At 36.9% G+C, this 144179-nt stretch overlaps 9 protein-coding genes, 1 long non-coding RNA gene and 1 pseudogene across 22 annotated transcripts in view; 1 reads left to right on the forward strand and 10 right to left on the reverse strand.

Moving 5' to 3' along the window:
• Nucleotides 1-4114, reverse strand: part of LOC306851258 (uncharacterized protein) — a gene marked incomplete at both ends in the record, with an annotated part of 5914 nt that extends 1800 nt beyond the window's left edge. The window contains 4 exons of the mRNA XM_079387420.1: nt 75-311; nt 535-695; nt 781-1165; nt 4078-4114. Coding sequence (XP_079243546.1) covers nt 75-311; nt 535-695; nt 781-1165; nt 4078-4114 — 820 coding nt within the window. The remainder of the gene's footprint in view (nt 1-74; nt 312-534; nt 696-780; nt 1166-4077) is intronic.
• Nucleotides 4115-28218: 24104 nt separating this feature from the next.
• On the reverse strand, nt 28219-33642 carry LOC306851672 (sialic acid-binding Ig-like lectin 14). The gene is made up of 6 exons (XM_079388100.1): nt 33566-33642; nt 33134-33207; nt 32237-32617; nt 31766-32062; nt 31580-31679; nt 28219-28892 (listed from the first exon to the last, which is right to left on the reverse strand). The coding sequence occupies exons 2-6, from the start codon at nt 33171-33173 to the stop codon at nt 28811-28813; spliced, it is 900 nt and encodes a 299-aa protein (XP_079244226.1). The 5' UTR covers nt 33174-33207; nt 33566-33642; the 3' UTR covers nt 28219-28810.
• LOC306851673 lies at nt 29609-30536 on the reverse strand. Its single transcript, XR_013782533.1, has 4 exons — nt 30410-30536; nt 30204-30246; nt 30025-30098; nt 29609-29885 (listed from the first exon to the last, which is right to left on the reverse strand). It is a non-coding gene; the product is annotated as an uncharacterized lncRNA (long non-coding RNA).
• Nucleotides 33643-34130: 488 nt separating the features above from the next.
• LOC306851671 (peroxidasin-like) lies at nt 34131-39791 on the reverse strand. 5 transcript variants are annotated; one of them, XM_079388096.1, is made up of 11 exons: nt 39535-39791; nt 39239-39278; nt 38202-38585; nt 37834-38121; nt 37435-37725; nt 37062-37352; nt 36683-36973; nt 36396-36507; nt 35240-35299; nt 35133-35151; nt 34131-35023 (listed from the first exon to the last, which is right to left on the reverse strand). In XM_079388096.1, exons 2-11 carry the CDS (start codon nt 39267-39269, stop codon nt 34985-34987), a joined length of 1806 nt encoding a protein of 601 aa, XP_079244222.1. In that variant the 5' UTR covers nt 39270-39278; nt 39535-39791; the 3' UTR covers nt 34131-34984. The 5 variants fall into 5 exon arrangements, with proteins under 5 accessions (XP_079244222.1, XP_079244223.1, XP_079244225.1 ...); XM_079388097.1 differs by having other exon boundaries at nt 36396-36511; nt 39535-39661; XM_079388099.1 differs by having other exon boundaries at nt 38202-38326; nt 39535-39561.
• A 15723-nt stretch (nt 39792-55514) lies between these two features.
• On the reverse strand, nt 55515-62861 carry LOC306851196 (Schwann cell myelin protein-like). Of its 2 annotated transcripts, XM_079387344.1 has the most exons (11): nt 62746-62861; nt 62282-62316; nt 59287-59670; nt 58920-59207; nt 58523-58813; nt 58144-58434; nt 57762-58055; nt 57322-57433; nt 56457-56519; nt 56328-56346; nt 55515-56210 (listed from the first exon to the last, which is right to left on the reverse strand). In XM_079387344.1, the coding sequence occupies exons 2-11, from the start codon at nt 62310-62312 to the stop codon at nt 56148-56150; spliced, it is 1836 nt and encodes a 611-aa protein (XP_079243470.1). In that variant the 5' UTR covers nt 62313-62316; nt 62746-62861; the 3' UTR covers nt 55515-56147. The 2 variants fall into 2 exon arrangements, with proteins under 2 accessions (XP_079243470.1, XP_079243469.1); XM_079387343.1 differs by lacking the exon at nt 62746-62861 and having other exon boundaries at nt 62282-62409.
• A 4477-nt stretch (nt 62862-67338) lies between these two features.
• Nucleotides 67339-78079, reverse strand: LOC306851677 (sialoadhesin-like; annotated as a pseudogene). The gene is made up of 11 exons: nt 78055-78079; nt 77638-77689; nt 71642-72025; nt 70686-70972; nt 70309-70602; nt 69698-69730; nt 69235-69573; nt 68836-69108; nt 68707-68733; nt 67774-68611; nt 67339-67636 (listed from the first exon to the last, which is right to left on the reverse strand). The product of its transcript is annotated as a sialoadhesin-like (transcript).
• A 5283-nt stretch (nt 78080-83362) lies between these two features.
• On the reverse strand, nt 83363-87076 carry LOC306851678 (uncharacterized protein). The gene is made up of 10 exons (XM_079388107.1): nt 86944-87076; nt 86189-86569; nt 85816-86097; nt 85590-85713; nt 85412-85459; nt 85286-85312; nt 85145-85207; nt 84004-84069; nt 83802-83820; nt 83363-83694 (listed from the first exon to the last, which is right to left on the reverse strand). The coding sequence occupies exons 1-10, from the start codon at nt 86978-86980 to the stop codon at nt 83626-83628; spliced, it is 1116 nt and encodes a 371-aa protein (XP_079244233.1). The 5' UTR covers nt 86981-87076; the 3' UTR covers nt 83363-83625.
• A 7428-nt stretch (nt 87077-94504) lies between these two features.
• On the reverse strand, nt 94505-104870 carry LOC306851853 (uncharacterized protein). Its single transcript, XM_079388323.1, has 22 exons — nt 104623-104870; nt 104258-104309; nt 102981-103364; nt 102082-102369; nt 101691-101981; nt 100912-101292; nt 100261-100548; nt 99885-100178; nt 99514-99549; nt 99057-99398; nt 98668-98961; nt 98100-98211; nt 97694-97741; nt 97584-97610; nt 97443-97505; nt 97279-97323; nt 96812-96856; nt 96685-96711; nt 96549-96593; nt 96263-96331; nt 95932-95950; nt 94505-95805 (listed from the first exon to the last, which is right to left on the reverse strand). Exons 2-22 carry the CDS (start codon nt 104292-104294, stop codon nt 95764-95766), a joined length of 3177 nt encoding a protein of 1058 aa, XP_079244449.1. The 5' UTR covers nt 104295-104309; nt 104623-104870; the 3' UTR covers nt 94505-95763.
• A 14925-nt stretch (nt 104871-119795) lies between these two features.
• LOC306851854 (Schwann cell myelin protein) lies at nt 119796-128520 on the reverse strand. 4 transcript variants are annotated; one of them, XM_079388324.1, is made up of 19 exons: nt 128381-128520; nt 127399-127459; nt 127137-127188; nt 125252-125635; nt 124808-125095; nt 124392-124682; nt 124014-124049; nt 123591-123932; nt 122773-123069; nt 122504-122606; nt 122115-122162; nt 121982-122008; nt 121828-121890; nt 121691-121735; nt 121549-121575; nt 121420-121464; nt 121181-121249; nt 120719-120738; nt 120418-120603 (listed from the first exon to the last, which is right to left on the reverse strand). In XM_079388324.1, exons 3-19 carry the CDS (start codon nt 127168-127170, stop codon nt 120557-120559), a joined length of 2166 nt encoding a protein of 721 aa, XP_079244450.1. In that variant the 5' UTR covers nt 127171-127188; nt 127399-127459; nt 128381-128520; the 3' UTR covers nt 120418-120556. The 4 variants fall into 4 exon arrangements, with proteins under 4 accessions (XP_079244452.1, XP_079244450.1, XP_079244451.1 ...); XM_079388327.1 differs by having other exon boundaries at nt 120478-120604; nt 120722-120738; XM_079388325.1 differs by lacking the exon at nt 128381-128520 and having other exon boundaries at nt 127399-127525.
• Nucleotides 128412-136228, reverse strand: LOC306851855 (sialic acid-binding Ig-like lectin 14). Of its 2 annotated transcripts, XM_079388329.1 has the most exons (14): nt 136189-136228; nt 135070-135129; nt 133649-134029; nt 133251-133547; nt 133077-133176; nt 131840-131878; nt 131316-131348; nt 131181-131228; nt 130433-130459; nt 130085-130120; nt 129861-129929; nt 129569-129587; nt 129303-129399; nt 128412-128548 (listed from the first exon to the last, which is right to left on the reverse strand). In XM_079388329.1, the coding sequence occupies exons 2-13, from the start codon at nt 135107-135109 to the stop codon at nt 129331-129333; spliced, it is 1158 nt and encodes a 385-aa protein (XP_079244455.1). In that variant the 5' UTR covers nt 135110-135129; nt 136189-136228; the 3' UTR covers nt 128412-128548; nt 129303-129330. The 2 variants fall into 2 exon arrangements, with proteins under 2 accessions (XP_079244455.1, XP_079244454.1); XM_079388328.1 differs by lacking the exon at nt 128412-128548 and having other exon boundaries at nt 129198-129399.
• Nucleotides 136229-143583: 7355 nt separating this feature from the next.
• Nucleotides 143584-144179, forward strand: part of LOC306851879 (myelin-associated glycoprotein-like) — a 12617-nt gene continuing 12021 nt past the window's right edge. The window contains exons 1-2 of one of the 3 annotated variants that reach the window (XM_079388368.1): nt 143584-143682; nt 143899-143959. In XM_079388368.1, the coding sequence (XP_079244494.1) occupies nt 143920-143959 (40 nt within the window). In that variant the 5' untranslated portion in view covers nt 143584-143682; nt 143899-143919. The remainder of the gene's footprint in view (nt 143683-143898; nt 143960-144179) is intronic. The other 2 variants (XM_079388366.1, XM_079388367.1) reach the window with 2 other exon arrangements.

Here is a 144179-nt window from a genome sequence, read left to right on the forward strand (position 1 = left end):
GCTAATAAATTACTCACTTTGCACATTTAAGACAACAAATGCCGTAATGTCTCTTCCAGAAAATTTTGCAGTACATATCAGTTTCTTCCCATGGTCTTCTTTTGCACCCAGAAAGATTATGTTGGAATAGGTGATCTGATCTAAAGCAGAAAGTGTTTTGTTCCACTCTGTGACCTGCATGTTCTCATAGTTCCATGTGATGTTTGGATTCTCGTTCTGGCAGGAATTGTAGATGGTACAAGTGAAGTTCTTTGTGACGCCTTCTGTGACGTCTGCCAGTTCAGGCTCAATCGATATGTTATGATGAACACCTGAAATTGAACAGAAATATTGTAATAGGTCCAACTGCAACATTTGAACTTAACTTACAGCTAATATCACACGAAGCAGTTCATGTTTGTCTTTACTCACATTTGGCATTTTTAGCTTTTGCAGTTGTCACTGTTATGCCACCATAATGTGTTATTGAACACTCAATAGTTGAATGTTCTGTCTTTACGACACCTGTGCATGTCAGAGTGATTTTCCACAGACCATCTTTAATATCCTCATCGTCTATTTGATCAGATCCTTCTATACCGTTCAGTGTGATGTTTGGTTTGCTGTATGGACACGTGTGGAAAGTTGAACATTCTACTGTGATGGCATCACCTGTCCTTTCACCGCCAAAGATTTTGATGCTGGGCTGCTCTGGACTTGCTTCAAATAGCAGAAATGTTACAATTAGGCAGCACACTCTCATAACTGGATCATTAGTTAAAGAAAGAAAAAAGTATTTACAAACCTTTGACAAGGATTGTAGAGGTGACATCATAAAATTTGTAGGTGCGCCATCCAACATTTTCAGGGTCAATCCATGCGTATATTTTCTCTCCATGGTGGGACTGTTCCAGATTTTTAATCAACAGACTGCAATCTTTACTAGAGTCACCATATAAATCAGTTTTCCATCTGAACTTCTCAATGACATCATATGGATTCCATGGATCGTAAACTAAAGGATAACCTTTGGAGACCCACTGATACCACACAACTCTACGTTGATCTTTGGGTGGGTATGATGTGTAGCTGAAAGAACATGGTATGACCAAACAGGAACCTTTGAGGCCGTGAATGTCTTTTGGCATTCTCACTTCCCATCCAAAAGCATCATAGAACAGAACAACTGCGGAACAACAGCTGGAGTCATTACGTGTTTATTTAGACTGGAAATTTTAGCCTTTCATTTGTCCCATATTGTTTTCTGTTTGTATTGCACACTATAATACACTAAACTTTGTACATGTCATAAGTGTCAGTAGCAGATTCAGCTTATGTGACTACGGTAAACATTTAGTGTAAAGATGTTTGGTTGTTTTATATGATTGTTAAATCTTGTCATTACTGGTTTGGTGTATAGTATGATAAATGCATTAAATTAGTCATAAAATATAATAGGCATGTGTCAATTATCATTTTATACTGTGATTAGAAATAACATTCTTTCCATATTGTCCGAGAAAAAAAAGCAACATCTATTTAAATAGAGTGTAGATTTAAAAGACATTGAATGATGTGACAGAGTTTATTTTTAGTCACAGTACTTGTCAATTATACAGCATTTGTTTGTATGTCTAGTCTTCATTGGCAGGTGATCTGGATGTTGTAGTTTTTACAGAACCTCATCTGCCAACTTGAGTCAACATAAAATTCCTACCCTTTACCACACAGACACATAATTTACACTGTAAAGGCTAATGCTTCTGCACAATGACTTATGGGTTTCACTTTTTTTTTTTTTCTTCAAATTGTTGATTAAACAGAATATTAGTTTCTGTTTTATAGCTTCATATTATTTTATCTCGGAATAAAACATATGACGGATCTTGTGAGTGTAAGGCAGATGGTAGGCTTTTTTTTGACTGCTGTGAATAAAGTTGTCCCTGTGTGTGTGAAATTGTAGCCTATTATTTCGATATGATTTTGGTATTTCATAATTGAGTAGCCTAATGTACGATGGCCGAGAGAGCTCAACTCGCTGCAAATAGATAAAACACCTGCAAATAAAGAAAACAAGTTCCTCAATTTTACAATGCACACGCTGCAAATGCTCACAAGACAACCTAAAAAAGAAACCCACTGCAAATAGAAAAAACGCCTGCAAATTAAGAAAAGAACTTTGGTCAGTTTGACAACACACGCGCTGCAAATGCTCACAACACAACCAAACAAAGAAACGCACTGCAAATAAAATTTATTTGGTTGTGTTGTGAGCATTTTGCTTTGAGCTTTGAGCGATTGGTCCTGGCACACCTCAAGAACTGCCTCCCACCCACACTGGACCCACACCAATTTTCCTATAGAAGCAATAGAAGCACTGAGGATGCAGTATGCACAGTACTGCACTCGGTACTCACACACCTGGAAAATAACAACACATATGCACGGATGTTGTTTGTTGATTTCAGCTCAGCATTCAACACCGTCATTCCCTCCAAGCTGATCACTAAACATGGTGACTTGGGTGTTAACACCTCCCTCTGCAGCTGGATTATGGATTTTCTGACCAACAGACCTCAGCATGTTAGGACAGGCCACACCTGCTCCACCACCATCACACTCAACACAGGCGTACCACAGGGCTGTGTGCTGAGCCCATTTCTCTACTCCCTCTACACCCATGACTGCAGGCCTTTGCATGGATCCTACTCCATCATCAAGTTTGCTGACGACACCACAGTGATTGGCCTCATCAGAGACAGCGATGAGACTGCCTACAGGGAGGAGGTACAGCACCTGGCTGCATGGTGTGCTGACAATAGCCTGCTCCTCAACACCAGCAAGACAAAGGAGCTTATTGTGGACTTCAGGAAGAAGAAAAGTGGAACGCATGACCCCATCCACATTAACGGGATGGTTGTTGAACGTGTCTCCAGCTTCAAGTTCCTGGGAACCCACATCTCGGAGGACCTGACCTGGACCACCAACACATCCAGCCTAGTCAAGAAGGCTCACCAACGCCTCTTCTTCCTTAGGACACTGAAGAAGAACCACCTGTCTCCAGCCAACCTGGTTAACGTCTACCAGTGTGCGATTGAAAGCATCCTGACCAACTGTATCACAGTCTGGTATGGGAACTGCTTAGCGGCTGACCGCAAGGCACTGCAGAGGGTGGTGAAAACCGCCCAACACATCACAGGGACACCATTTCCTGCCATTGAGGACGTCCAGAGAAAACGCTGTTTACGTCGAGCTCGCGGCATTCTTAAGGACTCCTCTCACCCTGACCATAGACTGTTTAACTTACTGCCCTCTGGGAGGCACTTCAGGAGCCTCCGAGCAAGGACAAGCAGACTCAGGAACAGCTTTTTCCCTACAGCTGTTTCCCTACTAAACTCTGCCCAATGATACCCCCCTCACACACCCCTACAAACTCTTCACCCCTCCCCATCATTAAATCGATTTTAAAAAAACAATCTACACGCTGAGTACTATGTACTGGAAAATTTGTATTTCTATGCACTTTCAATGTTCATTGCACTAGTATTTATATATCTTAATGTATAGCTTATTTATATCCATTTGTAATTATATTCATAGTTTTTGCTCATAGTGTACATACATTTACTGCACAATCCATCTGTATAGTATGTTCATATCACCCATCTGTATATCATACTGATAGTATTTAAAAATTTGTAAATTATGTCCATAGTACTGCCTTATCTGTATATTCTGTACATATGTAACATATTGTAGGCACTGTATATCCTGTACCTCTGCTTATTGCACTTCTGGTTAGATGCTAACTGCATTCCGTTGCCCTGTACCTTACTTGTGCAATGACAATAAAGTTGAATCTAATCTAATCTAATCTAATTTGCACCACCTGTTGTCAAACTGATGAAGATATTTTCTTGATTTGCTGGTGCTTTTTCTATTTGCATGTGTTTTCTGAAGTTGCAGCACGTTGAGCTCTCTCGGCCACCATACTAATGTGAAAATTTCTATTAAACTACATTAATAAATGTATACAAACATTTATTGTGACAGAACATGCCCAAAAACATGCCTAAAAGAGGACAACAGACAATGTACCTTGGAAAAGTAAATGAAGCATAAGTGGCGCTTTCATGTTCCTGGGTCAATACATAAACAAAAAACAAAATTAAATGTCAATAATGTGCGCACTTCAAATTTAACAGATTATCACTTTTATTGTAGTTTTCACAATATTGTCTTTAATAATAACAATTTAATAATAATTTTTTTCTCCCTTCGGTCTTCTTCTAAAGCACTTTTATGTAACAATTTTCTATCATTCCTACCTTCTCAGTAGTCCTCTGTAGAGGAATGGATAAGAACCTTCTACGAAGAAGAGCAAAATATGAGAAGTGAGAGAAAGAGGAAGCATACTTTTCAGAAAAGTGTTCTCCACACCCATCAGGATGAAAAATATTTGCTTGATCTTGTCAGAGCTCATCACATCTTCTGTTGTGACACCGCAGTCAAAATAGTATTTCCTGACATGAATGCCACAATTTGCGACTCTAACAAGAGATGGTTAAGAAGTGGCACTTTTAAAAACAATGTACAAATCCCAAACTGAACTTAACGCGTAACACAGCTAGTTCTAAATCTGAACTTGTTAGGATTATGCATTTTCTTTTCACAATTATTGTTTTACAAAGATTAATACTTCTCACAACATTTGGTTTATTCACTTCTCTTAATTCAGTAGAAATATACTGCTTCATAATCATAATGACAAACAAATTAGCATTAATATATACAACAGCACAATTTACTGTTTGCTAGAACTGCATATTCTACAGATTTGCTGGTTTCTGGGGTAAAATGTACTTACAGTTTGAATTATTTACTGTAGTTGACCTTTGACCTCTGGTGATTCATAAATGCATTAACTGGATATTTAAGTGAATGAGAAGATGTGCAAATTAAGTTTTATATTGATTGCATTTTATGTTAACATCTATGATTCTGTACAGGTTTGTACATCATCATAGACAATTAAAAATGTATTGGAAATTTTGAGAAGTAAACTGCATTTTGATGATCCATTGGAAGTGTTATGTTATGTTTCTTCTCTGGCAAATTCATTCAAAATGCTAAAGCCTGTGCAAGCATGCAGTGCTGGTTGCTGTAGAGTCTCTCACTGCAACAGAAAGTTAGCAGCTATTAAAAGATACTGACACCTAACACATAGCCTTTAGTCTATTAATGCCTGGAACAAATGCTCAAAAAAATGATGAGTGATGTTAAACACGTGATGCTAATATAGATTATTATATAAATAATAAAATGGATGTCATTTTTATTTCTTTTAATGTGCTCTATGCTGCAAGCGTAGATAAATGGCAGAGTAGAGCAGAGATAACAACATTAATAAAATCAATAAAGTCAATACACGCTACAGACTGAAAAACAGTCACACTGAGATAATTCACGTGGCCATAATCAGCCTCATAATATATATGTAATATTTCAAGAGAAAATAGAGACACAGAGGTCAGCCAATAACATATTAGCATTTGAAACCGCATAATCTGAATAGGCCATTGTTTTCCAGTAATGGTGAAATAAAGTAATGGTAGAAATAAATAATAAACTCATTGATTAGGATATTGATTTGCTGAGGTGCATGGTGAAAAAAAAAAAACATGCACCCCCCCCGGTTCTACTCCTCTCACTTGTTCCGAGTGGAATTTGTACAGGCGTTTCTGGCATGAAAGTTGGGCGTGCTAACAAGGCTGCTACAGACTGAAGCCTCGAGCGTCAGTCACTAGTGCGCCTCTTGAGATCAGGGGGGTGAGGGTTAACCGCACAGCTGGCCTCTGTTACACTAGAATGTGTGATGCTGTTTTTTTGTGAAGATTTTTTTCCCCTGTTCAGCGTGCAAAGACAACTCTAAAATATCTGTTAGATAATTTCCCCCACACATTGCGTTTCTGTCAAAATCATGGCCTGACACAACCACAGTGGCTCAACCAATGAGTGTGGAGAGTAACATTAAAAGGTAAAAAATGAATTTAATGTAATTTAATTAGAAATTGTATGAAAACAATGAATGAAAACATAATAACATAAACAATATTCTTTTTTAAGAATAAAATACTTAAGAATAAAATGACTTGCATTCTGCTCTCAGATTTGCATTGGTGGGTGATTGGGGTCTATAACAAAAAAATAATAAAATGATCAAATTGGATGAATTTATTATTTAATTATAAAGCATAGGGAACAAACACAAAAAGGTAAATATTCATTACCTAGAAAACTGGCTCCAGATGTGACTTTAAAGGGTCATCGGATGCCCATTTTCCACAAGCTGATATGATTCGTCTTATGATCTCTTCCGTCGGGATATGAGCAGTTCTATGAAACTTTAGCAGCATTCGTTATGGAACTCGCTAACTAGCACATTATTAACCCTTTTAGTGGTGAGTTTAAAATATTCTAGCGGTCCCCCCAGAGTGAGTTTTTTTAAGGCGACCATTATTTTAGAAAGTTTCCCCTTACTGTTTCCATGGCGATGCATCATGCTTGTCACTTGACACACCGTGGCCACAAGAACACTGTATGACAGATGGATCACTTTTATATAGTTTTTCCTTTTTTATTTAATATTTTCACAGACTTGCTTACCATGTCATGGACAATCTGATATTCCGATTCACAAATATGTGTAAATGAGTGTGTTTTGTCATTTAAACACCTTTATAAATGATCTTGATCGTGATCTGTAACGTCAGATGGGTGCCGCCATGTTTGTTCGCACCGCAGTTCAGATAGTCCTGTCAGTCGGATTTACAGCACGTGAATTCATCAATTTCTCCCGAAATACATGTAAGTGGCCGGTGAACTGGGAGAAGAATAGAGTGAACTTTATAGTTACTTACACTATGCGTATCTGATATGAATAAAAGACATCGGTAAATTAAATTTGAATGCATTGTTATTGTTACATCCATAGACATCTGTGTGTATTTTACAAGCTCTAAATGTATTGTTTTACTAATACTTAAGTGTATTTAAATGTCTGAAACCTAAAATATGCACTACGTGGTAAAGAACACTGTATAGTTGTTTGAATTTGGCAGTTATGCGACGATCCCATATATGGGACCATACTCCCAGGGGCACGGAAATAAAAATCCCATATGTGGGAGCATACCACTCAAAAGGTCAAGGAGATTTGCGAAAATCCCTTCAAAATTCCCTTCAAAAACAAAAGTAATCCACTGTGTCTTCAGCGGCTTAGATGTCAGGAGTAAATGACGACTGCTATGTTCATTATTACATCCAACAATAAAACACCTCAATCGCTTAGGAGATATTCTTGTCTCCACCTGCTGCGGCATCGAAACAATGGCGAACTGTTCACAGCGCGGGTCCGTGATAAAACACCAGTGTCAATCAACAATCGTGGGAGTGGCCTGGGTCTGTGTGATGTCACACAGCCAAGAATCTGTGAACGGCTTGATCTGAGGGGGTAACGATTTATGGGGATTTAAAAAAAAAAAAAACACTGGATGCATTTTTATCATTATAGGGTGGTTGTGTACACACACTGCCAACACACATTTCAGTTCAAACAACATCTAAAAGTGAATTTTGCATCCAATGGCCCCTTTAAGATAAATGCTTCACATAAATCGTTTTTAGCTCCAAATTTTATCTTCATATTAATTCAAAATTTTGAATTTAAATTCTGAATATGAGTCCACATCATAAATCACATTTATTAAGCACTTCAGTTCATTCAACACAGATTGTTTTAAAGCTTTACAGTATTATCTTCTCTGCTTTACAGTGATTGTAAATCCACATTTTTCCATCTTACAAAAATCTAATCTAATAATGTCAAATTCAGAAAAGTGAATTCATGATTTCAAGTCTAGATTATTGTAATGCTTTACTGAGTAGTGACCCTTGATAAAAAAAACTACGGCTCATCCAAAATGCAGCAGCTAGTATTATCATTACATTAGCTTGGTTCTGTCAACATTGCATTTGTTGCCTATTAGGCATATTATACATGCACAGTAAAATCTTGCTGATTACTTAAAGCCCTGAATGGTTTAATGAAGATTAAATTAATTAATTAAATCTAGATAAAATACCTATCTCCTTAACCTTTATGTTCTCAAACAAACATGCTGGAAAGCATTGATAAAGTCAATACATGCTACAGACAAATATGCTGCTGAGCATATTTTGCTTTGTTCATTATCATCAGACATTTTCATATACATTGAGCTTGTCCATGTTGTTGTAAACAGCCTCATAATCATCACCCTTAATGTAAAAAAAAATAAATCAATAAATCAATAAAAAACAGACACAGAGGTCAGTCAACAACGTATTTCAGAACATGTTTTCCACATTTTAATAAAGTGATTGTAAAAATAAATAATATACTCACTGAGTCTGATTTTGGTTCACTGAGGTGCATGGTGAAAAAAGAAAAACAAAATCACAAAGTATATCTTCATTTATCATGTCAGCTGTTAAGTTAAATGGGTCATATGATACTATTTTTAAAGATCATTATTTTGTATATTGGGTGGAATAAAATATGTTAGCATGCTTTAATGTTCATAAAACACATTATTTTCCATATACTGTACATTATACTGTAGTTTCTCTATGGCCAGTCTTCCTAAAATGTGTAGTTCCCTTTCGAACGGTCTCTCCCATTGCATGGAACACATTTGGGAAAACTCCTGATTTCTTTAAGTTTGAGTAGCTGCACATTATTAAGAAGCTGCAAAAGCTCCTGCTCTGTTGGAGAGATGGTCATACCCGGAGCAACGCCTACATATCGACTGCCTAGAAATGTTGGCGGTTCTCCTAGCCCTGAAAACCTTCCTGCTTACCTTGAGGAGGCATCACGTCTAAGTCCGGTTGGACAGCATGACAGTGGTAGCTTACATCAGTTACCAAGGTGGTCTCAGGTCGCAGGTCGGCAAAGTTGGTTATATCTGTGCTTATCAGCTACTAGCTTGTGGCACAGAATTCTCATGCTCTTTTACGAGTCCTTTTCTAGTGCTCGGAGACTGGACTCGCAGGACAGACTGTTCTGTATCTGCTTATAGCGCGGTATGATTCGATGCGTTCCCCAAATGCGTTCCACGCAACGGGAGAGACCGTTTGAAAGGGAATGCTCTGGTTACTGACTTAACCTCGGTTCCCTGAGATAAAAGAATGAGCGTTGCGTGGATCACATTTGGGAAAACTCCTGTTTTACTCTGTATTGAAGAGTGATTTATTCACGTTTTGTAGCTGCACAAACCAATGGCGCTTCAGCCCACCAGAAAGGGTGGAGCCGACCACAATATAAGTCGGCTTGGAGCGCCATTCATCAGATCATTCGACTGAAGTGACAGTCATCGATAGCACGGCAAGTGATGCTACGCTCGTTCCCTTAACCGGAGCAATTTCTACAAAGCCCCTCCTTCCGAAAAATTTCATTTTACTCTGATTGGACAGTTGAACTAGTGCGTTGTGATTGGCCGAACATCTCAAGCGTGTGTTGGAAATGTAATGCCCCTTTAAAATAATCATGAGCTACAGCTTCCAAAGCAATTATAAAGACTGTTCATAATGTCGTCAGTTTTAGCATACCGGCCCAGAGCATTAAGTTCAGTGTGTCTGCACGTCTACTTTCTTTGCATATATGTTTGGGACGGCATTATGTAAATATTTCCAAATACAGTCCGTACAGTGGATATATATACAAACAGCTACATAACACACTAAAGCAAAGGAAAACATGAAATCACATCAGATGACCACTTTAATAGAATCTTGAAGTGACATCAGAACTTTTATTATGACACTCTACCTACTAAATATTTTTAATTGCTGTGTAACACACAGTTTAATGAATTTAGGCATTTGTGTTTCAAATGTTCTGTACCTCTTTGGTGACAGCATACAAGGTTTGGATAAAGGCTTGTTTCCTGACATTATACAAATGTTGTTTGGCCTGTAAAGAGAGAAGGTTCATCAGTGACTGGTGTATAGAAGCAAGAGTGAGTGAGGCTGTAAAATTGATTAAGATATTGTAATGTTAAAATACTTCAGTATGCAAAAACACTATGGTGACACAATATATCATAATGATGGCCTGATGTGTATTCTGCAATCAATAACTGAATCAATGCTCATCGGTACATTTTAATATTAATGTTAATTATCAGTCATAAGTGTTTATTGTTAGAAAAAGATATTTGGAAACAAAACGTTCTAATGTAATTCTAATGTTCTAAAGAATAAAATACTAACTTGTATTCTGTTCTCAGATTTGCATTGGTTCTAGGTAACTGGTATCTGCAAAAAAGGTAAATATTATTACGTCTTGTGTGAATGTCATCCATACCTTTGTTCAAATTATGTTTGTGGCCCCTGCATAGCATGATTTCACATACATATTGGACATACCATACATATAGACAGCTTCACTTTCTGTTTGGCATGCTTTCTGTTATGGTCTGAAATGTCAAAGTCGTTTTTGACCAGAACTGTCTCAAGATTGTCTTAACTAAATTTGGAGATGATCCGATAAACAGTCTATATAGGATGAGTTGTTGGAAAATTAGTTTTTATTTTGTTTTAAACTAAATGCAAGTTAAAAGCAGTAACCAGTACAATTTTGACCTCCTGATGGCACTATACAGTTTGAGATAGAGAGTAGAAGAGCATAAGAGAAGACATAAAAGATAAGTAGAAGACAACCCCCCCCCCCATAAACCTGTGTTGCCTTTTATACATGTAGACTCCAGCAAGCACACAAATGAGGATAAACACAAGTAAAGACACAATGACAAAAATTAGATAGTTTCTCGAACTGTTGGGACACTCCAGATGATTGGGGAGGGTGAGAGGAGCATGTGTGGTTGATTGAGCATTTGACAGCGACGCGTGCCCCGAGCTCGATATTTTCAGGGAGGGATGATATCACAGGTTTGTCAGGAGATGCTTTTTATCATGAGTTTGGACATTATCCATATCCACAGTGCAATTCTGCTCATCTGGGTTTCAGAGGTGCTTTGTGCGGCCTTTGAAGTTGTCCAAGACATTGTCTGGGTCGGTGTGGAACATGTAGACTTCACGATTCAGTTAGGCTCATCAATGATTACCCCATCAACTTCGGTCAGAAATCTTGGTGTAATCTTTGATGACCAGCTGACCTTCAAAGAGCACATTGCAAAGACTGCTCGATCCTGCAGGTTTGCACTACACAACATCAGAAAGATCAGGCCCTTTCTGACAGGGCATGCTGCGCAACTTCTTGTCCAGGCCCTTGTTGTTTCTAGACTGGACTACTGCAATGCTCTTCTGGCTGGTCTGCCATCAAACACAATCAAACCTCTACAAATGATTCAGAATGCAGCGGCACGACTGATCTTCAACAAGCCCAAAAAGAGCGCATGCTACACCTCTCTTCATCTCCTTGCACTGGCTACCAGTGGCAGCTCGCATCCAGTTCAAGACACTGATGCTTGCGTACAGAACTACCACAGGCTCAGCACCCTCCTACTTCCAATCAATATTACGAACCTACATCCCCTCCAGAAGTTTGAGATCTGCTAGTGAGTGGTACCATCACAGAGAGGCTCAAAATCACTCTCCAGAACATTCTCGTTCACCATTCCTGGCTGGTGGAATAATCTTCCCACCCCTATCCGGAACGCCGGATCCCTGGCAATATTCAAGCAACAACTGAAAACGCATCTCTTTCGGCAGTACTTGACTTCATCCTGAACTCAAAAAACAAACAAAAAAAAACCTTTCCCTCTATCTTTCGCTTACTAGCTTGTACTTATTTGAACAATGACTGAGACTTGGTGTTAAGAGCACTTCCTCTGTCCGATTGCCTCTTCAAGATTAATCGCTTTTTGTATTCCCCAATTGTAAGTCGCTTTGGATAAAAGCGTCTGCCAAATGACTAAATGTAAATGTAAATGTAGTCACCCAAAGAACCCGAAGTCGAGTGCCATATTTCTCATCTGTCTTGAAACTGCACGGTATTACCACACATGAATGAGGCAATGCAATGATCTTGGGTATCACATCTGCCATGTATTGAAAATGAGCTAAAATAATATAACATAAAATGGATTAATCAATTTCAGAACTCAAGGTATTATTGCTTATTATCAAAAGGCCTATGAACGCAGAACAGTAATATAAATATAGTGTCAGAGGGAAAAAAACCCCACATACTTTCATTCAGGACTTGTTTCTGGTACTAATCAGTAGAAAACAATAAGTAACAGTAAGCTTTTTGAGGCTGTTTTTGTTTTGTGTAAGTGAACTGTCTCATTTGAGCCTTATACTGTACACGGTTATGTGAATGCAGTAACAAACCTCAATACACAAGGGAGCAATTTTGGGCAGTCAGAACCAACTACTATGTATTAAATACATAAATAAAATAAATGAGGAAATCAAGAAATCTTAAAAACTGCCTGCCAAACTCACATTTAAACAATTTATACTATCTCTGTATCTAAAAAATGTATTTAGTTAACACTTGTAGTACACTTGAGTGTATGAAAGATGGGTTCAAGTGTACTACAAGTGGTAACTAAATACATTTTTAGATACAGAGATAGTATGTTAAAAGTGCATTTTAGTTCATATTCATGGTGTCCCAAAATAGCACAGTAGAGTACACTTAGATGATCTTAAGACCCCCATAGGGGTACTTGATAGAAGGGGTAATGAGACAAATAGAGGAGGTGGAGGGATGCTGGAAGAATTGTTGCTTGAGACAGTGCTACAGAAGGGGTGTCCGCTTGTGTTTGAAAAAAAAATAAAAATAATCCCCATCTAATCCCTGTTCTACAATTTTTATTTCTTTGCTCTCAAGGTCTGGTCATCACACTGTCCAAGATGCTAGCTGAGGGGTTAAGATAAGAACACTGTTTTTGTGGTAACACTTTACAATACGGTGACACTAATATGCATTAATTCATGCTTAACAAATGCATGAATTAATGTATAGTATAACTCATGAAGAACTAAACCATTTATTAACAATCACTGCATCAGCAACAAATGAACATTTTACAGTACATGATTCATAGAATCAATAAATTATTATTGATTAAATGTGTCATAATGTTTTAATTAGCTAATAACTTATTTTATTAACTAATGAAGTAAATTGATATGCTAATTACCACATTGGGTCGAAGCCATGCCTTTAAACTTCAGTTGTCTGCTTTAATTAATCATTAGCTAATGATTTGCATGGGTATCATTATGGTGTGACTTTACTTGTTGAGGCACATGACTAATTCAAAATCTATAACCATTAGTTGCTGATGCAGTAATCATTAATAAATTGTTTAGTTCATCATGAGTTATACATTAACTCATGATTATCTGTGCATTAGTTAAGCATTATTTAATGCATATTGTGCACCCGTATTGTAAAGTGTTACAATTTTTGTTAATGATTGTTGAAATAGTTCTGATTAAAAAGATAGAAAGAGCTGTCTCCGAATTGCAAAGTTGCCTCGGTGTTACGGGGCTGACGAGACGTGAGACGTGCAGATCCATTTGCAAAGCTTTATTAAGAAACATGGTCAGAAACAGGCAGGGTCAGACATCGGCAAACAGGTATGGCAAGGGCAAGACACAGCAATCCGTGGAGCAAGCGTGGGTCAACGATCGGCGAACAGTATCCAAAGGGGCAAGGCAGAGAGATAATCCAGAGACGAGAGCAATAATCCAAACGGGGAGCAAACAGAGTCCAAACGGCAAGGCGAAGGGTTAATCCAGGAAACACGGGCAGGGTCAGACACAGCAGGAAAACAAGGCAAGACTAGGACTAGAATTATGGCTCTCTAAAGTGCTATCGCTAGGTGAGTGATAAATGCAACAATACAGGAACACAACAGAAACACGGAATGGCACGGTAAAGCAGCTAGCGCTAAGTGAGCACTAAACGCAGATCAGTACACGGCCCTGAGCAAGAGGAAGTCCCAGGCTTAAATACAGTGATACTGATTGAGAAATGGTGATCAGGTGTGGGCGAAATAGTGAACAGCTGTGAATGTCGTCAGTGCAAAGGATTATGGGAAACTGAGTCCAATGTGTTGTGAGTGAGTGACATCTGGTGGCGAGTAAACGGAAGAGCATGGTCCAGATTCGTGACACTCGGCACATATCATACATGAGGCTGAAAAATTACTCACGTTTTACATGTAATACAGCAGAGGTTGTAATGTTTCCTCCAGTAAAATATGCAGTGCAATTCAATTTCTTCCCATGGTCCTTTTTTGCACCCAGGAATGTTATGTTGGAATAGGTAATCTGATCTAAATAAGAAAGTGTTTTGCTACCCTTTATGACCTGCATGTTCTCATAGTACCATGTGATGATTGGCTCTTTCTGGCAGGAATGGTAGATGGTACAAGTGAAGTTCTGCAAGTTCAGGCTCAATCGTTATGTTATAATGAACACCTGAGATTGAACTGAAATCTTGTAATAGGTCCAAATGTTGCATTTAAAGTTAACTTATAACTAAAATAACATAAAGCAGTTTATTTTGTGTTTACTCCCATTTGGCTATTTTGCTTTTCTTGGCTGTTACTGTTATGCCACCATGATGTGTTACTGAACACTTATTAGTCAAGCTTTCTTCCTTTATGATACCTCTGCGTGTCAGAGTGATTTTCCAAAGTCTATCTTTACTATCCTCATTGTCTATTTGATCAGATCCTTCTATACCGTTCAGAGTGATGTATGGTTTGCTGTATGGACACGTGTGAAAAGTTGAACATTCTACTGTGATGGCGTCACCCATCCTTTCACCTCCAGAAATACGGATGCTGGGCTGCTGTAGCTTTCCTATAATTCACAGAAACATTCAAATTAGTTAATCGTATCACTTTGTTAACTATACAGTGGCTCCTAAATGTAATTAAAAAATGTCTGAGTTGCATTAGATACAAAAGTGGCATCTGCAAACAAATAATAGAGGTTTTCTTAGGGCTAACTTCCCTTTTCAGAGCCACTTTTTAAATTTGTTTTAACCAACTGTGTACTGAGATTTTACAGCGTTTGCAGCATTGTGACATGTTTAACTGCCAATTCTACATGATGTATTTCAATCAAGTATGCAAGCTCTGACGATCTGATAAAGGACCGATCTTAATTTAGGGGTGCTCTGTCATTATTGCACTTCATTGTATCTTTACGTTTTTATCTGTTGTCAAGAATGAACAAGAAACAGTCAGCCTAGGTTTGTTAGGACAGAATTAGGACGACACACAGTGACAGGTGAGAAGAGTGGCTTTTAACACCTGGCTGTTTTTACATTGTATAAAATCTATTAATACACAAGTGTTTGTAGGATTATATATGGACCAATCATAGAAAACACATAATTAGTCAAATATAGCATTAGTATGATGAACAACTTCTCAGCTATCATTTTTAACTACAGTAGGTAATTATTAGCTTGCATTTTGGTTGTTTATTAGCACTTAAGCACATATTAATTCTGTATTCTGCATCCCATAATCCTAAATTTAACAACTACAACGACTACCTTACAAGCTATTAATAAGCAGTAAATGAAGAGTTTATTGAGGCAAAAGTCATAGTTAATAGTGAATGTGTTCCCCATTCTAAAGTGTTAAAAAATAATTTAGTATACAAATTATTGGTTATTGTCCAGCAGTGTACTTAATGTGTTATTTTCTTCTGTATGTCACTATTCCCTGTATGTACATGTTTCAAACACTACTTTATTTGCTGTAGACAGAGGGAGTGAATGAGGCAGAAAGTTTCAGTGAGGCTTCAGAGGTAAAGATTATTTACAGCATTGTCTATGATAAGATATTTATTTTAACAGACTAATCAGACGAATGTATAATAGAACAGAACAGAATAAAGAAGTATGTGAATGTGCAAGTATCCATTACTGTGTGCCATGTACTCTACATACAACACACATAAAATACAATCTGAAATATGTAAACAATAGTACCCTTATAAGGACATCTTTGTAACTTATACTCAAAAAGGTGCACATTAGTACCTTATAATACCAATATGTACCGTAATGTACAGCTATGAAACTTTTTGGGGTAAATAAGGTACAAAGATGTCCTTTTAAGGGTACTGTCCCAGTGACAAGCTGTTGTATTTCTTTCTTTTTCTTTTTTCGATCTTTCTTTCCTTCTATTTTATAATCATATATAATAATATAATCATAAAGCATATTAAGCAAAAATGTATGATTAAAAATAAAACCTGTCAATTAGACAAGCGTTAAATGAAAAAAACAACAACAAAAAAACAGGTATAACACTAGACATTCCGTCCCCCCCACTTTTGAAATGATGGCTACGCCCCTGACAAGGTGTACAGTAAACAAGCTAAATACCCAGAACTACGTTTTTATAAGCTGTCGACCCACAAAAAACGAGCATTTAAGGACACAAAAGTAGAGCGCAAAGTGTCATATTACTCTGAGAACTGCGTCCACTGGAGGGAAACGTAATCGGCCATAGGAAACATTCATTATTTTTAACCATGTCAAAGGATTATTTCACCACCCTATGTGAACCTGAGGAGGAGATATATTGCCAAAAGTATTGGGTCACCCCCTTCTAATGAACATGTTTGAGTACTTTAGTCATTTCTATGAGAACAAATCTTAATGTTAAAGTATATAATGGTATTCTACGGAATTGTGCTTCTAATTTTATAGCAACAGTTTGGACAGGACCCTTTTCTATTTCTATAAAAACATAGTTCTGGAGGTTTTAGCCTGTTTGCTGTACACCTTGTCACATGACAGCTTTTAGGCATTGTTCTGTTTCTTTGTTATAAGTCAGAAATGACAAGGAGGCAGCTTTGAATACAAAGTCAAAGAGAACATTGGATTGTTTCCCCTCCCCGGTGTGGGCGTGGTCTATCTAAATCATATTTTTTTTCATTCGAATTTTAGTGTCATTAGTGTCATTAGCTTTAGTATGTTTTTCTTTAAAGATACATCCTTGATTTTTTACATTTTCACTGGAAAGTCATGAAAAGTATAGGCTACTTCATTATGTATGGTTTGATTATACTGTGTTGTAAATAAAATACAAATAATAATAATAAAACAATTTTTTTCAATCTCCTCACATTCTGTCTGACCTGCCCCAAAGTCACAGTCACACTGATGGGCCATTAGCAGCTTTAGGGGAGGGCCCTTTCTCTCTCAGGTGAAAATCACTTAATATTCAAGGCTATTACCACTCCCTCGCATATTGGCTTGCAATCACAAAACATGTCTTTAAAAATTTAAATCAATATATTGTTTTCTGTGAATAAGTAAGCAGAATGATTTTCACATAATTGTTTAGTAAATATTATAGCCTACAAGACCTATAGCCTTTTTCGCCGCAAAACTTACTAACCACGCATAATATTTTTTTTCTAAAAAATGCAAACATGTACATCCATCTTGGTCACAAATTATTGTAGCACAGTTTGTGCGGAATACAAAAAGAAAAAAAAAAAAACATGTTGGTCAATAGTATGTTATAAGTAGTTGAAATAAGCACAAATATCAGGGCATGTCAAAACATCTCAAGGGCCCCAAAATCACCTCAGACCCAGAGGGTTACATAAAGTGTAAAAGTTCAGGTTGTGCTCTTTATTTGAGAATGAACAGTTGAAGACCACCCTATTCTTCCCATTATGATGCACTATGCGGGATAAACCAGGTCTCTCTGGTTCTGTCCGTGGAGTTGATTTTGTGTGATAATCTCCATTTCAATTTCAAGCTTTGAAGCTCAAGCCATATTCTGTTGGCGCATCTCTTTGAATGCATAAATAATCTCAGGGAGCTGGCTGGATTGTCAAGGCTGCTGTACTTTAAAGGTGATTTATTGTGCAAAGTGGTGTGGGGTTGATAAATTGCACGCACACACATATCCATACAATCCTTAAATGGGGCACTTTTGACTAATCTAATGCATTAACTATAAACAAGCACATACACGCATCCAACCTCAAAACTTTGTGTTTCCACTTGAACAGTCCGAATCACAAACAGAGCAGGAGGGTTTGAAGAATCCATTTCCAGGGGGTGGATTATTCTTTCATAGTAATAATGCACGCCTGGAATGGAATGTTAAGTTTTTTGTTTGTTTGTTTGTTTTTTTAAGAGTGAAGCATTTGGATGGAATAATTGAGCGTGGTTTTGTACTTTGTAGACGGGCCCTAGGCTGCATCATCACACAAGCATATATTGTTTATCGGGAGATCCCAGACTTTCTGAGTGGGCAGGATAGGTCAAAGTGAATCTGTGTCTACTGTCCAGGATATGTGAAACTGAAAGCCATGAATGAATGGGTCGTTGTCATCTGGACCTTTCGATTTCACTCTATCACTGACCGAAAGCAAGATGACAATCCTACGTTTTGTTTAGAGCAAGCATGTGAGGGCTGACTTAAAGGTATCAGCACCTGTGAATAAACCAACATCTAGATCTTCTTCAGAATCTGTAACAACACATACCCATTATATTTGAAATGTATTTTACATACAGCACATTTATTAACACATTTGAATCTTATAGTAAATACTGAAAGCAGTTCCTTTAGGAAAGGGTTTTCAAACTCAATTCCTGGAGGGCCAGAGCCCTGCAGAGTTTAGATGCAACCCTAATTAAACACACCTGAACCAACTAATCAAGTCCTTCAGGCTTAATTGAAAACTGCATAGTATGTGTGTTGGATTAGGGTTGGATTAAAACTCTGCAGGGCTGTGGCCCTCCAGGAACTGAGTTTGCTTCAGGACCTAGAAATTAGGTGTGTTCGACTTGAAGCGGCGCTGCGCAGAATGATCAGTGTATGACATCAAAGTACAGCGAGAGTGATAAGAGAGCAGATGGATCCTTATGCTTTCGAATCACTCTCACGGTACTTTGATGTTATACACTGATCATTCTGCGCAGCGCCGCTTCAAGTCGAGCACACCTATTGTCACGCCCATGGACTGTCAGTGTGTTTGTTTTCCTCCCCATATGCTCCCGTTGACCGAGTTTCTCCCCTGTCTAATGAGTTATTCCGTTATTTCAAATAAATTTATTTTATTTACAAATTTATTGTTATTATTGTGTAAAATGTCTTATATAAAAAATATTTATTTTTATATAAAATTCCAAGCATATTTTATAATATATAATCCTATTTGATTATTTAAATCTCCAGTTTAAAAATAGGAAAATAGACACGCTATTGTTGTATATAATTATATGCAATATATCTGTTTATAATTCACATTTTAAAATTGTATTGCATAGCTGCTGCTGCCATTATAAAGACCCATTTTGAATTTCTGCTCCCAGTCGCTGAGTGGGGCAGTTATGAATTATTGTTCTTTTGAATACTTTCCAGCATTTCAGAAAAAAATATGTATGCAAATTACACCGACATACAATAGTTCATACACTGTTTATACCCCCTGTAAATGGCGAAAATCACTTACATCCCCCTGAGAAACAATTACCATCCGAATAGGGCTTAAGTTGCTGTGCTACGTGTGTCTCCTGCCTGCCCTGTGTACCCTGTGTTGGATTATTAAAGACTGTTGCTTGTGATATCTCCTACGTCTCCTCGCTCCTCACAGTAGCTGTCGTGATAGAAATAGGACACACCTTTTGGATTTGTACATTTATAAAAATATTATGGGTTTTACCCAAAATACAATTATTATTCTTAATAACATAACTAATATTGGCACTTATATAACTTATCTATTATATTATATAACTATAACTTATTTACTTATTTTTATCAATTGTACACCATCTAACATTTAAAGTGATTTTAGCACATAAAAGTAGTATGGTTTGTGTGTGTTTCGTAGCTCAGTGTGCACTATTTGCTAGCTTTTTTCAAGAGTGAAGCACCAGAATAATTGACCGTTTATGCATTTGTACTTTGTAGACGGCCCCTATCCTGTGTCATACTGTTTATTGGGAGACTTTCCTGGTGGGCAGGAAAGGTCAAAGTAAATCTGTGTCCACTGTCCAGTAAATGTGAAACTGAAAGCCATGAATAAATGGAGCGTGGGTCATTGTCATCTGGCCAATCATTGACCTAAAGTAAGATGACAATCCTTCACTTTTTGTTTAGAGCAAGCATGTAGGGGCTGACTTAAATGTTTCAGCACCAGTGAATAAACCAACATCTAGTTCTTCTAGGAATCGGCAACAACACATATGCATTATATTTGAAATTTTACATTATTAGCACATTTGAATTTCATCACATCTCAGCATTTTTACATCACTTATGACAGTAAATACTGAAAGCATTTCCTTTAGGGCCTAGTAATGGGGCATACCTTTCAGATTTGGTATTGAATTGCACATATAAAGAACATGCTAGAACATGCTCTCATGCTTGGTGGTTCGAAAATCGTATTATTTTTCACATCATTTACATTACCTCTCTCCCGAGCCTAACACAAACGGCTCGATTAGTTCCGGGTTTAATGAAGGCCCGCCTTCCGAAAAATGAAATGTGTTGTGATTGGCAAACAGCTTAGACAGTTCTTCAGTACTGCCCCGCCCCTTGCCAAAACATTAAGTGCAATTCAGACCCTGAGAATATTGAGGATAGCGCAGAACCTTTGCACGCACTGAAATTGCAAGACATATTAAAGTGGTAATGTTATTGTTATTGTTTTCTTTGGCTAAATCACTTTAGATAGGATGTCAACAACAGCTTAAAAATATCAACATTGACTATGTACAGACAAGTGCAACGGTAATATGTGTTATGTTTATTGTTGTTTAATTCTAACATTATAACATGAATTGCACTGAAACTGTTATACAGTTGAATTTTATACCGTAGTCCCATATGTGAGTACACGATCCGTTCCACCTGCACGATCTGTTCTGCGCATGCGCTTAATTACGTAGTAGAAAACGTCACGGTTTCCCAACACTATTGGTATCACGCATGCAATGAAACACTTGACGGCAAGGCGACACAACATATTTTTGTAGGCTACATTGTTATTTTCATTTACGGCGGGTCTGTTTTGATGTTTTTAAGGAATAAAGTCTGAGTCTTTCTGTCACTGCAAACCTTCAGTTTCCTCCATACTCTCCTTTGCGATTCATTGCTGTATGGCATTAGGCCTACTTAACTTGCCGTGTTTCGATCTGAGGTAAGTAGTATAGTCAAAGACGGTTCGTGTCATTTTTTTATTAAAAGCTGCTAATATTAGTTAACTTTAAATTGAGTAATTTTGTATTAGTATGGGTCTATATAGGCTAATATATCTATCTATATAATCTAAATGAGGAAAATAATCCCTTCAATGGTGTTTACAGAAAACCATAAGGAACATAATATGCATTTCTGCCTAGACTATCTGCACTTACATGAAGAAAGAACTACAAACACGTCTGGGGAAACGTTATAGAGTGTTTCAAACTGACAATGGAAATGACTTGAAAGAACGCATAGTGTGCAAACAGAAGTGACATGAGATGTATTGGTGAACTAGTGAACCAATTCTTTAATAAGGAATGAGAAAAAAAGAAAAAATTAGAAAAAAAAATGTCACTCACTCTCACACACACTTACAAACAGTGTGTGGGGCGCACAGTCACCCAGATACACTCACACACACTAATAAACTGTATATGGGTGACTGTGCACCCCACGTCCAGCATTTACTCTCAGGTTGAGGGTGCCTCTGCAAATAATCATTAATGTTTCCATGTCCTGGATATTTTCAAAAATGAATGTGAAAGGCTGCTTGGCATCCCAGTCCGTAGACTCCATCAGCACCCTCCACGCATTCATTTGGTCAACATGATCCATCAACATGTATGACGGTTCTTGCACCTGGCCAGTGAAAAGCCCAGGACTGTTCCTCACGATGTATTCCGCCTGGTACATATGTTTCAATGTGAGGGGCAGCTCCTCCACTTCTACCTGTTCCTCCTTTGATAAAGTAAAATACCATACATTAAGACTACCCTATAACATAAGATGCTTTGGGTCTTTCAAAAGGGGCCTAAAGACATCTTTTCAGCATAAATTAAATAGTTATTATGAGTTATGGTTTGTATATAATGGTATTTTCATTAGGCTATTAATTGCTAACTTTTGTATCGTTTTTATTTGTAAGCCACTTTGGACAAAAGCATCTGCTAACTCATATAACCATATAACCATAACATGCACAAAGAAAATACAGGTAGGTCTCAAAAAATTTGAATATTGTGGAAAAGTTTGTAAAAAAAAATTTTGTGTACTGACCATAGACTGTAAAAAAAGATGGACGACAATCGTTGCAAAACAGAATTGTCATTTGCGCATGCGCGTTTTCTACTACATCATCATGCGCATGGGCGGACGGATCGTGCAGGCATCCCGGATCGTGTACTGACACCTTACACTATGGCATATACTGTATATGCAAATTAATTCTCTGCCAGTGGGAGGCGCAATTGGAGCTGGAGAGAGAGCGAGGTTTCCCCGGTAACACTGTACACAAAGCAGAGCTCCGCTCACAAAAGAGATGGGTCTGGCTGCAGACCGCGGGCAAGTGGAGCTCCACTCTCGAACAGGAAGTAGGCCTACGTCACAAGTCCGTTGCCAAGTCCGCAGTTTTCCCTCGGAATTGAGCTACTTTAAAATCAGTTGCCGCAACTTATTTTTCATGTCCACGGGTTGAAGCGAACCCATTAACGTGATATTTAGCCCCTGCAATGTGAATTTTACCAGGGAAAAAGATCACGCCAAAAAACGTAAAGTTCACAAGCCAAATAAATAAAGTTCACAAGCTTTCAAAGTTCTTACAGCTTTCTTATTCAAAGAGTCTCTGATACTGTCAATAGTGAATAGTGAAGTGACATACTGCCAAGTATGGTGACCCATACTCGGAATTCGTGCTCTGCATTTAACCCATCCAACGTGCACACACACAGCAGTGAACACACACACACCGTGAACATACACCCGGAGCAGTGGGCAGCCATTTATGCTGCGGCGCCCGGGGAGCCCGGCACCTCAGTCGTGGTATTGAGGGTGGAGAGAGCACTGGACATCCACTCCCCCCACCTACAATCCCTGCCAGCCTGAGACTCAAACCCGTAACCTTTGGATTACGAGTCCAACTCTCTAACCATTAGGCCACGACTTCCCCATATATGTATATGTATATATAGTTCAGCCAACAAATCCATAAAATGGGTTTCTTATTAGATTTAGATTAGATTCTTATTATAGATTAAATTTGGTTCACAGTATATGTAAATAAATTTAAAAAATAAAAAAAGTAAAAAATACTGCTCCTCTTGGAAAGTAAGAGTACATTTGTCACGTATTCTGTGGGTGTGCCCTGGTTGGCCACCAGATGTCACTGTCTTGTCTGAGCACATGGGTTTGTGTTGTGATTGTTCCATGTGTTCCCCGGTTGATTGTCTAACTCCGCCCTCTTGTTATCTCGTTATTGGTTTAGTGAATTCACCTGTTCCTGCTCGTTTGTGTCCCTATTTATGTTCCTGGTGTTTGCAGTTCTGTTCGGCCACGTTGTTACATGTTGTGTACGGTCAGTCGTGTGTGTTTCCTGATTCTTGTTTCTGCCATGCTCTGTTTTCCCCCTCGGGGTAGTTTGTTTCTGTTTTGTTTCTTTTATAATTAAACCACCATTTCCCTGCACTTGAGTTCTCGCTTCATTTCTCTGCACGTATCATGACAGAACGTGGCCGACATCAGAGAACTCAGCGGGGAATGGATTCTTCCCATCCTCCAGCCCCTAACGTGAGGAACCCCACTTTTTTACGGATCCTCCAGGTCAGGACGCTGCACTCTCTCCGTCAGAGGGGCACTGACGTCAGGATGTTTGCCTGGATGTTTTGTGAGGCAGCAGAGGGTTTGGGATACAACGAGGTGGCTCTCAAGGACTTCTTCAACCTTGCCCTTGATGAGCCCCTCGATGAGGAGTGGATGAGGGAGTTACACCACTTGACTTTTGGGGAATTGGTGGAGTTTTTGACGCTTCTCCAAGCGGCGGTGCCCGCTCACAGCGCTCCCGAGGCGGCGGGGCCCGCTCACAGCGCTCCCGAGGCGGCGGTGCCCGCTCACAGCGCTCCCGAGGCGGCGGTGCCCGCTCACAGCGCTCCCGAGGCGGCGGTGCCCGCTCACAGCGCTCCCGAGGCGGCGGTGCCCGCTCACAGCGCTCCCGAGGCGGCGGTGCCCGCTCACAGCGCTCCCGAGGCGGCGGTGCCCGCTCACAGCGCTCCCGAGGCGGCGGTGCCCGCTCTCAATCCCCTAGTGGTGGCCGAGGATGCCGCAGCGGCGCCCCGCTCCCGGAGACGGAGGAAGAGGCGGAGGAAGGCCTTCTCCGTCCCACAAGGCCAGGAGGCTACCCAGGAGCTCACTGCTGGCCAGGAGGTCGTGCCAGAGCCACCAGTGCTCCTCGCCCTGCCGGCGCCACCCGTGCTCCTCGCCCTGCCGGCGCCACCCGTGCTCCTCGCCCTGCCGGCGCCACCCGTGCTCCTCGCCCTGCCGGCGCCACCCGTGCTCCTCGCCCTGCCGGCGCCACCCGAGCGCCTCGCCCTGCCGGCGCCACCCAGACTCCTTGCCCTGCCGGCGCCACCCGAGCGCCTTGCCCTGCCGGCGCCACCCGAGCTCCTCGCCTTGCCGGCTCTACCCGAACTTCTCGCCCTGCAGGCTCCACTCGAGCTCCTTACCCTGCCAGAGACCGTCCCTGAGCTCACTGCCTGCCCTGTCACGGCCACAGAGGCCGTTTCTGAACTGACTGTCTGCCCTGTCACGGCCACAGAGGCCGTTCCTGAGTTCACTGCCTGCCCTGTCACGGCCACAGAGGCCGTTTCTGAACTGACTGTCTGCCCTGTCACGGCCACAGAGGCCGTTCCTGAGTTCACTGCCTGCCCTGTCACGGCCACAGAGGCCGTTTCTGAACTGACTGTCTGCCCTGTCACGGCCACAGAGGCCGTTCTTAAAGTCACTGCCTGGCTTGTCCCTCCGGCCCCACCCTGGCCGTGCGCTGGGGTTCCTGTTGGGCCGGAAACCCCCTGGTCCGTCCCTCCGGATCCGTCCTGGTCTCCTGCTCGGCCTTGGTCTGCGGGCCCCCTGCCTCTGCACGGGCCTGGCCCACCATCCCTCCCCCTGATCTGTCTCTTGCCCACCTCCCTTCTTGACATTTTGTATTTTCATTTTTCATGTTTTTGTGTTCTTAGTGTTGCAGGTGGAGCATCTGGGAGCTGCTCCTTTGTTGGGGGGTAGTGTCACGTATTCTGTGGGTGTGCCCTGGTTGGCCACCAGATGTCACTGTCTTGTCTGAGCACATGGGTTTGTGTTGTGATTGTTCCATGTGTTCCCCGGTTGATTGTCTAACTCCGCCCTCTTGTTATCTCGTTATTGGTTTAGTGAATTCACCTGTTCCTGCTCGTTTGTGTCCCTATTTATGTTCCTGGTGTTTGCAGTTCTGTTCGGCCACGTTGTTACATGTTGTGTACGGTCAGTCGTGTGTGTTTCCTGATTCTTGTTTCTGCCATGCTCTGTTTTCCCCCTCGGGGTAGTTTGTTTCTGTTTTGTTTCTTTTATAATTAAACCACCATTTCCCTGCACTTGAGTTCTCGCTTCATTTCTCTGCACGTATCATGACAACATTTTCCCATAGGAGTGAAAAAGGTCTTAAACACTGAATATTTTCATTGATCAAATTTTGAATTTTACACCATAGTGTAAGTGAATATGTACAGTGCCAAAATAAGTGCAGTTTCCTCATATTCATTGCAGAAAATACAATTTACATTTAATTTTTTGTAAATAATGATTTGCTAAAATCTGTGAATGAGCTTATAAGAAACTTCTTTAATCTTATTTCTACAATGATATTTCTGCGGTAACAACCACATTTTTCTCCAGCAAATCAATTTTTCATTTAATAAAGAGTTCCAATGAGACAAAACATAAGGTACAGTAACACTTTCTCTTTGAAAAGTAGTACGAATAGCTTTATTATTACTTCATGAAAACACATTTAACCAACTTAAAAACAAAAACATTAGTAACATCAAGAGATGCTGAATTGGGAGAATGGTCTTTATCGATGTCTAACATGTGAGTACCTGAAGGGATTGAACCAATAACAATTGAGAACTCTCTTTGAGGAATTGGTATTTTACAAAGAGAAAGGAATTCATAAGAGTCTTCCTTCTTTGTTTTATAACTGACTAAACAATTTAATATTGTTGTCAAACCAGTTCTTAAAAAAAGAGAGAGATTTGTGTTTGTATAGAATGTTTCTACTTTTTTCATATGAAATAGCAATGCATAGAAACATTATGCTTAAATAGGCTATTAATGACCAAGAACATTTGTTTTATTTTTGTTAACTGCTTGAAAATGTGCATTTTCAGTACAGGTGTGTGTAATTTGCATTGTAGAGTAAAAGTATTGACAAGTTATGTTTATCCCAGACCTTATTTTATACATTTTGTGTAAAACCCTATTATAATTTCATGTTCATATTTCATGTTTATTGTTGAACACTTAACAATAAACATGAAACACACAACACTATCATACATTTATTTAACACACATACTTATTACTTTTGAAATGTGCACCTAACATACCTGTACATACTAAATTGTCTATTTTGTATACTGTGTTTGTGCTATTTTGCACATTGTCTATTTCGTATATTTGTATATTATTATTATTTTTATTATCTTTGTCTTGTCTTGTCGCTGTCATTCTGTTGCACGGTGGAGCTTCTGCCACTAAAACAAATTCCTTGTATGTGTAAACATACCTAATTACACATAACTAATTCTGATTCTGATTATAAAAACCGATTGGAAAACCTTGAGGGAACCAACGGAGAACTAGTCTTTACAGTATTAGTCAGGTTTTGACATCACAACTAAAACACTATATTCTCAGGGAATGCAACAAAAACCTGTTCTAAACCTATTATAAATGTATTATTATATCACTTATATGTTTTGTACTGTTGTACTCACCATTTTATTAACACTCTAGTACAATTTGTACTACATATACTAACACCACATATCACTTTTACTCAATTTCTACTCCACTACACTGCACTGTGTCAGTGCATAATGTTTTACCACACTGGATCCATGAAGGATTATCTGTTACATTTCTTATTGTTTGGCGTGGAGTTTATATTTGTCTCCTACTATGAAAATATTGAAAACAGACTACCACTGAGTCAAATTTTGATTTGTATTTACTGATTTTATTCCATTTTATCAGTGATGGTCAATTATTAGTAGGCTACTTAAAGATGTATTATTTCGATTTGTTTCCAGTATTTCAATGGAAAGAGCTGTGTTCTGACCTGGCACAAGAAAAGCTAACATGTTGGGGTTGAAGACAGAGAAAGCAAATTCCACAAAGAAAAAACTTCATTTCATTGAATGTACATTAGATTATATTACATGTATATATCACAGTTATACTAAATTAATATTAGAATTGTTACCAGAAAAACAAATAGTCAAATCAACAAGTGTGACAAGGGTAAGCTTTCACAATTTCTAACGAAAATGAATTATTTTCCAAGCCCAACTAAATAAATGGAGACAGAATTATTTTTTATTCCATGTAGATCACAAACCACTGAAATCGGCTGATAAATGTAAACATTATCGTGTTTTTATCCAGAAAAAACGCAGCTCCTCCATTTGTTTTTAAGGCAGTCTTACCCGGACCAACATGGCGGACGCCTCGCGAGTGGAGGTGACGTATTTCCACTCGCCCAGCATGTCTACAGCCAGACCCTATTGCTCACAAACGCTGCTTTATCAGACATTACATGCAAGATGAAATTAATTTGACATCCAAAATTTTCTGAAAACAGTTGGTTTCCATCAGAAATACAGTGATATAAAAACACCCGCACTGGGTTTCAATTTTGAAACGTGCAGTGCTCAACAAAGCATTCTCACCACCCGCCAACCATTCAAATTTCCGTAGGCGGGATTTACAATTTGTGATGTCACAAATACAGGAAAACAACTTTGTAGTCCAAATGAGCCGTTCGTTGTAGTTCTTGAAAAATGATTTTTATATCTAAAACAAAATATCTCCCTTTGGAGTGGACTTTGAGATTTGTTACTTTGTAGATCGTTTTATGCCCAAACATACACACTACACACTGACTAAAATTCAAAAAGTGAAAAAGCATAATAGGACCCCTTTAATAAAAGAGTAGAAAAACAATTTTTGTGTGAAAAGTACAACATTGCATTAGAGAATGAATAGCAATTAATGTAAAATAATTCCTTGATACATAAAATTGTGACAAACCATTTTTCATACAAATCATGGATTACAGATTGTTTCCAATAGGTTCCTACATCTTCAATTTCTGCTTATAATATTAAGTCATATTTCAATGTAATTAGAAAGGTATTACATGTATAGCTGTGTACAGTATAGATACACTTGAAGTACACAAGTACAATCTTGATACACTTTATTTTAAGTAGCTTATGCCTGTGTACTTACATTTGTAATTACGTTGTATAATGTCTGTAACGCATGTAACAATCGTTTGGCTACTCGGCCTGTTACATATGTTTAACAGTCGCTGCCTATTACATCTATATAATTACAAACTGTAAGTACAGGCTGTTCTACAACTTAGTTACATGGTAAGTACATTTTATTGCATATAAGTACAACGACTACTACTGAGTACTTAACTAGGTAATTACTCTGTATTATGGACACCTTAAAATAAAGTGTTAGGATTACTTTTTACCACAAATACAATCCAAATCCTGGCATGGATTTCCACCAGAGGATCTGTTGCTGCCTACACCTGAACGAGACCTGGTGATCACACACACACACACACACACACACAAGAGAGGAGGCTGGTGATGGAGGTTTATAAATACAATGCAGATTTTTTTTTTTAAGTGGATATATTCTTGATTTTCAATTCCATATTCTAAAAAACAAAAAAACACTTGAAACTTTATCACTTTGGGCACTTTATCATTCTTATTAAAACAATTATGATGACTTTTTACTTTAAATTATATTATTTACTTATATATTCTCATTGTTAACACATTATAATTAGGGACTGTGTTATCATAGCTGCACTGTAAAACAATTGACTGTAAATTCACAGTAAATTACTGTAAACTAGTTCCATTATTTTCACAGTAAATTACTGTTTACAGTAAATAATTGTGAAATGACAGCTGTATACTGTGACTTCACAGTAGTTATTCCATACTGTGATTTAGCAGTATGCTCCTGTACAATTACTGTATTTAGCTGTGAAGTCACAGTTAATGCCATCAGATTACTGCAATTTAGCAGTAATCTGCTGTAGAATTAAAGTGTAATCTGTAATAGTAATGCAACTCAGTAGCCAGTATTGTGTTTTTAATTTACTATAAAATATATTGTTATATTTTTATTGTTAATTTATTATAAAATACTGTAATTTTTAAATTTTATGTGTTAACCCATTCAATAACCTATAACACTGGAAAGATATGTTAAATTCGAAATAAACACAAAAACAATCAATTGTACACATTTATTTTGCAGTTTCATAAATTCTGTCTTTCCAGCAAATAGGTTCAGACAGTCATGCTTCTCTCCATTGAACCAGGACGACACACTATAGAACATATTCAGTGATCATCTTACTGCAAGACTACATCTAGTTTAACACAAAGCCAGAGTTGAGTTTGTCCATTTTGGTGTTGGAACATTGCTTACACACTAGACTGACATCCATTCGAACTCAATGAGTTTCCTGATCAGTGTACAGACTTGCTGGTTGATATGTCCTCTCTGCCATCTCTGGTTTGATGCCCAAGGAGTACATATAAACAAAAAGGCAGAGAGGAAAGCTGTTAGTTTTTTTCAGGTTGGATGAACAACAAATTTGTGGATTGCTTGACACTTGAAAATACAATAAAAATGAGAAGGACAACATTACCTTGAATAATCAAGCAAGGTTCTTGGTAGCATCATAGTCCCTTAACCATCAGTGGCTGTAGCTGTAGCACAAGGCTACAAAATAATATATCAATAGAATAAGAGTACAATAATACTCAACTATTGATAATCTGTACCTATGGTAGCACAGTCAAAATTTGCACACAAATAATCCCTTACCTTTATTGATTTATCATTTTTCAGTTGACGAAGCAGACAACGGCTGTTCGGTATCACACCCACACACACACAAACACAGCAGGGAAGAAAAATATGAAGAAGCCCAGTTAACGTTACTCATTTTAGATGAATTTACTCTATCTTTGCCATAATCCACGACACTATAATTTCTCTGGTTGATAATAATGATCATAAGGCCATTTTACCTTACATACAACTTTATTCCCCAGTGGTCACCTCTGTGGAGAGAACCTGCACAGGGAAAGATATCACTGTTAGCAATAAGAAAAGCTAAAGTTAAGAGATAATGACATTTTTTTCCCGAACTGAGGCTCCAAAAAATTAGATAATGTCTCACAGTTAGCTACTCACATAATACAGTATAATTACTACAACCAATGTCTGTTTATGGTTAAAAACAATGGCGCGCTCAAACCTATATGTGCAAGCTAACCGCTAACAACGTGACAACAGAACCTACAACTATTTGGTTAATACTTTTAAATGACATGCACTATCAGAGATATATATCTATCTATCTATCTATATATATATATATATATATATATATATATATATATATATATATATATATATGTATGCACTTACTTTTTCGGTTGATGAAGCAGACAAAGGCTGCTCCATATCACACAGGGGAGAAAATTATGAAGAAGCCCAGTTAAAGTTAATAAGGGAAAGAGAAAAGCTAAAGTTGAGATACATTTTTTTTTTCTCGAAATGAGGCTCCAAAAATTAGCTAATGTCTCAAAGTTAGCTACTAACTTAATACGATACAATTACTACAACCAATGTCTGTTTATGGTTTAAAAAATTGGCGCGCTCAAACCTACACAAGTAAGCTAACCGCTAACAACGTGACAACAGAACCTACAGCTAACTCTACTTGGTTAATACTTTTAAATTACACGCACTATCATATAAAAATAAAATTTGACATTTCAACACTTACCGCTGAATCCGTTGGACTCGGATGAGAAAATTGTGGAGACGAGACAGCTCAGTCAGACGACACAGCGCGCAGAGGCAGGAAGGAATTCACAGTAGTTTTCTTTAACTGCTCCGTCTACATTATTTTCACAGTAAAATTCCCGAATACGGTATTACACTGTGAAAATCACAGTAAAAGCCTGTAATGATAATGTAATTTACTGTGAAATATTACAGTTGCATGCTGTGAAATCCCGGATTTTTTTTACAGTGTGGTGCCAAGCTCAGACCAGATAGAGTCAAAACCTTTAAGATTTTTAATATGAACAATTACTACACTCTCAGAAAAAAGGGACAAAATATGTCACTGAGGCGATACCTTTGAAAAACGTCAGCAATATTTTTGTTGAAGTCAGTTCCAGACTCACTTGTATCTCTTGACAATGAAGAAACACAGCAATCCAACCAAAAGAGCAGCTCCAAGACCAGAGATGACTGGTATGAGAATGTGGTTGAGAGTTGCTTGTTCTAGTAAAAAACAAAATCACTTAATTACTTAAAATGATATCTATTACTTGAAACAATATTTACACAGAACAGTTTTATTGTTATACCTTTCACAAAGATAGGGTGAGTCGCTGTTATTTCGCCCTTGACATTCCCGTGGTGCTTGACTGCGCATGTGATGAAAGTGTGATCATCCTCTTTTGTTGGGGAGAAGGACAGGACAGACTTTGCTTCCCAGTTTCCATGACCAATGTCTTTGTAGCTCATGATGATTTTTCCAGGGTGGCTCCAGGTGAGAGTGGGCTGGTAGGACGGACAGGTGTGCCGGACAGAGCATGTGAAGACTGCAGGTTGACCCTCCTGCACAGACTGCTCAGCCTGCAGCTGTGGTTTTGATGCTTCTTCTGAAAATATATTATGAATGACAAAACACATATTTCATGTATTAAATAAAAGCACAAACAAGCTCACTTTGTAATTATTTAGTCACGAAAACATAATTTTTCCGGACGTTTTTCTTATTTTGTACCCTACTTAGGTGTTGTAATCACAGGTTAAGAGCTCAAAAGCACACTTACCAATCATTTTAACTGACACACAGTTATCCACAAAGGAGTGCTCGTATTTGGGAGATGTCTCTAATTCAACCCTGAAACAATACGGGCCGTTATCATGGTTTCTGACCTCATCAATCTCCAAAGAGCAGTTTAAAGACCCCAGTGAACCAATCAGTTTTGTTCGTCCCTTGAAACTGTCTTTAACCTTTGTAGGGTCATTGTGGTACACAAATTCTTTATAGTAGCTCTTCGTGTGCCACATAGCTCTAATACGACTGGAGGGCTGTTGTTGAGCAGGGTATTTGAATAAACAGGGCAACACGACACAAGACGACACCAGAGCCTCCACTTCAGACTCTACTTGCACCTTCCAAACATCAGCAAACACACCTGCACAAATAACTGCAAAACAATTATGATAAAAGTTAGTAAACTTATAAAGTTATTTACATTTAAAGTAGTTACATTTTTATAAATTATTTTAAAGAAGTAAATTCACACTGTAACCAAACAAATGTCCTAACATTTTTTAGTTGATTTTACTTATTGTACAACAATTAGTTGATCGTAAAAACCTAGTAATCCGTACTACTTGTGTACTATGCCTTTGTTACCCAGAAAACCCTAGTTAGGAAAAAAAAATATTTGTGTGAGTAGCATTATGTCAAGCTAGTTTCTAGTTCACAGCATACTTTGCCTCAGGCTTATGCTGAAATTAAGTGTTATTTTATGCATTTTTACAAATGTTTGTTTGGAATACACACATATATTTAACTTAAAATGACTTAGATTTTAAGGCAATTGGGTTTGCATGCTTTTCTAAATAAGGTTAACTAATTAGATCTTACAGTGCACAAAATGTAAAAGTAATTTATTCAAATAATAGGTATATATGAAAAGAATGCATAAAAATCATACCGTAAAGGCAGTAGAGAAGAATTCCTGACCGTGCACCCATGATGGCCTGGACTCTAACTTAAGAGGCAAAAATGCTGCAAATATTACAAAAATGTTAGGCTATTGATTTCTTTCCACATATCAGTCCACCGGTATTATAAAACCACCTCCCGTCCGAAAGCGTTTTTTTATTCCATAGCCATATTATTTGCATGTCTAGAACCGCGCACTGCGGATTTATTTACAAACATTTCCACATTTCAAACCGCAAACTATTTTTAGCCTACTGTAATTCAGTTTGGGGATTCAAATGTATACTCTTGCAATACGTCACGACTATAAGCCTATGCGAGAGGGGCAAATTCAAAAGAGGTCAACACTTGTGGAAAAACATCTTTAAAGAAAAATAGTTTAACCAAAAATTAATTAAAAATAATAATAATATTTACTGACCTTTTTGTCGTTCCAAGTACAGCTTACCAGCTGGGACTCACAGGAAGACTGGTTCACTGGGAAACAAATAATGAGAACATCTGTCTAGTTGAACGCACAAAACACATTTTGGTAAGACTTGCAAAGCAAACATAGTAAGCAATGTATATTGGCATGCGCTTACATTGGCGTTGAATAACTACAAAAAATAAAAAATAAATTCCGGTGCAGGTGAACTAAAGGAATGCAGCTGTGCACATCAGTGTCGTCAAACACAACCGCTGGGAACTGGGTATAATGTACAATAATTAGGCAAATAAGCTCATTTCAAAATTGTCCACACAGCTCCCTCTGTAGTTCAAACCCTGTCAGAAAATATAGCCGAAAGGCATGGATGAGTGGTGACAGCAAGGACTTGCTATACCTTGATGGTCCACTGCGCAGTCAGTCTCTATGGAAATCGAAACCGAAACCAAAACTGATTTATCGAATATGCTTGAAAAGAATATGGCTAATGTAACACAATGTAATAGAAATTCATGTTTTTGCTATGGTTCCACATATTTCCACATATATGTCTTTGTTTGGTTGCAAACTTTTGTTTTTGATTTATTTTAAACATTTTTAAGGAGTTGGAATGTCAAGATAGACACCAGAAAAAAAAAAGAGTACAGAATAATGTATGAAGCATAAATTCATGTTAAAGTGAATACAAACTACAGAGTCGGAAACAGAGATTGTATTTACGTTTTTAAACTTAAATTTCCAAGGATAAGATCATAATAATGTTTTTTCGTATCCATTTCATATTATTGTCATTTATAATGCTTTATTAGACATTGAAAGGTTATAACAAACTGAGTGAAACTAGATGAATAATTGTGTGTCATATAGGCTTACTTCTGTTTGTGCTCTTCCACTTATCACGATGTGTCTACAGTAAATAATGATAATGTATAAGTGAGACATTGGCCATGATGACATAAAAACAGAAAAAGCAATGGCAGATCGAATATTTAATTTACAATGTATGTCCAATTTTTATGATTTATTGACCAGTAGGTGGCGCTGTCTGCATACTAGTCACAATACTCTCAGGATGGTGACAACATGCACAAAATTGTTTCAATCCCTTAAAGCATTTATAAGAAACAGCTTAATTTTCTGTTTGTATGTCACTGTAACAATATGATACTTTCCATATTTAATATTCAGGTACAAAAATCAGCTTAAATATATAATTCATAAACGTAAATCAATGCAGTTGTTTCCTTTAGCAACCTGAATAGATTTGGAATTCTAAAAATAGATGCAGATACTGTATGCATGACAAATGTTTTGTTATTATTAATAAAATCTAACACCATTAATATTTTACAAAAACTGTATTGCATTTTGCTTTGATGTTGATGTTCATCAGATATGTCCATACTCGTTGAGTTAGTCCATGTTGGTGTATTCAGCTTCATAGTTATAGTCCTTAATAGAATATTTCAAGAGAGAACAGAGTCAGGCATCAGTCAATAGCATATTCCAATAGGGATTTCTCATATGAGTATGATTTTCACAATGTAAATAATATACTCACAGAGTGGGATTTGGGAAGACTGAGGTGCATGCAAAAATAAACATTTTGTGGTTATTCCATTTAAATACCAAAAACATCTTGTCATTTTTAATAAATTAGACTCATACTTTGGTAATGGCATTTGAAGTCTGGAGAAAGACTTGTTTCCTGACATTGCACCTTTTGACCTGAGAACAGATGTCATGTGTAAGAAAGGAAGTTGAGGATGTGAGTCTTATTAACCTTTTTCCATTTTGTTTGAATTCTGCTTAATTTTATATCCTGTTTGATTTGACCTCTAGATGAATGCTTTTCATTGCTGACAGCTCCACCATCTGCATGATTTCTGCATGTTCACTAAAAGTACTAAACATCACTGCAGTATATCAATGTGATTTCTCAGTTATCAAACCCATGTTAAACTATAACTTTTAAAATAAGGCACAGAAAAGAGTAAAGTTTAAGGTAAATATTTTCTTATCAAGCAGCAAATGAGCAAGAGAGTAAATGCAAAAATATTATAGATTATTCATCTAGACAATGAACATCTGCTTGTTCATATGGTAAGTGATATGACAACTTGCTACACATCTAATTTGTCCTCAGAATATCTAATTAGCATTTTTAGCACTTCTCAAAAGCAAACAACACTTCTTGCTTAGACAAAAAGTATGAAGTTTGTCATATTCACTGTGCACTGTATGTGCAATAAGTACTTCTTGGCCTTTTGTTCACTGAGATATGATTCCTAGTGCACAAAAACAAGAGTTTTGTACTGTGGTTTGCAGTGTTTACTTCCTTTTAACTGGTGATTTTAACATAATCTTTATTTTTTATTATGCCTAGTATTAGTTTGATTAGGTTTCTCAATCCACTTTAAAGTCTAGCTGTACAAAGTCAATGCAAAGACTATTTTGTTCAGTCTGATGCCTGAAAGCTTTCAACAGCATCACTATAAAACATTTGCATATGAGATGAAATGTTGTTGCAGAAAAGTGCAAAATAATATATTGTAACAAAATCGTTTTTGGCCAAGTCGTGCAGCCCTATAATTTTAAAGTAAAAAAATAATCAAAACACCAATTGAAAAAAAAAGATTCAGTACATTGGTTTACTTGTATGTCATGTGACCAATAACTACCATTAGAGAATCATGACAATGCACGTGTGTTGTTAAATTATTGAAATATTAACTTAAGATCTCACTGGGTAAATATTTCACCTCTCGGGGTTCAGCTGACAAAAACGCTTAGAAATGCCTGGCCTAAAAAAACAAAGAGTTACCTTTGTCGCTTCTTGTATATGATGACTCCAGCAAGGATACAAGCCAGAAGGAACACAAGTGAGGGTGTTAGGATGTAAAGACCAATAGTCTTCAGTCCAATGAGCACTGGGTCTGCCTCATGATGGAAAGGGATAAAAGGAATAAACATTAGCACACAACTGATACTATCATAACTGATCTGCCAGGTATTGCAATGACATGTATGAGCTACAGGAAAAAACAAAATAAACAATATCAATACAGAAAACAATGAGGAGACATGGATGAGACAATATAAATCACTCACACTGCACATTTAAGGCAACAGATGCCTCAATGTCTCCTCCAGAAAATTTTGCAGTACATATCAGTTTCTTCCCACGATATTTTGCACCCAGAAAGGTTATGCTAGAATAGCTGATCTGATCTAAAGCAGAAAGTGTTTTGTTCCACTCTGTGACCTGCATGTTCTCATAGTTCCATGTGATGGTTGGATTCTCGTTCTGGCAGGAATGGTAGATGGTACAGGTGAAGTTCACTGCGTCACCTTCTGTGACATCTGCCAGTTCAGGCTCAATCGTTATGTTATGATGAACACCTGGAATTGAACTGAAACCTTGTAATAGGTCCAACTGTAACATTTAAACTACTACAATACAAATCAATTCATATTTGTGTTTACTCACATTGTACACGTAAAACGACAGAAGTTGTCATTTTTCCTCCAAAAAAATTAGCAGTGCAAATCAATTTCTTCCCATGGTCTTCTTTTGCACCCAAAAAGGTGATGTTGGAGTTGGTGACCCGATTAAAACCTGAAAGTGTTTTGCTCCCCTTTGTGACCTGCATGTTCTCATAGTTCCATGTGATGGTTGGATTCTCATTCTGGCAGGAATGGTAGACGCTACAAGTGAAGCTCTTTGCAACACCTTCTGTGAAATCTGCCAGTTCAGGCTCAATCGTTATGTGATGAACACCTGGAATTGAACTGAAATCTTGTAATAGGTCCAACTGTGACATTTAAACACACAAATCAGTTAATTTTTTGTGTTTACTCACATTGTACATGTAAATCAACAGAAGCTGTAATTTTTCCTCCAGAAAAATTAGCAGTGCAAATCAATTTCTTTCCTTGATCTTTTGTTGCACCCAGAAAGGTCATGTTGGAGAAGGTGACCCGATTAAAACCTGAAAGTGTTTTGCTCCCCTTTGTGACCTGCATGTTCTCATAGTTCCATGTGATGGTTGGCTCTTTCTGGCAGGAATGGTAGACGCTACAAGTGAAGCTCTTTGCAACACCTTCTGTGAAATCTGCCAGTTCAGGCTCAATCGTTATGTTATAATGAACACCTGAAATTGAACTGAAATCTTGTAATAGGTTCAGTGTGATATTTTAAGTGAACTAATTTAATTGAATGGCTAATATCACACAAAGCAGTTCATATTGTGTTTACTTACATTGTGCCCTTGTATTTTTTGTATCTGTCACTGTTATGCCACCATAATGTGTTACTGAACACTCAATGGTTGAGTTTTCTGCCTTCATGACACCTGTGCGTGTCAGAGTGATTTTCCACAGGCCGTCTTTAATGGACTCATCCTTTATTTGATCAGATCCTTCTATACCGTTCAGAGTGATGTTTGGTGTGCTGTATGGACACGTGTGGAAAGCTGAACATTCTACTGTGATGTCGTCACCCATCCTTTCACCTCCAGAAATACTGATGCTGGGCAGCTGTGGACTCGCTACAAATAGCAGAAATGTCAATATTAGGCAAATAAATAGGAAGTCAAGTAAATTTTGAAGAAAAAAAATATTTATGTACCATCAACTAGAATTGTAGCGGTGACATCATAAAATTTGTAGGTGCGCCATCCAACATTTTCAGGGTCAATCCATGCGTATATTTTCTCTTCATGGTGGGACTGTTCCAGACTTTTAATCAACAAACTGCAATCCAATATTGATGGGTCACCATATAAATCAGTTTTCAATTTAAACTTATCAATGACATTATCTGGATACCATGGATCATAAACTAAAGGATAACCTTTAGAGACCAACTGATACCACACAACCCTACGTGGGTTTACAGGTGGGTATGATGTGTAGCTGAAAGAACATGGTATGACCAGACAGGAACCTCTGAGACCATGAATGAATTTCGGCATTCTCACTTCCCATCCAAAAGCATCATACAGCAGAACACCTGGAACAAGTTGGAGTCATTAATGGCTGCTTGTTCATTTAAGTTGGTATTTTTAGCATTTCATTTGCCTGTTTTCTGTTAGTGTAGGACACCATACCACACTAAACTTAATAAGTGTCAGTAGATTCAGCTCTTTATGGCAGCTGTTATTATATGATAGTTAAATCTTTGCATTATTGATTTTGTCTTTTATATAAAAAGAGAGATAGTATGAAAAGCTGCTGACGTGATTCAGTAAATTTGATATTGAGGAAGCAAATAGACTCTGTTTACAGTTTTATAGAAACACACTATGAATTCAACAAACTGTATCAATCTAATGTACTACGGAGGATTTATAAGAAGCCAAGGAAATGTTTTTTTGTTTTTTTTCTGGTAATTACTTATAGTTATTTGGTCTCAACATAATTGCAACCAAATTCCGTCCATCTAGTCTTATGTTTCTGGCTTGTGAGTTGAACTTTTTCTTTCAAAATGTTCATTAAAATATGGATATTGTTTGTATTATTTTTTCATATTGTTTTGTGTAAGATTTTGGGAATGGGGCATTTGATTTAAGTAGCCCTGGAAAAAGCCACAATTCATGTACATTTATGTTAGATTATATATTAATTGCATAAAACATGCCTAAAAGTGGAAAACATACACTGTACCTTGAAAAAGTAAAAAAAGCGACGCTTTCATGTTGGCTGGCTGAATACATAAACAAAAACCAAAGTTAAAATTTCACATGGTTAAAATTTATAGCATAACTTCAGCAACTATCAGCATAACTTATCCGTTTATAACTTAGGCTATATCCACCTTTTTCCTGATGCTTTGTGGAAATTATGGGAGTTAACTGTTAACATGCAAGCATTCAGCAACAGCAACTTGTTTAAAGTTTTGCTCCAAAAATGCGGTAATAATAATTTTCAGTTTTTCACAATAATCAGTTTTTCATTCTTACCTTTTCAGTAGTCCTCTGTAGAGGATTGGGAAAATAACTTATTACCAAGAAGAGAAAAGTAAAAAATAAGAGAAGTGAAAGAAAGGAAAAGGATGTTTTCTGTTTTCATTGAAGCTCAGCCCATTTGCTGGTATGAGGCCAACGCCCAGCAAGATGAAAAAATGTCTCCTTCTTATTAATGCTGCCTTCACGTGCAATCAGAATTATATTGATATTAGACCTGAACGTCTCTCAGTTGTATTTACTACTGGTAAACTGATATCATTTTGACAGTTTCCTAGTTGGGCGGGCCTTAAACTAAATGGCTAACCACTGCTGCCGTCAATGCTATTCTTTATCCGCTTTTTCCACAACAACTACATCACTTTGTGTCTTTGTCTTGTCATTAAATTAGTGTATTCATAGGCTATATATAAACAATCATCTGAAGCATATTGTACGTTTTAAGAACAGTGAAATAAACAGGTTTTTGACTGAAATTCCTCTGAAGAAATTTGACTGAAGAATCGTCAACAAGCGGACTGTCTATCTATGATTGTCAGCCAATGGAATGCTATATTTAATTCTTTCCGACAACAAAGCGCTTGAATGCGACAAGCCCACAGTACTTCATAAGTGGGAAATAGGAAATTTCTGATAGCACGTGAAGGCAGCATTGGTGTCAGAGCTTATCACACCAATGCACTTGTGTCATGACACCACAGTCAAATAGCATTTCCTGACAAGAAAGTGTAGTGTGCAAGAATTGTATACATTGGTGTAAATTTGTTTCACAACAACACAATGCTATGTTACTTGTTATTTTACAAACTCACTGTAAAATATGCAGTATGATATTCATAATGGAAGTGAAAATGCAAATAAATCAGTGCTGGAATTGATGCCACTTTTATATTTATTTTCAAACATTCTAGAAAGTGTTGACAAATGGTAGAGCAGAAACAACATTTATAAAATCAGTTAAATACTTTCTCTGTTCAATGTGCAACAATAACTGTACAACATTTGTCAAATGATTTCCTCTCGAAGTGTCAACATTGTGGTGCTTTCAAAATGATGGCCGGAGTGGCTAAAGAGTAATGTTGGAGAAATTATTTTCGTAGTTAATTAAATGGAGCCCACAATCAATAACTGAATCAATATTCACCTATAAACATTGTTAATGTTAATTATTGGTCATATGTGTTCATATTTGCATTGTTTCTGGTTGATTGGTGTCTACAAAAAATAAATAAAAAATAAAAGATTTTAATAATGAAAGACATGAAATTAATACAAAAATATTAATTTTCATTTCCTAGAAAATTGACTCCACATGCTCCTGCTATTGAGAGATTTAAATAGTTTAATTACAAACATAATACAAATTATAATTATAATTTTGCTAATTATATAGGTATAATTATACTTTCAATCTGCCTTTGTTCATGGTCACTGGTCTTTGAGTAGCATCTCCAGTGTCCCTGTAGATGGCACCAGTTAGTTATTTATACATTTCCATGTTGTATGTGCCTGATATCACTCCTGTTTCCTCTATTAGTCCAAGCTGCTCTTCTGTCAGACACACTTAAACAACTTGGAGATAATTATTGAATTCAGTAAAAAAAAAAAAAACCTTCCAACCTTGAGAATCTGTTCCAAACTGATTGCTCCAAAAGTTTTAACATCAATTAATAACAATGTATTAATAATAAATGAAAAATGAAAAATTAACTATGTCATTTCGTGCACAGTTTGTGATCGTGATCCCTGCATATCTGGATGAAGTTGTCTACAATCAATAATGAAAATATAAAAGTGAGATACAGCTCTTTAGTTTGGCGTCTTTGCTGTTATATTAGAATTGACGAGAGGGTGAAAACAGTATTTGATCCAAATTTGGGGATGATCTGATGAAGTCTCTGGGCCACGTACACACTACAGCTAAATTTGGTTGTCGGTTCACCTTTTACTCCTTAATCGTGTTCTGCACACACATAATTCACTAAAATACAGGAGTGACAAATGCATTTACAGAAATTCTACGCAGTGACAAGGGCAGTTTCTTCCATCTAAGATCAATTGCTAAACTGAAACAGTTTTTGCCCCAGATTTGGAGACTGTAATCCATGTTTTCACGCCTGGATTACTGTAATTCCCTTTACTGTGACCTGCCTCAAATGTCTATTTCTCGCCTGCAAATTGTCCAAAATGCTCCAACAAGGCTTCTTACTGGAACAAAACTGGAACATCATTGATTCACCCGATTCCTTCAAAATGTGGATGAATTCAGAAACTAAACACCTCCCACAGATGCACAAAAGATCTGCTGTGGCTTTAAAGGTAATAATGTTTTGGCAAAACTGAGCAAAAGCAGACAATATTGGTTTTAAAATACAACACAGTATTAACTTATTATTTATTGTTGTGTAAAATCACATTTGCACTCGTGCTATTCGGGACAAACAGCACTCGTGTTGCTCTCACTGCTCGAGTTATATCACTTATTTTTACACAACAGTTGACCACTGTAGTGTCAGTCTTGTCTTCCTATGTCTTGTGTTTCCCTTCCTCTTGCCCTTATTTGGTTAGTTCCTGTTCCTGTCCCCATTTTGGTTTATTAGTTCATTAGTTCTAGGTGTGTGTTATTAATTATCTAGTTACTCCTCGTTTAGTCCTAATACTTAAGCCCTGTGCCTCCCTGCCTCTGTGTCTGATCTAATCGTCATTCTGTGTATGTCATTCTGTGTAATTAAATATTCTGTGCTTTCAGCATTCCCTGTGTTTTGATTAATAAAATCTATGTTATTGGAAGAGTGGCTCCTACAAAGTGTGACAGAAGACCGGACCTCAATACCTCAGACCTCTGCACGGTGTTCCCCCGTTTATTTTTTTCAGTTTTTTTTTAGTTTTCAGTTGTTCCTGTTTTTTCCCGATGGAAATCGCCGCTTGCTTCGTCGCTCTTGCCCGCCTAGATCTCCTCTTTGTTGAATATTCCTGGGAGTTCTGCAGGTTCGCCGCGGTGACGGCACTCGATGACGCCACCATTCTCTCGCTGTTCTGGCATGGGGCCAATTCCCATCGTCCAGTGGACCTCCCAGATACCACAGGACTAAAATGGAGCAAAGAGATTCTCCGGTGTCTGGGGAGTCTCTTGCCCCGAGCCAGAACCAGTCTGCCGTCGTCCACGGCTCTCCCAAGCCCGCCGCCGTCCTCGGCTCCGAAGTCAAGCCTGTCATTCGCGGGGAAATTAAGCCCGCCGCTGACCGCAGCTCCGAAGTCAAGCCCGCTGCCTGCCGCCCGCCGCCCGTGGCCAACGCAAGCCCGCCGCTGTCTGCGGCCAACGCAAGTCAGCTGCCCGAGGCCAGTGCATTCGTGGCCCATGCAAGTACACCACCGTCCGCGGCTCTCCCAAGCCCGCCGGTAGTTAGTATGGCCAGCCTGCAATTTGCTGAGGCGAGGCGGGTGCTGGGGTCGCGGTCACGCCATGGCCGCCCATTATTAATATTGCCACTGTTATATATATATATATATATATATATATATATATATATATATATATATATATATATATATATATATATATATACACTTTTTTATAAATTTTGCACTAACAATTAAAGTGTTTTTAGCAGGTAAAAGTAATGAGGTTTGTGTGTGTTTCACAGCTCAGTGTGGACTATTTGCTAGCCATCTCTAAAACAAAGAGATAACTGAAGTAACAAAGTGTTGAGAATGAATTTGAAATCATTTGAAAAATAATAAGGATGTCGATAACTGAGTAAATCCAAATTCTTAATTAAATTATAGAAAATGGGTATTAGCCCTATACTCATTGTATTGACAGCAATGTATTTGTGTCAATACAATTGTGTCAAAAAAGGGGCCAGGACAGCCCTCAAACCACATGAAGTTTCCACAGGTCACACCAAAAAAGACGACTGGCCAGATGAGCAAATGAGCATGCTTGATATCACTAACAAAAACTGTGACGGTTTCCATTCACAGGTTACAGCAATTATATCAAGGCCAGGGAATGGTTTGCTCCACCAATAAGAACCAGTGAGTGTGCAGTTATGATCTCCAGGAAGAATCTTGCATTGGTCAACAAAATGGTTGCAAAGTGACACATGGGTCCACATCTCTCACCTTAAAATACGACAACCAGCTTCAACAACCCCACATAGCATGAAGTGAGGGATAAAGGGCGTGCTAGTAACGACCCTCCCTTGCCAACGAGGGAAAAACCATTGCAACGACTTGCAAAGAGTCACCCTGGTGAAGATGGAGTGATTGATGGGACGAAATGATCAAAATACTTTGAAGCAGATGTGGGCCAACAAATGGAAAAGAGGAAGTGAAAAGAGAAGGAAACAGACAAGCAGAAAACTAAGATGAAGTGCAAACTGGTGACAACTCAAGGATCTCACATTCTTTTGTCAGAGAAGCAAAAAAGTGAAAAGATATCTGATGATCATCACATGCCTAATGCATCTAATTCTACAAGCTCAAGCCGTAGACAACAGCACCCAGACTTGCCTAGACAAGACTTTTCAACTCTCATCTGAATCTGTCAGTGGCTTTTACTTAATACAAAATGAATAAGAATTGGACGAGAAGCAAAAAATAATTAGGTAATATAGACATATTGTAGATAATAATCATAATATCAGTTATAAGAAAATTGGCAATTCAAATGTTTTATGGCAAAAGGTAGAAGAAAATAACTGGTATAAAATGGTAAATTACACACACAAAAAAAAAAAGGGGGGGGGGGGTGCTTAGTTTGCTTTGAAGCAAGACCAGTCTTGTATATTATACCAATACTCATACACAGTTCAAGTTGTAGAATAGAATGTTTTAAGACAGAGGTTCTCAAACTATTCCATTCCATGACCCACCCAACAGCTAATCTATTTCAAGACCCACCAAATAATTTGAGATAAAAAAAAAAACAACTGACATTACGATGAGTATATGAAATGTCCATACAAATTCAAGCTCACTCCGTGCTGATCTGTGTTGAGGGTGTTGCTCATCACGGGGTTTAGCACAGAACATGCTCATATGATCCGTCCGTGTGTGTAGGGGAGAGCGGAGCAGAACCCAACATTTGTTTTATTTTAGCAAAGCAGAACAATCTAAAACAGTTTGGAGATTAAAATATTTGTGAAATAATTCATCCAGAAATTTACTTTTGCAATGATTAAATAAATGTTCAGCGATATCTTCAAAATATTTTTTTACTTTGGAACATTTTTCTCTAGCCTAGTGATGATATAGCAAGGAAATAATAGGGAATTTTCTTAATTTTGTTATGCTACTGTGTGAAAATGTTTAAATCATGTAGTGTTACAATTAACCCCACATTTGTGCCCCGCTCACCCCGTACAAGTGAAATGCTTTTTACATACCATTTCTTTATTGGGAGGCAGACAAATGCATATGAAGGAACGAAACTAAGGAACTTACTCTTTATATGGAGTGAGTGAGTTTCTTCTCATTAATAGCCTAATGCGGACTGGGCCTCTTAATAATGAATCATCGCTCTGAGACCCTCGCTGTTATTACAAATAACAAAAACACACAACGCATGTTTTAAATCATGTTTTAAATCGCACTACGCAATATTGCATTTCGTAGGCTGAAGTGTGTGCGAGTATGTGTGTGCATATCATTGAAACGCAAATTTAGCAACAGCCAAGTGACTTTGAGTGACCCACCTTGTCCCACTCTGCAACTCAGTTTGAAAACCCTTCTAAAATCTAAAAATCTAGTGAAATGGGATTAGATGTAATAAAACTGAGAGGTAAATGCTTAATAGAAAGAGGCAGATAAATAAATACCTTTAGAAACTGTACCCACAAAATGGCAATATGCCCATACTGGTGCTAGTTTTTCCAACCTACAAAAAACTACAGAGAAGCAATTGAATTACAATGCATATGTACCCATAAATGGCCAATATTAAGGAAAAAGAAAATACAAAAGCCACAAGGAAAAATACAATTAATGGCAAATCAGGAATGTGAATGTTATGAGAAAAAGGGACACATTGGCGTAGGAAGATTTGAAGGAAAATGCAGCAAAAAATGGAAAATACCACGATGTAAAGATGACTATTTAGTAATAAAAGAAGGCCCACCACCTATATTTGATGACATTGATATTGCATTGGCAGACATATGGTGGATATGTGGATTATAATAGGCCTCTTGCCAACATTACCAGAAAAATGGTCAGGATTATTATTATTATTATGTACAAGGATTATGCTGACACATGGAATGAGTCACATCTCTCTAGAAGAGGAAAATCAGATCCAAAAGAGCCTATGAAAAAGACCCTGCAGTTTATATAGATTCACTTGGTCAACCTAAAGGCATACCTAATGAATTTAATGCAAGAGATGAAGTTAAATCAGGGTTTGAATCTATATAAATTGGAATTAAGAAAAAATAAATTACAGAATGTATTAATTACATAAAGTACAATCAGCAAAAAATTATTACTTACACTCATGAGGCCTTATAACTTCTAGAAGAGCAACTGGATGCAACAAGCAGAATGACATAAAATAGAATAGCTTTATATTATTTTTTAACTGAAAAAGGAAAAGTATGTGTTATGTTTGAGGAACAATGAAGTACTTATATCCCAAATAATACTGCTCCAAAAGGAGCTTTTAGTGAAGTAATAATCAAATTAAATTAAATTAAACTTAAAGCAAATGCTGGAAAAGATAATACAATGTGGGATTGGTTTGGTCTAAAGTTAGGAGCATGGGGAGCATGGATAGCTAAATTAAGAATGTTTTTAGGAGTTGCAGTATTAATAGGAAGATTACTGTTTTGCTGTGTGCTTCCTATACTGAAGTCACTGGTTGTCAAAGCCACAGCTAGGCAAATGATGAGAAATTGAATTTGAAGAGTAACCAAAATGCACAATACCAGGACTGGCCTTATACACCCAATTGGAAGTCACAAACATTGACAAACGATGGAGATTCTACGACCTTAACTGAGGATGAAGAAGAAGTATAAAGATGAACTATACCCTGGGTGTAAGTGCCAGCCTAACCTCTGCCCAAGGGTGGCCCTCTACGATGCACAAAGTGTCTGGGCTGAAGATCAGCTATGCTATTTTTGTGTGATGTTACATGTTTTATGTTTTGAATCTTTATTTCTGTTCTATACATAACTATGACAACCATAGGCACGTGCTGAACCAATTGCACGCTCATGCTTATAACATTGTTTTATCTTAAATGAGGGATTAGGGAGACAGGATCTTTTACTCCTTCCTAGTCAAGTATGGGTCATTGGTTCAGACAACTGATCTTGCGTTCTCTTCTAAAATGTTTTATTTTCTGATTTCTATCTATCTATCTATCTATCTATCTATCTATCTATCTATCTATCTATCTATCATGTGATTACGTATTTAAATTATGCATGAATATTCCCAAACACTATGACAGTGCAATGTCTGTGTGAAATATGTGATTGTTGTCATAGTTCTATGAAAATCTAAAATAGATGTTTGTATTAAAGTAAAAATGGGTGATAAATACACCTTTCGTATGGAATTAAATAGCAAGCACTTTGAACGTCTTGTTCATCATATTTATTTTCATATAAATTAACTGAAATTATATAATTTTTATCAGCAGCACAGCGCATGAGTGAGAATAACGCAATTTCAGCCTTTGATCTCGTAGGTATCTTCCACTTCCAGAGGTTAGAACTGTCCGTCTTGACTGCACTTATTTCACTTCTCCCCTCACTGCAGCCGCCTACTCTCACCTACATTTCAGGCGAGGCGAGGCACATCTCAAACAAACCTATTAAGTGACCTATTAAGGCTTAAAGGGATACGTATGGCGCTACTGGGCATGCACACATCAATACAGCATATTTTTTTGTCACACTATACAACAATAATTACTATTTTTCATTCTTGTAAGGGCTAAGTTTAGGGTTGGGGTAGGTGTAGACGTTAATAAAACACAATCTAATATGTAGAAAATGTATTTCATTGTTCATTTCCAGTCGGAGCTGTATCCCGTCTAGGCACAACCAAGTGACATGGCATCTGATGCATGGAAGCCAGTGCCACATCTGGTGACATTTCCGGTTTTCACTGACATGTGTCAGTGGAGAGTGGCGTGTGACATGCATGTCACAAGTAAATACATACAAATTAATTCCGTAATCTAATTAAACATATGTTTGATAGAAATGTGTCATCAATTAAATATAGTTCTGCCATTAAGTGTGTGTGTTCACACCAAGGACGATAATGATAAAGATATAGGCTCCCATTCTGCTCAGATATTGCTCATCTTACACAAGCCTAATGTCAGTTACACTGACACAATCCATCGACACGTGTCACAAGTGTCAAATTGGCCCCATTGGGCGCGTTCTCTGCTTTGTGTGGGCCAGCCCACACTTTGGGCTGTCCCACTCGGGCCCCATAGTGCCGGTATTTCATGCCAGTATTGGTGCCCACAGCAGGGTGTCCGCATGGGCTAGATTTTCTGCCCACAGTGGGCCCACACGGGTCCCAAAGGGGCATGTTTGCTGGGTCAATGGTGGCACATGCCACTCTCCACTGTCACATGCCAGTTAAAACTGAATGTGCCACTAAGCATATTGGCATGTGCCAATTGTAACACATTTGTTTCACAATTGCCATGTCCACGTATTATATGTGACTTTGGGCTTCCTTTTTTGTAAAGTTGCATGAAAAAATCTTGAGTCGCGGGTTTCAGTTTTTTGGGCTTATTTTAAAAAATATGGTTGCTTGTTAGGAAAATCTGACAAATCTTCTTGATAGAAGAAGACGTAAAGGAGTGGGATGACTTTCTTTTAGCCTAATTTTTTATTTTTACAGTGTTTTTGTAATGTATAAACTATCACGGCTATAATAAAAAAAATCCTTAGCATAAAGTGGAGCGACAAAGTACCTAACACCTGGGTCCTTGTATGTGCTGGTCTGCCCACCATGTACACGCTGCTTAGACAACGCAGGCACTGGCCATGTACACCAAATGGAAGATGGCTGTATCCCAAAGTACATCCTGTATGTTGATAGCCCCTGGCAAGAGATCTGTTGGCCGCCCCCAGCTGTGTTATAAAGATGTCTGCAAGAGTGATATGAAAGCTCTGAACATCAATTCAGAGAATTGGAAAGACGCTGCAGCTGAAAGCAATGTGGCGCAGTGTTGGCTTCAGTCTGTTGTGCTGCTGAGAGGTTTGCAATTGTAGCTCCGCTTTTTTATTGAATCTTTACCTTACTTTCACTCTCTGTTGTTTAAAGTGATAATATATCATTTAATTCCCGCCATATTTCTGGTATTATCTATCAAACTAATTTGATTGTTCACTTTTAAAACCGCAAGTGCAGTGCGTTAGCATTCGTTAGCCGGTTAGCTTGTTACTCGCGGTTCCATTCGCGTTTCTATTCTTATATCCTATTACTGTTTTCTTTTTTCTCAGTCCGTTTTCATTTCTCTCTTGCTCCGTTTTTCACGGGTTCATCGAACAGTGGTAAGTGGTAAGTTAAGTTGGTATCATTCATCAATCACGGTGAGTAATGGCTTCTTCTCCTGCTATTGTTGTTTGCACTGATTGCCACATGTACAGTTTATCTCTCTGTCGGCGATGAGGGATTCACATGTGATAAACGCAGGGAAATAGTTAGGCTGACAGAGAAGATTTTAGAACTAGAGACACGGATCCAAACTTTAGTTGAGGATAGTAAGAATGTGAGGGCTGTAGATACTGCTTTGGATGCGACTAGCTCAGGGAGCCCTGTACATTGTTCGGTTCCGGCATGCAGCAGGGCAACTGGGTGACTGTAAGGTGGCCTAGTCGTGGGTCAAAACACCGCTCTTCCATTCCGATCAAAACATCAAACAGGTTCTCCCCACTCAGTGAGGCACCCACTGAGAAACCTGATGTAAGTGCTCTAGTTATTGGCAATTCTATTGTACGGAGAGAGAAAATCACCCCAGCCACCATAGTCCAATGTTTACCGGGAGCCAGAGTGCCTGACATCTTGGCAAATTTAAAAGTGCTGGCTAATGCTAAACGTAAATTTTGTAAGATTGTTATCGGCGTCGGTGCTAATGATGTTCGACTTCGCCAGTCGGAGATCACTAAAAATAATGTTAAAGAGGTGTGTGAACTTGCAAGTACGATGTCAGGCACAGTAATATGCTCTGGCCCCCTCCCAGCTTACCGTGGCGATGAGATTCATAGCAGACTGTCATCACTCAATGGCTGGATGTCTAAGTGGTGCCGCAGAATAACATAGACTTTATAGACAATTGGACGAGTTTTTGTGGCAAACCTGACCTGTTGAAAAGAGATGGTGTTCATCCCTCCTGGGGTGGTGCCCTAGAAATATGGCACATAGTCTTAGAGTTCGTACTTGACTAACTGGGGCCCAGGTCAGGAAGCAGACAGACTGGCTAAACCGACCGTCTGCTAGCCTCCTCACTTCACAGAAGTCAGTTAATTCTCAGCACATAGAGACTCCTTCACCTAGCTATCACACTATAGAGACTGTGTCTGTTCCCCAAACTAGAAAACACAAAAAACGTGATGATATTTCTTCACGGCCCGGTGAAACACACCAAATTGAGAAACTAACAGAATGCATAGTCGATATAAAAAACTGGATGACAAGTAACTTCTTACTGCTAAATTCTGAAAAAACAGAGGTGTTAATTATCGGACCTAAAAACCCCAGACGCAATAACCTAGAACACTATCTAACACCTGAAGGCTAGAGGCTGACATTTTTTCGGGAATCCCGCGGGATGGGAAACAAAATCGCTACGAATCACGTGATTGGGACGGGACAGAAAAAAATGTCAGCGGGAGTGGGCGGGACCGGGAATAGTAATGATATAGGCCTACCCAACTTTATACACAAATATGATGTTAACCTAGAGAAATGTGCGCTATTGAAGTGTTTGTGTGGAGAGTGGAAGCTGAATAGCGCGCTCGCTGCAGGACAGGCGCCGGTGAGCTCACTTGCTCTTAAAATCTCCTTATAATTTTTGGTCATACAGATAAAAGTAGCCTAATACATCTTTCGAATCTGTAAAGCCTCTACGTTTATTTGTGTGCACTCAGAATAACAATGAAACGTTGCGCTTTAAAGCAAACAGGATGCGCTTTAGGTCTCTGTGAACTTGAGCGAGAAACTTCAAAACTCCGTCTTTGAAAAATATATCTATAGAGAGTGAAATGTCTTTCACTACTTTAAAAAAAAAAATCCAAATAGAAAACGTGTGTAGCATGGATGATTTACATGTAATGTGTGCAACACTGTGCATAAACTGGCTTTCAGTTCAATATAATAACAAAAAACTACATTTTGGGGTTTTATTCAACTAAGGTGGGCACGCTGTGATCTGTACTATATTTTTACTGTAACTGACAGATTTCGGCCAAAAAAAAAACACGGGGGTGGAACGGCCCGGGCGGGATTTTCCCCCCAGTGTTTTCGTGGGATTGGTATGGGACCAGATTTTTTATTTTTTTTGTGGGACTTTCCATCCTCCCCCATCCTTGCTGAACGCGATCGATTTTGAAAGCGAAAGCACCGATAAAACAGCGCCCCCCCCCAAGAGATTTAAATGCCCCCCAGATGGAGGTGACCTGGCACTTGATCTGGGGAGTGGGACGGGAGATGTTTCAGTCTCCTAACTGACCAACTGTTGGAGCTTTACGCATTTTTCTTGCATGGCAATATTATTGACATATCTATGACAGCACACGGCGGATTTCTAGCAGTGTTACTAAATTAAAATACATAAATAAATAAATTTCAAACCGCTCACTATCTTCACTCTTGTTGTACTTGCGACGGGCAAATTTAAAAGAGATCAACACTTGTGAAAAAAAAAAACATCTTTATATTAATAGTTCAAGCAAAAATTAATATCCCGTCGTCATTTACTCACCTTTATGTCGTTCAAAGACTATTTGAAATACGTACAGGTCCACAGTAAACTAGTTTACCTGTAGAACCGGCTCTTTTTAGTGCAATGGTCGAACCGGTTCACCAAATCGGACTGAATCGTTGTAAACCGTTCGCGTATCTCTCAAGTCATGCAGCACCACAAATTACTAAAGTTACTAACGTTCACTCTGACTCCAAATAAACCAATATCCCGGAATATATTTTAGCGATATATATTGTGTACAGGGGCAGGGCTTGACCCAACTCACATAGAACATTTCATAACAACCGAATAAAGTGCAACATTAACATTAACAGGGTGATTCTCTGAATTGGGTGCCTTTTGGGTCATACCTTTTTTTTATATATATACCTTAAATAGTTATATTTCTGATCATTTCATGTGATAGTGGATTAGTCAAACCTTTAAGAAAATACATTTTCCCACCTCAGGCATGAAATTCTAATCGATATTGAGTGTTTTTTCTTACTGAAAGTTGTTTTGGAGTTCAACCCCGTCACAGACCACTTGGACCCTGTTTAAATATTATTTAAAAAGATTTTCAAGTAAATTTTTGTAGAAGCTTTTCAATGAGATGTCCCTTGTTTGATATCATTTATTGCATGTAGAATTTTATTTTTAAATACTCACCATTTGAAAACCAAATCAGGTCATGAAAACTGCATCTAACATTGGTCTTCATATCTTATCACAAAATATGCATTAACATTAGGATTTAATTAGGCTTTCATATTTTTTCCGACTGTCCTGTAAATTCTGCACACAGCAAAACAAACATTGACCTAATTTGTCTTCTTATCACGAAAATATTAATAAAAACTGTCAAATAACATTGTTGAACTCTGCATAACGGGGTTGAAAATGATAACAGGGTTGAAGTGATGATCATTATTTCAATATAGTATGGATTTCTTACCTGTAAAATTAATGATATCACATTCAATAACATTTTATTTTATTAAAGTTGGCAAAAACAAACAACATTTTAGTAAGTATTTAACATTAAATCAAAAGCATTAAGCATTAATTAATCATTAACATCAATCAATCTTTCCATTTGGTCCAAAAAAATCATAAAATACCATAATTGATTATTTCTGACAGTTCACATTACAATACAACAAGTCTACAATTGAGTAATCTACTAAGAAGTGTCAAACTTTCAACCCTGTCACAACGATTCAACCCTGTTATAATAAAAAATGTGACGGGGTTGAAGTTTTTGGCTAACAGTAGCTAAAACAGTTAGCTTAGCTAAGACAGTAGCACCACATGGCATTTAGGACATCATAAAATTTTAATGTTTTGCAAAACTATTATTTAATTCTTCTTAAACCGTTGTTTACTATCATTTAGTCATATAACAGAGTTGAAATGTTGAGCCTGACAATCTTAATCTGACAGTGAAAAACATGAAATATAGGTAAGAAAAGATACTGACACGTGCCTTTCTTTGCAGCATGTTCTTCAAGAGACTTGTGTGATGTCACTGCCTGGATGTGATGCCACAGGGATTGATCCATTATTTTTATAGGGGGGTAAATAGTATGGCGTGACGGGGTTGAAAACAAACTGGAGGACGTGTATAAATATTGCAATTTCATATATAATTAATGCATTTTTATATATATATGTATATTTTAGTTAAAGTAGACCAACATACGATTATATTAGCAGCAACATTTTGGTATAAATTGCAATTTTTATTTGTTTGATATTCAATGAAAATGTAATGATGGTTAGTGAGGACATGCAAACATGCTTGTTGTCTACTACTTAGGCAACCCATTATATTAAAAAAAAAAAAAAAAAAGCAATTGTGTTGCATTATAATGCAAAGGCACCTGGTTCTATTAATTGACAGCGTTAAAATGCATTTTGTGATTTCCTTCAATTGAAAATCTTTGAAGTAAGTTTGGGGGACTTGAAGGGCACCCAATTCAGAGAATCACCCAACACGCACAACAGTAACCTTTTAAACACGCTTAAATATGTTACTCCAGTCCAGTGAACTTAGATATACTGATGAGAACGAGCTGCTGACACCGAGCATATGTCCGGAAAACCGATGAGCTGGAAATACAGAGCATGCTTGTATTTATTTATTTATTTCAGTGGAACGAAATGCGTGCTGCTTAAGTGTTTTGAAACATCAGATAGTGTAATAAAATAAAACATACTGAAAATATGTTCATGACTTAATTACTGTCTTATCATTGTATTATTTTTAAAGAATAGAATAGAATATAATAGAATATAATATAATAGAATAGAATAGAATATCTTTATTGCTATTGTGGAGCTCAGCAACGCAATTTGGCACTCATTCAAAAGTATACACATACACATACAAAAGTAAATGAAAACAAAAGTAAACAGATGTGTGCAGAATGCAAGTGTAAACATAATTCAAATTTAAACATCTGTAAAGTACAGAGTGCGAAATGCAATCATATGTACAGTAAGCACAGTGCAAATGTAAACAGATTGCAGAATAGGGCAAGGGCAAAAGAAGCAAATATGTACAGAAGTGAATGCAGATATATATTATAGTGGTAAGAAGACACATCTATCGTACATCTAGTAGCTTGTTATGGTGTGAACTTAATTCTGTGATACTCAATTTCTGTCATATAAAACTTTTAATTAAGATAAGCTTAGAGTAATGTCAATTGTTTTCTAATCTCACATATTTTGGTGGGTCTTGAAATAGATACTTGTCTATGTGGGTCCTGGAATGGAAAAGTATGGGCACTACAGAGCACTTTCCTGGCCTCAGCTGTGCTGATAGAAGGTGTCAGGCTGTCAATGGATGGTAACAGCTCAGACTCAGTTTCATCCATATTGACTTCAAAGCAGGTGAAGTAGTGATTTTGTTCCTAGGCCAGTGAATCTTTGTCATTTGAAAGGTGCTGGATGCCCTGCCATACTTGTCAGGGGTCCCCATTACTGAAATGGCCTTCAGTTTTATTCCTATAGGCTGCTTTTGCTCCTTTGATGCTCCTCTTCCAGACCTGAAGGCTGGTCCCTCGGCCGGAGCTTGTGTCATCTATGGTTTGTTGTTTGGATAGCCATTTGATTTGTTTTTCAGCTGTGTGACACTGTCAATGCAGAACTGTAGGACATGATACTGAATGTGTAGTCTTCTATGTTTTGTTGTGCAAATAAATCCCAGTTTATGGTTTCAAATAGGTCCTGAAGTACAGAGGAAGCCCCTCAGGCCCTTTCCTTTTTGTTAAAACAGATGGCTTTGTTTTTCTAATGAGAAATTTGTATGTATGGGTGAGAAAGTGGGACAGATGATCAGACTGGCCTGTGTGGGGGAGGGTCATAACTTTGTATTCGTCCTTTTTGTTGCTGTAAATGTGATCCAAAACATTACATCATCTCCTGTTATTTTCCAGGAATTGGAATTATGTAATATAGCCTACAAGTATTTGGAAAACATATTTCATGGGTCTTTTCAAATATGTTAGCACAGCTCCCTCTGTAGTTCAAAACATCTGGCTGAGTGTCAGTGATGATTAGTGAGATCTCGCGATACCTTTAGGGTCCACTGCGCTCAGGCAGTCCCCATTGCGCTATCAAGGGAATCCAAAAGAAGTCAACAAAAACAGTACAAACCCCCCACATAAATAAGTAGGTTTGTGCAAATACCTTAATGTTGTTTGTGGGGGAAAAGCGGAAAATTACATTAAAAAGAAAACATGTTTAAATATAGCATTTAAGAAAATGTTTAAAAATACATGGCTGATGTAACCCAATGTAACAGAGATGAATGTTTCTGTTATGCTCATGCATATTTATATACACAAGTCACATGTCACTTCACTTCACACACATCACTTCACTCACTCACACACACACACAAACAAAGTAATAATAACCCATTCTAGCCTAGGAGTGCACAAATAAACTTGCAAAGCAAACACAGTAAGCAATGTAGAGTATTGGTGTAGCCTATCCCTGCTGAAAAAAACAACAACAAAAAAACAATGGAACCTTGCCCAAAACACAATAGAAAATGTAATGGATTTAATGGTTATAATGCACAAACATAACAAAAACATACATTGCAAACTTGTGTTTGTAATACAGATAGTATTTATGCATTTCATGTTAAAGTGAATACAAACTACAGAGTCTGAAACAGACTTTGTATTTATTTACATATTTAAACAAAACATCCAGTAGGAAAATATAATTTGTTGACCATTAGGTGGCGCTGTCTGCATACTGTGCAATATATATATATATAAGTACTCTCAGGATGGTGACGACATGCACTAAAGTTTGTTTCAGTACCATAAAGCATTTCTAAGAAACAGCCTCACTTTCAGTTTGTAATGTCACTGTTTGAACATTAAAATAATTCAATCATGTTTAATAATCAGGTACAAAAGTAGTAGAAAATAAAATAAATAAAATAAAATATAAAATCAGCTTACAAATATAGTTCATAAACATAAATCAGCAGTTGTTTGCTTAACCAAGCTGATTAGATCTGGAATTCTAAAAAGATATGCAGATATGCATGACAAATGTTTTGTTATTATCAATAAAATCTAACATTGGTAATCATTTTTACACACACTGTTTTGAGCCCATTTTGCTTTGATGTTGATGTTCATCAGATATTTCCATACACGTTGAATTCACCCATGTTGACGTAGTCAGCTTCATAATCATAATCCTTAATAGAATATTTCAAGAGAGAACAGAGAGAAAGACATCAGTCAATAGCATATTTTAATACTCCTCACAGAAGTATGTTTTCTGCTGTGTAACACCATGTAAATAATATACTCACAGAGCAGGGTTTTGTATCACTGAGATGCATGGGGAAAAAATGTAAATGTTGTGGATATTCCATTTAAATACCAAAAATATACTGTTATTTTGAAGAAATTAGACTTATATGGATTCAAATGTGCTGTACCTCTTTGGTGACGGCATTTGAGGTTTGGAGAAAGGCTTGTTTTCAAACATTGCATCTTTTGACCTGAGAACAGATGTCATGTGTAAGAAAGGAAGATGATGTTGTGAATTTTACTAACTTTTTCACCTTTTGTTTGAATTCTATTTAGTTTATTTTAGATCCTGTTTTATTTGACCTCCAGATGAATGCTTTTCATTGCTGCAGCGCCACATCTGCATGATATCTGCATGTTGACTAAAAATACTAAACATCACTGCAGCATATCAATGTGACTTCAAAGTCATCAAAACCCACACTAAAATATAACTTTTAAAATAAGGTACAGAAAATTAGACGATTAAATATTATCTTATCAAGCAGCAAAGCAGCGAGAGAAAGAATGTAAAAAAGATTATCTAGATTATCTAACTAGATAAGCATTGCTTATTTATTTTCAATATGATTGGGTTTCTGAATCCACTTTAAAGTCTAGTTGTACAAAGTCAGTGCAAATATTTTTTGTTCAGTTTGATCCCTGAAAGCTTTCAACAGCAGCACTATAAAACGTTTGCATAAGATTTGAAATGTTGTTGCAGAAAAGTGCAAAATAATATATATATAATAGCAAAATCATGTTTGGCCAACTCGTGCAGCCCTGTAGTCTATACAAATAATTTTAAAGTAAAAATAATCAAAATAGAACACCAATTGAAAAAAGATTCAATACATTGGTTTACCTGCATGCCATGTGACCAATAACTAGAAAATTAAATTATTGAAATATTAACTTAAGATCTCACAGGGTAAATATTTTACCTCTATGGGGTTCAGCTGACAAAAAACATTTAGGAATGCCTGGCCTAAAGAAACATAGATAAAGTGCTACCTTTGTCGCTTCTTGTATATGATGACTACAGCAAGGATACAAGCCAGAAGGAACACAAGTGAGGGTGTTAGGATGTAAAGACCAATAGTCTTCAGGCCAATGAGCACTGGGTCTGCCTCATGATGGAAAGGGGGTAAAAGGAATAATCATTATTATTAACTTATGATATCATAACTGATCTATCAGGTATAGCAATGAAAAGTATGAGCTACAGGAAAAACGTAAATAATTTGTATTATTTAAAACAAAATTTAAAATGTTTATATGTATGTATATACTGTATATGTATCACATTTAAATACAACCAAAGTTGACCAAAGTGTTGCACAGAGTATACAAAATAAAAGTAATCAACAAAGGTTCACCAAAATAGAAATCAATATCAATATAGAAAACAGTGATGAGACATGAATGAGACAGTATGTTAATAAATCACTCACACTGCACATTTACGACAACAGATGCTTCAATGTCTCTTCCAGAAAATTTTGCAGTACATATCAGTTTCTTCCCATTATCTTCTTTTGCACCCAGAAAGGTTATGCTAGAATAGCTGATCTGATCTAAAGCAGAAAGTGTTTTGTTCCACTCTGTGACCTGCATGTTCTCATAGTTCCATGTGATGTTTGGATTCTCGTTCTGGCAGGAATGGTAGATGGTACAGGTGAAGTTCACTGCGTCACCTTCTGTGACATCTGCCAGTTCAGGCTCAATCGTTATGTTATGATGAACACCTGGAATTGAACTGAAACCTTGTAATAGGTCCAACTGTAACATTTAAACTAATACAATACAAATCAATTCATATTTGTGTTTACTCACATTGTACACGTAAAACGACAGAAGTTGTCATTTTTCCTCCAGAAAAATTAGCAGTGCAAATCAATTTCTTCCCATGGTCTTCTTTTGCACCCAGAAAGGTGATGTTGGAGTTGGTGACCCGATTTAAACCTGAAAGTGTTCTGCTCCCCTTTGTGACCTGCATGTTCTTATAATTCCATGTGATGGTTGGCTCATTCTGGCAGGAATGGTAGACGCTACAAGTGAAGCTCTTTGCAACACCTTCTGTGAAATCTGCCAGTTCAGGCTCAATCGTTATGTTATAATGAACACCTGAAATTGAACGGAAAATTTGTAATAGGTCCAACTGTGACATTTAAACTGATAGCACACACATCAATTCATATTTGTGCTTACTCACATTGTACACGTAAAACGACAGAGGTTGTCATTTTTTTTCTAGAAAAATTTGCAGTGCAAATCAGTTTCTTCCCATGGTCAACTTTTGCACCCAGAAATGTTATGTCGGAGTAGGTGACCCGATTTAAACCTGAAAGTGTTTTTCTCCCCTTTGTGACCTGCATGTTCTCATAGTTCCATGTGATGGTTGGCTCTTTCTGACAGGAATGGTAGACGCTACAAACGAAGTTCTTTGCGACACCCTCTATGACATCTGCCAGTTCAGGCTCAATCGTTATTTGTTGATGAACACCTGAAATTGAACTGAAATCTTGTAATATCTGTAGGTCCAACTGTGACATTTAAACTGAACTTACTGCTAATATCACACAAAGTAGTTCATATTTGTGTTTACTTACATTCTGCACTTTTGTCCTTCGTAGCTCTCACTGTTATGCCACCATAATGTGTTACTGAACACTGAATAGTCGAGCGCTCTGTCTTTACAACACCTGTGCGTGTCAGAGTGATTTTCCAAAGGCTATCTTTACTATTCTCATTGTCTATTTGATCAGATCCTTCTATACCGTTCAGAGTGATGGTTGGTGTGCTGTATGGACACGTGTGAAAAGTTGAACATGCTACTGTGATGGTGTCACCCGTCCTTTCACCTCCATAAACACTGATGCTGGGCAGCTGTGGACTTGCTACAAACAATAGAAATGTCAATATTAGGCAACTAGATAGGAAATCAAGCTAATTTTGAAAAATAAGGTATTGCCGTACCATCAACTTGAATTGTAGAGGTGACATCATAAAATGCATAGGTGCTCTTTCCAACATTTTCAGGGTCAATCCATGCATATATTTTCTCTTCATGGTGGGACTGTTCCAGTCTTGTAATCAGCAAACTGCAATCCCGATTTGAAGGATTGCCATATAAACTAGTTTTCCTTCTGAACTTCTCAATGACATCATCTGGATACAATGGATCGTAAACTAAAGGATAACCTCTAGAGACGTACTGATACCACACAACTCTACGTGGGTTTACAGGTGGGTATGATGTGTAGCTGAAAGAACATGGTATGACCAGACAGGAACCTTTGAGGCCGTGAATGAGTTTCGGCATTCTCACTTCCCATCCCAAAGTATCATACAGCAGAACACCTGTGGGGCAAAAGTTTGAGTCATTAATGGCTGCTTGTTCATTTAAAGCTGCAGTCTGTAACTTTTTTGGGTTAAAAATGATCCGAAATCAATATTTGAGTAACTACATAACCAGCCAGTGTTAAAAACTATCACCTTACTCATAGTTCCATAGTTCACAACGGTTATCTTATAATAATGTTTTTTTTTTGTCTAATTTGAGTGATACAGGTAGGTACGTCATTATGTCACATCTGTAAACATAAAGAAGTTGTCCCGGCTAGTAGGCTATTGCATGTGAGGATCCTGTAGGTGGCAGCTCGTTTATAGTCTTTTCTCAGAGCATCTGGAATAATTACATGTATCATTTTGAGAAAGGATTATGTGTTTATGAAACACATGTGTATGAAATTAAATTATATTCCAGTTTTAAATGTGCTTCTGATTACAGATTTGGGATTACAAAAGATTTGTATTTTAAAAACAACCAGTTCGTAGGGAGCATAGTTTGCTTTTTGGGTTAAAATAATTTATTAATATGAAATGGTATTACAATTAGAGATTAGACTGTACAGAAATTAAAATGTACAGGCTAATACACACTATAGCCTACTCATTGTCATGCAATGCTGATGTTGTTAACATTAATAATTTTAGAATAATGTATAACAGTTTACATTGTGTGTCGGCAGAATTAGCTCTTTATGGCTGTTATAAACATGCAGGGTAAAGATGTATGGCTAGCTGTTATTATATGATAGTTAAATCTTGTCATTATTGATTTTGTCTTTGGAAAATAAAAGAGAAATGGTATGAAAAGCTTTTGAAGTGATTCAAATGTGATATTGAGGAAGCAAGTAGAATCTGTTTACAGTTTTTAGATGGATATACACTATGAATTCAATTAAATGTATCATGCCAATGTACTACAGAAGACATAAGAAGCCAAGGAATTTGAATTTTGGTAATTACATATTGTCCTTTGGTCTCTGTTATTTCAGAAAATGTCTGTCTTTTATTTTGTATTTCCAGGTGTTTGGTCACATGGGTGCAGGTGGATATTTACCTGATTGTGTTTCCTGTTTGACATGCGTGTGTAGAGAGGGGGTGAGTAGCAGTAACGCTCACTTTCTGATGACTGTTCTGAGTTGTTTTTTAATCATGCAATTGTTTGTTGCATCGTGTTAATAAATCTTCAAAAAGAATGCAACGGATAGGAATGCGTCATGGATTTATATTCTTCTGCTTAGCCTCTCAGCGGCTATAGGCTGTCGCTATAGTCTCAACATAATTGCAACCAATTTCTGTCCATCTAGTCTTCATTGGTAGGTGACCTGGGTGTTGTAATCTTTAGAAAGCCTCCATCTTTGAGTCGAGAGTAGCCCCTTTCACACAGTAATACCAGCAAATTGCCGTAAAATTTCTGGAACGACTTTACCGGTAAATTAAAAAATGCACTGTTCACACAGACAACATCATTCCGTCTTTTTTCCGGAAAAGCACCATTCACACATCCACTCCAAAATACTGGTAAATTATGTGACATCATTAACCTCCAATGGCTGCGCTTGTATTTGTAAACATGGAGGGGTATATGCGGTCAGTCTTTTTGTTGGTTTCATTTTTGTTTCAAACTTTCACATTCATGCAGCTGCTTTTGTCCCAGAGACATCGTAATAGACGACTACAAACCAGTGCTTAATTTGTACATTTCGAGGTCCTAGAACAAAGCGGGGTGATGGATCTGGCATGTGATTAGATGAGGGAGAGGTGGAGCATTCAGCTGATCACATCGGTGGGCCAGTTTAAGTGATTAAGGCTGAGCACTCACAGTCACATCCAAAGCCCCCTATAGCCAGTATCATATTGAGTTATTTTTCGTAGTTTGTTGTTGAGCTTAAATGGCCAAATACACACAAAATTACACAAAAATGGCCGTCCTGGCAAGTATGCGTTTTTTTTTTCTTAAGTGAACAGTTGAGAAAGAAAACGCATGTGTATAGGCTACACAGAGGTCTGTGCAACGGACATGGGCAGATTATACATGGGAAAGTGTGGAGTGAATGCATCATCTGCGTCAGAATATTATGATTGGCCCGGAGTAGACGTCTTACGTCAGCGCGTTCTGAACTCGTACGTGCTCATACCGGTAATTTTCCTTCTGCGTTCACACACAGCAGAATTCCGGCAATTTACTGGTAATGTTACAACTTCTCATACCGGTAAATTGCCAGAACAAATTTACCGGTATTTTTTAAATCGTCCTGTTCACACATGATATCTTTGCAGCAATGTACTGGTAATTTTCTGAAAAAGTCTGTATGTGTGAAAGGGCTCAATGTCTTCGACAACATGCCCTCAAAATGCCACACAGACATACATTTCCATTGCAGAGGCTTATTTTCTGCACTTTGGTTTGTGAGTTCTTTCAAAATGTTGCAAGTTTCTTTCAAAATATTAGTGTTTGTATTATTGTTTCATATAATTTTATGTAAGATTTTTGGAATGTGGTATTGGATTTAAGTAGCCCTGGAAGAAAGCCTCAATTTGTGTACATTTATGTAATATATTAATTGCATAAAAACATTTATTGTAACAGAACATGCCTAAAAGTGGAAAACAGACACTTTACCTTGAAAAAGTAAAAAAAGCGATGCTTTCATGTTCCTGGGTGAATACATAAACAAAAACCAATGTTAAAAGTGAATATGGTTAAATTTACAGCATTCTGTTCAGCATAACTTATCAGTTTATAACTTCTATCTATCCTCCTTTTTCCTGATGCCAAGTGTAAATTATGGGAGTAACTTCTGTTAAGCAGTCAGCAACCGACAAACTTTAAAGTTTTGCTCAAAAAATGCAGTAGCCTAATAATAATTAGCAAACACAGAGTCCAATAAGGTGACATATTCTCCACACTGAATCTTTAAAACACTGTAGACCATTTCGGAAAAAATGTGAATACTACAGTTTTTCAGAGTAATTTCTTCTCTCTCTCTCTCTCTCTCTCTCTCTCTTTAATAAAATAAACTTAACAAGTCAAAGTCTCCCACCCTTCAGTCTCCTTCTTAACATACTTAAATGTTTCATTCTTACCTTTTCAGTAGTCCTCTGTAGAGGATTGAGAAACAAACCTATTACCAAGATTAGAAAAGTAGAAAATAAGAGAAGTGAAAGAAAGGAAACGTTTTTGTTTTTTTAAATGAAGCTCAGCCAGTTTGCTGATATGAGACCAACGCCTAGCAGCATGAAACATATCTCCTTGATCTTATTAAGTGTCAGAGCTCATCACTCGAATGTCTAACTCCAATGTGTAATATAGCATTTCCTGACAAGAACGCCATCATTTCTGACTCTGACACAAGGGTAAATTTAAAAACAAATTACAAAACTCCAAAGTGAACTGTCACGATCAGCTTTGGTTTAGTTTTCATGGACTTTTGGTTTGTATTCCCTTGCTTTCCCATGTTTTGTTTGTGTTTTCATTGTTCCCATTACTCATTTGTGTCATAATCAGTAACAGGCTACGTCCACACGAAGACGGGTTTCTCCCTATCCGATCTTTTTTTTGCCTCAAATTCCGTAAACACGGAGTCGTCTCAAGAAATATCTGTGTCCACACGGAATCACTGAAACCGACTGAAAACGATGTAGTACACATGCCAGACCAATATGTGGCGCTGTAATTCTGCCACAGAGATACACAAAAAAAAAAACAGAGAAGAAGACTTGGACCATGTGCGTAAACCTTGCGCGCTGAATATAAACTAACACACAAAGCAGAAGATTTTGCTTTAATAAAACTAATGAGCTCAGTAGGTTCTGCAGCACGAACACAGGCACGTAGTCTGACATTGTTGTTGTTGTTGTATGCTCTATGATATTGATGATGATAGTGAAAATGCAAATAAAGCAATGCTGGAATTGATGCCACTTTTTATTTATAGTTATGTTTTCACAAAAGCATGCTGGAAAGTGTTGATAAATGGCAGAATAAAGCAGAAAAAACATTTATAAAATCAGTTAAGTCAATACAAGCTACAGACTCAAAAAAAGTGATTATATTTGAAGACATTCATTTATTACTTTGAGCATAAAAAAAACACTGTTGAACTTTGTGTTGTTCATTATCATCAGACATTTCCATACGCGTTGAGATCCATGTTGGTGTAAACAGCCTCATAATCATAACCCTTATGTAATAGTTAAAAAAACAAAACAAAACAAAAAGGACACAGAGGTCAGTCAATAACATACTTCAGGGCAGCTTTTGAAATCATATAAATAATTTCCAGTTTAATAATGGTAGAAATAAATAATATACTCACTGAGGATTTTGGCACACTGAGGTGCATGGTGAAAAAAAACTAACAAAAAAAACATAAATATCTGCATTTATCATGGAAACTGTTAAGTCAAATGTATCAAGAAGCGGCTAAGAAACTTTCATTGTGACAATCTGCTCAGAAACTGAATAATTATTATTTTCCTCAGAAATTGAATAAGTATTATTTTGCTGTGTAACATGCTATGCAATGATTTTAGGCCTTAAATGGGACATGAATTGAGATGTCAGTTCACATGAGTGGTCATTGTGCTATAAAAACATCCTGTAAGTTTCAGAACTCGAAAGTTCCTCATTGTGCAGAAACAGCTTTAATTGAAGGCTGCAGAAAACCAATGCCTACTTCACCACTGCCTCTTTAGGCCTGCCCACCGCTTTGCACATGTCGTAGGAGGTGATAAATACAAGAGAAATGCAAATGCATGGTTACTCAAGAAACAATACAGAAACTGACTACAAAAGATGCAACTTTTTTTTAATGGATTTCCAGATCACCTTAGTAATGTTTGTTTGTTTGAAAATAAAAGATGCAGATAGAAGTTTCTTGAGTGTCGACCGTTCTATCTGCCGCGGGAGTTCACGGCCATTGTTATCGTTGCGGTTTACATCCCCCCGTGTGCAAACGCTAAGGACGCGCTTCGTGAACTGTATAGCGCCATCAGTGAACAACAAACAAATAACCCCGACGGCTTTTTCATCATAGCCGGTGACTTCAACCACGCAAACTTAAAGACAGTTTTGCCAAAGTTCTACCAACATGTGAACTTTGCAACAAGGGGAAACAAGGGGAAACAACAAGGGGAAACAACACACTGGACTTTGTTTACACAACAGTTAAGGACTCTTACAAGGCTGAACCCCGCCCCCACCTCGGGTACTCCGACCACATCACTGTTATGCTAATCCCAGCATATAGACCACTTCTCAAACTCACCAAACCGGTTGAAAAGCAGATCACAGTATGGCCAGACAATGCCACCTCAGCACTGCAGGACTGCTTCCAGGACACAGACTGGAATATGTTTAAAGAGGCAGCCACCTACAACAACCACACAGACCTGAATGAGTACACTGAAACTGTGACTGCTTACATCAAAAAGTGCACTGATGATGTGACAGTCACCAAAACCATCACCACACGTGCAAACCAGAAGCCATGGATGACAGCAGAGGTTCGTGGGCTGCTAAAGACCAGAGATGAAGCATTCAGATCAGGAGATAAAGCAGCCCTCAAAACAGCAAGAGCCAACCTGTCCTGTGGCATCAAAAAAGCAAAACGGTCATATGCCCAAAAAATCAACAACCACTTCACAGACAGCAGAGACACACGGAGCCTGTGGCAAGCCATTCAGACCATCACTGACTACAAGCCCCCGCCACAGGCCTGTGATGAGGACACATCCCTCCCCGATGCACTCAACCACTTTTATTCACGGTTTGAAATGCAGAATGACACACCTGCACAAAAACTGCCCACACCTCCCAACGACCGGGCGCTCTGTCTGTCCCCAGCCGACGTAAGGAAGACCCTATCTAGGATTAACCCACGCAAGGCTGCGGGTCCTGACAACATACCTGGCCGTGTTCTGAGAGACTGTGCTGCACAGCTGACAGATGTCCTAACAGATATCTTCAACACCTCGCTGAGTCAGGCAGTCGTCCCCACGTGTTTCAAATCCACAACAATCATACCGGTACCAAAGAAATCACCTGTGTCCTGTCTCAATGACTACCGTCCCATAGCACTGACTCCAATCATGATGAAGTGCTTTGAGAAGCTAGTCATGCATAACATCAAAACCAGCCTCCCCAACACACTTGACCCGCTCCAGTTTGCATACCGTCCAAACCGCTCTACGGACGATGCAATTTCCTCCACCCTCCACCTGGCTCTTACCCACCTAGAAAATAAAGACTCCTATGTTAGAATGCTGTTCATTGACTTCAGCTCGGCATTCAACACAATAATCCCACAACAGCTCATAAATAAGCTAAACCTGCTGGGCCTTAACAATTCCCTCTGTAACTGGATCCTGGACTTTCTAACTGGAAGACCTCAGTCAGTCCGTGTCGGCAACAACACCTCGAGCACTACAACACTGAGCACAGGTGCCCCACAAGGCTGTGTGCTCAGCCCGCTGCTCTTCACACTGCTGACCCACGACTGCACTGCCAAGTTCAGCTCCAACCACATCATCAAGTTTGCTGATGACACAACAGTCGTAGGTCTCATCAGCAACAACGATGAAACGCACTACAGAGAGGAAGTGGCACAGCTGGCTGAATGGTGTGGCACAAACAACCTGTCCCTCAATGTGGAGAAGACAAAGGAGGTTGTGATGGACTTCAGGAGAAACTCCGTTGACCACCCCCCACTGACCATCGACAGCTCGACTGTGGAGAGAGTCAGCAGCACTAAATTCCTGGGGGTGCACATCACAGAGGATCTCACCTGGACCACCAACACCATGTCACTCTCCAAAAAGGCACAACAGCGCCTACACTTTCTCCGCCGGCTGAAAAGAGCAAGTCTCCCTCCACCTATCCTCACCACATTCTACAGAGGCACCATTGAGAGTGTGCTGACCAGCTGCATCACTGTCTGGTACGGGAACTGCAGTGCTGCTGACCGCAAGACCCTCCAGCGGACAGTGAACACAGCTGCAAAGATCATCGGTGCCCCTCTCCCCTCCATCCTGGACATCTTCCTTACACGATGCTCCAGCAAAACCAACAGCATCGTGAAGGACTCCACCCATCCCTCCCACAGTCTCTTCCAGCTCCTACCATCAGGAAGACGGTACCGGAGCATCAGAGCCCGCTCCGCCAGACTGCTCAACAGCTTTTTCCCCCAGGCTGTGAGAGCCCTGAACTCAAACCACCCCGCCCCCCTCTGAAACCTCATGCAAACCCCTACCTCCTGAACATGGACCACCCCCCACCCCAAACCTTACCACACCAAAGAAAAACTGTATGGAACCTTTATATATTTTTTTATTTATTTTATTCTTATTTTTCTTTACACTATGGACACTCTCCTCTATGTGCACTATGGACACTTTACACTATGGACACTCACACTTTACACTATGTGCACTATGGACACTTACACTTTACACTATGTGCACTATGGACACTCACACTTTACACTAGGTGCACTATGGACACTTACACACACTGCTGCGTGTGCACAATCTCACAAAAAACTCAGCAATATATGTATGTTATGTTTACATGCTCTTGCACTACAAATCATCCTGCACTGTTCCCCAACCAGCTGCTGACTCAAATGTCTCTCTTTGCACATGTACAGTTTGTATTTTTTGTCTTCTATTTTTTAGTTTGTATAGGATAATATTTATGTGAAGCATTCGTATAGTTGTATTTTTTATCTTTATTCTTTTAGTTTGTATAGGGTAAATACTTATATATAGTATACTTATAGTTAAATCTGTTAGTAGTGTATAGGTTTATAGTGTTTTTTCTTACTTCATTGTTGTATGTCTGTATTTATGTAGCACCGTGGTCCTGCGAGACACGACATTTCGTTCCACTGCATGTCCCCACATGTAGCGGAATGACAATAAAGCTCAACTTGAACTTGAACTTGAACTTGAAGATAGTGGGTGATTACTTCCATGTCTATCAAAACAGTTTCAAACAGAGGTTCAAAACAGGACCAAAAATAGGCTATTACTTCTAAGTTATAATGTTTTTAATGTAAAAATCATAGAACATTATAAAATGTAGAGGAAAATAATGCAGTTCAATGCACTGACCTCTTTGGTGATAGCATATGAGGTTTGGAGAAAGGCTTGTTTCCTGACTCCATACAAGTGTTGTTTGTTCTTTGAAGAGAGTTCCATTAGTGAGCAGGGCATAGAAATGCAAATATGTGTGATGGTGTGAGGATTGTTTTAACTTGTTTAAATACTTTCTCTGTTCAGTTTTCAAAGATAACTGTAAAACATTTGTCAAATGATTTCCTCTCAAAGTGTCAATATTTTGCTGCTATCGAAATGATGGCCTGAGTGGCTGAAGGGTATTTGTTGATGCAGCCATCTCCAAAATAGCTGGGAATGCCGGTTCTCATAACGGAGGAAAAACTTCAGTGTGAAGGAGCAGTGGCCATTTATTAATAATTGCGCACCGGTGTGTCACCCCACCCACTTGCAGAAACTAGGTCACAGGGTCAATTCAGAACATATACAATGACATAACTCAACACCCCCACTTGTTCTTAAATTGACAGAGTACAACACAGTATATCACATACCAAATAGAAAACACACAAATTTATCCATTCTGATTCTAGATACAGGTTTAGTTAAAATATCTGCCACCATATCAACTGTAGAACAGTAATGAAGAGTTATTTTGCCATCACAGATCAGACAAAATGATATCTAATATCAATGTGCTTACACCTTTGAAAGGCAAATTATTTTCATAGTTAATTAAATGGACCCCACAATCAATAACTCAATCAATATGCACCTGTAAACATTGTTAATGTTAATTATTGGTCATATTTGTTTTTAGAAAAATGTATAGAAACCTAAAATTCCTGACCTGTTTTCTGCTTTCAGATTGTCATTGGTTCTGGGGGATTGGTGTCTACAAAAACAAAATTTTTTAAATAAAAACAAAATAAAGGAAGATTTTAATAATGAAACGCATGAAATGAGTACAAAAAGATGAATATTCATTACCTAGAAAATCGGCTCCACATTCTCCGTCTATTGAGAGATGTGACATTTAAATAGTTTGATTACAAACATAATACAAATTATAATTATAATTTTGCTAATTATATAGGTATAATTGTACTTTCAACCTGCCTTTGTTCATGCCTCACTGGTCTTTGAGTAGCATCTCCAGTGTCCCTGTAGATGGTAACACTAGTTAGTTAATTGACGTGAAAGTGAAAGTGATGTGACAGACGCCTCCACCCATGTGATTGTGGCCGATAGTTTCCCCAGACGTTGGGACACTCCAGGTGATTTGGGGAGGGTGAGAAGAGCATGTGTGGTTGACTGAGCATTTGACAGCGATGTGTGTCCCGGGCTCGATGTCTTCAGGGAGGGATGATATCACTGGTTTGTCGGGAGATGCTTTTTTGATAAAAACACAAAGACTTTATTTTAGTTTTGGAATGTGATGCATGAAATACACTTGTTGTAAATGCAATCATTTTTTCAAAAGTATGCAAACCCAAGGCAGTGGTTAAATTTCCCCACCCTGCATTATAATGAACACACAGCTGTTGTTGAAGCTGTATTTCTCATTTTCTCTTTCTGCTCGAAAACAGAACGGCCCATTGTCATGAGTTTGAACATTATCCACCTCCACAGTACAGTTCTGCTCATCCGGGTTTCCGAGGAGTCTTGTGTGGCCCTTGAAGTTGTATAAGATTTTGCTTGGATTAGTGTGGAACATGTAGCCACCCTTTTCGGTGAACCAAAGAACCTGAAGTCGAGTGATATATTCCTCCATCTTGAAACTGCACGGTATTACCACACATGAACGAGTCAAGGCAGTGGTTTTGTGTATCACATCTGCCTCATATTGGAAATGAGCTAAAATGATATATAATGGATTAATTAATATAACAGAACTGAGTGTATTATTTCTTATTATCAAAAGGCCAAGGAGTGCAGAACAATAATATAAATGTGGTGTCAAGGGGAAAAACCCACATACTTTCATTAAGGATCTCGACTGGTTTCTGGTACTCTGTAAGAAAATCAGCAGAAAACGCAAATCAAATGTCACATACTTAACACAAGTATGTGAACACAGTAACAAGCGTCAGTACTTATGGAGGTGAAAGAGTTCCCTTCAAATGTCTGTGTCATTAAACCAGATGTGTTATTATAAAGGTAAGCTGCTACAAACATATTGACTTAAAGACCCACTACACACAGTGGCTATATTTGCAATGCCTCCAGGCAGCTTTTCTTGACAAGCAGGACCAATTTCTATTTATTTGAATAGGAAAATACTGAAATCTCAAAAAGCATATTTCACTTCAGTCCAGCAAATGGATTAAATCATTGATTTTGCATAGCTTGCTGCATTCACGCCTAATTTTCTGGAGCAAATCAACTAACAATTCAGAATACAAATAAATACAAGAAAGAAGATCAAGCAGAATTTAGTATGCAGACATTAATTGGATGGTTTGAACATAAGAAAATAACAGATCACATTTCTTTAGTTCTTAATCTATATAAAAATGCAAATAGATACCAAATAATAAGAAAACACAAAGAGATCACACACATCATAAGTGATGCTCACAAATGACTTACGTTGCACACGTAAAACGACAGAAGCTGAAACATCTCCTCCAGAAAATTTTGCAGTGCAAATCAGTTTCTTCCTATGGTCTACTTTTGCACCCAGAAAAGCTATGTCTGAGTAGGTGACTCGATTTAAACCTGAAAGTGTTTTGCTCCCCTTTGTGACCTGGATGTTCTTATAATTCCATGTGATGACTGGATTCTCTTTCTGGCAGGAATCGTAGACGCTACAAGTGAAGCTCTTTGCGACACCCTCTGTGACATCTGCCAGTTCAGGCTCAATCGTTATTGTATGATGAACACCTGAAATTGAAGTCACACTGTAACATTTCAAATGAACTTACAGCTAATATCACACAAAGCAGTTCATATTTGTGTTTACTCACATTTTGCACTTTTGACTGCTGTAGCAGTCACTTTTATGCCACCATGATGTGTTACTGAACACCTAATACTCAAGTTTCTGTCTTTACGACACCTGTGCGTGTCAGAGTGATTTTCCACAGGCCGTCTTTAATAGACTCATCCTTGATTTTGTCATATCCTTCTATATCATTCAGAATTATGTTTGGTGTGCTGTATGGACACGTGTGAAAAGTTGAACATTCTACTGTGATGGTGTCACCCGACCTCTCACCTCCATAAATACTGATGCTGGGCTGCTGTGGGCTTGCTATAATTAACAGAAACATTAGTACACTATATTATAAAAAAAGAAGAAAAAAAAAAAGAAAAGTGGCCTGAATTTCACTGCATTAGATACAAGACTGAGTGGCATCTGCCAAAAAATAAATAAATACATATATACAATCATGCTAGTGTAACAGAGCTTTTCTCAGAACTAACTTCCACTTTCTTAGACACTTTTTTTTTCAAGTTTTTTTTTTTTTAACCAACTAGTCTTGAGGTCATTTTTCATGATGTATGAAGTTAGTTCCTCTCATACTGAACATATGAGCACATTTTACAAAGCTGTACAGCCAGAAAATATCCAACACACTTTGTCTTCATTTTGAACAATATAGGCTATTATTTGAAAATGTAGCTTAATTTCAGAAAATGTTTTGATTGAAAAAAAATTAGCTTCTCCTATATGTTTCTTTAAAATAAATGCCACATAATGCAATTTAATGCAAATACATCAATGCTCGGGCTTATGGCATGCTTTTTGGGGCAAATTGTCTTGCCTTTATTTTTAAATATTATTTAAACAAATAAACGGGTTAAAAAAAAAAAGGTTAACTTGGAAGAAGCATTCTGTTATGTCCATTGTTACTGACCACACGATATTTCACCACAGATATTATGGTAGAAGAGAATTATTCCAATAATATTTACATACCATCAACTAGAATTGTAGTAGTGACATCATAAAATGCATAGGTGCTCTTTCCAACATTTTCAGGGTCAATCCATGTGTATATTTTCTCTCCATGGTGGGATGGTTCCAGTCTTGTAATCAGCAAACTCCAATCCCAATTTGAAGGATCGACATATGAACTAGTTTTCCTTCTGAACTTCACAATGACATCATCTGGATACAATGGATCGTAAACTAAAGGATAACCTCTAGAGACGTACTGATACCACACAACTCTACGTGGGTTTGTGGGTGGGTATGATGTGTAGCTAAAAGAACATGGTATGACCAGACAGGAACCTTTGAGACCGTGAATTTCCTTTGGCATTCTCACTTCCCATCCCAAAGTATCATACAACAGAACACCTGTGGAACAAAAGTTGGAGAATATTAATCGCTGTATCGTAGATTAATTAAACTTTGTTTTTTAAATCCTTTATTTATATTTTCAGTCATTTCATCATATTTTCAACCAGAGAAATAATTAATGGAAATGTATTATCAGCTTTAAAGTGACTAGCAGATGATTTCTGTTTCCGTGCAAAACAACTTTAAATGATGAGATGTTTTTGTGTGTGTTTTGCTTGGTTGTTGGAGGTGGACTTCTTGTATCGTATCTCTTCTTACATACAGAGGTTAGGGCCCACTTTAAACACTTTTTACAATGGCATAAACACACCTTGTCTTTATCTGTAATTAAGGATATGTTACGAATGAATGGATGAGAAATATTAGGCATATACATTCCCTTTTGCTCAAATGAACAAGGCTGACAATAATGGATGAATTTGTATTAATTAGTATTATAGGTGTTAAGTTAAATAAAACACGACGTTTATTCAGCTAACACTTTATTACATCCATTGCCGCCATCACATCAGCTCACACCCCTTCACAACTCCTCCCCTCTCCCTGCGCGCGCTCACCTTCTAATCAGCGCATGCGCTAACCTTATTTTTAACCTGGAAGAACCTTCTTATAGGGAACAGAGTAGGGAAGAAATAACATGTTAACAATCTCCCAATACTTTAAACAACAAAAATACAAAGAAAATATAAATACAAAAAAAACGTTCAAAACAAAGATTACAGTTGCCAAAAAAAATTGTTGTATATCCGATTACAAGTACAGAATCTTTTCAAATGAACCCTCTTTTTTATAGTCCTTAAGTTAGTGCTTTCAATAGCACCATAGTCCTTCACTGAGTACTTTCAATAACATCAAGGCAGACGCTCCTTTTTTTGTAAGACAGTCAGCGAGTTGAGTTTTTGTGTCCGACCAGAGTACCTTCTTGATTCTTTTACTCTGTATGAGCTCCTTAATGCAGCTTATTTCCAGTCGAAGACGTTTCTCAGAGACCTGTTTAGTTGACTTAAGGGCATCAAACAGAGAGTGGTTGTCTGTCACACAGATCAACGGGGGTGTATTCAGCTCAGCATTTCCAGTAGTAAGTTCAGAAAAGAGAGTAGTCAGAAAAATGGCATTATCTATTCCATCTGACAGGGCCAGAGTTTCCCCTGCCAGAGTACTCCTCACCACTCGTCTAATTTTCTTAGATTGCCAACAAAGAGGAGAAAACTTCCCTCCTTCTCCCATGAGACCAATCAATGTTCCCCCCTGTGTGCCCCCATCAGGGAGATTTCCAAGGGAAGCATCACTGAAAACAACAAAGTTTAGAGCATCATTGTTTCCCATATGTTGAAACCTGAGAGTCACCTTTTCAGATTTAAGCTTTCTGATGACCTTATTTGTCTCGTGAACAGATTGGACTGTAGCATACTTTAAATTTGATGCTAAACTGCATACATCAAACATAATGTCTGGTCTGGTTTGTTTTGCAACCCACAGTATTTGTCCTATTTTTGACCTAAGCTGCTCTTTTTCAGTCTCATTAAGAGAGGCATCCCTCTGTACTGCACGTGCTGCTTGCAGCCGAATAGGCTGTAGGTGTTCAATGTAACTATGCTGATGTACATGAACCACACCATTAACCGTAACAAAGTCCATTCCCACATAGCAGAAATTGTCATGTTCCTCACGTCCAACATGTAATGCAGACTGTAGTGTAGGTATCACATCTTTTGAAAAGTTTTGTGAGCCTGCCCAAAGAAAATCATCAACATGACATGCGAGTACTCCAGTAACTTTGCACTGTTCATCCAGCCAATAGAATACTGCTGGATCTACTTTAGACATTTTACCACCTGTACTCAGCATGATTTCTTTCACTTTGTTGTACCAATACAGTGATGCATCTGCAAGGCCGTAAACACACTTGTTTAGTTTCCATAGAACATTTTCTTTTCCTGCTTCAGGAGGGGGCCGAATATAGATTTCTCTGGACAACTGCATGCCCTGCAAGAAAGCAGATTTGATGTCCATGGAATGGATTTGCCACTTATTTTGGCAGATTACAGCTAATAATAGCCTAAGAGAGTCAGAGGCACAGGTTGGGGAATCTTTCTGCAGCTCGTGAATATTAAGCTCTTCAAAACCTCTGGCTACGAGTCGTGCTTTGGGCATAATACCATTCGGAGTTTCTTTGAGACTACAGACCCATCTGGTAGAGACACACTTTTGACCTGCATCATCAACTTCTTCAAAAACATTGTTTTTGTACCAGTTCACCATTTCATCCTGTTTAGCTGCATCAAATGAAATGTCTTTTGTTATGAGTACATCATTCTCTTTATCAGTTGAATCAATGTGAAGATTATCAACACATGACATATCCACTGGCTCTTTTTGCCCATCACTGCCATCATGTTCAATATGTTGCAGATTAAACCAGTTTTTATATTTTCCAGAGGCTTTGCCTGCTCTTCCTAAAACCTTGGCTCTCTGTACATCACCATCCTGTTTCATAAATGTTACAGTCTGTCCTGTTTTTAACTTTACACCAGCAGAAGAGACAGGATTACCACACACATCGTGATCCATTTCAGGTTGTGTCATTCTAGGATAAACCACTTCTCCTGTATTCAACTCCCTGTCACTGATGTTTTCTTGGTCACTGTCTGTGTTTTCTTCACTATCTGAGCCATCTGCTACATTGTTTAAGCTACCTTTTTCACTTACTTTTTGACTGTTGTCTTGTTCATTTGGCTTATCTTGAGACTCCTGATCCTGCGTGTTTGTCTTGCAGAGCCTGGATTGATGTACTCTAACAAGAGTCCCCCCATGTCTTACAAAAACAACAGCTCCATCTTGACCAATAACTACCCCCAGTCCCTTCCACTCAGGACAGTCTGCTCTTTTGTAATATACCTTGTCACCTGTCACATACATGTCATCTGTGGGCCTAAGCTGCCTACGAAGTGCCCTTCTTATCCGCTCAGAAGACTCTGCTTCTGTGAATGCTTTCCTAGAAGCATGTAAAGCAGAAATGTGTTCTCCTACTTTAGAACTCACAGTGGTACCTTCTAGAGCAGGCAATTTATCAACTAATACAGAAGGAAGGTTAGGATTCTGTCCAAACACTAATTGGTATGGACTGTAGCCATGAACATTCAACATGCTGTTCTTTGCCATGAGGGCCCAGTCAAGGGCAGTGTGCCAGTCACATCCATTCTCTCGTTTGACCTTCAGGATGATCTCGGTGAGTGTTTGGTTATGTCTCTCAAGTAGTCCATTGCTCCAGGGACTGTAACCAGCTGTTGTTCTTGTCTCGATGTTAAAGTTTTCAGCCATGTCTCTGATCTCTTGGTTGTTGAATTCCCCTCCATTATCACTGTACAGCTTCTGGGGGGCACCATGGACACTAATCCAAGTGTGAATGAAGGAGTTGACAATCTCAGATGACTTCTTTGTTTTCACAATGTTTCCGGCGCTGAAACGTGTAAAGTGGTCGATGATGTGAAGATACCATACACCTGGTTCCAACTCGTGCAGATCCACCGCCACTGTCTCGTTATATTCCGAAGCCATGGGCAGCCCCACAGCAGGCTTTGGCTTTGTCCTCTTGTACTTCTGGCATATTTCACAGTCATAAACTATTTGCTGTAGAATAGTAAGGCAATCTTTGTCCTTATTTCCTGAACTTTGAATGAGTCTCTGTAGCCTGTCTGCCGATGCGTGGCCAAACTGTTTATGGAGCTTCAGAAGGACTTTGCGTTTCTCATCTGGAGACATATTTTCTGTCACTGTTAGAACTTCCTCTTCAGTTTGATCTTTTTTGGTGTCTTTGTCTCTGATATCAACACAATAATGTCCAGAACTAGTAAATTCAAGTGGAATAGATTGTTTGAACATTACTGCACTGTCCTTTTCCATGTCCAAAATGGTCCCTGCTTTCTTCAGTGACGTTTTACTCAGCAGGAGTGGAATGTCAACCTTGACAACTTCCGTTTCAATTAGGCATTTTGTCAGTCCTATTTTAGCTGGTAATTTCACATTTCTTGTGGAATATACCAAATTCCCATCTCCGAACCGAAATGGTCTGCAACTGTGAGTTTCTGTTTGCATCAACTGGTTCACTTGATCTTGAGTGAGGTCATCAATATAGTTTTCCAGCCATTTCTCCCCACACACAGTACGGGTACAGGCAGTGTCAATAATCGCTGATCCCAATGATTCAGTCATGAATATCTCGGCATCTGACATTGAGGCTTTTGTAAACAATGTGATGTTACATTCCTCAATATCTGCATCATCAGTTATTCTTACTTGTTCCGTTTTCTTGTGTGGACAGTCTTTAGCCCAGTGAAATGTGGACTGACAAATAGCACATCTGGATCTTTTACCGTATTTATCAAGTGGATTAGTCCCTGGTAATGGCTGCTGCTTTAGTTGTCCACTTTGAAACGTTACGTTACGTTTTCCTCTTCCTTGTGATCTTTGTTCGGTGAAAAATGCCACGTCCTGGTTCACTTGTATTCCGCTTGACGAGACTGTCGATTTTCCTCCGAAAATCCGCTTTAGAGCCGACTTCATGGATGAAAACTTCAACTCTGAACAGGCCGTCAGTGCTAACTGTCTGTTTTTTTCGTCGAGGCAAGCCGTGTCTAGTAGCTTAAAAGCCAGCACAGCGTCAGGAAGCGTCATATTATACTTTTTCATCCGGTTGTATCGCTGTTCGAAATCAATTATGTAGTCGGTCATGGAAACCGAACTATTCTTCGTTATTCCATCAAAATAAGAATAGGCTTCATATGCGCGATCCTTTTCCTCTTTTAGGAACACATCATCCAGCTTAGCCATCAGCGTTGCCATACCATTATTACTGTCTAAATCCTCCGCAGGTATTTCCATCGCCGTTTCACGGGCTCTCCCCTCAAGCCCCAAGGCAACAGCGAGGGCTTGCTTCTTTTTGTCAAGTTCGGTAACCCGCGTCCAGATATTAACTTCATTTTTCCAACACTCGTATGGCCTGGCTTCATCAAACTTCGGCGGAACTTTATAACTACATGCCATCCTTCAACCATCCTCTGCTACCATGTTAAGTTAAATAAAACACGACGTTTATTCAGCTAACACTTTATTACATCCATTGCCGCCATCACATCAGCTCACACCCCTTCACAACTCCTCCCCTCTCCCTGCGCGCGCTCACCTTTTAATCAGCGCATGCGCTAACCTTATTTTTAACCTGGAAGAACCTTCTTATAGGGAACAGAGTAGGGAAGAAATAACATGTTAACAATAGGGTTATTATTTTAAATCTAATTTGTGTTGGCTATAAGAATTCCTAGGTTAATCTCGAGTAAATATGGAATCATTTTATCAACCAACTGCAGCTAAGCTCTACAAATGCATGACCTAAAATTTAGTTGTGCAACACAGTATCAATTACCAAGAAGCAGCACTAGAAAAGACAACAGATATCTTCAGAAATAAAGACACTGAAAAACCTGACCTCTGAGGTCAGAAAATGCTTAAACATATTTGAAAAATAACTGCAGTGACTTTTTTTTTTGTCATACTGTATACCCTTATCAGCTGCATATACTATATGAAGAAGTGAGGAAAACATTCAATACCTTGTAAAAGCAGATAAACTAACAGAGATCCCATCATGTTGCCAGGTTTGCCCTTAGGTGTAATCAAAAACAACAGTTGTTTTATATGTACAAAAAATAACATTTCAAAATAAAGTAAAGACCGTTTTCAACAACAGAAATGTCACCAAAGAGACATTGTTTGGTGCACATCCTTAATGTTTTTGTTTTTTGTTGTTGTTGTTGCTTGTTTATTTTTAAATGCTATAAATGGAGTTTTGACCACCAAATAAAAAAAAAAACAGGATGATAAAATTTATGGAAATATTACATTTATAATATTATAATTATATGTATGGTCTTAAGTCCATAAGGAGTTTTTTTTCCTCCTAAATTCTCCTAAAATCACTTTAAAATGTAACATCAAATGTAATATATCTGTATATAATATATTATTACCTTCTTAATGCAGTCTCACTTGCAAATAAGTCAACTGGATGACAAATCTACTGCAAAGTGTGAGAAACTGTGAGCAAAAAAAACAAAACAAAAAAAAAGTGAGAAAATATCTTTAGAAGTGTGAACCATGACTAGCAGACTGAGTAACAGAGAATAGAGAAGTTATTTTCTTCCATCTGATGCTGAGCTGTTAGAATTGCTAAAAGGCTATACATATTACAAGGAAGTCCTTTGGTGATGGCATATATGAAAAAAAAAGCCTTGTTCCCTGAAAATGCACTACATTTGAATTGTGAATATACATTTAATTAGAATAATGAATACAACAAGAAAATGAAAGAGATGCTGTTGTATGTTGTATGCTGTTATATGGTCCAACCGGCTTAATGAAGGTATCCAATAGTGGCTAAAGGTTTCCTGTGCGTTCAGTCTAATCTGGGCTGGGTGGTGATAAATTATATATCAAAACTGCGATAAAATTCATGTTGATAATCATGATATCACGGAAACCCTTCCATTTTCCAGAAACCCTTCCATTATCACGGAAACCCTTCAAAATAAACTAACCCATCTCTCCGTCCCCACCTCCTAGCGCCAGTGGATCAATAGCTTCTTGACAGACAGACAGCAGTTAGTAAAGCTGGGTAAATTCACATCCAGCACCCGCACCATCAGCACTGAAGCTCCTCAGGGCTGCGTACTCTCCCCACTGCTCTTCTCCCTCTACACCAACGACTGTACATCTAAAGACCCCTCTGTCAAGCTCCTGAAGTTTGCAGATGACACCACACTGATCGGCCTCATCCAGGACGGTGACGAGTCTGCTTACAGAAAGGAGGTTAAGGAGCTGGCTGTCTGGTGCAGTCTCAACAACCTGGAGCTTAACATGCTCAAAACTGTGGAGATGATTGTGGACTTCAGGAGAAACCCCCCTGCACTCCCCCAACTCACCATCATGAACAGCACTGTGACTGCAGTGGAGTCATTCAGATTCCTGGGCACCACCATCTCTCAGGACCTGAAGTGGGACATTCACATTGACTCCATTGTCAGGAAGGCCCAGCAGAGGTTGTACTTTCTTCACCAACTGAGGAAGTTCAACCTGCCACAGGACTTACTGAAACAGTTCTACTCCGCCATCATCGAATCCATCCTCTGCACCTCAATAACTGTCTGGTTCAGCTCAGCTACCAAATCTGACCTCAGAAGACTACGGAGGGTAGTCCGGACTGCTGAGCGAATCATTGGTACAACCCTCCCCACTCTCCAAGAACTGTACTCATCCAGAGTGAGCACACAACCTCTTTGAACTGTTACCGTCTGGTCGACGCTACAGAGCTCTGTGCACCAGAACGACCAGACACAGGAACAGTTTCTTCCCTCAGTCAATACATCTCATGAACACTCAATAATAAACGTGGAACACACAACTAATACATTATCCATTCACCACACTCACTTATTTTATTTTTATCATTTCTAATTTGCACATACTTGACCTGTATATACATAGTTGTCTATATTATATATTATATATAGTTTTTTTTGTTTAGTTTTTTTTGCTGCTTTGTACATTGGTTATTGGCTATTTCTTGTTATTTTGTTTTTATTACCTGTGTCCTGTCCTGTTACTGTCTTTCTGTTGCACTGTGGAGCTTCTGTCACTACAACAAATTCCTTGTATGTGTAAACATACTTGGCCAATAAAGTTCATTCTGATTCTGATTCTGATTCTGATAAGCTTTGAACATTTTTTGTGACTGGCTTTGGAGGAAAGGAACAATAGACCTAGACTGATTGGCATCGAAAGCACCCAAACTTTTCCTGGTGGGCTGATCACAGAAACCCCACCCACACCCCCACATTTTCAGCGCTACAGTATACTTTAGTGTTTTACATACATGTTAGTGCTTAACACATGCAAGATTCATCCTTGACCAGTGTCTGTGCTATTTCTCTCCAAAAAGTATCCCCGGGTGCAATCAAAGCCTCGACAAATGAACCACTTTTCAACACATTAGGCTGGAAAGCTTCATCTTGCCACCACTACTAAACATCCTCTGGCTCAGCCTGCATCAGTAGCCACACCATAAACTCAAATAATTAGGTTTACAGGCAGGTAGGACATCCTACATTGCATTCGGGCCAAATGTATTGATTGGATGAACATTTTACGGTCCTGTGCCTTCCACATTTATATTTTTAAGTATAACACATATGTTTTGGAAAAAATTAGACGACCTACATCATCTTTAATCCGCGTTAATTTTGACCACAAACAATATGTACTGCAAACACAGTATGTGTGCTTCTGCACACTGGCTTATGGGTTTAACTTTTTCTTCCAAACTTTTGATTAAACTGAACATGTTAGTGTCTGTTTTATAGCTTCATATTATTTTACTTCAGAATAAAACTTATGAATGACTCTGTTAGTGTGAATTATTGTAGGCAATAATTTGGTTTTGACTGCTGTGTATAAAGTTTTTCCCTGTGTGTTTAAGATTTGGGGAATGTAGTATTTTATTTGTTTATGGTATTTGATAGCTGAGTAAACTAATCGGGGGAACAAAAAATAAAAAATCTTATTTTTTTCTTAATGATATTTTACTAATCTCTTCACATTAACAGCTTAATTAGTTAAGTAAGGAATAATTGAAAATTATTGACGTTTATTGCGTTTATCACTCTCCTAGCAATAGCTACTCTACGGAGCCAGTTCTACTTTTCATAGTCTAGTCATAGTCTTGCCTCACGTCACTTAAGTCAGTTAATTCTCAGCACATAGAGACTCCTTCACCTAGATATCACACTATAGAGATGTGTATGTTTCCCAAACTAGAAAATACAAAAACCGTCCAAACCAATTTAAGAGTAGCAATTTAATTGATGTTCAACAAATAAAAAAATTATATAATACAGAGAAACAAAAGATAAAGCTTGGCTTATTGAATACCAGGTATCTTTCTGATCATAACCTAGATGTGCTCTGTTTGACAGAAACCTGGCTAAAACCAGATGATCAAATTATTTTAAATGAGTCTACCCCCAAAGATCAGTGTTATAAACATGATCCGCACAAGGTGTTGCTACAATTTATAGCAATATTTTCAGTATTTCTCAGAGGGCGGGCTTCAAGTATAACTCATTTGAAGTAATGGTGTTTCATATAACATTATCCAGAAAAACAAGTCTTAATGTTAAATCCCCTGTGATATTTGTAGTGGCTACTGTATACAGGCCACCAGGGCACCATACAGACTTTATTAAAGAATTTGCAGATTTTTTATCAGAGTTAGTGCTAGCTGCAGATAAAGTCTTAATTGTTGGTGATTTTAATGTCTATGTTGATAATGAAAAAGATGCACTGGGATCAACATTTCTAGACATTTCTTGTGCTGCAGTTCTATGGATGTTTTGCCCTCCATGTCTTTGAGACGGTCACATGACTGAAAGCTATGAATAGATCGCCTGAGGAACAATTATATTCATTCTCTACTATACGAGAGGAAGAATTGTATAAATTTGTTAAATCATCTAAACCAGGGATGGGCAACTTCGGTCCTGGAGGGCCACTGTCCTGCAGAGTTTAGCTCCAACCCTAATCAGTGAATGAAGAGGTATCATATCGATCACAAGTGCAGTATGGAGTACCTCAAGGCTCAGTACTAGGGTCCTTACTTTTCACGCTTTAGATGTTACCCTTGGGAGATATCATCAGGGATCACGGTGTTAGCTTTCACTGTTATGCTGATGATACTCATCTTTATATTTCTTAGCAGCCTGAAGTAACATAGCAATTTGAAAAACTAACAGAATGCATAGTTGATATACAAAACTGGATGAGGAGTAATTTCTTACTGCTAAATTCTGAAAAAACAGAGGTGTTAATTATCTGACCTAAAACCTCCGCATGTAATAACCTAGAACACTGTCTAAAACGTGATGGCTGCTCTGTCAATTCTTTGCATTAAAAGCATTTATTGCAATGCTTTATTGGGTGGTTGTTCTGCATACTTAATAAACAAACTCCAGCTGGTTCAAAATGCAGCAGCTAGAGTTCTTACTAGAACCAGGAAGTATGACCATATTAGCCCAGTTCTGTCAACACCTCACAGGCTCCCTATTAAACTTTTGTGTATATTTCAAAGTCTTGCTAAATACCTATAAAGCCCTGAATGTTTTAGCACCTCAGTACTTGAGCGAGCTCTTATCACATTATAGTCCTCCACGTCCACTGTGATCTCAAAACTCTGGCAATTTGATAATACCTAGAATATCAAAATCAACTGCGGGAGGCAGATCCTTTTCCTATTTAGCGCCTAAACTCTGGAATAATCTACCTAACACTGTTCAGGAGACAGACACACTCTTGTCAGTTTAAATCTAGATTAAAAACTAATCTCTTTAACCTGGCTTACACATAACACACTAACACATTTCTATTATTCAAATCTTAATGTTAAAGGATTGTTAGGCTGCATTAATTACGTCAATCGGAACCGGGAACACTTCCCATAACACACAATGTACTTGTTACATCGTAAGAAAAATGGCATCTACGACTATCACAAACTGCTGGTTCGTCTTGCCAGAGGAGAACTGAGTGTTTACTATTGTTCTTTTGCATTAGCGACACACTATTTTCCTATTTGATACTGTAAAGCTGCTTTGACACAATCTGTATTGTTAAAAGCGCTTTATAAATAAAGGTGATTTGACTTGACTAATGTATACAGAAACACAATTTACTGTTTGCAACATTAACACATTCTACATCTACAAACTTACAGTATAAATTAATTACTGTAACTGACCTTTGACCTCTGATGATACACTGACAAACTGCAAATGCTCATAAACACTCTTGTATTATAGTCAATGAAAAATTATAATAATAATATGAATTTTGGAGAAGAAAACTGTATTTTGATGATATGCCTGGAAATGTGGTGAATACAACTGATACATGTGGTTTTTCTTTTCTTTATGTCAAACTCATTCTCCTAAAGTCACAATTTTTGTGTATGCATGCAGTCTAGATCAGTCTCTGACTGCAATGGAAAGTTAGCAACTATGAAAAGATACTGACATTAGAGATACTGTCATCTACCACGCACTTTGATCTATTAACGCCTGAAACAAATGCAGATTAGTAAAGGATGATTTACAGCAAGTATAATAATACAATATAGATGACTCATTCTGCACTACAGATTTTTATTTTTTTTTCCTAATCAACTGCTGTAGTACAGAATGTCCCTCCCCTGATAATTTATGCAAATAAATAAACAAGGTGCTAGAATGTATGGCACATTCTGATCTGTTTTAATGCTATATTTATGGTTATATTCTCACACAAATATGCTGGAAAACATTGATCAATAGCAGAGTTGAGCAGAGACAACAACATCAAAGTAAAATCAATGCAAGTCAACAACAAACTCAATACAAGCATCTTGACTGACTAAGAAAAACAGACTGACTATTTCTGAAAGCATACAATCTGATATATGTATTTATTTGAGCATTTAAAAAACACTGTGTTGAACTTTGTGTTGTTCATTATCATCAGATGTTTCCATACATGTTGAGTTCATCCATGTTGGTGTATTCAGAATCATCATCAGAATCATGACCCTTATTATATTTTAGGAAAAAACAAGAACACAGAGGTCAGCCAATAACAGCATTTGAAATCATAGAATCAGAATATGTTTTTGACTGTTTAATAATGATATACTCACTGAGTGGGACTTTGGCTCACTGCAGTACATGGTGAAATATAATAAAAAATAAAAAATTAATTACATGAATATCTGCATTCTTTGTGGCATCTGTCATGTTAAAGAATTTTTGAAGTGGCAAAGAAACTTAGACACTCCTTAAAGACTGAATTTAATGGTCTTATTTTGTTGCGTAACAAATGTGGTTCAAATGCAGTTGTACCTCTTTGGTGACGGCATACGAGGTTTGGAGAAAGGCTTGTTTTCTGTCACCGTACACGCATTAGTTCTGTGAAAAGAAAAGTTTTATTTAAGTAATACTACTAGGCCTAGTAAAGTCAACTATTAGTAAACCATTTTCATGACTGTAGTGTTACTGCTTTGGTGCCAACATTTAAACAAGCCAGTTACTTTGACAGCCGATGCACATAAAGTGGCGCTCTTGAATAAATCATAATTTTTTAACAAATCAGTTAAAGGACTGATTTTATGGCTCACTCATAAATACGGTAATTTTACTGTCTTGTTTCTGACCGATAAGTTGTTTTTGAACGAATCAACTGAATGAATGATTCAATGACTCACTTATAAAGACAATAGGTTTTATTCCCCAATGGACAAATCTTTGAGCGAATTGTACAGTGGCCTAGTAGTGCGCTACACAACAAAATCTCCAAAACACAACACATAGGACTAATTTCATTGTGTTGTGTTAATTTCGCTGTGTTGTGGTTTGTTTCCATTGTGTTGTGCTAATTTCGTTGTGTTGCTTCCTCTTTCCATTGCGTCTTCTTTCCATTGTGGCTCATTTCCATTGTGTTGTTGCTTGTTTCCGTTGTGTTGTGATTTGTTTCCATTGATGTGCTAATTTAATTGTGTTATGGCTTGTTTCTGTATTGTGTTGTGGAGATTTCATTGTGTTGTGCACTACTGGTCCACTGTAGAATTGCATTTGAATTCAGTTAATCAATCGTAAAGATGGTCACTTGTCGCCACCTACTGGTGTAATTATATCGCCTACAGATATAGTCACTCAAAAGACAGACTTACAGCCTCTATATTAACTAGATCAAGTCAAGTCACCTTTTTTCATATAGCGCTTTTAACTATACAGATTGTGTCAAAGCAACTTCACAATATCAAAATAGGAAAATAGTGTGTCAATAATGTAAAATGACAAGATTAAACACTCAATTTTCTGTGATGTCATCGTCCAGCTCAGTTCAGTTTAAATAGTATCTGTGCAATCAAGTCGACAATATCGCTGGAAATGGAAATGTAGATGCCACTTCTTAGTGCATTCCGGTTATTTGTACTATTAAACAGAGTAAACTAGCATGCAGTAAATTCTTTTTTTTACTTGCCTGATTTCACTCCTGTTTTCCCGGTTACTCCAACCTGCTCTTCCCTCAGACCTACTGAATTGCCTGGTGGAGAAATTTCAAATTTAGTTTTGGGACCAAATACAAAGATACAAAGGATAGTTCAGTAAAGAAAATTCCTACCTTGAAAATCTATTCCAACGTGATCTCCTACATAAGATAATACAATTGTTTAAGAAATGTAAACATAATCCAAGTAAATCAATGGGTTTTTAAGAGAATTAATGAATAAAAAAGTGAATGTCATACCTCTGTTCAAATGTTGTTAATGACCCTTGCATACTATTAAGAGGCTGTCTACAATCAATAAATAACAATATGAGATGATAAAAATGCTTATTAAAGAGATGTACTTAAATACTTATAAAGTTTACATTTATAAAGAATTAAAGTTGGCCAAAAGTAACATATACACACAAACATTTACCGGTGTCGTTTCTTGCATACGATGAATGCAGCAATTATGCAAGCGAGGAGGAACACAACTGATGGAGCTATTATGTAAAGCTTCAGTCCAATGTGCGTCGAGTTTGCTTCTTTATGGACACGGGCTAAAATGATTAGGCAATATTATTAGCGCATAATTGAAATGATCATAATGAACCAATAGGCCCATGACTGCAAAAATCCACATATATGCATTAACCACTTACACCGTGCATCTTTTGTAGCTGTCACTGTTATGTCACCATGATATGTTACAGAACACTCAATGGTTGAGCTTTCTGTCTTTAAGACAGTTGTGCGTGTCAGAGTGATTTTCCACAGGCCGTCTTTAAAATGCTCATTGTCTATTTGATCAGATCCTTCAATACCGTTCAGGGTGATGGTTGGTTTGCTGTATGGACACGTGTGGAAAGCTGAACATACAACTGTGATGGTTTCACCTGTTCTTTCACCTCCATAAATATTGATGCTGGGGAACTGTGGATCTGCTACAGATGGCAGAAATGTCACAATTAGGCAACACACTCTGATAACTAGATAGGGAGTCAAGCAAATTTGAAGAACAAACCATTCATGTACCATCAACTAGAATTGTAGAAGTGACATCATAAAATGCATAGGTGCTCTTTCCAATATTTTCAGGGTCAATCCATGTGTATATTTTCTCTCCATGGTGGGACTGTTCCAGGTTTTTAATCAACAGACTGCAATCCCAACTTGAGTTTGCATATAAATAAGTATTTCCTCTAAATTTCTCAATGACACCATTTGGATACCATGGATCATAAACTAAAGGATAACCTTTAGAGACCCACTGATACCACACAATTCTACGTGGATTTGTGGGTGGGTTTGATGTGTAGCTGAAAGAACATGGTATGACCAGACAGGAACCTTTGAGGCCATGAATTTCCTTTGGCATTCTCACTTCCCATCCAAAAGCATCATACAGCAGAACAACTGTGGAACAAATGTTGGAGAACATTAATGGCAGAGTATTTAAGCTGTCTCTTTTTACATTCAGCTTTATAGTTTTAATAGCAAACTAAAACATGTCAGTAGATTTACTAGCATTCGTATTTGTGACTGTTGCAAACACAATATTTCAAGGGTGTACTTATTACAATGAATTCTTAATTTTGGTCAACAGTCATTTGAATAGTTTATATTGTTTTCTGAACTGTTATTTACTTACTTGCCCATTTAATATTGGAATTTTGCTGCACTTTTACACATTCAGCATTTATCATTCTTAAGTTAAAGATTTCATTTAATTGGATGAATAAATGTACATCAGCAGAAATGCAAATGTTAAAAGAAAACAGAGACTGTACCTTGAAAAATTAAATGAATTAACAAATGTCCTGTCATATTCCCGATTGCCGTTTTATAAGAAAGATATGGAATGCTGATAGCAGACACTATAGCGTTCTGTCAAGCACGTCTTAAGAATTTAAATGTCTGTTTAGGGAACTTCACTGGTATACCAATTAAATTGCAGGGGTTTTTGCACTTTCTGCCTATCTTTGGTTGTCGTCAGCTGTTCCCTATAACCAACAGAAACTACCATACAGAGAAATGAAAGTGGCTTCAAAAGAAATGAACTACTCATGTCTTTTGCTTAAATTTAACATACAATTTCCCTTTTTTCTACCATTCTTGGTCCCCTGCTCAAACAAATGGATTTTGTAAGAATCTAGTATCAAGAATGACAAAATATAAAATTATATAATATATATTTAAATAAACATACAAATCTGACTTTTTTTCCTCAGTTTATATATGATTCCTTAAGCATAAGATCACTCTCAACTTCTCTTTACACTCTGTTGATTTTGCTGTGTAACATGAATGAAATGAATTGAAAGGAACTTTAAATGCATGCTACCTCTTTGGTGACAGCATAATATAAGAAAGCCATTTTATTATAAGAATGCAAGGAAGCATTTTTCTTACTGAACTTTAAAAAAAAATATTAGTATTCTGCTCCCAGATTTGCATTGGTCCTGTGTAATGTCTTCAACAAAAAGAGAATAAAGTTTTCAAATCTAAAAATTTTATAATGAAACGTATGACACTTAATGAACAGAGAAGGTGAATATTACGTTATTACACTGATTATTCTGTTGTGAGATGTGATGATTAAATGGTGTTGATGTTTAAATGGTATGATTACAAACATCATTTGTGCTTAGTTTATTATTTTATTATCAGTTTCCGGGGTAACACATTACATGTAACCAGTGTTAATTTTGGCAGGCATTTTTTATTTAGTCTTAGTCTTTATCTTGAGATGAAAATGCTTAATAGTCTTAGTCACATTTTAGTCATTTGAGTCTTTCATAGTTTTAGTCGATGAAAAGTCATTGCATTTTTGTCAACTTTTAGTCATTACTTTTAGTCAAATTGCAGTTACCAGCATTTATTTTGGTAGCTATTTTATATGTAATCTTCAAGCAAAAGTAGTCATTAATTATTCTCTCTTTAGACCAAATCAATTAAGCTTATGAGAAATTTGAATCAAGGATTTATTTTTTTGGTAGAGATGCAAATTAAACTCATTTTTCAGATACAGTAGGATTACTTAAGTATACATTTATTTAACATCTTTTGTTGCTTAACATTAATGACACAGATATGTATTTAATTGGGAATGCTGTCCCTTTAAGATGGAAGGCATGCATGTAATACTGATACCACATTCAGAAAAAAGGTTTGTTGATGAATATTTGTCGCCGTTGACTAAATTAACACTGCATGTAACACTAATTACGTAATCAGATTACTTTTCCCAAGTACCTAATAAAGTAATGCATTACTTTTAAATTTACAATAAAATATCTGAGTTAATTTTTCATATAAGTAACGAAAGTTACTTTGTTTTCCTATACACTGACACCTCTTCTGTCCCGTGTTGAGAAACATTGGGAGTGATGGGCAGAGCCTGAGGCTTATTAATGCACAGCATGAGGCTTATTAATTTCACTTTTGGTGTGAAAGAGCCTTTACAATTGCACAAAAATATAACTTTTGTGTTCTTTGTTATTGGAAAAACAAATAATCAAACCCAGCCCAGGAAACAAAAAGTAACTCAAATGTAACAGAAAGTATTACTTTCTATAAAAAGTAATTAAATACTGCAATTAGTTACTTTTTATGGATTAACGCAATATTGTAATGCATTACTTTTAAAAGTAACTTTCCCCAACACTGTTTATTATTACATTTACATTTACATTTATGCATTTAGCAGACGCTTTTATCCAAAGCGACTTACATTGCATTCAAGTTACAGTTTTTACATTTTATCAGCTCTTGAGACGATAAAATGATATAATATTATAATTATTATTATAATATTATATTATCAACCTGCCTTTGTTCAGGTTTCAGTGAACTTCCAGGAGCATTTCCAGTGTACCTGAAAAAAGCTCTAGTTAGTGAACTAGACAGATTTCGACCAATAACAACCAAACTGTTTTTTTTTTTTTTTACCTCTCTGTGTTGTACTTGCCTGTTATCACTCCTGTTTCCTCTGTTGGTCCAAACTGCTCTTCAATTATTAGTTAAGCTGCAGACTACAATAATGCACAGTTAACTTGAAGAGAAACAGAAGGGTTTGGAAGAAAACAGCATTTTTATAATGAGAAGAACTGATTACCAAGAACTGATTTATATCAACATTTTAGAAATTAATTATCATTCACACACAGGCCAAACACACATACTTCTTAATTGAACAGTTATGAATAATCTGTGATTAAAGCATAATAGTCAAACATGTGGTTTATAGATATGATACAGAATTATAAAGGGAATGATGTTTGGTTATAAGTCCTCTTAGCATTGTTTTGAAAGGATCTGATGTGTTATGATATATAAAGGCAGTCTTTGTGCCATTCAGAGTGGTGAGGATTCAGTCCTTTGAAGAAGGAGAAGGTCATGGTTTTAGAAAAGTCTGTTTAAGTTCTCTGTCCTGGGTGGGGAAACACTCCACTTTGTCTTAACTCATGACCTCTCTTGTGAGAGTTTGGATTTGCTGTCTTGGGTCCTATTTGTCTTGGTTACATGCCTAAAGCTGACAACATTGTAGTAGTTCTTTCTCTAGTTTTTTTTTACAAATATGATAGGGCTCAGTATTATAGTCAAGCAATGTAAACAGGGATTTACTTGGTATGTCCATGCATCCAATGACATACTTTTGTCATTAAACAGACCTTTTTTTTTTTTTTTACATTTTTTCTAAAGGTTAAAATTGGGGAAAACACCATTTTAAAGATTTCCTGACCACTAGGTGGCGCTGTCCATACTGATCAGGCACTCTTAGGATGGTGATAACAAAATTTGGTTTCAGTGCCTTAAAGCATTAAGCACCTCACTTTCTGTTTGGCTTCCATTTCAAATCCACCTCAAATGTAAATACAGAAATTCTGGAGGATGAAAATAAGCCATACAAACAGATACTTGTGTTGTCTTTTGTACATGAAGGCTCCAGCAAGCACGCAAATGAACACAAGTGAGAAGAGAAGTGAGGGATCCATGGCACAAAGCCTGACAGTCTCCAATCTAGCCCCTTGAAACCCTATGATAATATTTTTAATATGATTAATAGTCACATCTCTCACACGTCATGAAGTAGTTTCTAAAGTACAATTTGAGTAATCATTAAAAAATGCACAAGCCGATCTCATTAAACAAACAAACACAAGAAAGAAGATCAACCATAATTTAGTATGCAGACATTACAAGGCTGATTTTGAGACATCATACATGGCCTTAACGAATTACTCATGTGTTTAATGAGTGTTTCCTCTAGAAAATTTTGAAGTGCACATCACATTCTTCCCATTGCCTGTTTTTCCACTCAGACAAATTATGTTGGAACATAATCAGATATAAATTTCCAATTTAAACCAGAAAGCATTTCGTTCCACTCCATGACCTGCATGTTCTCATAGTTCCATGCGATGGTTGGATACTTTTTCAGGCAGGAATGGTAGACGCTACAAGTGAAGCTCTTTGCAATGCCCTCTATGTCATCTGCACAGTTCAGGCTCAATTGTTATTTTATGATGAACAACTGATTTTTTACTTAAATCTTGTAATAGGTCCAACTGTGACATTTAAAGTGAACTTGCATCTAATAGCACACAAAGCTGTTCATTATTGTGTTTACTCACATTGTGCACTTTCATTTTGTGTCGATGTCACTGTTATGCCACCATAATGTGTTACTGAACACTCAATAGTTGAGTTTTCTGTCTTTAAGACACCTGTGCATGTCAGAGTGATTTTCCATAGGCCGTCTTTAACAGATTCATCCTTTATTTGATCAGATCCTTCTATACCATTCAGAGTGATGTTTGGTTTGCTCTACGGACACGTGTGGAAAGCTGAACATTCTACTGTGATGTTCTCACCCATCCTTTCACCTCCAGAAATATTAATGTTGGGCTTTTGTGGATTTTCTAAAAAAAGAAATGTCACAATTAGGCAACACGCACTTCTAACTAAATAAGGAGTCTTTTTTGAACAAAGTCTTCAAGTATCATCAAGTTGAATTGTAGAGGTGACTTCAAAAAATGTGTAGGTGCACCACCCAACATTTTCAGGGTCGATCCATGTGTATTTTTGCTTTTTTTTTTTTAAATGTCATTATGGTTATGAAATTTTAGTTAAAAAACCTGGTTATAGTGTTTCAGCAATCGAGAAAAACTGTAATGAAAAGAATTGCTTATGTTAGTTCCCAGTGCACTAATGTTAACAGATAAAAAAGTTGATTTAAAAAATGCATTAGTAAATGTTGAAATTACCATTAAATCTTAATAATTACATACAATGCACTACCAATTAGTACAAATATTGTTACCAAATAAAATGTTCTATCAATTAAACAAAATATAAAAATCTCGAGATAATACAACACAGTTTGATTTCAGTCATAGTACTTAACAATTAAACAGTGTTTGTTGTATTGGTAGGTGACCTGGGTGTTGTAGTTTTTATGGAGCCTACATCTTGAATTGTAGCTCTTATCACCACTGCTACCTTGAGATGCTCTGAAATACCACAAAGACACACAATTTACATTGAATAGGCTAATGCTTCTGCACATTGGCTTGTAGGTTTTATTTTTTATTTCAAAATATTGATTAAAATGAGAATACTGTCTGTTTTATATAGCTTCATATTATCAGACTATATGGCTTTGACGGCTACAGTTTCCCTTATGTTAAGATTTAAAGAACGTGGTATTTGTACTGAATTACTGAGTTAGCCTATACTGATTCAACCCTAAGCCGAACCTCAATTAATGTACAATTGTGTTAAATTATATTAATAAATGTATGTGAACTTTTGTCACAAAAATATGTATAAACGAGAAATCAGACACTGTACCTTGGAAAAGTAAATTAAGTAACAGCGGTGCTTTCATGTTCCTGGGTCAATAAAAAATAGTTATAACTAATTATTATTTTGTCACCAGTTTATGTTTAAATTGAAAATTTGTTTTTAAAATAATGTCTATTTCTGTGTATTAATCACTTTATACAGTAGCAAAAGGCGTCTTTGCACCAGATTTAAATAATAGATGGTATTTATTTTGTGTAAATAGTGGCAGATACTACTTGCACCTCACACAGCCTAACAACACATTAAGAGTGGGCCACTTTTTGAAAACCTGCAATTTAGATACCTATATGTTTTTTATTTTATTTTATTTTTTTTATTACTTTTAACTTTAATGTCCAGCTATAATATTTCAATTTGAATATGATTCATATAAAGTGTTATTTGCATGGTATTTATACCAATAAATATTTTTATATCATGCAGAAAAAATATTTTCATGTAAAGTGGGCCATCCCTTATTTATCAAAAATGATTTTGCATCTCAATTAAAAACACAGGATTTATTAACGCATATGATCAGACATAGGCTACACGTTTATGCACTATATTTTCCACCAGAATGTTTATAAAATAAATGCCTGGGAAATGAGAGAATAATGGAACAGGAAAAGGTGGATCCAAACTCCGGTCTGTCGCGCCAAAAGCAACAGAACTTAAGTCCTTAAGTCCGACGGGACATTTTCCACCATTGTACAGGTTTTCTGATAACCTTAAAAACACAACGAAGTGCAATAGATTCAAAATACAGGTGAAACAACTGTATATATATATGTATATAAACATACATATGGAAAAGTGTAATAAACGTTCAGTATAATAAACTTTAGATTTTATTTCAAATATTTTCAGCATCGTCCACTGTATAGCAATGCAGGATTTTCTTTGTTTTTAAACATTGTTTTAAAGGGCATATTGCAGGTTAGAGACTCCAGTGAGTCGATGTATAGAAAAATACTGTAGGAACTAGATTTAAAAATATACTTTAAAATACGCTATTAAGGCTTCTGGAGTCGTTTTTGTGAGAGAATTTTACTTCCGCATCTGAAACGTGCCAAAACAGGAAGTGACGCATCAAAAGGGAGAGCGGTCCATTTAAACCACAGGAAAACAATGGATCGCAATGACAGTTCGGACGCTGAGGAAATTTTAAATGTGTATTTATACTCGTATGACGGACCACAGATAAAATGATGAGCCTGCTATGCAGCCAAGAGAGCAGGACAGGCCAGGATTAGACAGAACAACGGTCAGAGAAAACAAATTGAGTTGATGTGAGGAGAACAGGGCAGGTGTTTGGTGAGAGATCAGTGTTAGCTTACAGATATACACACGTTAGCTAATAGCAATGCTAGTATTGGTCATCTGAGTATTGATACTTACCAGTAATAGAAACTAATAAGCGTTGATCAGGCGTGTCACACTCGTTGATATCAGACTAACGTTACGTGATAGTGGTTTCTTATCACGGCAGGAGAGAGAGAGAGATAAACACGTTTTTGATTCATAGGTGCTTGTGTGGGAAATGCGAGGCCATGGTCACAGCAGAGGAAAGTCAGTGCTGCAGGGAGTTAGATACGTTACATACTGGGTCTTAGTGGAGAATGTGACCCCCATATTTGATGTGCAGTGACTCTACACCCAGGCTTTGAGGCTTGCTGTCTGAACCCATAGGTGCTACAGACAGGAGAATAGACCTCTCCAGGCCAGCAGACACATGTTTTAGGGCAGAAATCATTTATTGCTCTAAGCTAAATACTTGTATACATGCATAAATACATAGTTAAAGATTTTAATATTAAAACCGTCTGAATAATTTTGATTCTCAATTACAAGTTAACTCTATTTCGGTCAGACCCAGCAAACATGTGACGTCAGAGAGACGTTCAGATCATGTCTGTATAACGTCTGTCAGTTCAGAACCACTTTTGGAAGTCTACTGGAAGTGCAAAACCGGTTCAATATCTGAACGTCTGATGGGGACCCGTTTTGTACGTCTGTGGACGTGCAAAACCGGTTCAATATCTGAACGTCTGATGGGGACCCGTTTTGTACGTCTGTGGACGTGCAAAACCGGTTCAATATCTGAACGTCTGACGGAGACTTTTTTTGTATGTCTGTGGACGTGCAAAACTAGTTCAATATCTGAACGTCTGATGGGGACCCCTCTTGGACGTCTTCTGGACATGCAAAACTGGTTCAATATCTGAACGTCTCAAAAGGACCCATCTTGGACGTCTGTGGATGTGCAAAACTGGTTCAATATCTGAATGTCTGACTACCTATAAGTAGCACTTTCCGATGCCATTGGTATAACACAATCAATAATGACAGCATACAGACAAGTTGTCCGCTGGGCCTACGGTGCATGTGTTGTGTCAGCCATTACATACAGAGGAAGGAGGACTTTATAAAGGTTTTGTATGGCCCCATTTTGTTGACAATCAATAAAAAAATAAATCACAATCAAGCAGATCTGCATTTATGGTTAATTCAATTCAGTTTTATTTATACAGCACTAAATCATAAATATTATTTCATAGCACTGTTAATACCCAACTCAAAACACAACATTTCAACTGTTAATATATATATATATATATATATATATGTAGATGTACCAAACATATACTACCAAAAGAAATACCATCTGACCCATTTAAACACATTTAACAATCTTTCAGTCTGGGTATCACACTAATGTGTTGTTAAAGTGTGTTAAATGGTGAAGGCTATGCTAGATATACACCAACGATGATAATCCTCCGGTGTAAAGTGATCGTTAAGTTACACACCACTGCGGTGTTTGAAGCAGATGCATTAGTGAAGTCCAGTCTCTTCAGCTGCACTAACGCACCGAGGCCCGGAAGATACCGTCCTATTTCTTGTTAGGAAACCTGTGGATTCGATGTCCTGACAGGCTGGAGTTCGTGCAACCTCCACAAACACAATAATTTACCATGACAATGATAAATTGAAATAAAAATAACTACCGAAAACACACTCAAATCAGAGCACAGCACACGACTCCCTTATGTGACGTAATATGACGCGATGTTGAAAAAAAAGTGTTTTTTGAGAACTCTGTCAAGGAAAGGAAAGCCTCACTTTTTCCATCTAAATCTTGTAAAACATTTTCAAATCCTGCATTAACGGTTCATATGGTATTTTCATACAAGGTTATATATTCATTTGAAAAAAAAATTTAACCTGCAATATGCACTTTAATTCTTATCGGGTGTGCTATATTACTCTTATTATAGACTACAATATAAGAGAAATAGAAAAGTCAGAATATTTGCTAGCAATGGTATTTGTGTAGATATCAATGTTCTAGATATCCAAGCAATCGACTTTGAGACCAATAATAAAATTATTATTATTTTGAATACTTAAGCCACAGGCCACATGTATGTTTAAAGGATGGTAGCACAAGCAGAGTTTAAGCAATGCATTTTACAAAAAAAGTGATTTTAAAGAATAATGTGACGCATAAAAGCATATTATAGTCAATACAAACTACAGAGTCAAAAAACTAAAAAAAAAAACACTATTTATGCATTTACAATTCTAAAATTAAACATTTCCTAAAAAGCATAATGTGAGAAAATCCTTTGTTTTCATTATCTTTTTGTTATCTTTCTATTATAAAACCATGTTGAACAGGTGGACAGGATGGAGAAATGATGTGATCTGGACTCAAACCACATTATCCATCTGTCAGAGCATTTGTAATATTTTCATCAGGCATTTCCATATATACAATCAGCACCAGAATCATAACCCTTAAAGGAAAATTTAAAGAGATACCAAGGTCAGTCATATTTTACCTTTTTTTTAAGATATTTGAAGCATATTTATGCAAGTTTTCCATGCTGTAAGAAAGCAAATGTAGTGATGAATATACTCACACGGTAGGATTTTGGCTCACTGAGGTGCATGAGGAAAAACAAGAACGTATACATCTCATAAATATTTTCATTTGCATAGACCTTTGTATGATTTTTATGCACATGCCAAACAGCAAAATGAAAGAATACAGTGCTTGTGAATTACAAAAATTGTACAATTTGCTCTTCCATTACAACAAACAATATTAGAATCAAGGTCAGGAATCTTGAAGTGGCATGGAGACTTTTACTATGACACACTGCAGTCAATACTATTATTTTGCTGTGTAACATGAGTACAATGAACTTAGACTTCGAAGGACTCATACATCATTCAAATTCACTACTGTACCTCTTTGGTGACGGCATATGAGGTTTGGAGAAAGGCTTTTTGTCTGACACCACACATGTGTTGTTTGCCCTGTGAAGAGAGAGAAGGTTCATCATTGATGCAACTTTAGGAAATGTATATGTATTTAAAATTTCTGAAATATGAAATTACTTTTTCATATCTGTTTAATATGCAAAGGCAAGTAAGCCATTTGTTGAAAGGGTATTATTATAATCTTTTTATTATATAAATGTAAGGAAACATTTATCTTACAGAAATCTTATTATTATTAGAATAAAGTACTGACTTGTATTCTGCTCTCAGATTTGCATTGGTTCTGGGTGACTGGTGTCTACAACAAAAACAGAAAATCAGTGGATTTTTTATTCTATTTTTGTATTTAATAATGAAACGCATAACACAAAAAGTAGAATACTGCTTACCTAGAAAATCGGCTCCAGATGCTCCGTCTGTTAACAGAGTTAACATTTAAATAGTAATGTAATGTTTAAAAAGTAAGAATAATTTTTGAACAATATTTATAATTTTATAATTATACTTTAAACCTGCCTTTGTTCAGGCTTTGGTGGTCTTTCAGGAGTAGTTCCAGCATACCTGTAGTTAACACTAGTTATTGGATTGGAAACAAGGACCAACTAATATCCAAAGACATATTAGTTAAGTAAACAAAGACAAGTACGCAATACTGATCAGAATCAGTTTGTGTGGTAAACCAAATAAAGTGCAGAAAGAAGGAGTTTTAATAAACACTGGAAACAAAGCAACACATTACACATTTACAATAGACAAGACCGAACAAGGAACAGAAGAAACCCAGGGCTTAAATAGACAGACTAGACTATTACAAGAAACTGAAATAGGTGCGTACTAATCAGAAACCATAGCAGCTAATAAGCAATAGGAACACAGGCAAACAAGACACAATGACATAGGAACAGAACTACACAGAACATGTGGTGGTTTAAAAACTATGATTAATTTTTAGAACAATATTTGTAATCATATTTTCAACCTGCCTTTGCCCAGCCTTTGGTGGTCTTTCAGGAGCATTTCCAGTGTACCTGTAGATGACAGTAGTTAGTGGATTGGAAACAAGGTCCAACACTTCATTTGGTTGGACCAAAACAACAATTAAAAATACATTTTCCTTGTTTTATTTATTTATTTATTTTTTACTTGCCCGATATCACTTCTGTTTCCGTTATTAGTCCAAGTTGCTCTTCCTTCAGGCATACTAAAACGACTGGTGGAGGAATTTTAAAATTAGTCTCAAGACCAAATACAAAGATACAAAGATAAGTTTAGTAAAGAAAACTATAACCTTGAGAATCTGTTCCAAACTGATCTCCTACATCAGAGAATAGGGTTAAAATTGCTATTTGATAATGAAATTAATGAGTGAAAACTGATGAAATAATGTGTCATACATACCTCTGTTCAGATTGTGTATGTAACCCTCGCATATCATGACGAGTCTGTCTACAAACAATAATGAGAATGTTTGTTGAGTGACAAAAGCAGATAAACATTAGCAAAATCATTGCAAGTGAATTTAACTGAACATTGTTTCATCAAAGTTTCATGATTTTAGGCCAAACCTTTTTGAAACTTTTAAGTTAAAAAGCAATTTTTAAGATTTCTTGACCAATTGGGTGCACTGTGTCCATACTGCTCCAGTTCTCATAGGATGAAGACAACTTTCAGAAAATTTAGTTTCAATACCTTAAAGCATTTTTAAGATGCAATCTCACTTTCTGTTTGGCATACTGTTTGAGATACAGACCTCAAAAGTTAATACTAAAATTCTGAAGGATGAGAATAAGCCAAACAAAGTTACCTGTGCCGTCTCTTGCGTATTAAGACTCCAGTAAGCACGCAAATGAGGATGAATACAAGTGAGGGAGCTATGGCATAAAGTCCGACAGTCTCCAGTTGAAGCCTTTGCACTCCTATTATAATATTATTGTAACAGGATTAATAGTCATATTTTATATGGTTTCTATTTGAGCAGTCATATTAAAGGGATAGTTCACCCAAAAATGAAAATTCTGTCATCATTTACTCACCCTCAAGTAGTTCCAAACCTGTATGAACTTCTTTGTTCTGCTGAACACAAAGGAAGATATTCTGAAGAATGTGGGAAACAGAGCAGTTCTGGGGCACCATTGACTTTCATAGTATTTTTTTCCCCTACTATGGTAGTCAATGGTGCCCCAAAACAGCCTAGTTTCCAACTTTCTTCAAAATATCTTCCTTTGTGTTCGGCAGAATAAAGAAATTCATACAGGTTTGGAGATACTTGAGGGTGAGTAAATGATGACAGAATTTAGATTTTTGGATGAACTATCCCTTTAAAACACAGACCAATGCACAAGTCCATCTCATTAACATCAGTCTGTACTTACTTCTAATACTGAGGAAGGCAGTATTGTCCTGTGTTTTACCGCCCCAAAATTTGGCGGTGCAGACAATTTCATCTTTCTCTTCATATCCAGTTGGGATAAAGGTCACAGCGGACACTGTTTCCCAGACGCCTCCACCCATGTGATTGTGGCTGATAGTTTCTCGAGCTGTTGGGACACTCCAGGTGATTTGGGGAGGGTGAGTGGAACATGTGTGGTTGACTGAGCATTTGACAGTGATGTGTGTTCCAGGCTCGATGCCTTCAGGGAGGGATGACATCACAGGTTTGCCAGGTGCTTTGTAACACCAAGACATTAAATTAGTTTTTGGATGAAGTACATATTCAAAAGTATGTGAACCCAAGTGATTATATGTGGTTACATTTCCTCACCCTGCATTATAATGAACACACAGCTGGTGTTGAAGCTGTATCTCTCATTTTCTCTTTCTGCTTGAAAACAGAATGGCCCATTGTCATGAGTTTGGACATTATCCATCTCCACAGTACAGTTCTGCTCATTCGGGTTTCCAAGGAGTCTTGTACGGCCTTTGAAGTTGTCTAAGACATCAACCGGGTCGGTGTGGAACATGTAGCCACCTTTTCTGGTGACCCAAAGAACCCGAAGTCGAGTGAGATATTCCTCTTCCATCTTGAAACTGCACGGTATTACCACACATGACCGAGGCAACGCAGTGATCTTGGGTATCACATCTGCCACGTATTGGAAATAGGCTAAATTGATATAAAATTAATCATTATTACGGAACTTAACATTTCATTGCCAAAAAACCTATGAGTGCAGTGCAATAAAGCACATATGAGAGCAGCTACAGAAGGGAAAACATACTTTCATTCAGGATTTGATCCGCTGGTTTTTGATATTCTGTAAGAGAATTGGTATAAAACAATGATGGTTGGTTTTGGCTTTAGTGAAGTGTGCATTTAAGCCTTAGAAACATACTTGAAACTATATGAATGCAAAAATACACAAATTCTCTTTTGCATAACTTGTTCTCAGTTCAGTAAACAAATGCATGCATGAAACATCAATCACAATTTAGTATGAAGACATTACAACAAGGCATAATCTGAATGGTGAATATTCACCAAAGAGAGATTTTCAAAGTAGTTATAAGGTTTACAAAAAACAAGAACAGATAAAATACAGCTATAATAAGTAGACATAAATTACACACACAATGCTAACAAGTTTCTTACCTTGTACACGCAAAACAACATAAGTTTCAATGTTTCCTCCGGAATATTTTGCCGTGCATATCAGCCTCTTCGCATTGTCTTCTTTTTCACCCAGAAAGGTTATGTTGGAAAATGCAATCTGAAACTGATCTAAATTCTTTTTGTTCCACGCTGAGACCTGCATGTTCTCATAGTTCCATGTGATGACTGGATTCTCTTTCTGGCAGGAATGGTAGATGGTACAGGTGAAGTTCTGCGCGACGCCCTCTGTGACATCTGCCAGTTCAGGCTCAATCGATATGTTGTAATGAACACCTGAAATTGAAATGAAATATTGTAATAAGTTCCACTGTGATATTTAAAGTTAACTTACTGCATAACATATTTGTTTACTCACATTTTGAACTTTTGACCTCTGTAGCTGTTACTGCGATGTCACCATAATGTGTTACTGAACACTTAATAGTTGAGCTTTCAGATTTTACGACACCTGTGCGTGTCAGAGTGATTTTCCACAGGCCATCTTTAACAGACTCATCCTTTATTTCGTCAGATCCTTCTATACCGTTCAGAATAATGGTTGGCTTTCTGTATGGACATGTGTGGAAAGCTAAACATGCTACAATGATGGTATCACCTGTTCTTTCACCTCCATGAACACTGATGCTGGGTTGTTGTGGAGTCGCTTTATTTGACAGAAACATTCGAATTAGTACATTATATAATGTTTTAAAAATTTACACTGGCCCTAAAATGATTCGGACAAAGCTTATCTGAGCCATTTTTTTAATTATTTTTAACCATAAAACTTATTTTAATAGTTTGATATACAATGCTAGATATGGATAAAAAGTTTTGGGCATATAGCCTTGCCTTTATTTTTAAATGTTATTTAAACAAATAAACTGGTTAGAAAGAAGTCCGTTTGGGAGATTTTATTTGAGAGTATTTATTGCATCTATTGTTTCTGGCTACACAAAAATCTACTACAGCTGGACAATTATAGACATTACAGATGAACAATATTATTCCAAGAACATTTACATACCATCAACAAGAACTGTAGTTGTAGCATCATCAGTTTCATAGTTTTGCCATGCAATATTTTCAGGGTCAATCCTTGTGTATAATTTCTCTCCATTGTGAGACGATTCCAGGCTTTTGATCAGCAGACTGCAGTCCCAATCTGATTCTCCATATAAATCAGTTTTTCCTCTGAACTTCTCATTGACATTGTTTGGATGCGAAGGATCATAAACTAAAGGTAAACCTTTAGAATCCCGCTGATACCACACAACTCTACGTGGGTTTTTGGGTGGGTTTGATTTATATCTGAAAGAACATGGTATGACCAAACAGGAACCTTTGAGGCCGTGAATGTCTTTGGGCATACTCACTTCCCATCCCAAAGCATCATACAGCAGAATACCTGTGGGACAAAAGTTGGAAAACATGTAATGGCTGAGTGATAGATTAAACAAAAAAAATCCTTACATTTTCCACATTTTCTGCTTTCAGTCACAGAAGTAATTAAAAATTTATATTAAAAATCAAGTTTTTAGCTTGTATAAACATATTGTTATGCAAACGAATTGCTGTTTTGAAAGTAAAATAATGGGTTTTGTCAACCACAGCATTACAGACATTACAGCAAGGCACATTTTGAATGGTAAATATTTTTAGAAAGGAAATAAATAGGAGTTTTTCAAATTTCCTTAAGTATGAAGTTTACACAAAAAAACTAAACAAAACAAACCCCTAGACAGGATATCTAATGAGACAAAGAGAGATCACGTGCATCAAACATGACTCTAACAAATAACTCACGTTGTACATGTAAAATAGTAGAAGCTGTAATGTCTCCTCCAGAAAATGTTGCAGTGCATATCAAATTCTTCCCATGATCTTCTTTTGCAGCCAGAAAGGTAATGTTGGAATAGCTGATCCAATTTAAACCCAAATGTTTTTTGTCCTTCGGTGTGACCTGCATGTTCTCATAGTTCCATGTGATGGTTGGCTCTTTCTGGCAGGAATGGTAGACGCTACAAACAAAGTTCTTTGCGATGCCCACTGTAACATCTGCCAGTTCAGGCTCAATCGTTATTTGTTGATGAACACCTGAAATTGAATTGAAATCTTGTAATAGGTTTCACTGTGACTTTTAATGTGAACTTACAGTTAATAGCATATAAAGCCGTTCATATTTGTGTTTACTCACATTTTGCACTTTTGTCCTTCGTAGCTGTCGCTGTTATGCCACCATAATGTGTTACTGAACACTTAATAGTCGAACGTTCTGCCTTTACGATACCTTTGCGTGTCAGAGTGGTTTTCCACAAGCCGTCTTCAAAAGACTCATCTCTGATTTGATCAGATCCTTCAATACCGTACAGATTGATGTCTGGTTTGCTGTATGGACATGTGTGGAAAGTTGAACATACTACTGTGATGGCATCACCTGTCCTCTCACCTCCATAAATACTGATGCTGGGCTGCTGTGGATGTTCTATAATTAGAATTTGTACATAATGCTTTTTAAAAATAGTTAAGTATTTTGACACAAATAAATGTTTGAATTTCATTGCATTAGATACAAAACCAACAGGCATCAAAGTTGCAAACAAATTATTTCAGAACTAACTTAACTTTTCTATTATCTTCTTCTTATTATTATTATTATTATTTGTAATCATTTGGTCTCAAGCCCAGTTTTCATAGATGTATGAAGTCAGTTCCTCTCATATTGTGTCACAGTAGAATAACCCACTGGTGTACTTAATTTTAACATAAAACATGTCTCACAAAGTTTGACAGCCAGAAAGTGTCCAAGACATTTTGTCTTCATTTTGAAAAATATAGCTTTATAATTCTCATTTCATGAAATATTTTAACTGAAAAATGTTTTTTTTTTTAGATTGTCGAGCATGCATATAATTTGTGGGGAAAACTGCATTGCCTTCATTTTAAAATGTTTAAATAAACTAGTCAGAAGAAAGCCTATTTGGAAGAAGGATTTTACTGTGTCTATCATTACTGCCCACACAAAATTCACTACAGTTAGACAACCACGGATATTACAGTGGTATACAGAATACTAATCCAGAAATATTTACATACCATCGACAAAAATTGTTGAGGTGACATCATAAAATTCGTAGGTGCGCCATCCAACATTTTCAGGGTCAATCCATGTGTATAATGTCTCTCCATCATGAGACATATCCAGTTCTGTAATCAGCAGACTGCAATCCCAATTTGATGGATTACCATATAAATCAGTTTTCCATCTGAACTCCCAAATTACATCAGCGGGATACCATGGATCATAAACTAAAGGATAACCTTTAGAGACGAGCTGATACCACACAACTCTATGTGGGTTTGCAGGTGGGTATGATGTGTAGTAGAAAGAACATGGTATGACCAAACAGGAACCTCTGAGACCATTAATGTCCTCTGGCATACTCACGTACCACGCCAAAGCGTCATACAGAAGAACAACTGTGGGGCAAATGTTGGAAAACATTAAAGTTAAAAAAGTATATTTTTGTTTTCAGTTAACATATTTTTTATTCAATCAAATCAATTGAAAATCTATAATAAATGTGAAACAAGTCATCATAGTTTAAAGAAATATAAATATCTCATCAAAACACTGATCCAAAATGAAAGACGTAATTTATGCTTTTGCCTTTCACTCTGCAGCTCCTCAAGAATGCTTGTATTTCAGTATCATCATACTAAGATAGTAAATTATGTGATGTTTTTACAAGCATTTTTGCTCTGATGGAGGCGAACTTGTCAGTCATATAATATCGCTTCATACTGTACATTCACCCCTTGAAATCAGTGATATTGATTGCTTTACTACTACAGGTGAGTGATATGATTCCATCATCCACCCCTGCAGTTAGTTATCTTTTAAAAAAATATTTTGAAAAACATGTTGAAAATTAATGGATTGGAGAGATCAACTGACAACTAACTTAGCCTTCCTGTTGCTCAAATGGCTGATGATATTGGTTAAATTTGCACTAATCCTTTTAAACTGAAATAATTTTTTGGTTAAGAATTATTTGCGCAAAAACATGTATTTATATGACCTGACATTTAGCCACAGACTTTAGGGTGTGTAACCATTAGATCCAGTAAAATAAGCAGCACAAGAAAAGACAACATAATTCATAAAGACACTAAGAGGAGAGGAGAGGAGAGGAGAGGAGAGGAGAGGAGAGGAGAGGAGAGGAGAGAAGAGAAGAGAAGAGAAGAGAAGAGAAGAGAAGAGAAGAGAAGAGAAGAGAAGAGAAGAGAAGAGAAGAGAAGAGAAGAGAAGAGAAGAGAAGAGAAGAGACACTCAATGTATGAAAAAGAGAAACAGAAAACAGATCCAATACCTTGCAAGAGCAAACGAACTAGCAGAGGTCCCACCATGTTCCCAGGTTTGCCCTTAAGTGAAATAAAAAATAACTGTTGTTTTATGTGTAAAAAAAAAAAAAAAAAAAAAAAACATTTCAAAATGAATAATTTTTTTAACAATGAAAATGTCACCCAAGGGACATTTAGGGTGCACACCCTAAATGTATATGTTCAGTTTTATATATATATATATATATATTTTTTTTTTTAAATCAAGTTTTGACCATCAAATCAGTAAAACAGGGGGCTAAAACTTATGACATGAAACTTTAAGTTGTCAGTTAAATTAAATCCTAAACTATCAAATTGTGCTCATGTTACAATCATCTTTTTCCATTCTTACCTTATCCAATTTCAGGTCAGTTGGATGAAAAAGGCCTACAGCATGTACTTTAAAATGCAAGAAACTGAGAGCAAAAGACAAAAATGCCGTTTGGTTATCGAAGAGATTCTATAAGAGGAAGTGTGAGCTACACCCACACTCTTAATACAACAATGAGGAGTAAAAGAGGAGGAAGGATGTGTAATTTTCTTCCAAATAAGTCTGTTTTGCTTTTTCGGTCTCTATCCAATCCCACTGCCACTGTAACTAATGTTTAATCATTTTGTTTTGAAATAACTTGAAAATGATGTGCTCCATAAAGCATGACAAACTCTATGCAAATAATTAAAAAAAAGAAGAAAACATCAGCTACAATCAGCTGTTTAAGTAAGATTCGGAAAATTTAAGTAGGTTGCATTTTTACAAAACATTTTTTTTTACATTTTTTTTGTACTAGTTGTTTAACTGATTTGCTGAAGCATCCTAAAATCGAGCCTCTAAAATACATTCTAATACCTTTTAGCATTTAGAAAGTTTTGACACCTGTCACTGACACTGATTTATGTTTCTGGGGTATCAGATCAAAATAAACTAGTCCACTTTTACCAAAAGCATTGAAAGCCTAAGCTGATCATAGAAACAATCGCACAGATTATTTTAGAATTGCAGGCTGTTTCCCAAAAGCATCATCTACAAGACTCTGCGGTAATTGTACTAAAGTTTACTAAAGAGTAAAAAAGTGCATAGTAAGGAGATATGTGCAGCCACCTGCTCTCTCTATTTACATTTATTTAAATCAATAATTACAATGAATGGAAAAATCTAATTAATGCTTTAAAATAAAACATGTAATTAAGTGCTCTTATAAAAAAGTGCACCAATTTGTGCTAAGATTCAGGTTGCTTTTGTAAATACATTTCATTGTGATTTTAAAAAGCAGAAAAAAGTCAGCACATTCTTTGACACGGTTTCTGCAGGATTTTTAAGCTCAAATGTAGGACTTTTTTAAGACCTGCACAAATAAAATGAATACAATATGAGCGGGGTAGGGCAATGTCTATAGTACCATATTAAACTTTAAAATGACTGTAAAAAGCATCATTTGCAATTCAGATACAACTTTACATTTCAGCCTTTCAACCATTTTTAAGAAAATGGATAAGTCAAATGTATTAATAATATTGATTTTAACAATTCTCATCAATAAATTATTATATAAATTAAATAACATGAATTAAGGGTGTGCGGAATTGGCAAACAATGATATCTTGATATTTTCTGGGATTTTATCGATAACGATAATTAGACAATATTTTGCTGAGTGTGTTATTGTGCTGATATCTTAACGATTACCGTGGACAGCTGACTCCTGAATTTTTTTTAATATTGTTCATATTCTGTGTGGTCAGTTCATTGCAGCGATAGAAATGAGTCTTTTCCAACAAGTTTTATGGGTATTTTTAATTTTAAGACATTTTTTCTAAAAGTGTGCATCATCAAATGACCTGTGAGTGAAATTCTTGCATTTGGTCTATTACCAAGCAAATGAAATCAGTAGCAACAAAATTTTTCTTTGCAATGTATATGAAGTGGCATTTAAATGTATTTACACACTGTTTAATGCAGCTCAGAAGGACATAGAATGCTAACCTGCAGTTACACATGCATAAATAATGTTTTGATATTTGAAACTTAAAACTGATGTTTGATTTTTATTTTTTTAAATGAAGATACTTTAAATGTGAAATTAAAACGGCCAATAGGTGGCAGTAATCAGCGTTAATAAGTGAGTCATTGCGACTAAACCGAATCATTGAAACGGTTGATTCATTCAGGAACGAACCACTGCCATGTTGCTCAGAGATGTCAAACAGCGCTGTGGCTGTGTTTGGAATTATTTTTGTTGTAGAAATAGAGCAAAAGCAGGAAATATGGTGTCTAAAACTTAATTCTCTGTTGCATAAAATCAATATCACATTTGTAATCATGCTGATTTTTGGAGAAAAAAAATGACACTCTTCGTGTGATATTAACTATATGAAATTATATACATATAGGCTATACAGTTTCTGCCCCATATCTTAAATGATGTGATCATTCTAAATGCATTTTAATAGACTGAATCATGCAGTGAAAGATGGCACTCGTACGTGCACTAGTTTAACCTCTGTTAACTGATTCATTCTCTCCCAGCAGGTGTAGCGTTTGGCTGAAATAGAACGGTTTTCCCGGTAAAGGCAGCACACAAAACATCATATTCAGTCATATCGCAATTCTGGTCTTTCCGTCTCCAAATTTCTTCATTCCTCTTGAAATCATAATTAAGACTTTCTTATAGAATTTAAGACTTTTTAAGACCCTGAGGAAACACAAATGTCCAGTATTTAAGATGATATATGTCATTGTGGACCTCTTGACAGTTAAAATTAATGCACTATTCAGAATTTCAACAAAATAACCCCTCAATCATTACTTGTGTGGTGTTACTTGTGTCTACGATACTGCCCTCTGCCTGTGCTGTTCTTATTCGCTTCTTGATTTGCTCTCCTTGGGACGTTTCTGGGCTGCAACTTTTGGCACAAGCCAATAACTGTGTGGAAAGATGGGACTTCATCGGGAAGTTGTTTATTTTAGTTCAAGACGCTCTCATCCTGTCTCGACACAAAAACAGATCAGTATGTTGCATTATTGACTGCTCTTCAACTGAAAGATTACTATGCAGTGTAATTATGTTTTTATGATGACACAGAATTTTTGTTTTGTTTACCAGCGAGCTATATTGAGGAAGGCTAAATTCACTTGCGTATTATTATATATTACTATCCTAAATATTAGCGTAGCCTATAATTATTCATTTCTACACACAAAAATGCAATTTATGTATGATAAACATTTGGAAACAAACAAACAAACAAAAAACATATTTGCAAAATACCCATCATAATATTCCCACATGGAATCTTCTTGAGTCGGTTGTTCTGATGGTATCATGTAGGTTTATAGCGGTTCCGCCCTCTAGGAAAGGCGAAGTTTGAATTGAAAATGTCTGCATAGTGCACCTAACTGACCTAAGCCACCTGCACGAATATTAAATACAAATACAGATGCAAAAGACTAACAGTGCAGGTGCTGCATTGCACTTCATTGCACTGCATTGCACTTCGTTGCACTGCATTGCACCTATCAAGATGCTGTTCCACTGTTATGGGTACAGTTTGGCCTCACTGAGATGGATGATTGGGGGGGAAAAAATAGCAGTTATAGTTACTGTATAGAGGCCATTTCGGTGGCCTTATTAAAGGTGGGGAATGTAATTTTGAGAAGGGTCTGGCTGCAGACTTGCACTCTCAGACACTTGTGATTCCGTGAGTGACGTCACTTGCAGTCTTTTTAATTTTTTATTTTGTTCTATTTATTGATTTTTTTTTTTTGTTTGAATCTCTCAACATTTTACAACAGTAGCCAGGTGGTGAAGACAAGAAAAAAGAAACTGAATTACAATGTCACTTGCAATCGCCACTTGCACTTTTTCCCAGACTCTGTCTGAATAGTTTTGGGTCCCAAATTTGTATCAATTTTACTGATAGTCCACTGTATGTAGAATTTTTGGTTATAATATGTCACACTTTACTTTATTTTGCTATACTCACTTACTTAGCCTAAATGAACTAGTGTCCTGCACCCACTAGTAAAAAAATCTGAAAAAAAAAAAAATCTGGTGTCTGAATATTTGGTTTGACTGTATATCATTCAGTTATTTTCACACTTAATTATGCCCATTAACATGTATTTTACAAGTTTTTGTTACTTTCACTGGTAATTTTTTTTATTTTTATTTTTTTGCTCTACGGTACATCATCTTTAATTTAATAGCATTAGAGCTGTTCCATTGCAGCGGCTCAGTAGCCTACTATAATTACGCGTTTTGCTGTAATAATGCAGGGGACCACTCATTATAAATCTCCTAACTGTGATATTTTCAGAAATAAAAGTTGCTTTTTTCACCTGAAACGTGCTGCAATTTATATTCCAAAGCCATTCATATAATGCAGAATCACTCATGAAGCAAGCAAAACGCGTGTAATGCGCGCATGTATTTGTGCTGGTGCAGAATGAGAGGGACAAGTACAGAACATAGCACATTTTCACACAGGCTGTCACTTTCGCCAGAAAGTCGTGTATGCTTAAGGTTGAAAATAAATGATGGTTTATAGTGAATGCCTCTATAAATTGTCCTATATTTACAATTTAATTTTTAGCTGAATGCGTGTGCTAAGTGAGCGAACTGTTACTGTTAAATAACGTGTGCATTGTTTTACTTACTTGCTTTTGACATAGCTGACCTGTAGTGTATTGGCTACAGATATTGAAATAGTGAGGTCCCTTTTAAGAGGACAAAAGACTGGGAGGGGCATTACTAGTCTCGCGTAGCCAGACCTTCAGCCATCAGTCTTCTTTCGTGAGGGGGTTTGGTGCCACTGCATCTTTGTTTCCCGGCGGAGCAAAAATAAACATGACACTCGTCTCCCGGAAATCCGGTTTAATTGAACCAGTCAGATGATGACTTCGACATTCTTGAAGTGTTTCCAGAAAAGTGTGCCATATGCATCAGACGTTTAGCCAACGTTCGGTGGGCGTGACATCTGAGGCTGAGACTAAGATCTCCTTAACACCAGGGCCACGTTCAGCCCTGATCCTATTGTGAAAAAACTGTGCAAAATGTTTATTAAATGGAAACAGTGGTGTGTTGAACACCCTGTTCTGATGACGCAAGATTTGCAGCTATGGCAGCTGAGAAGGCCATTTTTGTGTTCTTTTTGGAGCCTGATGAAATCGGTGTAAATACCTGCTTAATACTGCACAATACGCTCGATGTTACAGTCACTGCCCTTGCCGTCCAGAATAAAAAAAAACATCCTAATCGAATGAAGGGATTTGTGGACCCTATGGATCCTAATTATTGTGATCCAACATTTGCCTCACATTTCAGGTGAAGGATAATCTACTTCTTACCTCCAAAACTGTATGATCTATATTTTTATTGTGAGTTTTAGGCTTATCATTATTGCTGATCACTGTTGTTGTGCTATGATATTGTAATATTTACCATTATATAATCAGAGGAGCATAGAAAAGTTTATGAACGTGTCACTCCACAATACAATAGCAAAATATATAAATATGTATAGTATTTTTATGTTATATTAATCAGTGTCTAGTACACCTTCCTAAGGAAAGGATATGGACCAGAAGACACTGCAATTACTACATGATGAACAAGTACATTAATATTCACAATAACACAGATTTATTGAATAATTACGTAAATATAATTCCTTAATTTACCTCTGTAATGAAATCTCATTGCTCTCTGCTGTCTTTACCGACAACATCTTTACCTGTGTCAGCCACCGTAGCTTCTCTAAAGGGAGGGGTGAGCGGGGGACTGAGCCGTTGGTTGCAGTTTGCAACCTCAACCGCTAAATGCCACTAAAATCTACAAACGGCACCTTTAAGCTTTCTGATTATGTATACTGTAAATCTCAATTTTGAAAAATCTACCACTGGCCTTTTAAAATATCTCAGATTTTAATGCCGTTATTCGAATCGTCACAGGCTACATATAATGCAGTTATCAGCAGACATGAGATAAGAGTTAGTTAATGTAAAGGCCTTTCTACACTAAGCGCTAAAAAGCTAAACGAATTTTGCACGCAATGATGCACTGGAATAAGAAAACAGCTTCCTATGGATGCTTCCATAATGGTTCTCAGTTAAAGAACAACAGTTATTTTAAATAGAAGTACTTTGTAATAAGTGTAAATATCTTTACTGTCACTTAAATCAATTTAATCAAAGTCCTTTTTTGTATTCTATAATGGGGCAGTCGTGGCCTAATGGGTAGAGTGTTGGACTTGTAACCTGAAGGTCGTGGATCGAGTCTCAGGTCCGGCAGGAATTGTAGGTGGGGGGAGTGAATAACCAGCAATCTCTCCACCCTCAATACCTCAGTGCTCCCCGGGCGCCACAGCATTGGCTGCCCACTGCTCCAGGTGTGTGTTCACTGCTGTGTGTGTGTACTTGGATGGGTTAAATGCAGAGCATGAATTCTGAGTATGGGTAACCATACTTGGCCACACATCATAATCTTTGATTTAATGCAACATTGTTTAAGAAAAATATTAATTTATATTTTAATCTTACCCAAGACTGAATGGTATCACATTTTCCACAAAAATATGAAGCAGCACAGCAGTTTTCAACATTGATAATAATCAGAAATGTTTCTTGAGCAGGAAATCAGCATATTAGAATGATTTCTGAAGGATCATGTGAAACTGAAGACTGGAAAAATGATGCGGAAAATTCAGTTTAGCATCACAGCAATCAATTATATTCTGTTTTTTTTTTACTATATATTTGCATAGAAGACAGCTAATTTAAATTATAACATTATATATTTCACAGTACAGTTTTCTGTATTTTACATCATCAAAATAATTTTTATACTCTTTTCCACATTCGGAGCTCTATTCCTTAAAATGATAGATGTCAAGCTCCTGCAAAAGGACAAATACTGTATATGACCAATAGAAAGGCACCATAAAAACAGTCTGCATTATGCACTATTCAAGTCTTCTAGATGATATACCAGCATTGTGTCATATGGACTGATAATATTGGTATTTAACTTTAGTGATATTAAACTGTCCCTTGTAAAATTTCTTTAAAATGATTTACTATTTGCCATATACACCAGAAAAGACAAATTATAATGTCAAGAATATGCCACTCATTTATGGTGTGGTGCGGTGTGTTGCAGACCGGGTTTGGTGGGCCGCTCTGTGCCAAAAAGTCCAGGGCCACTTTTTGGCCCCGGTTCGCCCCTGGCATAACGTATGTTATAAAGTAGTTAAGTTTCATGCTTTTACAAGAGTTTATAAGTGTAACAATTTGTATGCCCGCACATATATTCCTACGTGGACCAAAGTTATTCATACATTTTCTTGCTTACCTTGTATAGGGTACCCGTAACTTTAACCCAAACCCATATAATGCAGAATACATGGGACACAAGCTAAACATGGACCAAAATGAAAAATTGGTCATGTTTGGAGTGACTCACGTAATTGCTGTGGATGGATACAGCAATAAAATAGTTGCAAATGTAATTATGTCTACAAAAAACAATCTGGCCATCAATGATGCTGTGTACAGGTCAGTATTGCATATTAAGTTTAAAATAAAATATTTTAATTGTCATAGAAAAAATTATATCATATGTTTATGTAGACCTGCAGTAACACATTATGGCATGTGGGATCAGCTTCGTGTGGATCATGGCAAAGAGTTTTACCTCTGTCTGTACATGCAAGAGAGGCTGTCAGAATATAGACACAACCAGCAGAGAGCGCCATACTTACAAACTCAGTCAACAAGGGTAAGGTTTTAGTCTGCAAACCATCGACCTATGCATACACCAGTCATGAAAAGTAATATATTAGGCAAATTATTGCTTTTAAGTAAACGTTTGAGGTTCCTGTACTATGTTTTGCTACTTAATACTCCACCACAGTAAGAGTAATAACAAACTAATAGAAAATGTAACTGCTCTTGAAAACTGGCCAACGTGACATTTTAGAACTTCCAGTACATTTATCAGAAAATACTTACTGTACAGTTTTATGATTTATGATGGTGTATTTCAGCATCATGATGTTGGTGCTTTTACTGAATGGGTCTGCGTATTTCTTCCATCACACACACCATTACGCTCTTTAATTGTTTGTTTCTCTAGTTTCCAAATGTGTAAGTTTCACTGTCCCAACCTTTTATTATTATTATTACTACAGAATCACACTGTGGAAAGGATGTGGCCAGAAATCAACAACTGGATAAATTACACACTAAAAGAGGCCCTGGTACAGCTACAAGACCAGGAAGCAATTGATATGGAGGACAGCCTGACTAGGTTCTGCACATCCAATCTGACTGGCCAGGTGTGTCAGATTGGAATGAATAGATGTGTGCATTCATGGAATGCTCACAGGATCCCATGTATGCTATTCTATGCTCCCAGCTTGAGTCAGAGATGCTCACAGAATCGGATGTTCATAGTGAGATGAACCCAGATGGATTTGTTAATAATGCTTTCAGGCTATTCTACAAACATATACTATCTAGGTTCTAGAAGCTATGTACCATTAAACATAAAGACTTGTTTGTATTGATACAGGGAATGGGATAACAAATCATCTGCATGGGACAGGAAAACCAAGAAAAATCACAACAGATCTTCTACCAGATGCCACGGTAGCAGCTGACATGTATGTCAGCAACATGGGATCATCTCTCACCAGAATATCTTCTTTTGGAAGTGACCCCTTTCTATCTGAGATAGACAAAGTGAGAGCAGAACAGCACTTTTCACATAATTACCCTGACCTTGCAGTTCTTTTTGACAGTGTTGCCAATTACAACTATGTCCCATTCAAAGGGGTTTTGATCTACCTGATTAATATAACAAAGATATTTCGCCCTGGGTCATGTGGAACCTTCTCATAAATTGAGGGATAGCCTCGCTATGATGGAATGTAAATTTTAGTGCTTATGTTCTGTTTAAGTATACATACTGTAAATTTGGACTCCAATGTTATGCAGTCACTACTCTGTACTCTGTAACAGGGAACAAATATAAGTATTAAATGTATCGTGTTACAATGAAAACAATCAATAAAAATAAAAAAATCCACTTTGATATTGTTATTGCATTAATTGCACCATATACACAGGACTGTTTTGGAAAATATATATTTAAGAACCAGTGAGAGCTTAAAGATTAAACAAAATGTTATAAACAAGTTACATCCACCCTTGAAAATCTTAACATAAGAGACAATCTTAACATCAGTGTGGAGTGAGCTCAGAACAACAAAGCAATGTAAAACAGAATCTTGCCAAATGTTATCTCTATTATAAAATCTCTGTGAGTTCAGAACAAAGCAGCAATAACGACATACGGCCACATTTTTACTCTTATGAAATTTCTTTGAGCTCAGAACAAAGCAAAATATCTAGCAAAAAACATCTAGCCTTATTTTCTAATGCTTATAAAATTCCTGAGTTGACATTAATGTGCAACATAAAACACCCTCAAAAACATTTCTCATGAACTAATACTGTGAAAAGATGGATGAAAATGATGGATGCAGCGTTTACTCGTGTACCAATCCTCTAACAACATTCACTAGTTCAGTAAAGCCAGTAACCCTGTGAATGTTGGTGGAAAAATCCTCTGTTCGACACTTCAAACACAGTGAAGAATTCTGAAGCCACAAAGTAATGCAGGTTGTGCATCCAACTAAGCTTTCACAGCATGCTGTGAATACCGGATCTTCAATGAATCCTGACAGTGGAGAAAAAAATATATTTCCGGTCTAAAACTGCAATAAGACAACAGCCAGCTCTGTGAGAGTGAATTTTCTGTTTCCAGATTCTCCAAGCACAAACATAAATGTCAATGTTATATGTTAATAATGTTTTATAGTGCTGTGTGTTATGAAGGCTGAATTTTTAAATTCTATAAAAAAGACAAGACTTTAGACAAGTGAAGAAATCCATCACATTCCTGGACTGTTCTTCAGTCAGTACCAATGTTGTCTTCCTGTTTTGATGGACCAGGTCAGACAGTTCCTGGATGGCAGTGGTCACCTCAGATAAACCCTGAGCAGCCAGGACAACCTCCTCGACTTTCTCCAATACACTGTCCAGTCCCCCTTCATCATCTCTGTGTCTATGAAACAGAAATACTGAATTTATATATTAGTTTTTTATATAAATGTTATATTTTTAAGCATACTTAGATAACTAGGACTGCATTTGGTATAGTAATAGCAAAGTAAACACTTATAAACATGACTTGTTCCATCAGATCAGCTTTGCTCATTTAAGGCCATTCTTTGCCTTTTACAGCACTGATGTCAGGAGGGAAATTGAGGAAGCATAACAAGTCACTGGCAAACTGACTTACGAGAGTCTCCGCCTCTTCTGTTTCATAGCTTGGAAATCAGCCTCCAGTACAGCCATAATTTTTTGTGAGTTTTGTTTCCAGTAAAATGACCCTAAATGAGTACACAAAATGTATAATGATTGAATAAGAGCTAATTTGTGATGAACTTGCTGAAAAAAGGGCATCACCACAGTCCCCTGAGCACTTTGTATCATGGCAAAATATACATAAACTGAAAAGCAAAAACAAGTACGTACACTCAAAGTCAAACGTTTTTGAACAGTTAGATTTTTTATGTTTTGTAAAGAATTCTCTTCTGCTCACCAAGCCTACATTTATTTGATCCAAAATACAGCAAAAGCAATAATCAGTATTGGGTGTAACATGTTACTAAGTAACAAGTTACTGTAATTAAATTACCACTGAAAAAGTAAAGTAAGGGATTACTGTTCATTTTTAGGTAATTTAATTACAGTTACTTATAAAGTTACATACAGTAAATAATTTCAAAAGTTTTAAAATCAATATTGCATTTGAAATGTAAATATACCATCTAAAGATAAAATTGAATGCAGTGGCTTTTGTGCGCCGACTCGTTCACTTTCTGATTTTCCTGATTCACAGAGAAACCTTAAATACTCATACATATAAGATACATATAAGACTAAAATCAATAGAATCTAAAAAGCTTGAATTTTACTTTTAGATGAATGAATTTAAATCAAAGACTAATATTTCTGATTATGTAATTCCTATGAAAGCAAGACCAGTCTTTCCCGTATCTGAAAGCTTGAAGTTTCTACTTTTAAATGAACAAATTCAAATCGAAAACGAATATTTTCTGATTATGTAATCCGTATGAAACTGAGGTACAGTCTTTCCCGTATCTGAGCTCATTATATGCAATCATCTGCGTGAAAACGCCCACACCTAGATACAAAAAAAAAAAAAAAAAAAATATGTAAAACTCAAGATTCATCTAATTTTCATCGTTTTTGAAAGAAGACCTACTTTGAGGAATTTACCTCAAGACAGCGCGATCTGACATGGTTTTATTCAGAAGAGAAGATCATTTCTGTAATTTATTCTTACCTACATTAGTTAATGTGTTATTTTTACATAAACCTGCACGGATTTTACTAGTTGGGTTTTCCTGAACATCGTGCCAAACTGAAATGTATTGTTTAACTTTTAAGCTTTTTTGTTATTCATATATTTTACAGAGTATTTATATTTTTTAACCAAAGAAGGTTACATTTTTTATTAAAAAAAAAAGTTTAAGTAGGGGAGCGCGGGGCACAAAGTAATGCGGGGTTAGGTGTAACACACAATTTTTTAATATTTCCACACATGCTAGCATAACCAAATTTACAGTATTTACTAGCTGCCGTATCAATGATCCGATATTCAATGATCTGCCATATATTAGATCTGACAACATTTTAAGCTGTCATATGGTTATGTTACAACGTGCCCCTCATATGTTACAATGTACCCCACCCACGGGGCATGTTGTCACATTTCACTTCCATTCTTATGAGATAAATAACGAAAAACACATACACTGTAATTATGAAACAACACAACATATTTATACTAGAAAAGTGTGAAATTAAAGTGTATAAAAAATATATACTCTGAACCCCACGTGGATTCACACAAACTAAGTCAAACACTGTTAGGTTGTGCCCCGTGCTCCCCTACTTTAAATACAATATAACTTGCTTTAGATAAAAGCATCTGGCAAATGCAGGAATGTAAATGAAATGTAAAACAAAATGTATTTTGGGTTACCTAATTCTGCATTTCTGTAAAATGGACAGCTGGCTGTATGATGATTCTACCCTCATATTCAGGATCCTGCTTTTGCTTGGAGAAATCTCCTGTAACAGATAGTCACAACATCCTTTTAGTGTTACTATAGTTTATGATCAGAAAAAAATTAATAAACAAATAAATAAAATAAACTACCATAGAGTAATACAAACATTTTTAATAAAATAAACATTTTTGGTAACACTTTAAAATAAGGTTTCATTTGTTAACATTAGTTAATGTATTAACAAACATGAACAAACAATAGAGAGATGGTAGGACACCTTGTCTCCAAAAATTTATTTATTGCCCCTCATAAAAATCCCCACCCCCACCCTCCCAAACTGGACACCTGTTCGGATACCTGTTTGTACACCCCCACCCATCTAAATGGCCATCTGGTTAACCACCCCAGTGAGCTTGAGGAATGACAATGTGTTTTTTGTGTGGGGCCATTGTTATGTGCTTTTAAACTTTAAATAGTGAAATTGTGTTAAACGGGATAAAGGGGAGTTTTTATTAAAGTGTTTTCACATACATATCAAGAAAAAAAAAACATCAAACATACACGTAAAACGTGCAATGACTGTTTTTCCCTACAAGTCAAGATGATCTAGTGTTGTTAAAACAATTTTAGGAAAAGTTAGAAAATAAAACAAAAGCATTAGATACGCTAGTTTTTCTATCATTACAATTTAAAACTAGTTAGTTTGACAAAGTTAAATAAAAAGAAGAGGTGAGCACGGTCGTTCATCTATAACAAAATGCATCAGGCCATTCGTTAAGTGAGACACTTGTCAAAATCTGTTGCACTTTTAAAAAAGTTTGAGTTTATAACAGATATACAAAGTTAAAGAAAATAGAGCTGACTTATCTTACCGTGGTGTAAAAGAAATAAATATCAGACTGTTAAGTAAGAACATATGTCAAAATATTGTAACATTACAATTTAAAAGTTAGCTTTTGTCACAAGTTAGAAAAGAAAAGAAGGGGAAAAGAACTGAGCATTGCGTGCTGAACCAGCAGATCCGTGCACGCTCCGCGCTGTCAAAACTCAGAATGGTAACATCCGGACCCAGTCAAACCACACCTACTGCCAGCCCCTAACACGGGCGGAGACCAACGCAAACATTCAAAAGAATTAAAGTAACGTTTTTAAGTTATTTTTAAAAAATCTTGAGTGTTTCTGAATTAATGAAACCATTCAGCATTCATCCTAAAGTTTTTCACTTTAAAATTTGGTTACACAAGTTTTTCACACAATCACACGATATGCAAAATATCACGGCTCACGCACCGCAATGAAACATACACCTGCAAGTGTAAAAATGAAAAGTTCACAGTTATGGTTCACTGGCTGGTCAAAGGATGCCTACCCCATTGAACCTTTTTTCATGACACATCTGGTGAAGTTAAAAATAGTATAATAAAACACACACAAACTAAAACAACCCCTACATTTAAACATTTCGACTTTTTTCAAATAAAATCTTTTAGAATCACACCGGGTATCTCTACAAGATGATGAAAAGCAGCATGATTAAACAATGATATAACTTTTGTTTTAACAAATAAGTTTTTAGATCTTTCAAACCTAAAACCATGATGCTCTAAAGCAAGGAATAGAAGCAGTCAAATGATCCTCTGATGAATACAAGGTGGTTACAGAGAGTTTCTTTATGAATTAGAGCTAAATTAGACTAAGAATTAGGTTTTGCAACAAAAGTAATTACTACAAATGTCTTCAGTAGCACTTTCACACACCAAACTTTACATCTTTATTCTGTAGAAGATTTTTATTAGTCAAAATATGAATTAATCAAGTATAATTAATCACTATAATATAATATATATAAGTATAATAATTCAGAGGCCTGCATAGATGGAATGTGCAGACCCTCGAGATAAGAAACATCTGTAAAAATATAAATGGGGCCTCTTTCCTTACTATAACACGTCTTCGAATTGTATTTATAAGGAAAACACAGCCAAAAAAGGTAAAACGCATATGTATGAAGTGTATTGAACATGCCTAGAGGAAAAACTATTTAAAGAGGATTTAGCGGCTTCCACTAAGACGCTAGTATTGGTAATAGGAGTGAGCAAGTAATTGACACGTAAAAAGTCCATGCAAACCCAAGTAAAATGCAACGTGTCGTTTATTGTGCTCCAATGAATAAAGTTTTTAGCTCGACTGTGGAGAGAGTCAGCAGCACTAGATTCCTGGGGGTGCACATCACAGAGGATCTCACCTGGACCACCAACACCATGTCACTCTCCAAAAAGGCACAACAGCGCCTACACTTTCTCCACCGGCTGAAAAGAGCAAGTCTCCCTCCACCCATCCTCACCACATTCTACAGAGGCACCTTTGAGAGTGTGCTGACCAGCTGCATCACTGTCTGGTACGGGAACTGCAGTGCTGCTGACCGCAAGACCCTCCAGCAGACAGTGAACAGCTGCAAAGATCATCGGTGCCCCTCTCCCCTCCATCCTGGACATTTTCCTTGCACGATGCTCCAGCAAAACCAACAGCATCGTGAAGGACTCCACCCATCCCCCCCACAGTCTCTTCCAGCTCCTACCATCAGGAAGACGGTACCAGAGCATCAGAGCCCGCTCCACCAGACTGCTAAACAGCTTTTTCCCCCAGGCTGTGAGAGCCCTGAACTCAAACCACCCCGCCCCCCTCTGAAACCCCATGCAAACCCCTACCTCCTGAAACACCCCCCCCCCCCCCCCCCCCCCCACCACCGCCTTACCACACCAAAGACAAAACTGTACGGAACTTTATTTATTTATTTATTTTTGTGCAATTCGAAGTGTGCTACACAGGTGAGTGGGCCTGTACAAACCACCTGTAGTAACACACTCTCTATGTGCACTAGACACTTTACACACACTGCTGAGTGTACACAATCCCACAAAAGACTCAGCAATATATGTATGTTTACATGCTCAGGCACTACAAATCATCCTGCACTGTTACCCAACCAGCTGCTTGACTCAAAATGTCTCTCTTTGCACATGCACAGTATTAGTGAAGCATTCATATAGTTTGTATTTTTTATCTTCTATTTTTTAGTTTGTATAGGGTAAATACTTATATATAGTATACTTATAGTTAAATCTGTCAGTAGGTTAGTTGTGTATAGGTTTATAGTGTTTTTTTACTTCATTGTTGTATGTCTGTATTTATGTAGCACCGTGGTCCTGCGAGACACGACATTTCGTTCCACTGTATGTCCCCACATGTAGCGGAATGACAATAAAGCTCAACTTGACTTGACCTGACTTGTCTTGACTTATGAACTGAACATTCTTCCCCAACAACAGTGCTATAGTCGCCTTTAAAAAGTAACACCTTTCTGACTGTTTAAATTTGATTTTAATGATAAAACAATCTTTGCTGCCTTATAAGCTGCTTTGTTTCAACACAAAATATTTACAAAAATTAATACTATGTTCATAATATAGTAAAACACACTATAAATTTTCCACTGATGAGTTTTGAAAGTCAAAAGTGAAATAAATACCATATTTTATTGAAAAGATATACATTATCACTCACTCCCCTAAAATGACAAAGCTATCATCAGACAGCTCAAACAAAATGCAAATACCGGATTGATACTTGGTATTGGCAGACATTAAGTGACTGGGCCAAAAAAAAAAAAAATAATTGGTACATTCCTTGTTTTTAGGCAAATTTGGAACTTTATTGCAGAACTTTAGCATTTTCACCCTTAAGTAATTTAATGAATTAACTTAATTTATCCAAAATTGAAAAAGATTGTACTTTGGAAAAGTAAAAGTGGTCACACTTAATTCACTTGTATGTTTCTTTATTTTTAAAGAAAGGTACACATGCATAATTCAAGCAATATATATGACTCACCCATTGGGCAGCTAGAATGCAGGAAAAATATATGTATGTATATATATATTTTTTTTTTTCTTTTTTTTTTTTCCTGCAATGGGTGATTTGGCTTAGTTTTTATTTTTCTGTGTTCTAATTGTCATCATTTATAAAAATTAAAAAAAATCTTGAACAGAGGAACAGGATGGGGAAATGATGTGATCTGGACTCAAACCACCCGTCAGAGCACATGCACAGCCCTGATGTTTTCTTCAGACATTTCCATATAGGTTGGTGAAATCAGCATCATAATCATAACCCTTAAAGGAAAAGATAAGATATGATATGCAAAGATATGCAGAAGTCAGTGAATAGCATATTAATTACAGAAACCCAAAGTCAATACATATAAATTTGATTTAAATAAATGTACTCACGGTAGGATTTTGGCTCACTGAGGTGCATGAGGAAAATAAGAATTTAAAAATCACTGCATGTTTGCATTTCTCATAACTGTTAAGCTTAATATATTTAACAGACTATTCATAGATCTGTGTCTGCCAGCAAAAACAGTGCTTATGAATTTTAACGCATGAAGGAATTGATATTACAATAAACTTTTCATTCGGTGCATTTATAATGACCAAATTGTAGCTTAAAAGAACATCTACCTGTATATTAGAGGAAGGAAAATTGGGTTGTTTTGACCCAACGGTTGGGTTAAATGTTTAACCCAACCTTCTAGGTCGTAACTCAACCGCTTGATCGAAAAACAACCCAATTGCTGGGTTTGTCCATATTATACCCATCACTGTATTTAACCCAGAATTTTTAGAGTGTGTTCATATAGACGTAATATTATTTTGATTCATACTGCGTGGTTGAAATGCACTGACCTCTTTGGTGACGGCATATGAGGTTTGGAGAAAAGGTTGTTTTCTGAAACCGTACAAATGTTGTTTTCCCTGTGAAGAGAGAAGGTTCATCGGTGAATTCAGTTTTCAAATACTTTCTCATGTCTCTGTTTAATATACAATGGCAACCATTAATTTTAAAAATGCATAGTGTAAAATACAACACGTATGAATATACTCTTGTGTTTTCTTTTTTTTTTTTTTTTTTATAAAATACTGACTTGTATTCTGCTCTCAGATTTGCATTGGCTCTGGGTGATTGGTGTCTACAACAAAAAGAGAATAAAATCAACAAATTGGAGGATTTTATATTTAATATTCAAACACAAAATAAAAAGGTCAATACTGACCTAGAGAATCGGCTCCAGATGCTCCGTCTGTTGAGATGTGCATGTGTCATGTAATGTTTAATATCATCTAATTTATAATATGATTAATTGTTAACATTATTTATGGTTAATTTTAGTAAGGTTACATATATTTTCAACCTGCCTTTGTTCAGGCTTTGGTGGTCTTTTGGGAGCATCTCCAGTGTACCTGTAAATAACACTAGTTAATGCACTGGAGAGATTTTGACAACCAACACTAACCAAACTTTCTTTATTTCTACCTTTTTATGTTGTACTTGCCTGGTATCACTCCTGTTTCCCCTGTTATTCCAAGCTGCTCTTCCTTCAGACATACTAAAATGACTGGGATTAAATTTAAAATAGTCTCAGGATAAGAAAAAAAAGATATATGCATACACAAAGATGCAAAGATGAGACAAAAGTCAAGACTAACCTTGAGAATCTGTTCCAAACGGATCTCCTACATCAGACAATAGGGTTAAAATTGCAAGTGTAAAATCAGAAGATCTTTGCTCTTAAAGTGAATTAATGAGTGAATATTGATGAAATGAGTATGTCATACATACCTTGACTCAGATTGTGTTAGTGAACCTTGCACATCCTGATGAGGCTGTCTGCAATCAATTATGACAATGTGAAGACAATGACAAGTTGTCAATGCTGATAAAAACAAACTAAGCAGAGCAGCAGCAGATGTGTTTTGTAAATTTAATAGTACCATCAATATCATTATGTCTGGATAAAATTGGTCACCATGTACTTTTCACCAGCACTGTCTGTAGATTATCTAACCCAAAATTGGGGGTGATCTGATAAACAATATGTTTCCAACAAGATGTAAGTTATAAGCAGAAACCAGTGCAATTCTGACTTATTAGAGGTGCTAGATGGTTTAAGGTGAGAACCAGTTTCAACAGACATTTTGAAGAATGAGTATCAGCCAAAAAACACTTACTTGTGTCGCCTCTTGTAAATGAAGACTCCAGCAAGTATGCAAATGAGGATGAAGACAAGTGAAGATGCAATGACATAAGGCCCAAATCCAACCCCTTGAGCTCCTATGATAGTTATACACATCTCTTACAAATCACGAAATGCAGTTCCTATTTGACCAGTCATATTAAAACATAAACTAATGCCATTAACCAATCAAACTCATTAACATATATACATGAAAAGATCCTCCAAAACTTATTGGATGTAACTGTATCAGTCTGTACTTACTTCTAATACTGAGGAAGGCAGTATTTTCCTGTGTTTTACCACCCCAAAAGTTGGCAGTGCAGATAATTTCATCTTTCTCTTCATATCCAGTTGGAATAAAGGTCACAGCGGACACTGTTTCCCAGACGCCTCCACCCATGTGATTATGGCTGATAGTTTCTCGAGCTGTTGGGACACTCCAGGTGATTTGAGGAGGGTGAGAGGAGCATGTGTGGTTGACTAAGCATTTGACAGCAACGCGTGTCCCGGGCTCGATGTCTTCAGGGAGGGATGACATTACAGGTTTGTCGGGAGATGCTTTTTAATAAAAACACATAAATCAAGTGTAGCGTTAGTTCTGGCAGGTCAAGCTGGCATCAGCTGACTCTCAGCTGATCCCTATCTACCTATAGGAATACGACACCTATCTAAGCATCCATATATAAGGTCCCTCAGTATTATCAGCAGTTTTCGCATTGCTCAATAGCTAATTACCCTTCTCCATCCCCAACTCCTCCTCTGTCAGTCAGGATCCAGCTTCTGATTCTCCTTTGAATCAGACTAATTAAATGTGTACATAAAATTACTGAACTTTAACTATATCTGCAATACTTTCATTAGTTCTGTTCTGTTTACTCTGGGGGGTTATCGCTGCTCTCCATGCTCTCATCCATGCTAGGCTGCCCATAACAGAACCATACCGCCAATCCAAACTGTATGCTAATTGTCAATCATCTTTGACGATAGTGGTCCTGACAGAAATGCTATATTAGTTGTGGGATGTGATGCATTAAGTAAATTTTCAAAAGTATGTGAAGTAAGCGGTTATATTTTCTCACCCCGCATTATAATGAACACACAGCTGTTGTTGAAGCTGTATCTCTCATTTTCTCTTTCTGCTTGAAAACAGAATGGCCCATTGTCATGAGTTCGGACATTATCCATCTCCACAGTACAGTTCTGCTCATCTGGGTTTCCGAGGAGTCTTGTACGGCCTTTGAAGTTGTCCAAGACGTCGACTGGGTCAGTGTGGAACATGTAGCCACCTCTTTTGGTGACCCAAAGAACCCGAAGTCGAGTGACATATTCCTCATCTGTCTTGAAACTGCATGGTATTACCACACATGATCGAGGCAATGCAGTGATCTTGGGTATCACGTCTGCCACATATCGGAAATGGGCTAAAAACAGCATATAGTGAAAGAATCATTTCTAATCATACACTGTAAATATGAGAATAGATATAGGGGATAAAAGCATACTTTCATTCTGCACTGGATTTGCTGGTTTTTGATACTCTGAAAGACAATTAGAAGGAAACAATAAGCTTAAGTTTTTTTTAAAAGTTTGACTTATGATTGGGTTCTGCTTAAAATCTTGTATTTGTGCATTAGGTTAGAAATATACAGTACTTCATGCGTATGTAGTATGCGAACATTTGGTTGCAAAAATGCTTTCATAGCTTGAAGCCTCCGCGTTCATATATTTGCAAATGTGTTTAGGGCCTTAATCTTCGCCATTTTCATACTGTAGCAGCCAGAACACAATTTAGTTTCCTGCTTTTGCAGATTCAGATTGAATCAAATATATATAAAAAAAACTGAACAAGGCCACAACACACATAATGTAAGATTACTCACGTTTAACACGTAAAATAACAGAAACTTTAAAGTCTGCTCCAGAAAATTTTGCGGTGCAAATCAGTTTCTTTTCATTGTCCTCTTTTGCACCCAGAAAGGTGATGTTGGAAAAGGTGATCTGATCTAAACCAGAGCGTTTTTTGTTCCCTTTTGTGACCTGCATGTTCTCATAGTTCCATGTGATGGTTGGCTCTTTCTGGCAGGAATGGTGGACGTTACAAACGAAGTTCTTTGCGACGCCTTCTGTGACATCTGCCAGTTCAGGCTCAATCGTTATATTATGATGAGCACCTGAAATTGAATTGAAATCTTGTAATAGGTCCAACTGTGGCATTTGCAGTAAAGTGAACTAATATCACACAAAGCTCATATTTCATATTTTCATATTTCAAAAGTTCATATTTGTGTTTACTCACATTCTGCACTTTTGTCCTTTGTAGTTGTCACTGTTATGTCACCATAATGTGTTACTGAACACTGAATAGTCGAGCGCTCTGCCTTTATGGCACCTGTGCGTGTCAGAGTGGTTTTCCACAAGCCGTCTTTAATAGAGTCATCCGTGATTTCATCAGATCCTTCTATACCGTTCAGAGTGATGGTTGGTGTGCTGTATGGACACGTGTGAAAAGCTGAACATGCTACTGTGACTGTGTCACCCGTATTTTCACCTCCATAAATATAAATGCTGGGCTGATGTGGCTGTGCTACAATTGACAGAAATATTGCAATTATGTAATGCATCATATAAAACTGGTTAGAAGTAAGTCAATGTGTCTACTGCTATTGGTTATTTTTGACCACCACTTCCAGCTACAGAGGGGAAAAAATGCAGACATTATATCGCAAAAACATTTACATACTGTCGACAACAATTGTAGAGGTGACGTCATAAAATTTGTAGGTATTCCGTCCAACATTTTCAGGGTCAATCCATGTGTATAATTTCTCTCCATGATGGGACAATTCCAGGTTTTTGATCAACAGACTGCAATCCCTGCTTGATGGTTCACCATATAAACTGGTTTTCCATCTGAACTTCCCAATAACATCATTTGGATACCAAGGATCATAAACTAAAGGATAACCTCTAGAGACCCACTGATACCATACAACTCTACTTGGGTTTACAGGTGGGTATGATGTGTAGTAGAAAGAACATGGTATGACCAGACAGGAACCTCTGAGACCATGAATTTCCTTTGGCATATTTACATACCACGCCAAAGTATCAAACAGCAGAACACCTGTGGAATAAAAATTGGAGATTATTAAAAACATGCATCAAGTAGGAATCCCTGCAAATGACATGGAAAAAAGGTCATTAACATTCATTTATTCCCATGCTTTGATTTGCCCTGCACACTTAATACACAGCAGATAGAGTTCTCATTAGAACCAGAAATGATGACCATATTAGCCCAGTTCTGTCAAGACTGCATTGTCTCCCTATTGAACATTGCATACATTTTCAAATCATGCCGATTAATTATAAAGCCATGAATGGTTTAGCTCTATCAGCGAGCTCTTATCGCATTATAGATCTTATGTGTTGGAGAAAAAAGTGTGCAGCCATCTTTAGAATTTTGTCTTTGAACTTCCGCTTTTTGCAGTAGCTCTGTAGCATCGCTGTTGAAGAGTATTAGTTGGGGAAGTGGATTTATTTACTGTAAAGTTAACAAAAGTTATCAAGAGCCGTAATGGTTGAAGTGGATGTCATAAATGTCAGTAGAATGTCAGTAGACTGAGATGATTATAAAATTTGAGGTTCACTCATAAATTTGTACGGCCTCCCCTTCAGACTTCACAAACAGGAAGACAAAAGACAATGAGCACAGTCCTTCATGTATATTGCGGTCGCAAAATTCTGGTCAGTTGATACCTAGAATATCAAAATCGACTGTAGGCGGTAGATCCTTTTCTTATTTAGTGTCCAAACTCTTGACACTAAATGGCATTGTTTAGAAGGCAGACACACTCTGTCAGTTTAAATCTAGATTAAATCTACAATAGACCAAAATCAGTGTGTATGTGTCCAAGTAATCTGCATCTCAGATGTGACACGTTTGAAGGACTACAAAGAGCAGCTTCAGATTCGCAAAATGCACTGTCAAATGCAGAGGTGCAGTTTTAGCTTTGGTGTCCAGTGCTTATATTTTAAATTCATGTGTTTCTATAAACTACAGAGTATGTGGAAGCCTAAATTGATGCAGGAATTATTAACTTATAGGAACAGTGAATGCGTTAAAAATGTATGTTTCCGATTTGCATCTGAATTCAAAAGTATATAATTGGATCTGAAGACCTTACCAAGTATTACTAATTATTAAAGTGAAAACTTAAGCTTTGTTAAAATTAATAGCAATTGTCATCAGTTTTATTGAGTCAGTTTCGTATCGTAGAGTCGTCGGTATCTGGTGGCATTGGTCGTTGCTTGATTTTGCCTAGGTTAAATCAGTATTTGCCTGGTCTGGAAATATCTGAGAAGTGCTTATCTGATGTAAATATGTAATCTTCTTACCAACCATTTTCCAGCTAAGCACTGCAAGCACCTTATCTGTAATTTGGAATTTATGCACAATCTTGAACACAGTAAAATGACCACGAGGCAGTACTGGAGAAGACAGAACAAGCCTTCATAAATAAAGACCTGACATTAGAAGAGCTACCACGTTTCTAGATTTTAATGATGTTTACCCTTATCAACAGAATATAGGAAGAAAAAGAGCAGGAAAGCTGATGCTATACCTTGTAAAAGCAATTTAAGTAGCAGAGGTCCCATCGCGTTCCTGGATTTGCCCTTAAGTAAAAAAAACAACAACAATATTATTGTACATGCACAAAAACAAAGGAAAGAAAACACATCTGTTCAGCATATTTCACCCCAAGCTAAATAGTTTTCAGTTATTTTTATGCTACAAGTGGAGCCACTAAATCAAGACAAATTTGGCTAAAATTTATGGAAACCTTCTGTTAAATAAAATGTAAATATCTTTATTTTCATTCTTACCTTCTTAATCCAGTCTCATTCGCATACAAACGGATTGGATAGAAAAAGGTCTATGCATGCACTGCAAAAAATAAAAAATAAAAAAACTGTGAAAGAAAAACACTGTACGGTTATGTGAGAAAGCTCTGATAGGATGTGGCGTGAAGTCTCTTTATTTTGACCCAATCATGGTAGAGAGTAAGAGAGAGAGAGAAGTATTTTTTTTTTCTTCCAAATAAGGCTGTCATGTGCACACATAGTCTTGCAATGTTAACAAATTGTAGGCAGTCTATACCAATTAAGGCTAAGACTGCTGTATAGTCCACTCCCTACAAATACCCATTAAAATTGTTGGGGGTTTTTTCAAGCTTTGTGTTTGTAATGGCTTGAATAGTACAGTATATGCTGCTTGATAAAACAAGACAAACCCTTTAGATGCAAATAAATAATAATAATAATAATAATAAATAATACTTAGGAAATTCACAGTACAATTTACCCTAGTTCTTTGATTGATTGAGGTGTTAAAACTATCCTGAATTACCGAAATCCTCTAGAATACATTTGGATACTTTTTTAGCTGTGTTTAGATAGTTTTGATATCTGTCTGTGGTGTTTCTTACAGATAAAAATGTTCTGGTCTTGATTAAGACAAATGATACAATCTATCAACATACAAATGATAGATTGGTGGTTATTTTACAGTTATTTTTTGTAAAGCATTTTAATTGTGATTTTAAAAAGCAAGTAACATCTTTGACCTAGAAATGTGTAGAATTCAAGATACGTAGAGTAGCCTATATATGATAAAAAAATATGACAATTGTTTTTCTGAAACCACCTATCCAAATGGGAATGAGTAACGAGACATCCAGATGCCAACAGTAACAGTGAATATATTGCATCATGTTTTATTAAACCTTTAGGCAACATGGTACAAATCAAATGTACAGATGTTATTTAAAAAAAATACATTGCGTATTTTTGGTCCAAAAAAACTTACCACCTTCTGCTGGTAGAGAATTAATTTAAGTCTGTCTGATTCACGCAGCAAACATATTTTGGTTGTTATCAGAAATAGAGTCTTCTATAGAGGGACTTTGCTGTTGTTATTTATTCTTTGGGGAAGTCTTTAGACATTTTGTCATTTGTCCGATGTAGATAGGGTAGGCTATGTAAAGACCACAAGAAATGCAATTAAAAGACTGTTTTAGCAGCTTGGTTTAAAAAAAAAACATTTTTTGAATTAACTACAGGATGTTTTTATAGTACATTGATCTAGTATATGTCAAAAGATCAAGGAAAATTTGATTTCTCAGTTCAAGACCCCTATAACTTTCAGCTTAAAGGGATAGTTCACCCCAAAATGAAAATTCTGTCATTAATTACTCACCCTCATGTCGTTCCAAACCCGAAAGACCTTCATTCATTTTCGGAACACAAATTAAGATATTTTTGATGAAATCTGAGAAATATCTGACCCTCCATAGACAGCAACACAACTGAAATGTTCCTAGGTCCAGAAATGTAGTAAATACATTGGTAAAACCGTCCATGTGACATCAGTGGCTCAACTTCAGTTTTGTGACACTTCTAGAATACTTTTGTTTTTTGCTGTTGTGTCTTACGGGTTTGGAATGACTTGAGGGTGAGTAATTAATGACAGAATTTTCATTTTGGGGTGAACTATCCCATTAAGTTCAGCTAAAAGTTTCACTGTTTCTCACAAAATAAAAAGGTATGTTTGCACTATATATAACTATTATGTACATTATTTTCTTATAACTTGGCGATGTAAGCATCATAACTAAATAAGTAAAATACAGTAATACTGTACTATATGGCATGTAGGCATTATAGGCCAGGCTTAAAATGCAATATAATGTGACAGGATTGCCTGAAGACTCCCCTGATGTCAAGTCTACCGTTTTCATCTTAAATGTGGTATTTTCATCAAATATTTCCATATAAGTTGAGGTCTGCCGTGTTGGTGTAATCATCATCATCATCATAATTGTGACCCTTAATGGAAAATTGCAACAGAAAACAGAGACACAGAAGTCAGATTTAATAGGAAATGACACATTTCAGTTCTGAGATACAATGTATGACCAACAAAAATCAAGCACTAAACAACAGCTGTTAATGTTACTAAAAAGATACACACAAGTATGATAAAGTATATACTCACAGAATAGGATTTGGCCTCGCTGAGGTGAATCATGTGGAAAAAAGAATTTGTCAATTCATACATTGATTACAGCAGTTGGCTTGTTCAAAAAAAAAAAAAAAGTTTTTTTTTCACTTTTAACAAGTGTTCATTCATTCATTCGGGGATGCAAAGCCATTCTAAATGTAAAAATCAAATTACACAAGATATATGACTGTTGTAGCAAAGAGAATACCTGAGAACTGAGTACAGACATGAGTCATTCAATACGATTAATCTAGGCAATCAGTAAGAAATTGCATGTGCTCTGTACCTCTTTGGTGACGGCATTCGAGCCTTGGAGAACGCCTTGTTTCCTGACACTGTACATATGTTGTTTGCCCTGTTAAGATTCAGAAACCTCTGTCATACTTCAGTAAAACATGAGACGAATATTTAAGTATATGGAAGTAACTGTCCATAACACAGTGGAAGTAACAGATAATCCTTACAAAATGATATAATTTACAAATAATCATTAAACATTCAGATTCATACTTGCTGTCAAAATTACTGTCCATTTGATGCCCTCTCCTTTGAAATGAAGGAAAAATAGAGTCTTTAGGATCAGCAAAATGTATATTTCTGTGACAAGTGTTTTCAATTACATTTTTTACAGCTATATCAACATTAGGCTACAAAGTGTATCATTTTGACCATGTTTTGAATGACTAATTTGAACATAATCCCACAATATTTCAAGAACACAATAGTCACTTCATTTGAATGTTTTAATTTGTGTTTCAGACAAGAAGCAGATAGCAGGCTCAAAAAGAAAGCTTAGACTTTGCAATGACACAAGTAAGATGATGTCCTTAACAGGCTGGTAAGGCAGGGTGTGGGTACCTTGAAAATCTACTCCAAACAGACCTCCTAAATCAAAAACAGGAACAGAAAAATGCAAATGAGAACAACTTTTTTCATGTCGTCATTTACTGATTAATGCTTGACAGCCACCACCCACAGCTACACTGATAAACATAGATAAGTGTTAATTTAATAGCTGGTGAAATGGTAGTGAAACATTTCTATCTCGGTTTAAAATCTAATGCTGGGGACTTTTTCAAAAACTAAATATACGGTAAACAACAAGCAATTGTTCAATTGTTTCAAATTTAATGCTAAAACAAACGTTTCTGTTGTATACACAGCTTTGCTCACAAATAAGACACAAAAACTTACAAGCATTATCAGTATGTTTATAATAAAATGTAATTGACAAGAAAAATATTCATTGTACAGACATGGGATATAGCATTAAACTTCAAGTGCTATTACTTATGAAAATTACATGTACAACATTTGATCAAATTTATGTTACATTATCACTCACTCCCCCTAACCACCTGTCACCAGAAGAAACTCATGTTTAATATATAAACACATTTTTCGAACAGATTAATCTGCAATAATAGTTGCATCCTACACCTTCCATTCCTGCTAATAATTTGAAACATAACACATAACTATGTCTTTGTATAAAAAACAACCATTACTAAAATCCAAAACATGCCATAGATTTAGTATATTTCCACCAGAGCATCTGTTTGTGGTTTGTTGCAGAAGAACGCATTAGAAGCTGTTGTGTACTTGCCTCTGCTCTTTGCCACCTGGACCACTGCTGCCGTCACCTGAACGAAACCTGGTGATCGTATAGAAGAATGGCAAGTTCATTCATAACCGATGGACGTTTAACAATGCAATGCAGGAAAAAAAGTATTCTAATTACCTGCGAGATAGTCTTGATAGTCGACCCCACATGCTTAAAAAAAAAAACCTTTAAGACTTCAGATTATCATCTTTAATGAAACAATTCTGACGATTTTTACTTTCATTTACATTGTTAATGTATGGCTTCTTATTGTCACATTTTAACAGTCTAATTAGGAACTGTATTATTAGACATTTTAAACACAATTGTGTGCTTTTATCAGCAGGAAGCATCTTTAAACACAATGTACTTCCCCTCTCTGCCTCGTCAAAAATATCACACCACCATAGACAGTTTAATATCTCTGCCTTTATCTATTTTTATAACAGAAAAAATAATTTACTAATATCTTTTTTTTTTTCTATTGTAATGTGTATTAATGACCCAGTGAATTTAGATGTCTTTCCTATGTATCGTCTATTGATTTTCTGTTGAAAAAAGAAGTTGTGTTTGTAGATACTTGTATATGTATCAAAGCTCACTGACACGGACTCAAAAAAGGCACAATAATTTCCCCAGGTAGAACTGCTGCTAATACTCACCCATTGTCATTTCTGGATTGGAGATCTGCGATGCGCTTCCTGGGAACGATTTGAGTCATTCAATTATTTTTTTTTTTTAATAAAAATTACTGAAACGTGCAATGTGTCAAATTGCATTCTCAAATCCTCATATTCAAGTGCAGTATTTTAATATAAATCTTTTGTACATAGGGCTGGGCGATAATTCGATAAGGATAATTATCGCGATATGATTTTCATCGATAAAACGATATGAAAAGTTTGCTAAATGTTTATGCGGGAAAAGCGCGCCACATGGACCGTTTATCTGCTTGGATCACACTAGAGCAGATGCGTTTACTCGGTCACGGGAGCATTAAACAGCGCTGTGAGCGCTTGCATTCAGCGATGAACACAAATGACTCGGTGATTTAAACTAGCCAAACAAGAGAAACACTGTGTGCAACGAGACAGTCAGAAGGCTTTTCAATCTACACATCACCTTCATTTACCATAGATTTACTGTAGTAACACTCGCTGCACCATGGTATTATGGTAGAAATGCGGGATATTCTCACTGAATTTGAGTAATAGTATTTAAGTATAGTATGTATTTGTGATTAAGCTATAGCATGTGTGCATTCATAAGGAATGTTATTAGCCTACTGTTTTTCATACAAATAGGCAACCTAAAAACCATATAGTTATATTTTTACCATGCGGTATTGAGGTGCTATATGTGTGGTTTAAACTGTGTTTTTCATGATTTAAATGTATGCTACTATGGGAGACCAATGCTCCCATAGCTCAATTTAACCTCTGCATCCTACTATCAAATGTGCATTTCTAAGAGCCAAAAAAAGTGATATTATTAATATTATCAGGCAACCCAAACCTTTTCATTGATTTTAAACAATATCACTCATTAGAACATGCAGAAACTAAGAAATATATATATATATATATATACATAGAGAGAGAGAGAGAGAGAGAGAGAGAGAGAGATTTTGTTAAGGAAAATTAATTAGTTTCTACAACTTTCACTTTGGAGCAAAAATCTGTCTTTAAACTTGAAAGAAATAAAGATTTGACATTTATCGTGATAATTATCAATATCGACTGATATGGAAAAAGATTATCGTGATCATTTTTTTGGCCATATCGCCCAGCCCTAATTGTATATCATCTTCATTTCAACATGTATTGTTTTTAAGAATGTTTTTGTTTTATATTAGTCACTGAAATGTATTTTATTTATATAAATCAGTTCCAGACTCACTTGTATCTCTTGACAATGAAGAAGCACAGTAATCCAACCAAAAGAGCAGCTCCAAGACCAGAGATGGCTGGGATAAGGATGTGGCTCAGAGTTGCTTGTTCTGGTAAAAATCACTTAAAAATAAATTTCTACTAATATATACAGTATTTACACAGAAGAGTTTTATTGTTATACCTTTCACAAAGATAGGGAGAGTCGCTATTATTTCTCCCTTGACATTCCCGTGGTGCTTGACTGTGCAATTTATGGAGGTGTGATCATCCTCTTTTGTTGGGGTGAAGGACAGGATAGATTCTGCTTCCCAGTTTCCATGACCAATGTCTTTGTTGCTCATGATGATTTTTCCAGAGTGGCTCCAGGTGAGAGTGGGCTGGTAGGACGGACAGGTGTGCCGGACAGAGCATTTGAAGACTGCAGGTTGACCCTCCTGCACAGACTGCTCGGCCTGCAGCTCTGGTTTTGATGCTTCTTCTGTCAATATATTTTAAATGATTCACATTGAGGTTGTTTTCTTATTTTGTACCCTACTTAGGTGTTGTAATCACAGGGTGGGAGCTCAAAAGCACACTTACCGATCATTTTAACTGACACACAGTTATCCACAAAGGAGTACTTGTCTTTGGGAGATGTCTCTAATTCAACCCTGAAACAATACGGGCCGTTGTCATGGTTTCTGACCTCATCAATCTCCAAGGAGCAGTTAAAAGACCCCAGAGAACCAATCAGTTTTGTACGACCCATGAAACTGTCTTTAACCTCTGTAGGGTCTTTATGAAAAATGATATCATCCCAGTTGTCCTTCATGTGCCATATAGCTCTAATACGATCAGAGGGCTGTTGTTGAGCAGGGTATTTGAATGAACAGGGCAACACGACACAAGACGACACCAGAGCCTCCACTTCAGACTCTACTTGCACCTTCCAAACATCAGCAAACACACCTGCACAAATAACTGAAAAGTAATAAAGGATAAAATTTGAAGTAAAAAGAATTTGAAGTTAAAGGAATAGTTCACCCGAAAATAAAAATCTGCTGTTGATTTACTCAGCCTAGGCCACCCAAGATGGAGGTGACTTTCTGTATTGGTCTCAAACTCAATTCCTGGAGGGCCACAGCTCTGCACAGTTTAGCTCCAACCCTAATCAAACACACATGATCCAGCTAATCAAGCTCTTCAGGATCACTAGAATCTTCCAAGCAGACGTGATTTAGAGCTGGTTGAAGCTAAACTGTGCAGAGCTGCGGCCCTCCAGGAATTGAGTTTGAGACCAGTGTACATAAGTAAAGATCTTTTTTTTAGCTGAACCCAGTAGTCACTGGTGATTCATAAAATTCAAGTTCACTTACTAGTCGGCAAGTTCCGTCACTTACCGACACACAAAAAAAAGATACAAAAAACTAAATGAATCCAAGAGGCTCCTGATTATATATTAAAGCCTTATGAAGCAAACGACCAGTTTGTGTAAGAAACAGAACATTATTTACAACATTATTTCAGATGAACAATGTTCAGTATATAATGAGCGTGAGCCCACAGGACTATTTACCTAGGGCTTGATTAGGTATTAATGTTGTAAATAATGTTCAGTTTCTTACACACACGGATCATTTTACCTCATAAGATCTCAATATATCTTCAGGAGTTGTGGGGATTAATGTAGTGTTTTTGTATCTAAGAGTAAAGGCTTCTGACTCTCAAAGTGATGATAGCAATGGACTTGCACGTTATGAATCACCAAGGACCATGGGTTAAGCTAAAAATCTTCTTTACTGTTCTACTGAAAAAAAAAAGTCACCAACATCTTGGATGGCCTGAAGGTGAATAAATTAACAGTACATTTTAATTTTTGGGTGTAATATTCCTGAAAAAATACATTTAAAGAAGTACAAATTTTAATAGAAATAATTATTAAAATAATATTCTAAAATCATTAAAATAATTGAAAATCACTTATTCATATAATGTATGGAAAGAAAGCTTTAAAATCATACCGTGAAACCAAAAGAGAAAAACTCCTGCCCGTACAGCCATGCTGGCCAGGACTCTATGAACTGAAGAGACAAAAACAATATTGACTTCTTTGCATATACAATCATTTGTATCTAGGTCACTGGATAGATCTCACTAAAAGATCAAATTCAGTATTCATCATATTAATAATGCATAGTTTACATAGGCAAAAAAAAAAAAAAAAAAAAAGATACTTTATTGATTATTGACCATACCGATGCACATGCAATCAGCAGATAATAAAGGATGTTGGCCAGTGATATTTGCTGATATAAGAATAACAACAACAATTGTAATCAATGATTATGAAACAAATTCAAAGAGAATATATGAAGGTAAATTGACGTCATAAAAAAAACTGACTGTCAAATGTCTAAAGGACTTGTTGTGTATGTAGGGCAAAAAGTTCCCGAAATAATGTGATGTGTACAGCTCCGTCTTTCTTTTCTCTGCGCTCACAGTTTTGGCAGATTCTCTCACTAACTGAGATTTGCAAGCGTGAGGGGGAGGGCGGGGCCACGTTGTAGCCAATCAAATGAGGCTCTCGCTGACTCTCCATTTACTCTAATCTGATTGGTTCAAAGAAACACATCATTCACCAAGACATTTATCTTCATTTAGTTCGGGAACGTTCTCCATACTTTTAATTTACACATACAGTCAAAATAAATAAATTAATAAATACCAACTTGTGTGGCTCGCTTAGGAGATCAATTATGAATTATTTTCAGTTCTCTAGAAATATGTAAGCGAGTAAATAATACTTTGCAAATAAAATGAGAAAATAATAATGAGAAAAAGTGAAACATGCATCTAATATGAATCACAAACTATATGAAACATATCTGAAATACTGCAATAATCAATAAGCAGTCAACTATGATATAAATGTAATGGAAATTGATTTTACCCAAATGTGTGATATTAACCGATGATGTGTTTAAATATATGAAATAACATGTTTATTTTGCATTGCCTCATTTATCACGTTTACTCATTATTAAAGTATTTTTCTTTTAGATAGAAATATTAACATATGTTTATAATCAGGAAAATTTTACTTTAATTACACAAAGTATAAAAAAAGAAAGACGGCCTACCCTTTTTTCAGTGTGACTGATGTGTCTTGACTGACTGAATTCTAATGCAAACCACAGATATAAACTGCCTAAAAAACAACAGGAAGTACATTTTACCCTACAGACTTCTGATAATTTAAGACCTTCTTTCATTTCTCTTATTTGAGGTGTGCTGTGCTGAAGAGCATCAGAGCATAAGCTCAAACCTAAGAGTGAATGAATGTGTACTACTTGAAACTTTGAAATGAAGAGAACACGAAACAACGAAACAAAAAAACAAATGAAGTGCAAGAAGATTCACTCTAGTAGCTCTGCTGAAACTGCACACACATAGACTTGCTATTGAGAAATCAAATTACATTCTTAAATCATTTTTTCCCGAGACCTGGTGGTGAAGGCTCTTTAAAGGAATAGTTAAACCAAAAAGAAAATTCTGTCAGTTTACTCACCATGTCGTTCCAAACCTGTCTGACCCATACGTAGATGTCCACAGTAAAACAAATTAACAGTTGAGACTCCCTCACAGGAGAAATTAACTGGGAAACTAAATGATGTTTTATTAACAAAGTTCGGGAGGAGCACGTCAGACACTTAGCCTAATTACCACAAGAGGAACGCACTCAAGTTAATCAACACCATAGGTATAAATACTGCTGACATACCTCTATCATTTGATGGTTAATCAGCATCCCTCCACTGTCCCTTCTCCATACTTGAGTTCTTACCACACTTCTCAAGAGAGAGTCAGTGTGACTCTCTGCCAAAGATTAACACATTGAAAAATATGAAGAATTGAATCACATTGACACAGCAAGCACTGAATCTTGAGATAAGGGACAAAACATGTCCTACACACAACAGCCACACATTTCTGTTGTTGCTACAGGGCAGCACATCATAATGCTGACCATTACACTGAACCGAACTTTTTATATTTTGTGAATTATTTGAGATTCAGATTGAGATATCCACTAGAAATATTATTGTATTAAATTAAATATCAGTTTAAAAATAAGCTAGTTGTCTTAATTTGCTGTCTTTTCAATCGGTTGTTGTAACCTCAGTTGGACCTTTGTCAACTCCGTCAGTTTTTAACACTGTCAGATGAAGGTTTATGTTCATTTTGAAATAAAGATTTTATTATTTTTCAAAGTACTTTTTTGAAATAGTAAAACATTAATGGAACTGCGTGATAATATGTCTATGTTCTCAAAGAACATTGGTTATGTATGTTTAATATTAAAAAGGATGGTGGAAAATTAAGAAATTTAGAAATTGGACTTTTCATAATAGAGAGAAAACTGGAGGAAAGTGTAGAGAATGTATTTAATCACTTCAGCTCCTTTACTGAACATCATGAAGACTTTACTCTATTGTTGAATGTATCAAATTAAAATAACATGGTTTTTAATGCATCTGACGGAATTGACACAAATTAAAGTGATAGTTCACCCAAAAATGAAAAATATGGCATTAATTACTCACCCAATCACTCAATTGTGTGTTTGTGTGTGTGTGTGTGTGTGTGTGCGTTTTTGTGACAAATGAGGAGATAAATTTGTATAATGACACAGGTATGACACAGGTATTACAAGGTGAAGGTGACTTTTCAGGACATTGACCCATGTCCCCACTTTTCAAAACGCTTATAAATCATACAGAGTGAGTTTTTGGGGGGGAAAGTAGAAATGCACATGTCTCCTGTGAGGGCTAAGTTTAGGTGTAGGGTAGGTGTAGTGCAATAGCACATACAGTTTGTACAGAATAAAAACCATTACGCCTATGGGATGTCCCCACTTTTCACAAAAACAAACGTGTGTGTGCCTTTGGATGGGTTCAGAGTATTTCAGAGTATGGGACACCATACTTGGCTACACATCATGTCACTCACTCTCTCACATAGTGTAGGACGTATACTGTCAAACATACACAACTGTTATGCCGACTTCACACTGCCTGATTTTAGCCCCGATTTTCCTTTGCCGACAGGTTTTGTGAAATTGCCAACTGTAATATCCTATGAGGCAGCAGAATACGGAGGCAGAAGGATGCAATTTAGGTTTCTTTATTTTACAGATGCTGAACACTGCAAACACGAGCTAGTTCTGGCTAGGACAACAACACTACTCTTCTCTTAATGGTAAGCTCATTGTTATCTGAGAACACCCACTAGTGGTCACACTCTCAACTGACATAATACTTAATACCTCACTACATTCTCTTCCCCCTGATAATACTAGTCATTATAACTCTGCAGAGCTGCGGCCCTCCAGGAACTGAGTTTGAGACCAATGCCCTAAGCACATCAAAACAGTGCCAAAACAGGATCCAGGGGTTAAAGTTCCGGATCTCCGGCGTGTGGCCTTTGGCTGCATAAAAAAAGAAATAGTACTACATAAAAAAAAAAAAAAAAACTTTATCACGATCGAGTTCATGAGTTCGCCCACCAATGGTATGAGAGGAACACAGCTTTCACTCTCAACCAAACTAAAATTACTAGCCAATCAGAAGTTTTTGCTCTTATAAACACGAGATGCGCATGGAAAAGAAGCGGCTACTTCTCGAGCGCGACCTACAGTCTATGAGCGATACACACTGAAAAAGCTGTCTATCTGGCTCCATATTTACATAGAAAAGCTATTTAAAAAGCAGCCGAGCTTTGTAAACATTTTTCAAAAATCACATCATCTCCATAAGACCTATATGATTGCTAGAACAAATTTACCAGTAGTTTTGAAAAGGATTTATCAGTAAAGATTTTATGTGTGAAAACTCTCCTCTGTAATATGCGGTGAGTTTGGGTTGCTTAACCTTCATCTGGGAAAACTGTGCATTATCTCACTAGATTTGTAACGTAGATCATTTATAAACCTGTGCCAACACAGGAGAATACATCAACATATTTCTAAAAATGCGATTTCAAAATAAAAGTTTCTGACTTTCCATGTGACCAGCTATTGAAATTAAAAGGATTTCAACTTTGTTGAATCACATGAAATATCACCAGGCCTTTGGCGCCCTCTGCAGGTTTTTTTTTTTTAAATAATTAGGCATATTGCATGTATTTTAACAGTGAAACCATATAATTAACAAAAAACAAACATGTAAATACTTGGTTTTGATTTTTTAATTATTATTATTATTATTATTTCAATTATTATTGCCTCACTATATAACGCCTATTTTTCAGCTCATAATTTTCCAAGTGGAAGATACAGCTTTCTTTCATCAGGTCAATCATATATTCATGAAAAATAAATCAGTTTGAATAAGGAAAAACTTACTTATTGCGTTTTTTGTGTGTAGCACTTTATTTGTACCATTTTGTTTTATTAGTTTATTTATCAGGTAGTGTCAAGGAGAATCATTTTCAATTTTTTGTTGTTGTTGTTTGCTTGGTTGTTTGCCTAATAACCCAGTGTATGTGTCCACCCCCACAACCCCCGGAAAAAAGTTCAGGATTTATTTTTGCTTTAACCCCATAATCATTTATTTTCTTACATTTTGGATTTCCACTGTCACTGTGGCGTGACCCAGCACTTCCATGTCACTTCACAACCTGTGTCGACTTCAAAGTCCACTTCCATGCCATTTACCCTCTCTTTCTGCGTCATAGGGGCAAGTTTAGTATATTGTGTTAATATCCAGGTCGTCCTCCCTCTTGTTTCTTTTCTACTCTCTAATGAGATAAGTCCTCCTACCTTTCTCTTTTTTCTCTCCTTTTAGTCCTTTGAATGGAGTCTTTTGGCACCTCACAGCAGTTTGTTTTACCCTGCATGCTCGTTTTATGTGTCCACGCCTTCCACATTTTTGGCAGAGCTCATTCAAAAACTTCCTCTGGTGCATGTTGTCCTTTGCATCTGTAACACACAGTGTCTTTTTGTCACCCCTTTTTTCTCAGCTGAATACACTCTATGTACTGCTATACACCTTTAAGTGACTTCACAATTCATGTTCATGACCCCTTTAAAATCCATTTTTTAAAGTGAGAATATGCCACCTGAAGGCACAACAAAAATAAAAAATCTTGTGTAATGTCATGGTGTAACCACCTGTGAAGCTCCCTCTATAAATATATTTAGGCTTTTAAACATAATTTCTTGCTTTTATTAGGTTTTTCATTTAGATACAGCATATATTTAGACATTCTTTTTATGGTTCCCATTCATTTCCTATGTTAGTCAGTTTTTAAGTGTTTTTATTTTTCAACTCTTTAACACTGGAGTTCTTAACTCTGGCCCTTGAGGTCCACTTTCCTGCAGAACAAGCTAATAAAGGTCTTCACGATTACTCGAAAGTTACAGGCAGGTGATTTTGATCAAAGGTTAGAGCTAAACTATGCATGAAAGTTGATCTCTAGGGCCAGAGTTGAGAACCCCTGCAAACATATTCAAATCACATCAATGATGGTATGTGACAAAAGTCACCAAGTGTCATCTCATTTAATTGAAGCAAAAATGCTTTAAAATTTTAAAATTTAAATTTTCTTTGGTCAAAAGTGACCGGAGGGGCCCAGAGGGTTTGAGCAGTTTTGGCAAAGAGCACAATACAAGCTAGATAGCATTCAATGTAAAATGGAAAATAAATAACTGTCCTTTTGTGTTTCCAGGTTGGCATGGAAATCATGAATTGGAGTTTGTAATTTGTGGAACACACACCTCATTGCTTAATAGGCAGGTAAAGGTAACTGGTTTGCAGGAGAATTAGGGAATCTAGGGAAACAGAGGAACAAGGTAACTTCAGGAAAGAGCACATGGAGACCATCAATGAAGATAACTGGAGCATGTAAAAGTCCATATTCATCACTGAGACAAGAAAGACAAAAGTGTTAAAATAATAATAAAAAGTGTTAAAAAAAACTACAAACATGGTGGATGTGTACAACCAACGGTTAAGTAGAGAGAAAGGTGCATTCGCACCATATTGTAATTACCATAATTATGAGATACCAACTTGTAAAAAGGGTTCATGTCCTCGTAGTACTCGTAATTACATCTCAGATTCAGTTGGCACTATGTAAACTATGATAGTGCAATAGTTCTGAGTCCAAGGGTGTGAACAGCTCCAACTATAGAACGTCACTGTTGTCATCTCGAAATCACAGTAATTATGACATGGCGTGAATACAGCAATAGCTAAAGGGGTTTGAAAACTGCACTAATGTATGAATAACTTTTTATCCTCTTTTTTATTTTACTATTTAATTTATATGTTTGTATTCATTTTGTTGTTGTTGTTCTGTTTTGAATGCTTTTGAGATGTACAACATTACCCTATGTTTGCCTTGTGTTATTGTGTAATGAAACTGAATTAATAATAATAATAAAAAATTAAAATCAAACCAGTAATCGTTCCATCCCTAATTGCGACAATACTGTCGGATCCAATATAGTCAGCACAATAGACGTAATAAAAACCTAGACACCTCATTGGCCACTTGATTGTACGTCAACGTCGCTGCCATATTGGTCCGGGAAACTTTCCATAACTCTCATATCGGGACAGGAGAAAAGATACTTTACTCGTCAGCAGCTTGGCGATCTACAAACCGTCTACAAACAAACAACAATGAAAACAAATCTGGGGCTATTACCTTTCAAAGGTAAGACTGAACAGTTGTTTCTGTTTGATTGTTTTGTTTTTTGTCATTATAACATTATGTTGACCGCCAGGGATGATTCTAGGATTTTTTTCAACTGGGGGGCACAAGAGGGGCCACAATTAATAGAGAGGGGTCAATTTTATGTTGTGTATATACTTAATTGTACATATCCGAATTATTTAAAGTTCAGTATAAGCTTTAAAATCAGCCATAAACAGTATGTGTGTGTGTGTGTGGCGGGAGTTTATCCACAAATGGCGAAAACATGGAACAGTGGTGAACCTTCCCAGGAGTGGCCGGCTGACCAAAATTACCCCAAGAGCGCAGCGACGACTCATCCAAGAAGTCACAAAAGACCCCACAACAACATCTAAAGAACTGCAGGCCTCACTTGCCTCAGTTAAGGTCAGTGTTCATGACTCCACAATAAGAAAGAGACTGGGCAAAAATGGCCTGCATGGCAGAGTTCCAAGACGAAAACCGCTGCTGAGCAAAAACAACAAAGGTTCGTCTCAGTTTTGCCAGAAAATATCTTGATGATCACTAAGACTTTTGGGAAAATACTCTGTGGACTGACGAGACAAAAGTTTAACTTTTTAGAAGGTGTGTGTCCCGTAACATCTGGCGTAAAAGTAACACAGCATTTCAGAAAAAGAACATCATACCAACCGTAAAATATGGTGGTGGTAGTGTGATGGTCTGGGGCTGTTTTGATGCTTCAGGACCTGGAAGGCTTGCTGTGATAAATGGAACCATGAATTCAGCTGTCTACCAAAAAATCCTGGAGGACAATGGCCAGCCATCTGTTCGTTACCTCAAGCTGAAGCGAACTTGGGTTCTGCAGCAGGACAATGATCCAAAACACACCAGCAAATCCACCTCTGAATGGCTGAAGAAAAACAAAATGAAGACTTTGGAGTGGCCTAGTCAAAGTCCTGACCTGAATCCTATTGAGATGCTGTGGCATGACCTTAAAAAGTTGGTTCATGCTCGAAAACCCTCCAATGTGGCTGAATTACAACAATTCTGCCAAGATGAGTGGGCCAAAATTCCTCCACAGCGCTGTAACAGACTCATTGCAAGTTATCGCACACGCTTGATTGCAGTTGTTGCTGCTAAGGGGGGCCCAACCAGTTATTAGGGCAAGCACTTTTTCACACAGGGCCATGTGAGGTTTGGATTTTGTTTTCCCTTCATAACAAAAAAAAACTTCATTCAAAAACTGCTTGTTGTGCTTACTTGTGTTATCTTTGATTAATATTTAAATTAGTTTGATGATCTGAAACATTAAAGTGTGACAAACATGCAAAATAAAAATAAAAAATCAGGAAGGTGGCCAACACTTTTTCACACCACTGTAAATACACATTTATATATTTTGTTATTTGCACTTCTGGTTAGATGCTAACTGCATTTCATTGGCTCTGTACTTGTACTCTGCACAGTGACAAAGTTGAATCTAATCTAATCTTGTAGATGTACTCTCATAGATGTTCAGTTTTCTCAAATGAACCCCATTTCTAAATCCACTGGTTTGCAGTTTTTTGCTGAGTTTATAAAAAGTTATTGAGGCCTAAGTGAATTTTTGCATCAAAAGCAAGAAACCACTGGGCCAACAGTGTTATTACATTTTTCAATTTAAAGTTATATTTTATACAATATATGTGCAATATAAGCTAAGTTTAATTGGATACTGAATTTTCTATTTCTATTTAAATTATTTTATCCATATATAATTAATTTAACCCTTCAGGACACTTTTAAGCTGAATGTATCAGAAGCCTTTGAAATAGGAAGTGAACAAATGATCACATGCATTACGTTCAGCAAAACAATAAGGGGAAGGAAGCTCTCAAATATTTAAAGCGCTAGTCTTCTTCTGATGAACTCAGGGACTGTTTGAGGACACAAAAGTAAGTGAGAACATTTAAAATTGTATCTACACAGTGACTATTTAAATCCCTTAATAAATTAGTGATGTATTGCACTTGTTGAACTGTGATCTATAAACAGTGAGAAATTAAACAATGTTCAAAAATGAAAACAATGGGATTCTGAATAAATACTCAGTGCTTATGGGTTGCAGTAGCAACTGAAGTGCCATGAATGATGGCAACATTTATTCCCAGGTGCTGAACTTTGATACAGAGATGGTTTTCTGGAGCTGTTTATTCTTTCTCTGGCTCCGAGGTTAGTAAAAAGCAACAAGAGAAAATGGTTATCTTTGTATGACAGCTGTTTTAAATAATCAATACCAGTCCTATTTTTTATACAATAAAATTCTTTACATTTAAGTTAATTCTCTCAGACGTGCAGTCCATGCAGTCTTAAAAATTAAGTAAAATTAATCATTCCTTGCACAAAAAAGCACAGTGTATTTTCAGTCATCTATGGGAAAGAAAATATTAGC

The sequence above is a fragment of the Barbus barbus genome (assembly GCF_936440315.1).
Source record: "Barbus barbus genome assembly, chromosome: 31".
NCBI classification, from domain to species: domain Eukaryota; kingdom Metazoa; phylum Chordata; class Actinopteri; order Cypriniformes; family Cyprinidae; genus Barbus; species Barbus barbus.

Excerpts from the sequence above, each read along its gene's own strand:
- LOC306851671 (XM_079388095.1), bottom strand. The coding sequence starts at position 39,269 with ATGAAAGCGTCGCTTTTTTTACTTTTTCAAG. Across the intron at positions 37,353-37,434 it reads TGTTGATTTACATGTACAAT|GTGTTCATCACATAACGATT; the intron begins GTGAGTAAACAC and ends GTTCAATTCCAG. Across the intron at positions 36,974-37,061 it reads TGTCGTTTTACGTGTACAAT|GTGTTCATCATAACATAACG; the intron begins GTGAGTAAACAC and ends GTTCAATTCCAG.
- LOC306851854 (XM_079388324.1), bottom strand. The coding sequence starts at position 127,170 with ATGGGACCTCTGCTACTTAAATTGCTTTTACAAG. Across the intron at positions 124,683-124,807 it reads AAAGGACAAAAGTGCAGAAT|GTGCTCATCATAATATAACG; the intron begins GTGAGTAAACAC and ends ATTCAATTTCAG. Across the intron at positions 121,465-121,548 it reads ATCTGGAGCCGATTCTCTAG|ACACCAATCACCCAGAGCCA; the intron begins GTCAGTATTGAC and ends TTTTTGTTGTAG.
- LOC306851853 (XM_079388323.1), bottom strand. The coding sequence starts at position 104,294 with ATGGTGGGACCTCTGCTAGTTCGTTTGCTCTTGCAAG. Across the intron at positions 99,399-99,513 it reads GGATCAAATCCTGAATGAAA|CCTATTTCCAATACGTGGCA; the intron begins GTATGTTTTCCC and ends ATATCAATTTAG. Across the intron at positions 96,712-96,811 it reads CCACCAAAGCCTGAACAAAG|ACGGAGCATCTGGAGCCGAT; the intron begins GCAGGTTTAAAG and ends CTCTGTTAACAG.
- LOC306851855 (XM_079388329.1), bottom strand. The coding sequence starts at position 135,109 with ATGGCTGTACGGGCAGGAGTTTTTCTCTTTTGGTTTCACG. Across the intron at positions 134,030-135,069 it reads TTTTCTCTTTTGGTTTCACG|TTATTTGTGCAGGTGTGTTT; the intron begins GTATGATTTTAA and ends ATTACTTTTCAG. Across the intron at positions 129,930-130,084 it reads GACAGTAATTTTGACAGCAA|GGCAAACAACATATGTACAG; the intron begins GTATGAATCTGA and ends GAATCTTAACAG.
- LOC306851672 (XM_079388100.1), bottom strand. The coding sequence starts at position 33,173 with ATGGGTGCACGGTCAGGAATTCTTCTCTACTGCCTTTACG. Across the intron at positions 32,063-32,236 it reads TGTGTCAGTTAAAATGATTG|AAGAAGCATCAAAACCACAG; the intron begins GTAAGTGTGCTT and ends ATATATTTTCAG. Across the intron at positions 31,680-31,765 it reads TCACCCTATCTTTGTGAAAG|AACAAGCAACTCTCAACCAC; the intron begins GTATAACAATAA and ends GTTTTTTACTAG.
- LOC306851196 (XM_079387343.1), bottom strand. The coding sequence starts at position 62,330 with ATGTATTCACCCAGGAACATGAAAGCATCGCTTTTTTTACTTTTTCAA. Across the intron at positions 57,434-57,761 it reads TGTTGTCGTAAATGTGCAGT|ACCCAGTGCTCATTGGCCTG; the intron begins GTGAGTGATTTA and ends ATCATGAGGCAG. Across the intron at positions 56,520-57,321 it reads ATATACAAGAAGCGACAAAG|GTCAAAAGATGCAATGTTTG; the intron begins GTAGCACTTTAT and ends ATCTGTTCTCAG.
- LOC306851678 (XM_079388107.1), bottom strand. The coding sequence starts at position 86,980 with ATGACAGGACATTTGTTAATTCATTTAATTTTTCAAG. Across the intron at positions 85,313-85,411 it reads TTAACAACATTTGAACAGAG|GAGATCACGTTGGAATAGAT; the intron begins GTATGACATTCA and ends TATCTTATGTAG. Across the intron at positions 84,070-85,144 it reads GAAAACAGGAGTGAAATCAG|AACTAATGCGTGTACGGTGA; the intron begins GCAAGTAAAAAA and ends TTCTTTTCACAG.